Here is a 112120-nt window from a genome sequence, read left to right as displayed (position 1 = left end):
GTATAAATCCTTCCATTCCCCACTATGATTTTTTTTCCCTTCAAGATATTTCCCTTGTCATCGAAGAAGCTTCTTCAGCTCCAACCGGATGGTGGCGAATTTGAAGGATTTATACTCTTTTCAGACAGCTGGTCATTTGCGTTATTTTAGAGAGTCGTTGAAGCCGCTTGGAGTTTATCTGTGTCCTCGGGGTCACCTGAGTGGTGCAAATGGATGTGGAGCCTTCGTGGCTGCAGGATGCTTTCTGCCCTGGGTCCCTCCTGTAGTCAAGAAGGCTCCACACGGATTTGCACCATCGAGGTGACCTTAAGGACATAAGGAAACCTCCAAGTGGCCTCAACGTCTCTCTAAAAGAATGCAAATGTTCAGCTATCTACAAGGAGTATAAATCCTTCCATTTCCCCACCAACATTTTTCCCATTGAAGATGTTTCCCTTCTCATCGAAGAAGCTTCTTCAGCTACGACTGGATGGTGGGGAAATGAAAGGATTTATACTCCTTCCAGACTGCTGGTCATTTGCCTTCTTTTAGAGAGTCACTGAAGCCACTTGGAGGTTTATCTGTGCCCTCAGGATCACCTGAGTGGTGCGAATGGGTGTGGAGCCTTTCTGCCCTGTGTCCCTCCTGCAGCCATGAAGGCTCCATACACACATTTGCATCACTCAGGGGATCTTAAGGACACAGGTAAAGCTCCAAGTAGCCTCAATGATCGTTTAAAAGAATGCAAATGACCAGCTGTCTGCCAGGAGTATAACTCCTTCCATTTCCCACCATCCGGTCGGAACTGAAGAAGCGTCTTGAGGGAGAAGCGAAAGGTCTTCAAAAAGAAAACAAGAAAGTCCAGTTGCTTCATGAAGAAAACCACTTTTGGGACAACCATGATCTGGGTGACTAAGAATCTCCACCGACAAACATTTAGATCCAAATCCTGGATTTAAGCACGAAGCCTATATTTCCAAGGCGGCTGCAAATGTAACGAGCTCTTTCTTTCAAGCCTCTAAGCCCTGCTCATTTAATCCCTAGTGATACACAGGGAGTCCTCAACTTACAACCATTCATTGAATGACCGTTCAAAGTTACAACAGGACTGAAAAAAACCGAATTCGGACCGTTTCTCAGAATTATCTCCACGGCGGCATCCCCAAGCAATCAAAAGTTCAGACTCTTTTCCAACTGACCCCCGGTAACCCCCAGATGTCGGCGATAGACAAGCAGTCGTTAGAGAGGAAGAAGCTCGAGCAACCCTCAGCGTTATAGACTGGGACAGGCGCGCAACCAGCCGTCGCGTCTCTCAAACAAAGTGCCGAAAAACCGAAGCCGCAGCCAGTGAACTTCAAAGAGAGACTGAGAGATTGCCCCCCTACCAGAGACCGAAGGCCTGCTGGGCAGTGAAATTGGGGAAGGCGACGGAAGCCGAGGACCTCTTATGATACGATGGACTCCATGTCATCCGAGGGATTGAGTGGAAAGCAAGATGACCGGTCGGGTGGGACGAGCCGATTGAGTGGAAGCTTCCCGTTGCTTCCTGCCGCCCTTTGGCAGGTTAAAGATCGAGGGACTGATGTCAGCGGGAGCTACAGCAGCGGTGACCAAGACTGGTAGAGAAATGAAGTCTGTAATCCTCTCGTCTGCTACCATCCTGTAGCCGACGGTGCCAACGAAAGCCGAGACGATTATATCACCGGCCGGATCCGAGGTAGCGAGCTCCGCCACCTTTACCCCGGCGTAGCACCAACCGATCCCTCTGGGTTTATCATCGGCGTCCGCCAGGATACATCGTGGTAACAGACGAATGGACATTCCATTTCGATGGGGATCCAGACAGGCTGGCTTACTTCTTCCTGGCCCAGACGTTGCACCACATGGAGCGCTACAGGAGAAGGTGCCCAGACGATGCCGCGGAGGTGGTGCTGCCGGAGGGCTCGTGTCCCTGCACAATGGAGGAGCGCCGGAGCTGGGCTAGCTGGATGTGTTCACGGCAATCCTACGAGTTGTGGTTGGAAGACCCCGTGGAGGCCTGAAGCGCAGAAGCCTGTACCCACGCCATCAAGCGGGGGAAGTGGTTGGTGATGGACTATACTTGAGGGACTGGTCCGAGCGCACGCTGGTGTGCTACTTCTGAGAAGGGCTGAACCGAGAACGACACCAAAACTGCATATCCCGAATGGGCTCTGGCCAACCTACAAGCGCGGTTCTGAGTGGCCGGCGAAGCGGACATCGACCCGAGGGAGCATGCCATGCAAGAGAGCTGATCCCGCAGGGCACCCAAAAGACGGCTGGGGAGGGTACAAAGAAGGCGCAAGCCCCAGCCAGAGGACGCGAGCCTCGCTGGAACCAAGGAGCATGTTTCGACCGTGGGAAGGAGGGCCATCAAGCAGCTGAGGGCCTCGCGCCGCATCCAACATCTGCTCCTCCACCTGCCAGTCAATCCAAAAGGAAGAGTTTCCCCCCACCCCTGGCGAAGCTGAAGAAAAAGACACCTGTAGATCAGCAGGTCAGCACTCGAGTGGGTCCCAGCTCCTACGAGAGCGACGAGGAGGAAGACGACCCGAAGGTAAAACGGCACCATCATCCCTATGATGGCCAGGGTCGAAATTGTGGTGCCTTCCTTGGAGGCAAGGGGGATCATTCACAGCATTGCTGGACTCAGGGTGCACCCGGTGTATGGTCAGCCGCCAGAAGGTGGAAGGACTGGGACTGGGGCTGAGAAAATTAAAATGACCCACGGCCTTTTCCCAGTTGAGCAGGTTTAGAATGGAGTGTGTGTGTGTGTGTGTGTGCCAACTACCTGCCTGCCTGAGCTAGTAAGGCACAAAGCGGGCACACCCCTGGATACGCTTAGATTTATTGTAGTCCCTGGGATGAGTGAACCCATGTGCTACGGCTAGTGTGGTGTACAAAGTGGAACCCCTCGGTGAGCTGGGATGCAGACGGTTGGCAATATATATTTGTATTTGTATATGTTCTTGTGCAATACACACATACACACATGTATAATATATATATGAATGTAAATATATTATATGTAATATGTGTATATATTGCAAATACATATACAAATTATATGTATTATACTGTATGTGTATGTATATATATATATATAACATTTATATACGTGTAGTGTATATGTGTGTGCATATATTATATAATACATTTATATCTGTATATTATATGTATATATATTTTACATACAATATATTTATACATGTATTATATGTGTGTGTGTGTTTATATATATTTATATATGTAATGTGTATTATATATGTGTATTGTTTGTATATATCAGTGGTTCTCAACCTGTGGGTCGGGACCCCATTTGGGGTCGAACGACCATTTCACGGGGGTCGCCAAACAACGCAGTCCGCCATTTTTTCTCCCCCTTTTCCTTAGCTGTGCTACTCCCTTTTATTCTATTGGCTTTTGAAAGCCAATAGAATAGACTCTCTTGAATAGAGTCTAATTCTATTGGCTTTCCAAAGCCAATAGGAATTGTCCAGGCTGCCTCTGCCCCGTTGAGCCCGCCAAAAGTCCCATTCTGCAAACAGTGCTGCACCAGTTGAGTAGTCCTCGATCTACGACCGGTTGGGGGTCGCGGCATTAAAAAGGTTGAAAACCACTGGTATATATAGTACATACACTATATATACTGCATGTTATGTATATGTGTCTGTGTGTGTGTGTGTATGTGTATATATATACTGCTCAAAAAAATAAAGGGAACACAAACATATAGGATCCTATATGTTTGTGTTCCCTTTATTTTTGTGAGCAGTATATATATATGTATGTATGTATGTATGTATGTAGGTCTTTGGTTATTCGGTTTTCTCCCGCGTAAAATTGGAAGTGTCTTGGCGACGTTTCGACGAAGTCTCATTTGTCATCTTCAGGCTGGTGTTTTTGGCTTCGTGCTTCCAGGAGCAATGGTTATTCGAGAAAACCCGGATAACCAAAGATCTACATACAAACACCTGCGAAAACCTCAGAAAACATACACACACACACACACACACACACACACACACGTACGTGTGTGTGTGTGTGTTTACAGAGAGTAAATATCTATATCTATATCTACACAATAAAGTCTTGTCTAAAAGGCCAACAATCCTAACAGGCTCTTACCTTCATCTTGACCCAACACTCCCAGATGATCATGTTCACGCCAAGAGGCTTTCCCACGTTCAACCTGGATGGAAAAGAGTTCAAAAATAAGGGCGAATTTCAAATCAGAAATCCCAGACAAAACGATCTGAGCATCCAAATAACTGCAGCCAAAATCAGTAGAAGTGGTTCTCAACCTTGGGCCCTTTCAGACAGGTGGACTTCAACTCCCAGAGTCTCCCAGCCAGGGAATTCTGGGAGTTGAAGTCAAACTCATCGGAAAGTGACCAAAGCTGAGAAATACAGGAAGTCCTCGACTTATAACCACAATTGTGTCCCACATTTGTTCAGAGAATTTTTACCCCATTTTGTGACCTTTCTTGCCAGGATGGTTAAGTGAATCTCAGCACTGGTGAAATGAGTACCACGGTTGTTAAGCGAATCAGGCTTTCTTGCTTTGTCAGAAGATCACAAATCGAGATCACCCGACTCCAGGATGCTGCAACCGTTGTAAATACGAGTGGCTGCCAAGCATCTGAATTTTGATCACATGACCGGGAGGATGCTACGATGGCCACCGAGTATTAAAAACCGATGTTGAGGTCGGGTGAAAAAGGGTTGTGAAAGGTGAAAAATGGTCATGGAGTGTGAAAAGCAGTCACTGTGGGTGAAAAATGGTTGAGGGTGAAAAACGGTCATTCAGTGTTAAAAATGGCCATTGAGTGTTAAAAACGGTCAATGATTGTGAAAAACAGCCGTTCAGGGTGAAAAATGGCATTGAGTGTGAAAAACGGTTGTTGAGGGAGAAAAACGGTCATAAGAGACTGAAAAAACGGTCATTAAGTGTGAAAACATTGTTAAGGGTTAAAAAATGATCACTGGAGTGAAAAATGGTTGGAGAGTGAAAAACAGTCATTCAGTGTGAAAAATGGTCATTGAATATGAAAAATGGTCGTTAAGTGTGAAAAAAGTCATTAAGAGTGCAAAATGTAAGTTGAGAGTTAAAAACGGTCATTGAGGCTGCAAAACAGTCGTTCAGAGAGAAAAACGGTCATTGAGGGAGAAAAATGGTCATTAAGGGTAAAAAATGGTCATTAAGGGTGAAAAAATGGCAGTTGAGGCTGTAAAATGGCGGTGGAGACTGAAAAAAAAATCATCGTTAAGTGTAAAAAAGGATCCAGTGTGAAAAACTGTCATTGTGAAAAATGGCGGTTGATGGTGAAAAATGGTCATTGAGGGTGAAACACAGCAGTTGAGACTAAGAAAAAGGGTCATTAAGTGTGAAAAATGGTTGTTAAGTGTGAAAAACAGCCATTGAGGGTAAAAAAGGGTTGAGGCTGAAAAACGGCCCTTGAGTATGAAAAATAGTCATTAAGAGTGAAAAACGATCATTAAGGGTGAAAAACGGCAGTTGAGGCTGTAAAATGGTGGTGGAGACCCAAAAAAAATGTCATTAAGTGTGAAAATGGATCCTGTGTGAAAAATTGTCATTGAAGGTGAAAAACGGTCATTGAGGGTGAAAAACAGCAGTAGAGACTAAAAAAAAGGGTCATTAAGTGTGAAAAATGGTTGCTAAGTGTGAAAAATGGCCATTGAGGCTGAAAAAGGGCATGGTATATATGAAATATAGTGATTAAATGTGAGAAAGTCATTAAGGTGAAAAAGAGCAGTGGAGACTAAAAAAGGGTCGTTAAGCGTGAAAAATGGTCGTTAAGTGTGAAAAACCGCCGTTGAGGGTGAAAAGGGTTGTTGAGGCTGAAAGACACAGAGTATGAAAAATGGTCGTTAAGTGTCAGAAACGGTCATTGGGGTGAAAAACGGTCGTTGGCGTGAAAAACAGCCATTCAGTATGCCAAACGGCCATTGAGGGTGAGAAACCATCATTCAGTGAGAAAAATGGTCGTTGGCGCTGCAAAACAGCCATTGAGATGAGAAATGGTCGTTAAGTGTGAAAAACGGTCTTTCAGGCTGAAAAACGGTCGTTCAACGACAAAAACTGTTGTTGAGGGAGAAAAACAGTCGTTCGGCGAGGAAAATGGCCGTTGAAGGAGAAAAACGGTCATTGAGTTATGAGAAATGGTCGTTGTGAAAAATGGTCATTCAGCGAGGAAAATGGTCGCTGAGGGAGAAAAATGGTCGTTCAGCGAGGAAAACGATCTTTGCGGTAGAAAAAGTCGCTGAGGGAGAAAAACGGTCATTCAATGAGGAAAACGGTCACTGAGGGAGAAAAGGTTGTTGGGGGAGGAAAACATTGAGTTATAAGAAATGGTCGTTAAGTGTGAAAAACAATCCTTCAGCGAGGAAAACGGTCACTGAGGGAAAAAACGGTCGTTCAGTGAGGAAAATGGTTGCTGAGGGAGAAAAATAGTCATTCAATTAGGAAAACGGTCATTGAGAAAAGGTCATAGGGGGAGAAAAATGGTCATTGAGTTATAAGAAATGGTCGTTAAGTGTGAAAAACAATTGTTCAGAGAGGAAAACGGTCGCTGAGGGAGATAACCGGTCGTTCAGCAAGGAAAACGGTCGCTGAGGGAGAAAAATAGTTGTTCATCGAGGAAAATGGTCACTGAGAAAAGGTCATAGGGGGAGAAAAATTGTCATTGAGTTATGAGAAATGGTTGTTAAGTGTGAAAAATGGTTGTTCAGCAAGGAAAACGGTCGCTGAGGGAGAAAAACGGTCATTCAATGAGGAAAACGGTCGCTGAGGGAGAAAAATGGTCATTCATGAAAACGATCACTGAGAAAAGGTCATAGGGGGAGAAAAACGGTCATTGAGTTATAAGAAATGGTTGTTAAGTGTGAAAAACAATCGTTCAGAGAGGAAAACGGTCGCTGAGGGAGAAAAACGGTCGTTCAGCAAGGAAAACGGTCGCTGAGGGAGAAAAAGGTTGTTCAGTGAGGAAAACGGTCACTGAGAAAAGGTCATAGGGGGAGAAAAACAGTGATTGAATTATGAGAAATGGTCGTTAAGTGTGAAAAATGGTTGTTCAGCGAGGAAAACGGTCGCTGAGGGAGAAAAACGGTCATTCAATGAGGAAAACGGTCACTGAGGGAGAAAAACGGTCATTCAATGAGGAAAACAGTCGCTGAGGGAGAAAAGGTCGTTGGGGGAGAAAAACGGTCGTTGAGTTAGCAGAAACGGTGGTTAAGGGAGAAAAACGGTCGTTCAGCAAGGAAAATGGTCACTGAGGGAGAAAAATGGTCGTTCAGCGAGGAAAACAAGTCTTTCAGGGAGAAAAACGGTCGTTCAGCGAGGAAAACAGTTGTTGAGGCCGAAAAAACGGCGATAGAGACTGAAAAACAATGGTCGCTGAGGGAGAAAAAAAAACAGCCGTTAAGCGGGAAAGACGGTCTTGGAGGAGGGAAACAGAGGCCACCCAAAAGGCCCCCCCCAGCCCCGAGTGGGGGAGGGGCGACGACTCCGGACGGCCCCCCCTCCAGCGAGGGTCGTAAGTCGAGGACTCCCCGCGCGGCTTCGGAGAAATCTGACAAGCTGAAAAAAATCTCCTCAGAAAATAAACGAAAGGAGGGGGGGAAATCCCTCCTCTTCCCTCCCCCCTCCCGCCCCGGACTTTTCGGAGGGCGGGGGGGCGGAAGAGGGGAAAGCAGGCCCTGTCCAGAGCTCGACCTGACGGACACATGCCTGCCAGGCCGCAGCCTCGGTCTACTTACCGGCCGCCGCCACCGCCGCTCCTCCTCCTCCCTTTCCCCCCCCTCCTCGGCGCGGCTCCGCCCTCCGTCGGCGTGCTCCGTCGCCTAGCACCGCGACAGCCCCACCCTCCCGTGCGACGTCATTTCGTGCCGCGTGGCACGCCGGGAGTCGTAGTCCTGGCCTCCCCCCCCCGTGATGGGGGAGAAAAGCAGCACACCGGCCCCGCCCTCCCCACGGCCGGTCTGCCGGCCGCCCTGACGCCGACGTCATTTCGCGCCGACGTCATTTCGCGCCGCGCGGCAGGCCGGGAGTCGTAGTCCCGGCTTCCTGCGAGGCGTGGGATAAAGCGGCGCACAAGCCCCGCCCTGTCCTCGGCCGGCCGCCCAGACGCCGACGTCATTTCGTGCCGCGAGGCACGCCGGGAGTGGGTAGTCCGGGCGTCCTGTGAGGGAAAGCATTCCTCCTCCCGTTCCCTGCCCTAGAAGCAAACCCGCCCCGTCCTTCTCTCGGCCGGCCGGCCTTACGCCGACGTCATGTCGTGCCGCGAGGCACGCCGGGAGTCGTAGTGCCATTTTCCTGCACCGGCCCCGCCCTCCCGCTGACGTCATTTCGTGCCGCGAGGCACGCCGGGAGTCGTAGTCCGGGCCTCCCTTTGATGGCTGTGTATGAATATATAGGAAAAGCATCGCACAGGCCCCGCCTTCCCCACGGCCGTCCGCCCTGACGCCGACGTCATTTCGTGCCACGAGGCACGCCGGGAATCGTAGTCCGGGCCGCCCTTCGATGGGTCTATGTGGGGGGGGGAAAGCGTCGCACAGGCCCCGCCCTCCCCTCGGCCGTCCGCCCTGACGCCGACGTCAGCCGCCCGGCCGCGAGGCACGCCGGGAATCGTAGTCCCGGCCTCCTGCGAAGGGGAGGGCAAAGCCGCGCACCGGCCGGCCAGACGATCCTCCGGCGCGCCGCCTCCGCTCGCCCGCCGCCTCGCTGGCTGCAGAGCCGCGGTGGGAAGCAGGTCGGTGGGGCCCTTTTCGGGGTAGGCCGCAGACGCCGCCATTGTGTCTGTATGGGTGGGGGGGGCGGGGGAGGGGGGGACCGGCCTCTCGGGGAGGGGGCGAGGAGGGAGGGGGAGGGTCTCCCCTGGGCGGGGGGAATCAAAGGGGGGGGGCGGAGGGGAGGGCCTCCATCCCCCCCTCTCCTTAAAGGGGTGACTGGGGGGGTCCCTAAATTGGGTGGGGGGGGGCCTAACTGGAAGATGAAGGATCATTTGGGGAGGGGGTCTGCTAAAAAAAAAGGGGGGGGGATCTGGGATTGCCAAAAGGGGGGGGGGAGAGCATTTGAGGAATGGGTCTGGGGTCTCAGGCTGGGGGGGGCTGATATTGGGTGTTGGGGGGGGAGATGGTCCCATCAATGATTTGGGGGGGAGGGGTCTGAGAGGACCTGGTTCTCTTTGGGGGGGAGGGGGCTGCTATGCTTTCTTTCTGGGGAGGGGTCTTTGCAGGCTTAGGGGGGGTTGATATGGGGTGGGGGGCGGCCTAGCTGGGAAATGAAACGATTTGGGGGGGGGTCTGGCCTCTGGATCCCCTCCTTATTTTGAGGGGAGGGGGCTGCAGTCCTTTCTGAGGCTGAGGGAGGGGGTCTGTCTGGGGGGGAGGGGTCTGATATTGGGTGGGGGGGTCTACCTGGAAGAAAAAGGGGTCCCACAAATGGTTTGGGGGGGGTCTGGCCTCTGGATCCCGTCCTTATTTTGAGGGGAGGGGGCTGCACTTCTTTTTGAGGATAAGGAAGGGGGTCTGTCTGGGGGGAGGGGTCTGATATTGGGTGGGGGGGGTCTACCTGGAAGAAAAAGGGGTCCCCCAAATGGTTTGGGGGGGGTCTGGCCTCTGGATCCCCTCCTTATTTTGAGGGGAGGGGGCTGCAGTTCTTCCTGAGGCTGAGGAAGGGGGTCTGTCTGGGGGGAGGGTCTGATATTGGGTGGGGGGTCTACCTGGAAGAAAAAGGGGTCCCACATGGTTTGGGGGGGGTCTGGCCTCTGGATCCTGTCTCATTTTGAGGGGAGGGGCTGCAATTATTTCTGGGGGGTGGCTTTGCAGGCTGAGGAAGGGGGTCTGTCTGGGGCGGGGTCTGATATTGGGTGGGGGGGTTAGCTGGGAGAGGAAGGGGTCCCATAAATTATTTTGGGGGGGGGTCTGGCCTCTGGATCCTGTCTTATTTTGAGGGGAGAGGGCTTCTATTCTTTCTGGGGGGGGTCTTTGCAGGCTTAGGAGGGGGGGTCTGATATTGGTGGTGGGGGGCTCTCTGGGAGAGGAAGGGGTCGCATAAATGATTTTGGGGGGGGTCTGGCCTCTGGATCTGGTTTTATTTGGGGGGAGGGGGCTGCTATGCTTTCTTTCTGGGGGAGGGGTCTTTGCAGGCTTAGGAGGGGGAGCCGATATTGGGTGGGGAGGGTCTATCTGGGAGAGGAAGGGGTCTCCTATATAATTGGGGGGGGGCTCTGGCCTCTGGATCCTGTCTTATTTTGAGGGGAGGGGGCTGCAATTCTTTCTTTCTGGGGGAGGGGCCTTTGCAGGCTGAGGAGGGAAGGGGCTGATATTGGGTGGGGGGGATTCGGGGGGGCGGTCTGCAAAAGAGGGGGGAATGGGTCTGCGGGCTGAGAAAGGGGGTCATGTAACTGATTTTGGGGGGGGCTGGCCCCTGGGGATGCTGAGGACCCCACCCCCCCAATTGGCCACCTTCTGCCTGGATTGGATGTCCTTTTGAGGGAGGGGGCTACAAAGACCCCCCCCAGCCTTTGCTTCAAGTCTTCTTTCTAAAGGTGGGGGGGCTTGCAAACTGAGGAGGGGGCTTCTGCTTGGGGAGATCGGATAATTGGAGGGGGGGTCCCTTAAATGATTTTTTGGGGAGGGGGGGTCTGGCCTTCTGGATCTTATTTTTGGGGAGGGGATTACCGTTCTTTCGGGGGGGGAGACGAAAAGGTTCCCTTGACTGATTTTTTTCTGGGGGGGGGGTGGTCCATCCTCTGAGGCTGCTTGAGCCCCCCTCCCCTTGACTGTCTACTGCTTGGATCTTGTGTCTTTGAGAGAGGGGCTGCAGAGACCCCCCCAAATTGGGCAGTCCTCGGGGGGGGGGTCTTTCCAAGGGGGGAATCTGGATTTGCAGAAAAGGGGGGGTTGATTGAGCTGTTTTGGGGGGGAAGGGGTCCAGGGGACGAGAGGGGGGGGTTGTCTGTCTAGGTAGGAGGAGCTAATATGGGGTGGGGGGGGCTGCCTGCAAGATTAACTGCTTTTGGGGGGGAGGGGGCTGGTGTGTAGGGAATGCTAAGAAGCCCCCCCCCATTTGCCTGGCCAGGATTGTGTTTCCTGCCCAGATCTCTGAGCTGAGTGGTTTTCCTTGCAGACGTCTCGTGACCCAACTAGGGAACATCATCAGTGTTGGAAGGAAGGAAGGAAGGAAGGAAGGAAGGAAGGAAGGAAGGAAGGAAGGAAGGAAGGAAGGAAGGAGAGGAGGAGGAGGAGAAAGGACTGTGGGGTCCTGGGTGCTCTCTGAGCTGGGTGGTTTCCTTGCAGACGTCTCGTGACCCAACTAGGGAACGTCATCAGTGTTAGAAGGAAGGAAGGAAGGAGAGGAGGAGGAGGAGAAAGGACTGTGGGATCCATGGTGCTCTCTGAGCTGGATGGTTTCCTTGCAGACGTCTCGTGACCCAACTAGGGAACGTCATCAGTGTTGGAAGGAAGGAAGGAAGGAAGGAAGGAAGGAAGGAAGGAAGGAAGGAAGGAAGGAAGGAAGGAAAAAAAGAAAGAAAGAAAGAAGGGAGGAGGAGGAGAAAGGACTATGGGGTCCTGGGTGCTCTCTGAGCTGAGTGGTTTCCTTGAAGACGTCTCGTGACCCAACTAGGGAACGTCATCAATGTTGGAAGGAAGGAAGGAAGGAAGGAAGGAAGGAAGGAAGGAAGGAAGGAAGGAAGGAAGGAAGGAGAGGAGGAGGAGGAGAAAGGACTGTGGGGTCCTGGGTGCTCTCTGAGCTGGGTGGTTTCCTTGCAGACGTCTCGTGACCCAACTAGGGAACGTCATCAGTGTTAGAAGGAAGGAAGGAAGGAGAGGAGGAGGAGGAGAAAGGACTGTGGGATCCATGGTGCTCTCTGAGCTGGATGGTTTCCTTGCAGACGTCTCGTGACCCAACTAGGGAACGTCATCAGTGTTGGAAGGAAGGAAGGAAGGAAGGAAGGAAGGAAGGAAGGAAGGAAGGAAGGAAAAAAAGAAAGAAAGAAAGAAGGGAGGAGGAGGAGAAAGGACTATGGGGTCCTGGGTGCTCTCTGAGCTGAGTGGTTTCCTTGAAGACGTCTCGTGACCCAACTAGGGAACGTCATCAATGTTGGAAGGAAGGAAGGAAGGAAGGAAGGAAGGAAGGAAGGAAGGAAGGAAGGAAGGAAGGAAGGAAGGAAGAAAGGAAGGAGAGGAGAGGAGAGGAGGAGGAGGATAAAGGACTGTGGGATCCATGGTGCTCTCTGAGCTGGATGGTTTCCTTGCAAACGTCTCGTGACCCAACTAGGGAACGTCATCAGTGTTGGAAGGAAGGAAGGAAGGAAGGAAAGAAAAAAAGAAAGAAAAAGAAAGAAAGAAGGGAGGAGGAGGAGAAAGGACTGTGGGGTCCTGGGTGCTCTCTGGGTTGAGTGGTTTCCTTGCAGACATCTCGTGACCCAACTAGGGAACGTCATCAGTGGGTAAAGAGAGAGAGAGAGAACCCCCCACTGTCTTCTAGCACTGATGAGGTTACCTAGTTTGGTTCTGCAATGTCTACAAGAAGACAGCCTGGCGCATGGGGCCCCGAGCGCTCCTCCTCCTCCTTCCTTCTCCTTCCCCCCTCCTCCTCCTCCTCCGTCCTTCTCTTCCTTCCTCCTCCTTCTCTTTCTCCTCCTTCTACCGCCTCCTTCCTTCCTTCCTTTCTTCCTTCCTTCCTACTTCTCTTTCTCCTCTTCTACCATCACCTCCTGCTCCCTTCCTTCCTTCCTCCTCCTCCTCCTCCTCCTCCTCCTCTGCTGCCTTGATGGGTCAGGAGCCCGCTACAAGAAACCCTCCCAGCTCCGAGAGCACCAGGGACTCCAGGCTGACTCTCCCTTTCCCCCCTGGGGGTGGGACTAGAGGACCTCCAGGGGCCCTTCCCAGTCTGTTATTCCCTGATTGTGTAAGACTCTCTTGCTTGAGCAGGGGGTTGGGCTAGATGACCCCCACGGGGTCCCTTCCCGCTGTTAATCCGTGATTCTGTAAGGGCCTCCTGTTCAAAGGGTTGGACTAGATGACCTCCAAGGCCCCTTCCATCTCTGTTATTCCGTGATTGTGTCCCTTTCCCCCCTGGGGGTGAGACTAGAGGACCTCCGGTGTCCGTTCCCAATCTGTTATTCCGTGACTCTATAAGGGTCTCCTGCTCGAGCAGGGGGTTGGGCTAGATGACCTCCGAGGTCCCTTCCCACTCTGTTCTTCCGGGATTCTGTAAGACTCTCCTGCTCAAGGAGGGGGTTGGACTGGATGACCTCCGGTCTCCCTTCCCACCCTTTTTTCATTCCCCAATTTCCTGCGTTGCTCGGATATCCTGGGGACTTCCGGATTTTCCTTATAATCGGTTTCCGCTCCCAGATTTACGACGCGACGCTCAAAGGAACCCCCCCCCGAGCCGAGTCGTCCATTGGCTACGAAAGCCACAAAAAGGAGTTGTGTTCCGTCCGCGGTTTGACGCTTAAAGGGGATCTCTGCGTAGTGCTCCATCCGCACAAACGCAACTTGCAGGCACAACGAGTTCGTTGAGCGGCCGGGCGAAGTTCCGACAGTACGGAAACGATGCCTTTGGCCTGTTTTTTTTTTTCACGCTTTACTTCCGGCGCCTCCTCCTCCTTGCCACGGTCACGGGATCGATACGCCGGCGCCGCCCCGCTGACACGTGTTTGTGACGGTCGCGGCGTCCTGGGATCTTGAGATCTTGTTGGGTGACTTTGGGATGGTTTTCTCCCTTTCGTCCTGCAGGGGGAGCGTAACTTAGAACGTTCGTTCGTTCCTTCTTTCCTTCCTTCCTTCAATTTTCATCTTTCAGGTGAGCATAACTTCTACCTTCATTCCTTCGTTCCTTCCTTCATTCATATAATTTTGTTCTTGCAGGTGAGCATCGCTTATACGTTTGTTCGTTCGTTCCTTCATTCGATTTTTGTCCTGCAGACAAGCATAACTTCCACATTCGTTCATTCATTCCTTTTTTCCTTCCTTTCTTCCTTCAGTTTTCATCCAGGTGAGCATCACTTATGCGTTCATTCATTCGTTCGTTTGTTCCTTCGTTCATATAATTTTGTTCCTGCAGGTGAGCATCACTTATACGTTCATTGGTTCATTCGTTCGTTCGTTCGTTCAATTTTCGTCCCGCAGGTGAGCATAACTTAGAAGTTCGTTCCATCCTTCCTTGTTTTTCTTTCCTTCCTTTTTTCCTTCCTTCCTTCAATTTTCGTCCTGCAAGTGAGCATAACTTACAGGTTCGTTCCTTTTTTCTTTCTTTCCTTCCTTCCTTCTTTCCTTACTGTCCTTCAGGTGCATAACATGTTCATTCATTCCTTTTTTCCTTCTTTCCTTCGATTTTCATCTTTCAGGTGAGCATAACTTATATGTACATTTGTTTGTTCGTTCATTCATTCATTCACTCATTCAATTTGTGTCCTGCAAGTGAGCATAACTTAGAAGTTTGTTCTATCTTTCCTTTTTTTCTTTCTTTTTTCCTTCCTTCCTTCAATTTTCGTCCTGCAGGTGAGCATAATTTACAGGTTCCTTCCTTCCTTCAATTTTTCTTCTTCAGATGAGCATAACTTATAAGTTCGTTCATTCATTTATTCATTCATTCATTCATTCATTTTTTGTCCTTCAGGTAAGCATAACTTACAGGTTCATTTCTTCGTTCCTTTTTTCTTTCTTTCTTTCTTTCGTCCTTTCTTTCTTTCCTTCCTTCCTTCCTTCAATTTTTATCCTTCAGGTAAGCATAACTTATAAGTTCATTCATTCTTTCCTTTTTTCTTTCCTTCCTTCCTTCAATTTTCATCCTGCAAGTGAGCATAACATACGTTTGTTCGTTCATTCAATCATTGCTTCCTTCCTTCCTTCCTTCAATTTTTGTCCTTCAGGTGAACATAACATGAAAGTTCATTTATTCTTTCCTTTTTTCTTTCTTTCTTTCCTTCCTTCCTCCTTCCTTCCTTTCTTCAATTTTCGTCTTGCAAGTGAGCATAACTTACAGGTTCCTTCCTTCCTTCCTTCCTTCCTTCCTTCCTTCCTTCCTTCCTTCCTTCCTTCCTTCCTTCCTTTTCCTTCAATTTTTGTCCTTCAGATGAGCACAACTTATAAGTTCGTTCATTCATTCATTCATTCATTTTTTGTCTTTCAGGTAAGCATAACTTACAAATTCATTCCTTCATTCCTTCTTTCTTTCCTTCCTTCCTTCCTTCTTTCCTTTTTTTCTTTCCTTCCTTCAATTTTCATCCTGCAATAGAGCATAACTTATACGTTTGTTCGTTCATTCAATCGTTGCTTCCTTTCTTCCTTCAATTTTTGTCCTTCAGGTGAGTATAACATGTAAGTTCATTTATTCTTTCCTTCCTTCCTTCCTTCCTTCCTTGAATTTTCATCCTACAGGTGAGCATCTACGTTTGTTTATTCATTCATTCCTCCCTCATTCATTCATGCAATCAAATTGTGTCCTGCAGGTGAGCATCATTCATTCATTCATTCATTCATTCATTCATTCATTCATTCGATTTTCATCCTGCAGGCGAGCCTCAATTAGACCCTTCCTTCCTTCCTTCCTTCCTTCCTTCCTTCCTTCCTTCCTTCCTTCCTTCCTTCTCCTTCCTTCCTTCCTTCCTTCCTTCCTTCCTTCCTTCCTCCCTCCACCCCAAAGGTGCTTTTTTTCACCAGCCAACCGAATGTCTTGTTTTTTTTTCCCCTCTGAAGACGTTTCCCTTCTCCCAAAGAAGCTTCTTCCGCTCTACCTGGCGGGTGGGGAAATTGGGAGTATTTATACTCCTTGCAGACAGCTGGTCCTTCGCCTCCTTTGAGCGAGGCGTCGAGGCCGCTCGGAGGCTGACCCGGGTCCCGGGGAGTCGTCTGAGTGGCGCAAAGTGGATGTGGCGCCTTGGAGCGGCCCGAAAGGATTGTGTGTGGTGGACGGAAGGTCGTTGACGCGCTCTCTCTACCCGTCCGTTGAGGGAGGGTGGTTCAATTTTGACCCCGACGGCCTCTTGGACTCCCCTCTCTTTCGAAACCCGCCATCCTCTCGGTCCAAAAGGCGGACTTTTGGGGTCCTCGGAAGCGACAGGCCCTTGTCTTTCGAAGGCGGATGGACCGCCGAATCCGGTCCCCCCCCCGAGTGGGTGTGTTCTGCTGCTGCGGGTCTTGCGCCGCGAGCTGGGGAAGGGGTGGTTTTGCGTCCCCAGTGGGGAGGCCTGCGGGTGGCTGACGGGGTCGTGCTGCGTGTGGCACGTGGCTCGGTTTGTGTCTTGGGGGTTTTTTTGTCCCTGGGGTGGGTAAGCTTCTGCCTTTGTAATAATAATAATAATAATAATTGCTCTGTTTGTGTCTTGGGGGTTTTATCCCTGGGGTAGACAAGCTTCTGCCTTTGTAATAATAATAATAATAATAATAATAATAATAATAATAATAATAATAATTGCTCTGTTTGTGTCTTGGATGTTTTTATCCCTGGGGTAGACAAGCTTCTGCCTTTGTAGTAGTAGTAGTAGTAGTAGTAGTAGTAGTAGTAGTAGTAACAACAACAACAATAATAATAATATTAATAATTGCTCTGTTTGTGTCTTGGGGGTTTTATCCCTGGGGTAGACAAGCTTCTGCCTTTGTAGTAGTAGTAGTAGTAATAATAATAATAATAATAACAATAATAATAATAATAATAATTGCTCTGTTTGTGTCTTGGGGGTTTTATCCCTGGGGTGGACAAGTTTCTGCCTTTGTAGTAGTAGTAATAATAATAATAATAATAATAATAATAATAATAATAATAATAATAATAATTGCTCTGTTTGTGTCTTGGGTGTTTTATCCCTGGGGTGGACAACTTCTGCCTTTCTAATGATGATGATGATGATGATATAATAATAATAATAATAATAATAATAATAATAATAATAATAAAAATAATAATTGCTATATTTTTTTTATTGAAAATTTTTACAAATAAGAAAAGGAAAACTTTCTGCCTTTCTACTACTACTACTACTACTACTACTACTAGTAGTAGTAGTAGTAGTAGTAGTAGTAGTAGTAGTAGTAATTGCTCTGTTTGTGTTTTGGGTGTTTTATCCTTGGAGTGGACATGCTTCTCCCTTTGTGATGATGATGATGATAATTGCTGTGTTTGTATCTTGGGTGTTTTATCCCTGGGGTGGACAAGCTTCTGCCTTTGTGGTGGTGGTGGTGGTGATGATGATGATAAAATAGTAATAGTAATAATAATAATAATTGCTCAGTTTGTGTCCGGTTTTTTATCCCTGGGGTGGACAAGCTTCTGCCTTCGTAGTACTACTAGTAGTAGTAGTAGTAGTAGTAGCAGCAATTATTATTGCTCAGTTTGTACCTTGGGTTTTTTATCCCTGGAGTGGACAAGCTTCTGCCTTTCTGATGATGATGATGATGATATAATAATAATAATAATAATAATAATAATAATAATAATAATAATAATAATAATAATTGCTCTGTTTGTGTCTTGGGTGTTTTATCCCTGGGGTGGACAACTGCCTTTCTAATGATGATGATGATGATGATGATGATGATGATGATGATGATATAATAATAATAATAATAAAAATAATAATTGCTATATTTTTTTATTGAAAATTTTTACAAATAAGAAAAGGAAAACTTTCTGCCTTTGTACTACTACTACTACTACTACTACTATTAGTAGTACAAAGGCAGAAGTAGTAGTAGTAGTAGTAGTAGTAGTAGTAGTAATTGCTCTGTTTGTGTTTTGGGTGTTTTATCCTTGGAGTGGACAAGCTTCTCCCTTTGTGATGATGATGATGATAATTGCTGTGTTTGTATCTTGGGTGTTTTATCCCTGGGGTGGACAAGCTTCTGCCTTTGTGGTGGTGGTGGTGGTGATGATGATGATAAAATAGTAATAGTAATAATAATAATAATTGCTCAGTTTGTGTCCGGTTTTTTATCCCTGGGGTGGACAAGCTTCTGCCTTTGTAATAATGATGATGATGATGGTGATAACAATAACACTAATAATAATGCTAATAATTGCTCAGTTTGTGTCTTGGGTGTTTTATCCCTGGGGTGGACAAGATTTTGCCTTTGTGATGATGATGATGATGATGATAACAATAACACTAATAATAATGTTAATAATTGCGCAGTTTGTGTCTTGGGTGTTTTATCCCTGGGGTGGACAAGTTTCTTCATAAGAACAAAAACAAGAACAACAAAACAATAATAATAACAAAAGGGACCTCGGAGGTCATCTAGTCCAACCCCCTGCTCGAGCAGGAATCCCTTACAGAATCACAGAGTGACAGAGTTGGAAGGGACCTCGGAGGTCATCTAGTCCAACCCCCTGCTCAGGCGGGAAACCCGACACCGTTTTAGACAGATGGCTGTCCAGTCTCTTCATAATAATGATGATGATAATAATAATAATAATAAATAATAGTAATAATGTTGGAAGGGACCTTGGAGGTCATCTAGTCCAACCCCCTGCTCAGGCAGGAAACCCTATAGTACCGTTTCAGACCAACGGCGGTCCAGTCCAGGCTGCCCAGACTAGCTTCCTTAACGTCTTCCCGCAGGAATTTGATGGATTCTGCCCACCGAGTGGATAAGGTTTGCCGAAGGCTTCCGGTTCCTGTGTTTGGATCTTGAGCCAAGTATCTGGTCCTCATTACCTATAGCAGGGAGAGAGGGATAGCATTCCCGTGGCGAGTGGAGGGCTTTGGCTTTCTACCTCTCCCAGGTGCAGCTATGGCCTGGAGGACTTGAGAGTCTCCAGAGACACTCGTTCAATTTGATTTTGGCCCTGCAAGTGCGCGTAACTTAAACGTTGGCTTGTTCGTTCATCCGTTCGTTCATGCATTTTTAAATTGCTGTCCTGCCAGTGAGCATAACTTATTCCTTCCTTCCTTCCTTCCTTCCTTAAATTTCTATAAGAAAATGTAACCCATTCATTCATTCCATTTTTATCCTACAGAGGGCCATAACTCCTCTCTAATGGTCCGTTCATTCGTTAGTTCCTTCTTTCCTTCCTTCCTTCCTTCCTACCTTCCTTCCTTCAATCAATCCTTAAATTTCTATAAGAAAATGTAACCCATTCATTCAGTCATTCATTTAATTTTTGTCCTACAGGTGAGCATAACTCACCTCTAATGGTCCATTCATTCATTCATTCCTTAAATTTCTAGAAGACAATGTAACCCGTTCATTCATTCATTCATTCATTCATTCATTCGTTTAAATTTTAGCCTGCAGGTGAGCATAAATGAAACGTTCATTCATTTATTCGTTCATTCCGTTTTTATCCTACAGAGGGCCATAACTCGTTCGTCTCTAATGGTCCCATTAGAGACCGTTGATTCATTAGTTCATTTATTCATTCATTCATTCCTTAAGTTTCTGTCCTGTAAGAAGACATAACTCGTTCATTCATTCATTCATTTGATCTTTATTCTCCATCAGACCGTAACTCAATCATCTTTAATGGTCTGTTCATTCATTAGTTCATTCATTCAATCATTCATTAAATTTCTGTAAGAAAATATAACTCATACATTCATTCGTTCATTCATTCATTTTCTATAAGAAACTATAACTCGTTTGTTTGTTCATTCATTCATTCATTAAATTTTTGTCCTACAGGTGAGCATAACCCATCTCTAATGGTCCATTCATTCATTCATTCATTCATTCCTTAAATTTCTAGAAGACAACGTAACCCGTTCATTCATCATTCATTCATTCAAATTTTAGCCTGCAGGTGAGCATAAATGAAATGTTCATTCATTTATTCATTCATTCCGTTTTTATCCTATTCATTCATTCCGTTTTTATCCTACATTCATTCATTCATGAAGTTTCTGTCCTGTAAGAAGACATAATTCGTTTGTTCGTTCGTTCATTTGATTTTTATTCTCCAGCAGACCGTAACTCAATCATCTCTAATGGTCCGTTCATTTGTTAGTTCATTCGTTCATTCTTTCCTTCATTCAATTTCTATAAGAAACTATAACCCATTCGTTCATTCATTCATTAAATTTTTGTCCTGCAGGTGAGCATAACTTACACGTTCGTTCATTCATTCATTCCATTTTTATCCTACAGAGGGCCATAACTCATTCATGTCTAATGGTCCGTTCATTTGTTAGTTCGTTCGTTCATTCATTCATTCCTTAAATTTCTATCAGACAATGTAACCCATTCATTCATTCATTCAGTTTTTGTCCTACAGGTGAGCATAACTTATACATCCATTCATTCATTCATTCATTCCATTTTTATCCTACAGAAAGCCATAACTCATAACTCATATATTTATTGTTTTAATTTTGTACGCCGCCCTGAGTCCCTAGGGATTGGGCAGCATATAAATTTTATTAATAAATAAATAAATAAATAACTCATTCATCTCTAATGGTCTCATTAGAGACCGTCCATTCATTAGCTCATTCATTCATTCATTCCTTAAGTTTCTATCCTGTTGTTGTTAATTGCGAAGTCGTGTCCGACCCATCGCGATCCTGTAAGAAGACATAACTCGTACATTCGTTTGTTCGTTCGTTCGTTCATTCCTTCGTTTGATTTTTATTCTCCAGGAGACTGTCATTCATTCGTCTCTAATGGTCTGTTCGTTCGTTAGTTCATTCATTCATTCAATTTCAATCAGAAATTGTAAACCGTTCGTTTGTTCGTTCATTCCTTAAATTTCTGTAAGAAAATATAACTCGTTCGTTCGTTCGTTATATTTTTAATCCTGCGGGAGAGCGTAATTGAGATATTCGATCATTCGATTTTTATACAACAAATGAACCTAACTCATATATTCCTCCCTCCCTCCCTCCCTCCCTCCCTCTATCCTTCCTTCCTTCTTCCTTCCTTCCTTCCTTCCTTCCTTCCTTCCTTCCTTCCTTCCTTCCTTCCTTCCTTCGATTTTAATCCTGCGGGAGAATATCTCCCGTGTTCGTTGGTTCTTTCGTTGACTCCATTCGTCTCAGGATGAAGGAGCGCATCACTCGTATATCCATCCATCCACTAGTTTAATGACCGCTGCCCGCATCCTCCCCCACAGCCGTGTGGTCCACCTTCAGAGGCTTGGCGACTGACTCGCCTATACGACGGTTTCGTCGTCCCGAGGTCACGTGATGGCGAGCAAAGTCAATAGGAGGGGAGGGGCCAGGCCAGCTTCACTGAACGACTGTGGCCCTCCCTTAACCGCCGCCGCGATTCGCTTAGCAACGGTGGGCCGAAGAGTGGCCAAAGGGGGGGAGGAGGGCGAATTCGCGTCACCAACGTCTCCCTTAACGATTGTCGGAAGTTGAGGACTGCCTTCATTTCATTGAGGGCTTGATGGATTGTGGAACTTTATTCGGTTTTATATTTATGCTGATTATATAAATTGATATCGTTTTTCTCCTTTTCTCTCTTCCAGGAATTGGATCATTTGGGTCTGCCAGAGATGTTCTCCTTGAATTCATGTAGAAGAGGTAAGATGTCGATCCAGCCGGGAGCAGAAGGGTTCCCGGGAGGTCATCTAGTCCAACCCGCTGCTCGAGCTGGAGACCCTGAGAGAATCGCGGAATGACAAGCGTTGGACGGGGGTCCTGGGAGGTCATCTAGTCCAACCCCCTGCTCCAGGAGGAGACCCTGACAGAATCCTAGCAGGACAGGTTTGGAAGGGACCCCGGAGGCCATCTAGCCCAACCCCCTGCTCAAGCAGGAGACCCTGACAGAAGTACAGAGTTGGAGGGGACCTTGGAGGTCTTCTAGTCTGACCCGCTGCTCAAGCAGAGACTTTTATAGAATTATGTGATTCGAAGGGATCTTGGAGGTCATCTAGTCCAACCCCTGTGCTCAAGTAGGAGACCTTACAGAATGATAGAATACCAGAGTTGGAAGGGACCCTGGAGGTCATCCAGTCCAACCCCCTGCTCAAGCAGGAGACCCTTACAGAATCAGAGAAGGATAGAGTTGGAAGGGACCCTGGAGGTCATCCAGTCCAACCCCATGCTCAAGCAGGAAACGCTTATAGAAGTACAGAGCTGAATGGGACCTTGAAGGTCATCTAGTCCAACCCTCTGCTTAAGCAAGAAAACCTTACAGAATCAGAGAAGGACAGTTGGAAGGGACCCTGGAGGTCATCCAGTCCAACCCCCTGCTCAGGCAGGAGACCCTTACAGAAGGACAGAGTTGGAGAGTTGCTCAAGCAGAGACTTTTACAGAATTACACGATTCGACGGGACCCTGGAGGTCATTTAGTCCGACCCTCTGCTTAAGCAAGAGAACCTTATAGAATCAGAGAAGAATAGAGTTGGAAGGGACCCTGGAGGTCATCCAGTCCCATCCCTTGCTCAAGCAGGAGACCCTTACAGAAGGACAGAGCTGGATGGGGCCCTGGAGGTCATCTAGTCCAACCCCCTGCTCAAGCAGAGACTTTTACAGAATTACACGATTCAAAGGGACCCCGGAGGTCATCCAGTCCAACCCCCTGCTCAAGCAGGAGACCCTTATAGAAGTACAGAGCTGGAGGGGACCTTGAAGGTCCTCTAGTCTAGCCCCCTGCTAAAGCAAGAAAGCCTTCTAGAATCAGAGAAGGAGAGAGTCGGAAGGGACCCCGGAGGTCATCCAGTCCAGCCCCCTGCTCAAGCAGGAGGACCCTTACAGAAGGACAGAGTTGCAGGGGACCCGGGAGGTCATCCAGTCCGACCCCCCTGCTCAAGCGGGAGACTTCTATAGCATTGCACCAATCCGAAGGGACCTCCGGAGGTCATCTAGTCCAACCCCCTGCCCATGGTTGTCCGATCCGTCCTTAAAAGCCCCCCCCCCAGTAACGGAGCAGCCACCATTTCTAGGGGGCCACCGGTGAATCGTTCTCGCTACCTTAACCCCAGTTGGCTTAGTGACCGCTCGGAGTCACGACGCCCCGGGGGAAAAAGGGATTTCTTTCCGTTTTCCACACTTAACGATCGTTGCGCCCTCCCCCGTCTGCTCAGCCACCGAGTCGCATGCGCGACGGACGCCGCGTCCTGGGGGTTCCGCGCGATCCCCTTTTGTGCGACCTTCCGGCAAAGGAAGCCGGCGAGGGGGAAGCTCGGCTCGCTTAAGAACTGGGCGACTCATTTAAGGACCGCGGCGATTCACTGAGTCGTAATACGGAGCAAACCTCCACGAATAAGAATTCTGGTCGGGAAGGCGAGGACGGAAGTTTCCCCGTAGTTCTAGCGTTCGCCGCCCCGGACTTCCACCCTGGAATTGACAATCGCGAGGTCAAGAGGATCGCGCTGGATCCTGTTGGATGGCAAGTCCCATCGTCCCCAGCCAGCCTTCCCGGAAGGTGGCAGGGATCTGAAGTCGAGCCGGATCGGAAGGCCAAGCCCTCCGTCCGGCTCGCCGCCTTTGAACCGGGTCTCCCAGCCTTGGAAAGGTGGGTGGACTTCAATTCCCAGAATTCCCCGCCTCGCCGAGGACGGTAGGGGTCCTTGGGCGGGGGGCCTCGGAGCTGGAGGAGGCGGGGGGGGCTTTCCTTGCAGATATTTCGGAGCCCGACGAGGAAACGTCAGTCGTGCAGTGCTGGAAGGGAGAGAGAAGCGGATGACGTTCCCTAGTTGGATCCCGAGACGTCTGCAAGGGGACCACAAGATTCGTAGCGCACCGAGGACCCCACATTCTCCTCCTCCGCTTCCTGATGGTGTTCTCTAGTTGGGTCACGAAACGTCTGCAAGGAAAGCACCAGACTCATAGCGCACCGAGGACCCCCACAGTCTTTCCTCCTTCTCCTCCTCCTCCATTTCTCTAACGACTCCAGAGGCGTTTCCCATTCGGGGTCTGTGTATTGGGGGGCTCTGTGTACATTGGGGACTTTCACTTCCTTGGGGGGGGGGCTCCCTGCATTGAGGGGCTCCAAGCCGCGGCTTCCTTCCATTGGAGGCTACGCGCATCGGACTCCCTTCAGTGGGGGGGGCTATGTGTGTTTGGGGGCTCCGTGGATTTGGGGCCTCTGCACTGGGGGGGCCACCGTGCATTGGACTCCTTGCGTTGGGGGGCCTCCGTGTGTTGGGGGGCTCTAGGCCTTGGACTTCTTTTGTTGCGGGGCTCCATATGTTGGGGGGCTCCAGGCCTTGGACTCCCTTCATTGGATGGCTCCCTGTGTTGGGGGGCTCCAGACCTTAGACTTCCTTCATTGGGGGGCTCCGTGTGTTGGGGGGCTCCAGGCCTTGGACTCCTTTTGTTGGGGGGCTCCAGGCCTTGCACTCCCTTCATTGGGGGGCTCCGTGTGTTGGGGGGCTCCAGGCCTTGGACTCCTTTTGTTGGGGGGCTCCATGTGTTGGGGGGCCTCCAGGCCTTGGACTCCTTTGGTTGGGGGCCTCCAGGCCTTGGACTCCCTTCATTGGGGGGCTCCGTGTGTTGGGGGCCTCCAGGCCTTGGACTCCCTTCATTGGGGGGCTCCGTGTTTTGGGGGGCTCCAGGCCTTGGACTCCTTGGTTGGGGGGGGCGGCTCTGTCCATTGGACTCCTTTTGTTGGGGGGCTCCGTGTATTGGTGGGCTCAAGGCCTTAGACTTCCTTCATTGGGGGGCTCCGTGTGTTGGGGGGCTCCAGGCCTTGGACTCCTTTTGTTCGGGGGCTCCATGTGTTGGGGGGCCTCCAGGCCTTGGACTCCTTTGGTTGGGGGCCTCCAGGCCTTGGACTCCCTTCATTGGGGGCTCCGGGTGTTGGGGGCCTCCAGGCCTTGGACTCCCTTCATTGGGGGGCTCCGTGTTTTGGGGGGCTCCAGGCCTTGGACTCCTTTTGTTGGGGGGGGCGGCTCTGTCCATTGGACTCCTTTTGTTGGGGGGCCCCAGGCCTTGGACTCCTTTTGTTGGGGGGCTCCAGGCCTTGGACTCCCTTCATTGGGGGGCTCCGTGTGTTGCGGGGCTCCAGGCCTTGGACTCCTTTTGTTGGGGGGCTCCTTGCATTGGACTCCATTGCGGGGACCCTTGCATTGGGGGGCCCCAGGCCTTGGACTCTTTTTGTTGGGGGGGGCTCTGTGTGTTGGGGGGGCTCCAGGCATTGGACTCTTCATTGGGGGGGCTTTCATTAGGGGGCTCCAAGCCTTGGGCTCCTTTGGTTGGGGGGCTCCGTGTGTTGGGGGGCTCCAGGCCTTGGATTCCCTTCATTGGGGGGACCCTTGCATTGGACTCCTTTTGTTGGGCGGCTCCAGGCCTTGGACTCCCTTCATTGGGGGGCACCATGTGTTGGGCTCCAGGTCTTGTACTCCTTTGGTTGGGGGGCTCCTTGCATTGGACTCCATTGGGGGGACTCTTGCATTGGGGGGCCCCAGGCCTTGGACTCCCTTAATTGGGGGGCTCCGTGTGTTGGGGGGGCTCCATGTGTTGGGGGGCCTCCAGGCCTTAGACTCCTTTTGTTGGGGGGGGCTCCTTGCATTGGACTCCATTGGGGGGGACCCTTGCATTGGGGGGCCCCAGGCCTTGGACTCCCTTCATTGGGGAGCTCCGTGTGTTGGGCTCCAGGTCTTGTACTCCTTTGGTTGGGGGGCTCCTTGCATTGGACTCCATTGGGGGGACTCTTGCATTGGGGGGCCCCAGGCCTTGGACTCCCTTAATTGGGGGGCTCCGTGTGTTGGGCTCCAGGTCTTGTACTCCTTTGGTTGGGGGGCTCCTTGCATTGGACTCCATTGGGGGGACTCTTGCATTGGGGGGCCCCAGGCCTTGGACTCCCTTAATTGGGGGGCTCCGTGTGTTGGGAGGCTCCAGGCCTTGGACTCGTTTGGTTGGGGGCCCTCCAGGCCTTGGACTCCCTTAATTGGGGGGCTCCGTGTGTTGGGGGGGCTCCATGTGTTGGGGGGCCTCCAGGCCTTAGACTCCTTTTGTTGGGGGGGGCTCCTTGCATTGGACTCCCTTCATTGGGGGGACTCCTTGCATTGGACTCCTTTGGTTGGGGGGCTCCAGGCCCTGGGGAACCGGCCGTTGGCCTCCTCCCATCCACCCCCAGAAGCTACAAGGCCGGTCTTTGAGCTTGTGCAATTGGGGGGGCGACAGAGCCACCACCCCCCCCCAAAAAAAGCCTGCGGGAGGCCTGGGCTGTCTGTCCTCACCCCCCCCCCGCCCTACAGCAGCCTCAGCCTCGCCTCGCTTCTGCGCCTGCGCGGCGGCCTGTTCTGTCTCTCTGCGCTCCGCCGGGAGGAGATCCTTCTCATCTCTTCTGTTTCCGGACGCTCTGGCCGCACTCTCTCTCTCTGCCCTAGCCTTTGCGCCGGTTGGGGACTTCCCTCTCGTCTCCCTCCGCCGCGGACGCTCTGGCCGCGCTCTCTATCCCCGCTGTTCCGTTGACGCCGCTCTGGTTTCCCCCGCCGCGGACGCTCTGGCCGCGCGCTCTCTATCCCCGGTATTTGTCCCGGCGCCGCGCGGGGACGCTCTCTCGTCTGCGCCGCGGGCGCTCTGGCCGCGCGCTCTCTCTGCCCCGTTGTTCCTCCAGGCGCCGCGCGGGGGGGTCGCTCCCTCTCGCCACCCTCATCCGTAGACGCTCTGGCCCTGGTCTCAGTCCCCGCTGTTTCTCCGGGCGCCGCGCGAGGACGCTCCCCCTCGTCTCCTCCGCGGACGCTCTGGCCGCTCCCTCTCCATCCCCGCTCTTCGGGGACGCTCCCTCTCAGCCGTGCTCTCTCTATCCCCGCTATTCCTCCAAACGCCGCGCGGGGGATGTCTCCCCTCCACCGCTGACGCTCTGGCCGCTCCCTCTCCATCCCCGTTCTTTCGGGCGCCGCGCGGGGACGCTCCCCCTCATCTCCCTCATCCGTAGACGCTCTGGCCCTGCTCTCCATCCCCGCTGTTCCTCCGGGCGCCGCGCGGGGACGCTCCCTCTTGTCTCCTGCCGACGCTCTGGCCGCACTCTCCATCCCCGCTGTTCCTCCGGGCGCCGCGCGGGGGATCGCCCCCTCGTCTTCCTCCGCCGCTGACGCTCTGGCCGCGCGCTCGCTCGTCGCTGTTCCTCCAGGAGCCGCGCGGGGACGCTGCCCCTCGTCTCCCTCCTCCGCGGACTCTCTGGCCTCTGCCTGTCTATCGTCCAGGCGCCGCGCAGGGACGCTCCCTCTCGTCTTCCCCCCCCACCCGCCGCGGACGCTCTGGCCGCGCGCTCTCTCATCCCCACTGTTCCTCTAGGAGCCGCGCGGGGATGCTCCCCTCGTCTCCCTCCTTTGCGGGCGCTCTGGCCTCTCCCTCTCTATCGTCTGGGCGCCGCGCGGGGCTCGCGCCCTCGTCTCCGCCACGGACGCTCTGGCCGCGCGCTCTCGCCTCCCCGCTGTTTCCCCAGGCGCCGCGCGGGGACGCTGCCTCTCTTCGCGGACGCTCTGACCTGTCCCTCTCTATCGTCCAGGCGCCGCGCGGGGACGCTCCCTCTCGTCTTCCCCCCCCCCCACGCGCCGCGGACGCTCTGGCCGCGCGCTCTCTCTGCCCCGGTTCTTCTGCGTTCCGCATGGCGGTGACTTGCCGGCTCCTGCGGGCCTTCCTGCGCGGCGGCGGCGGCGGCGGCTCCTTCCCGGGGCTGATCGGCCCGTGGCGGTCCCGCTGCTACACCCGGGTGGCCGGGACGGAGGAGGCAGAGGAGGCCGGCCGGGACGTGGACATGGGCCGGGAGGGCGAGCCGGGTCCCGGGGAGGGCGAGGACGGCGCCTGCCTGCGCCTCTCGCCCCCCCGCCTGCCCCGGGGTAAGTGGGTGGGGTCTGATGCCCCCCTTTGGGCCAGGATCGGGGGGAGGGATTCCCCCGGGGTAAGTGGGTGGGGGTCTCATGCCCCCCCTTTCGGCCAGGATGGGGGGGAAAATTCCTCCCAGGGTAAGTGAGTGGGGGTCTGATTCCCCCCCCTTGGGCCAGGATCGGGGGAGAATTCCCCCCCCCGGGGTAAGTGGGTGGAGGTCTCCTGCCCCCCCCCCCTTTGGGCCAGGATGGGGGGAGGGATTCCCCCAGGGTAAGTGGGTGGGGGTCTGATCCCCCCCCTTTGGGCCAGGATCGGGGGAGAATTCCCCCCCCCTCCGGGGTAAGTGGGTGGGAGTCTTCTGCCCCTCCCCCTTTGAGCCAAGATGGGGGGGAATTCCCCCCCGGGGTAAGTGGGTGGGGGTCTCCTGCCCCCCCTTTGGGCCAGGATGGGGGGAGGGAATTCCCCCCTGGGTAAGTGGGTGGGGGTCTGATGCCCCCCCCTTTGAGCCAGGATGGGGGGAGAATTCCCCCCCCCCCGGGGTAAGTGGGTGGGGGTCTGATGCCCCCCCTTTGGGCCAGGATCGGGGGGGGGATTTCTCCCTGGGTAAGTGGGTGGGGATGTCATCCCCCCCTTTGGATCAGGATTGGGGGGGGATTTCCAACGGGGTATGTAGATGGGGGTCTCATGCCCCCGTTTGGCCCAGAATTGGAGAGGAAATATACCCTGGGGTAAGTGAGTGGGGGGTCTCATGATCTCCCCTTGGGCCAAGGTTGGGGGGCATTATGCCCTGGGGTAAATGGGGGGTCCCATACCCCCCCCTTTGGGCCAGATTGGGAGGGCATTATGTCCTGCTGTAAGTGGGGGGGTCTCATGGCCCCCCTTTGGGGCAGGATCGGGGGGAAAATATGCCCCAGGGTAAGCAAGTGGGGGTCTAATTAGACTCTATTCAAGAGAGTCTCTTCTATTGGCTTTCCAAAGCCAATAGAATAAAAGGGAGAAGCACAGCTAAGGAAAAGGGGGGGAAAATGGCGGACTGTGTTGTTTGGCGACCTCCATGAAATGGTTGTTTGACCCCAAATGGGGTCCCGACCCACAGGTTGAGAACTACTGGGTTAGGGGGATGCCTCATGCCCGTTCTTCGGACCGGGATTTGGGGGGGGGCTGTGCCCAAGGGTTAATGGATCGGGTGGAGGAAATATAACCAAGGGTGGGTGGGAGTCTGATACACCCTCTTTGGGCCAGGATTGGGGGATAATTGCCCTAGAGTAAGTGGGGGGTCTGATCCCCCGCTTTTGAGCCACCATTGGGGGGTATTGTGTCCTGGGGTAAATAGGGGGTCACATGCCCACCTCGGGTCAGGATTTAGGTGGGCCAGGATTGGGGGGCATTATGTCCTGGGAAAATAGATTGGAGAGATGTGCCCCAGAGTAAGTGAGGGATCTAATGCCCCTCCCGGGCCAGCATCCAGGGGGGAATTATGTCATAGGGTAAATAGATCGGAGAGGGAAAGTATCCCGAGGTAAGTGGGGGTGCTGAACTCCCCGCCCTTTGGGGCAGAAACTGTTGGGTCACGAAACATCTGTACGAAAACTACCAAACCTCAGAGAGCACCAAAGACCCCCCCCTCCTCCCTCTCCTGCTCCACACACACCCCTCCTTTCTACCACTGATGATGTTCCCTAGTTGGGTCGCAAAACGTCTGTGACAAAACCACCAAAATCTAAGGGGGCACCCAGGACCCCCCTAACTTAGTTTAGCCTCACTTAACGTCTCACATCCTGAGCTTTTGCAGTTGGTTTTAACTAAAGGCCTGGCATCGCCGTCCCGTATATACATTGCGCGGTATATTTGGAAAGCAACATTTTGGCGACCGCAACAGCACCCTGTTTCATTGCAGAGACAAGAGATTTGCTGAAGGAATTCCCGCAGCCGAAAAACCTTCTCAACAGTGTCATCGGTCGGGCTCTTGGTATCTCCCATGCGAGGGACAAGTTAATCTACATCCACACCAACGGTCCGCGGAAAAAGGTAAATATTCCACATTGTGAATGCAACAAGACGGGTAGTCCTCGACTTACGACAGTTTGTTTAGTGACCAAAGTTATTGTGGCGCTGGAAAAAAGTGACGTAGGACCACTTTTCACTTTTAACGACCGTTATCCTGTGATCAAAATCGCAAGTGGCTCGTATTTACGACGGTCGCAGAGTCTCCGGGGTCCCGTGATCCCCTTTTGCGTCCTTCCGACGAGCAGATTCACTTAACAACTGTAGGACTCGCTTAAGAAATGTGGTGATTTGTTTAACAATTGGGGTGAGAAAGGTCGTAAGACGGGGCAAAACCGACTGAACAAATGTCTCCCGTAGCCGCGAAATGTGGGGATCAGTAGTAGTCTTAAGTCGAGGAGTCGCTGTGGTTTGTTTGCTTGACTGCTTTGTGTCGCAGCTTAACGACGGCAGTGAGGAGGCTCTTTTACAGTCGTACGTCGAGGACAAACGGTAGTTTGACCATTTTCTTTGACGACTTAACGACTGCAGCAGGGAGACATTTACAGTCGTAAGTCGAGGACCAACCGTAGTTTGACCATTTTCTGTCACGACAACAACTGCAATGGGGGGGGGGCCTTCTACAGTCGTAAATCGAGGACGAATGCTTCAGGCTGGCTCTCCCTCTCTCTCCAGAAAGTCACGCTGCTCATCAAGTGGCCCAAGAATGTCGAAGTGGAAGGCTACGGGACCAAGAAGATCGACGCAGAGAGACAAGCCGCCGCAGCCGCATGCCAGCTGTTCAAGGTGCGGCTTCCAGGGCGGGTTTTGTACCCTCTTTGTCACCCGGTCACAGTTGTCGCTTAGCGGGACTTGAAGGCTACAGGGATGGTTACAACACTTAGCAATGGAGAGCAAGGACTCCACAATCGTCCTCTTCCTTCCTCTCTTCCTCCTCCTCACAACCCCCTTTCTTCTAGCACTGATGATGTTCGCTCCTCTTCTCCTTCATCCTCTCCTTCCTCTCTTCCTCCTCCTCACAACCCCCCTTCTAGCACTGATGATGTTCCCTAGTTGGGTCATGAAACATCTCCAAGACAACCACCAAGCTCAGAGAGCACCACGGACTCCACGGTCTTTCTCCTCCCCCTTTTCCTCTGCCTCCTCTTCCGCACAAACCCTCCTCCCTTCTAGCCCTGATGGCGTTCCCTAGTCGGGCAACGAGATGTCTGCCCGAAAACCACCAACCTTCGAGAGCGCCAGAGCTCTCCCGCACTCGTCCCCCATGTATCCCCTCCGAAGCTTTTTCTCCTTTCTTCCCTTCTCTCTCTCTCTCTCCCTACTCCAGGGTTGGGGCTTGCTCGGACCCCGCAACGAACTCTTCGACGCGGCGAAGTACCGCCTGCTCGCCGAGCAGCTGGGCTGCGCCGCCGACCGGAAGTGGTTCTCCGAAAGCCACTGGCGGTCAAAATCGGGGCCGTCCCTGGCCGACCTCTCGACCTGCTGGCGGCGGATGGAGCCCGAGGACCCCGTGCAGCCCCTGGAGCACAGCCCCCCCCTCCCCAAACCCATCCGAAATGAGGAATTGGAGGAGGGGGAGCTGGAGGAGGGAGAACTGGAGGAGGGGGAACTGGAAGAGGACGCCATTGAAGTGCCTAACGGCATCTCCGTGTCGCGACCGGGAGGCCAGACGCCGCCCAGGGACCTGAGGTACGACGTCGGTACGCCCTGGGCTCGGGTGGCTGGGTGAGGGTCTCTCTTGGGAGGGTCTGGCTTCCATCTCGACAAGGTCACGTCCTGGACTTACAACGGTTCCTTTAGTGACCGAAGCAACGACGACACCGGAAAAAGCGTCTTAGACACATTCAGTGACCGAAATTACACCGACGCTGAAAAAAGTGACTTGGCTTCCCCTCGGTCCAAAATTCTGACGCTTGGCAACTGACTCGCACTTACGACGGTCACAACATCCTGGTGGGGAGCATCCCGTAATCCTGTTTGGCAACCTTCGGGACGATCCGAGTCAACGGGGGAAGCCAGATTTTGTTTCCCAACCGTGTGACTTCAATGAACTGCAGGGATTCGCTTAACGCCATTGGCAAGGAAGGTCGTAAAATGGAGCTGAACTCGCTTCCAAAAAAAAAGGCCTTAAGCGAGTGCCCCCAGTTGTTAATGATTGTGCGGCCCTTCGACAATCTCTAAGCATCAAAGCCGATTGAACTATGGCTAGTCCTCTACTTACGACCACGGCTCAGTCCCCAATGTCCACTGCTTGAGAGCGAAAAACCTGTCGTACGGCACTTTTTCTCGCCAATTCGGACACTCGCTAAACAAACGGTCGTAAGTCGAGGACTCCCTCCACACTCACGGTCCAAACCCTAGGCGCCGCCCTCTTACGGCAGCAGCAGACCCTTTTCAGGGGGACCGAATCCCCGAGATACGACCGAGCGGTTGCCTCGTCTTTTCCCCGTACAGGGATGGACTGTCGATGGAGATGACGGACGACAACACCGCCCTGCGCGCCCTGACTCAGTTTCCCCTCCCGAAAAACCTCCTCGCCCAGGTCATCCAAATCGCCACCTCCTCCTCCACCGTCAAGGTGAGTTGCCACCTGAACCAGGTGTGTAGGTGTGTGTACGTCGCTTTCGGCGAAAATCGGACGTTAAAAGCGTCTCTTCCCGACGTTTTGTCGTTCCGACAGGAGTACATGCAGTTCCGGACTGTCGGCACGAAGACCAAGATCTGCAAACTGACCCTCCGCTGGCCCTGCCCCATGACCTTCGCGGCCAAGGGCCGTCGCAAAGTGGAAGCGGAGAACAAGGCCGCGGCGCTGGCCTGCCAGAAGTTGAAGGTGAGTGGCGAGAAAGCCGCAGCGCGTGGACGGCGTTCCGCGGGCCTCTGCGGTGGCTGGTTTTTATTTAGCTTGTGATGGTAATGTGATTTTTCATTTTATTTTTTTGTTCATTTGATTTTATTTAGCGTCGGGCATCGACAGAAGTCGTGTGACCACTGATAGACAAGTTTAGTTTCAATAAAACGTCAGCATATATAGACAGTCAAGTGCATATATTTAGCAATATCTGTATATTTAGATAGATACGTGTATTATCGCTGTCAGACTAGATATATATATATTTAGATATATGTTTAGATATCTATGTCCATGTAATTGTAAGATATATCTATAAGATTTCTATATTTAGATATGTATATTTAGATATTATCTATAATCTAATTCATCTGTATTTAGACATATATTTAGATCTATCATTAGATATATCTATTTAAATATATCTCTAGATATTTATTTATATTTAGATCTATCATTAAATATATCATAGCTATCTCTAAATATTTATCTAATCTATATTTAGATATACATCTAATTAGATATATCTTTTTATCTATTTAGATATATCTATCTACAATTACTGTATACAAATTTAGTTTAAATAAAAGTATAGACAGACATGTACATATATACAAATATGTATATGTATACATATATATGTACATGTCTATATATATGTTTTTTTGTGTGTGTGTGTGTGTGTGTATTATCAATCTGTCAAACTATTTAGCTATATATTTAGATATCTATCTATAAGATATCTATGTCTATTTAGAAGGTTGGACTAGATGACCTCCAAGGTCCCTTCCAACTGTATTACTACTACTACTATTATTATTATTATTATCTAATCCAATCCATCTGTATTTAGATATATATTTAGATCTATCAGATATCTATATCTATTTATATATCGTATCTCTAGATATTTATCTAATCTATATTTAGATATACATCTAATTAGATATCTTTCTATTTATCTATTTAGATACACCTATCTCTAGATATTTGCATACATCTTTATAATTAGATATCTGTAAGATATATAGTATCTCTATTTACATATCCTATCTAATCTACGTTTAGATATCTTCCTATCTACAATTAGATATATGTGTATCTATTTAGATATATATCTATAGTACAAAATATTATAGAATTACAGAATATTAGAGGGCATTACGAAATATTACAAAATTTTACAGAATTACAGAATATGGCAGAATTTTACAGTTAACAGAATTTTACAGGATTTTACAGAATTGCAGAATATTACAGAATATTACAGAATTACAGGATATTACCAAATATTATGGAATTGCAGAATATTACAGAATATTACAAACTTACAGGATGTTACCAAATATTATGGAATTGCAGAATTTCAGAATATTAACCGAATGACAGAATTTTACCGAGTTAACAGAATATTACAGAACTACAGGATATTATAGAATTACAGGCTATTACCAAATATTACGGAATTACAGAATTTCGGGATATTACGGAAGTGCACGATCTTACCGATTTACCGGGAAATGACAAAAATATCTCTCCTGGCTACCCCCATCTCCCAGCCCTTCCAGCTGCTAGCCTGAATTACCGATTACCAAATCGCGGAATATTACCGAATGATAGAACCTTCCAGAATATTCCAGGATATTCCAAATTGACCGTGAGATTACTTCAAATCGCAGAACGTTACCATCTCCCCGTGGGCTCCCGGGCACCCCGGTCTCACCGTGACTCTCCCTCCCTCCCTCCAGAGTCTCGGCTTAGTGGACAAGAACAACAATCCGTTGAGTCACGCCATGTACAACATGACTTCCTTGCGGGAGCTGGGCGAGAACCAGCGGAAGCCCTGCCACATCAAAGTCCCCGAGGCCACGTTGCGCAAGATCGAGAACTACCTGAACCACGTAAGTCGGGCGGAGCGCCGAGGCCTGCCAGCCGCGGCGCTGCGGAGTCCCGAAACGATTGCGAAGGGGTAACATTTCTGAAGTGAGTTTTGGCCCCGTTTTACGACAGCTCGCCCCCCACCCCGCTGTTAAGTGAACCACTGCGGTTGTGACATCCATCACAACTGTCATTAAGCGAATCCAGCTTGGGTGAGGTTGCGACGGTCGTTAAGTGTGAAGAATAGTTGTAAGTCTCTTTTTTCGATGCCGTTGTAACTTGAGTCACTAAACGGACTGTTATAAGTCCGGGACGAGCTGAAATGGTCTCTAAATGGACTGTTATAAAGCCTGGGCCTGTTGTAAGTCCTTGACTTAACGGCCATAATTGAACCCAAATTTCTGCTGCTAAGTGAGACAGTTGTGAACTGAGCTGTGCCCCGTTTGATGACTTTTTTTGTCCCGGTTGTTACACACACACAGAGTCACTAAACGAATCATCGTAAGTCAAGGATTGCCTATATGTATCTACACACAGAGACACAGACACGAGTCCTTAGTCCCATTTTTTTCAGCACCGTTGTAATTTTGAACGCTCACTAAACCGTCATAAGTTGAGGACTACCTAGATATTTTTACACACAAGTCACCTGACTAGGGATGCCACAGTAATAAGTGGTAATAAGTGTGAAAAACACTGCTAAGTCCCTTTTTCCAGCGCTATTGTAACTTCAAATGGTCACTATTGTAAGTCAAGGAACATATATATATATATATATGCGTGTGTGTGTAGTGTGTGTATATATGTTCATGTGTGTATGTGTTCATGTGTGTATATGTACGTGTGTATATATGTTTAATGTGTGTATATTCATGTGCATATATGTGTATATATGTACATGTGTGTGGTGTGTATACATGTATGTTCATGTGTATATGTATATGTGTATCTTCATGTGTGTGTATGTGTGTATATATGTACATGTGTATTGTGTATATATATATGTATGTTCATGTGTATATATGTGTAGTGTGTATGTTCACGTGTGTATATATGTGTAGTGTATGTATATATGTTCATGTGTGTAGTATGTGTATATGTGTATGTTCATGTGTGTATATGTGTAGTATACGTGTAGTATATGTGGCTTGTGTTCATGTGTGTGTAGTGTGTATATGTATATGTGTGTAGCGTGTATATGTACATGTGTGTGTGTAGTGTGGATATGTACATGTGTGGATATGTGTAATGTGTGTATATATGTATGTTCGTGTGTGTGTATATATGTGTGTATATGTGTGTGTATATATATGTATGTATGTATGTATGTATATGTATACACACACACACAAACAAACACAAAAACACACATTACCTGAATGGAGATGCTACACCGGTCATAAGAGTGAAAAACGGTTTCCAGTCCCTTTTTACAGGACCTTCTTACTTCGAACTGTCGCTAAACAAACACACACACACACACACACAAGCCACCCAACTGTGGGGATGCTGCCACGGTCGTGAGGCCTTTTCAGCACCGTGGTCGCTTCGAACGGTCACGAAACGAACCATCGTCCTAAGTCGAGCACCACCTACCTATATCTACACACACACACACACACACACACACACACACACACAGACAGATCACTTGATTGTGGGGGTGCGGCCGCGGCCATGAGGCACGGTTGTCACTTCGAACAATCACTAACCCAAACGCTCATTAAGTTGACGACTAGCCTGTCTCAGCGATGGAACAAACAACCCCGTAGCCCTCCGGTGTATTGACTCTCTCTTCCAGCCCGTTGATCGCGGGGGGATGGCCAGCACCTTGCAAGCGGATCCCTCTCTAAAGCCCTCTCGTCTGCTTTCCGCAGTATCCCGTCGACTCCCGGGAGTCCCGGCCGCGCCTGGCGGACGACGTGATGAACCTGAGCAAGGAGAGCAACGGCGCCCTGAGCGACGCCATCACGGGCAAAACCTACATCCCGCTCTCCGAATCGGAAGAGCTGCGCCTCAGCCAAAACCTGCTGGCCCTCTGGAAACGGCGGGGCAACCTGTGGCCCGACAGCCCCTCGCTGCCCGTGGACTCCCACAAGGAGGCCATCCTCTCAGCCGTGGAGCAGCACCCGGTGGTGGTCATCGCCGGCGACACCGGCTGCGGGAAGACCACCCGCATCCCGCAGCTCCTGCTGGAGCACTACCTCCTGGAGGGGCGCGGCGCCCAGTGCAACGTGGTGATCACCCAGCCCCGCCGGATCAGTGCCATCTCCGTGGCCCAGCGCGTGGCCCAGGAGCTGGGCCCCAGCCTGCGGCGCAACGTGGGCTACCAGGTGCGGCTGGAGAGCAAGCCGCCGGCCCGGGGCGGCGCCTTGCTCTTCTGCACCGTGGGTATCCTACTGCGCAAGCTGCAGGGCAACCCCCGGCTGGAGGGGGTCAGCCACGTGATCGTGGACGAGGTCCACGAGCGGGACGTCAACACCGACTTCCTGCTCATCCTGCTGAAGGGGATCCAGAAGCAGAACCGGCAGCTGCGCCTGGTGCTGATGAGCGCCACGGGGGACAACCAGCGTTTCTCGGAGTACTTTGGCGACTGTCCGGTGGTCAAAGTGCCGGGCTTCATGTATCCGGTCAAGGAGTACTACCTGGAGGATATGATGGCTATGCTCGGCCGGCATCGGCACTACGAGATCAAGGTGGGCGGCGCGCGAGCGATCCGGGGGGCGGGGGAAGGATAGGGGGACCCGTGACCAGGTGCGTGGAAAACGGGCAACCGAGAGGTCAAGGCTGATCCGGATAGAAAGAAAAAAGGAAGAAAGGAAGGAAGGAAGTAGACAGATAATAGACAAACAGAGAGATAGAAATAAAGACGGACTGACAGAAAGATACATAGATATGGATGGGTGGATAGGTAGATAATGGATAAATAGATAGGGATTGTTGTTGTTGTTAATTGCGAAGTCGTGTCCGACCCATCGCGACCCCATGGACAACGTTCCTCCAGGTCTTCCTGTCCTCTACCATCTTCTGGAGTCCATTTAAGTTCACGCCTCCTGCTTCAGTGACTCCATCCAGCCATCTCATTCTCTGTCGTCCCCTTCTTCTATTGCCCTCCATCTTTCCCAGCATTAGGCTCTTCTCCAGTGATCCTTCCTTCTCATTAGGTGGCCAAAGTACTTGAGTTTCAGCTTCAGGATCTGGCCTTCTAAAGAGCAGTCGGGGTTGATCTCTTCTAGGACGACCGGTTTGAACGCCTTGCAGTCCAAGGGACTCGCAGGAGTCTTCTCCAGCACCATAGTTCAAAGGCCTCAATTCTTTGGCGCTCAGCCTTTCTTATGGTCCAACTTTCACAGCCATACATTGCAACTGGGAAAACCATGGCCTGGACTATACGCACTTTTGTTGGCAGGGCGATGTCTCTGCTTTTTAGTATGCTGTCTAGATTTGCCATAGCTTTCCTCCCCAGGAGCAAGCGTCTTTTAATTTCTTGGCTGCAGTCCCCATCTGAGGTGATCTTGAGCCCAGAAAAATAAAATCTGTCACTACCTCCATTTCTTCCCCATCTATTTGCCAGGAATTGAGAGGGCCGGATGCCATGATTTTGGTTTTCTTAATGTTGAGTTTCAAGCCAACTTTTGCACTCTCCTTCTTCACCCGCATCAAGAGGCTCTTTAGTTCCTCTTCACTTTCTGCCATTAGAGTGGTATCATCTGCATATCTTAGGTTGTTGATATTTCTCCCGGCAATCTTAATTCCAACTTTTGATTCATCTAGCCCTGCCTTTCTCATGATGTGCTCTGCATATAAGTTAAATAGGCAGGGCGACAGTATACAGCCTTGCCGGACTCCTTTTCCAATTTTGAACCAATCAGTGGTTCCGTGTCCAGTTCTCACTGTTGCTTCTTGACCCGCATATAGGTTTCTCAAGAGACAAATGAGATGGTCTGGTACTCCCATCTCTTTAAGAACTTGCCACAATTTGTTGTGATCCACACAATCAAAGGCTTTTGCATAGTCAATGAAGCAGAAGTAGATGTTTTTCTGGAACTCCCTAGCTTTCTCCATGATCCAGCGTATGTTGGCAATTTGATCTCTAGTTCCTCTGCCTCTTCGAAATCCTGCCTGTACTTCTGGTAGTTCTCGATCCACATACTGCTGGAGTCTAGCTTGTAGGATTTTAAGCATAACTTTACTAGCATGTGAAATGAGTGCAATGGTGCGATAGTTTGAACATTCTTTGGCATTGCCTTTCTTTGGAATTGGAATGTAAACTGACCTTTTCCAATCCTGTGGCCACTGTTGAGTTTTCCAAATTTGCTGGCAAATTGAGTGTAGCACTTTTACTGCATCGTCTTTTAAGATTTTGAATAGCTCAGCTGGAATACTGTCACCTCCACTAGCTTTGTTGTTGCTCAGATTTTCTAAGGCCCATTTCACTTCACATTCTAGGATGTCTGGTTCGAGGTCAGTGACCATCTCATTGTGGTTATCTGGGATGTTAAGCTCATTCTTGTATAGTTCTTCTGTGTAGTTTTGCCATCTCTTCTTAATCTCTTCTGCCTCTGTTAGGTCTCTGCCATTTTGGTCCTTTATCATGCCCATCTTTGCATGAAACGTTCCCTTCATATCTCCAATTTTCTTGAAGAGATCTCTGGTCCTCCCTATTCTGTTGTTTTCTTCTATTTCTTTGCACTGTTCATTTAAGAAGGCATTCTTATCTCTTCTAGCTACTCTCTGGAATTCTGCATTCAATTGGGTGTATCTTTCTCTTTCTCCTTTGCCTTTCGCTTCCCTTCTTTCCTCAGCTATTTGCAAAGCTTCCGGAGACAGCCATTTTGCTTTCTTGCATTTCTTTTTCTTTGGGATGGTTTTAGTTGCTACCTCTTGTACAATGTTGCGAACTTCCATCCATAGTTCTTCAGGCATTCTGTCTATCAGATCCAGTTCCTTAAATCTATTTGTCACCTCTACTGTATATTCATCAGGAATATGATTTAGTTCATACCTGAGTGGCCTAGTGCTTTTCCCTACTTTTTTCAATTTAAGCCTAAATTTTGCAACGAGAAGCTCATGATCTGAGCCACAGTCAGCTCCTGGTCTTGTTTTTACTGACTGTATAGAGCTTCTCCATCTTTGGCTGCAGAGTACATAGTCAATCTGATTTCTATGTTGACCGTCTGGTGATGTCCATGTGTAGAGCCGTCTCTTGGGTTGTTGGAAAAGAGTGTTTGTTATGACCATCGTATTCTCTTGACAAAATTCTATTAGCCTGTGCCCTGCTTCATTTTGTTCTCCAAGGCCAAACTTGCCTGTTATTCCGGTTATCTTTTGGCTTCCTACCTTAGCATTCCAATCCCCCATGATGATAAGGACATCATTTTTTGGTGTTAATTCTATAAGGTGCTGTAGGGCTTCATAGAACCGGTCAATTTCATCCTCTTCAGCACCAGTGGTTGGGGCATAGATTTGGACTACTGTGATATTGAATGGTTTGCCTTGGATTCGAATTGAGATCATTCTGTCATTTTGGGGATTGTATCCCAGTATTGCTTTTCCTATTCTTTTATTGACTATGAAGGCTACTCCATTTCTTCTGAGGGATTTTTGCCCACAGTAGTATACCTGATGGTCATCTGAGTTGAATTCACCCATTCCTGTCCATTTTAGTTCGCTGATTCCTAAGATGTCGATGTTCATTCTTGTCATCTCTTTTTTGACTACGTCTAGCTTGCCTTGATTCATGGATCTTACATTCCAGGTTCCTATGGAGAAAAAATCTTTACAGCATCGGACTTTCCTTTCACCACCAGATATATCCACAGCTGAGCGTCCTTTCGGCTTTGGCCCAGTCGCTTCATTCTTTCTGGCGCTACTAGTACTAGCCCTCTGCTCTTCCCCAGTAGCATATTGGACACCTTCCGACCTGAGGGGCTCATCTTCCAGTGTCATATCTTTTTGCCTTTTAGTACTGTCCATGGGGTTTTCATGGCAAAGATACTGGAGTGGTTTGCCATTTCCTTCTCCAGTGGATCACATTTTGTCAGAACTCTCTGCTATAACCTGTCCGTCTTGGGTGGCCCTGCACGGCATAGCTTATAGCTTCATTGAGTTATGCAAGCCCCTTCGCCACGACAAGGCAGTAATCCATAAAGGCGAGATAGGGATAGAATGATGAAAATAAAGACAGACAGAGATAAATAGATGTGGATGGATAGGTACGTAGGTACCTAATAGATACATTGATACGGATAGAGAGATTGAAATAAAAAGATGGGATAAATAGACATGGATGGATGGATGGGTAAATGGAGAAATAGGGATAGATCAAAATAGAGATAAATAGAGATGGATGGATGGAGGAAGGGTAGATAATGGATAAATAGAAGGATAGAGAGATAAAAATAAAGACAGATGGAGATAAATAGAGTTGGATGGATGGAGGAAGGGTAGATAATGGATAAATAGATAGGGATAGAGAGATAAAAATAAAAGACGGAGATAAATAGATATGGATGGGTAAATAATGGATAAATAGAAGGATAGAGAGATAAAAATAAAGACAGACGGAGATAAATAGAGATGGATGGATGGAGGAAGGGTAGATAATGGATAAATAGATCAAAATAAAGACAGATGGAGATAAATAGAGATGAATGGATGGATGGGTAGATAACGGATAAATAGGGATAGAGAGATAAAAATAAAGACAGACGGAGATATGGATGGAGGAAGGGTAAATAATGGATAAATAGATAGGGATAGAGATCAAAATAAAGACAGACGGAGATAAAAGATGGATGGATGGATGAGTACATAATGCATAAATAGAGGGATAGAGAAATCAAAATAAAGACATGGAGATAGATATGGATGGATGGATGGAGGAAGGGTAGATAATGGATAAATAGATAGGGATAGAGAGATAAAAATAGATGGAAATAAATAGATATGGATGGATGGAGGAAGGGTAAATAATGGATAAATAGATAGGGATAGAGATCAAAATAAAGATGGAGATAAATAGAGAGGGATGGATGGATGGGTAGATAATGGATAAATAGGGATAGATCGAAATAAAGACACGGAGATAAATAGAGATGGGTAGGTGGGTAGGTAATAGATCGATAGGGATAGAGATCAAAATAAAGACAGACGGAGATAAATCGAGATGGATGGATGGATGGATAGGTAGGTGGGTAGATAATAGATAGGGATAGATCGAAATAAAGAGACGGGGGAGACCAATAGAGATGGATGGATGGATGGATAACGGTGAAACGGCTAAGGACCGAGAGATCAAAATAAAGACGGAGATGAACCGGATCAAAACTCCTGTAACCCATGTCTCGCTTAGCAGCGGGAACTTTGAGCTCTCTCATGGTCATAAGTCGAGGATTACCTGCCCCGTCACTGTCTCTCTCTCTTCTCCCCACTCCACACCTCCCCCCCCCCCAGCAATCGGACGACGAGTGTGTCCTGGATCTTGAGCTGATCGCCGACCTGATCCTTCAGATCGATGCCCACGGAGAACCAGGTGGGTGGGAGTCCCTCTGTCTCTTCCCCCCCCCCCACGTGCCGCTCAAGCTCGTTGGGTTGGCCGTAGAAGTGGATCCAACCGGGTTTTGCGGGGGGGGCGGGGTGGAGGCTCGCTTTGCTTTGGGGTGGGGGAATGAACCGATGACGGAACCAGGCCCTTTTGTGACAGGCGGACTTCAACTCCCAGAATGCCTCATTCGGCCATTTTGATGAACCTGGGGGCTTGAATCCAGACTCTCAGGGGTCTTCAAACTTGGCCCTTTTCTGACTGGTGGACTTCAACTCCCAGAATGCCTCAGTCGGCCATTTTGATGAAACTGCAGGCTTGGATCCAGACTCTCAGGGGTCTTCAAACTTGGCCCCTTTGATGACTGGTGGACTTCAACTCCCAGAATGCCCCAGTCGGCCATTTTGATGAACTGTGGCCTTGGATCCAGACTCTCAGGGGTCTTCAAACTTGGCCCCTTTGATGACTGGTGGACTTCAACTCCCAGAATGCCCTAGTCGGCCATTTTGATGAACTGTGGCCTTGGATCCAGACTCTCAGGGGTCTTCAAACTTGGCCCCTTTGATGACTGGTGGACTTCAACTCCCAGAATGCCTCAGTCGGCCATTTTGATGAACCTGGGGGCTCGGATCCAGACTCTCAGGGGTCTTCAAACTTGGCCCCTTTGATGACTGGTGGACTTCAACTCCCAGAATGCCTCAGTCGGCCATTTTGATGAAACTGCGGCCTTGGATCCAGACTCTCAGGGGCCTTCCAACTTGGCCCTTTTCTGACTGGTGGACTTCAACTCCCAGAATGCCTCAGTCGGCCATTTTGATGAAACTGCGGCCTTGGATCCAGACTCTCAGGGGCCTTCCAACTTGGCCCTTTTCTGACTGGTGGACTTCAACTCCCAGAATCCCTCAATCAGCCATTTTGATGAAGCTGTGGGCTTGGATCCAGACTCTCAGGGGCCTTCCAACTTGGCCTCTTTGATGACTGGTGGACTTCAACTCCCAGAATGCCTCAGCCTGGATGCTTTAAGACGGGGTTTTCCAACATGGCCCTTTCCTGACTGGCAGACTTCAACTCCCATGATTCCTCAGTCAGCCATTTTGATAAACCGGCGGGCTTGGATTTCCTCCCTCCCTCCCTCTCTTTTTCTTCCTTCGTCCCTCTTTTCCTTCCTGTCTCACTCTCTCCCCTCTTTTTTTCCTTCCTCCCTCCCTCCCTCTTTCCCTCCTTCCCCTCTTTTTTCCTTTTCCCTCTCTTCCTCCCCTCTTTTTCTTCCTCCCTTCCTTTCTTCCTGTCTCCCTCCCTCCCCTCTTTTTTCCTTCCTTCCTTCCTCTCTCCCTCCTTCCCCTCTTTTTTCCTTTTCCCTCTCTCCCTCCCTCCCCTCTTTTTCTTCCTTCCTCCCTTCCTTTCTTCCTGTCTCCCTCCCCTCTTTTCCTCCCTCTTTCCTCCCTCCCTTCCCCCTTTTACTTCCTTCATCCCTTTTTTCCTTCCTTCCTTCCTGTCTCCCTCCCTCCCCTCTTTTTTTCCTTCCTGCCTCTCTCCCTCCCCACTTTTCCTTCCTTTCTTCCTGTCTCCCTCCCCTCTTTTTTCCTTCTTTTCCTTCCTCCCTCCCTCCCTCCCTCCCCTTTTTCTTCCTTCATACCTCTTTTCCTTCCTGCCTGCCTCCCTCCTCCCTCTTTTTTTCCTCCCTTCTTCCCCCTCTGGTCATTCCTTCCTCCCTCCCTTCTTTTCCTCCCGCCCTCTTTGGGGCAGCACCCTCAAATACAGGAAGACTGCTTCTCACCTCCCGTCTCTCCCCCCCCCCCCAAATCCCACTTTTATGAAACGGGACATCCCCTCTTTTTTTCCCTCTCTCTCTCTCTCCTTGCAGGCGGCATCCTCTGTTTCCTTCCCGGCTGGCAGGAGATTAAAGGGGTCCAGCAGCGTCTCTTGGAAATCCTCGGGTCCCACAACAGCCGATACCTTATCTTACCAGGTGAAAATAATACGCGCTCTGGCGGGAAACGGTTTTGGCCGTTCTATCCAGAAACGGGCGTTTCTTTTTCCGGTCGAAAAGTTGGCGAGCGCCACGACGCCTATCCGGAAACGGGCTTTTTTTCCGGTCGAAACGGCAAGCGCCACGACGCCTATCCGGAAACGGGCGTTTTTTTTCCGGTCGAAAAGTTGGCGAGCGCCACGACGCCTATCCGGAAACGGGCTTTTTTTTTTCCAGTCGAAACGGCGAGCGCCACGACGCCTATCCGGAAATGGGCGTTTCTTTTTCCGGTCGAAAAGTTGGCAAATGTCACGACGCCTATCCGGAAACAGGCGTTTTTGTTTTCCAGTCAAAACGTTGGTGAGCACCACGACGCCTATCTGGAAAAGGGCGTTTTTGGGGGGGTCGAAAAGTTGGCAAATGTCACGACGCGTATCCGGAAACGGGCGGGTTTTTTTTTTCGGTCGAAACGTTGGCGAGCACCATGACGCCTATCTGGAAATGGGCGTTTCTTTTTCCGGTTGAAAAGTTGGCAAATGTCACGACGCCTATCCGGAAACGGGCGTTGTTTTTTTTCCGGTTGAAACGTTGGCCAGCGCCACGATGCCTATCTGGAAATAGGTGTTTCTTTTTCCGGTTGAAAAGTTGGCGAATGTCACGGCGCCTATCTGGAAACGGGCATTTTTTTTTCCGGTCGAAACGTTGGCAAGCGCCACGACGCCTATCTGGAAACGGGCGGTTTTTTTCCGGTCGAAAAGTTGGCAAATGTCACGACGCCTATAGGGAAACGGGTGTTTTTTTTCCGGTCGAAAAGTTGGCAAATGTCACGACGCCTATCCGGAAACGGGCGTTTGTTTTTTTTTTCTGGTCGAAACGTTGGCGAGCGCCACGACGCCTATCCGGAAACGGGTGTGTTTTTTTTCCCGTGGTCGAAATGGCGAGCGCCACGACGCCGGTCCGGAGAAGGTGGGGGAAGAGGAGAAGCCGAAAAGCTGAGATTTGCCTTCTTCTTCCGCTTCCCCTCCCACCCCACCCCCGTTTAGTCCATTCCAACATCCCCATGATGGACCAGCAGAGCATCTTCCCCCGACCCCCCGCCGGGGTCCGGAAAATCGTCCTGGCCACCAACATCGCCGAAACCTCCATCACCATCAACGACATCGTCCACGTGGTGGACAGCGGGACCCACAAGGAGGAGCGCTACGATCTGAAGACCAAGGTTTGGGCCTGAAGAACCGGGGTTAAGGATGCGGGGGGCGGGCTCCTTCTCCGGGTGGCTTCCCGGCTTTTTTCGGAGAGTCCCGGGGGGTGGGGGAGAGAGGGCCGACTAGCTTGCTTCCTCCTGCTTGTGACATCTCCGGTTAGGGTTAGGATGAGGGTTAGGGTTAAGTTTAAAGTTAGGTTTGGGGTTAGATTTAAAGGTACGGGTTGGGGCTAGGGTGAACATTAGGGCTGGAGTTAAGCCAGGGTTAGGATTTGGTTTAAGGTTAGGGTTAGAGTTAGGACTAAGGTTAGGGTTAGGGTTGGGGTTAGAGTTAGGACTAGGGTTAGGTTTCAGGTTAGAGTTAGGACTAGGGTTAGGATAGGTTTCAGGTTAGGGTTAGGATTAGGGTTAGAGAAAAGACTAAGGTTAGGGTTAGTGTTAAGGTTAGGATTAAGGTTAGAGTTAGGGTTAAGGTTAGGGATAGGTTTACGGTTAGGGTTAGAGTTAGGACTAGGGTTAGGTTAGGTTTAAGGTTAGGGATAGGTTTAAGGTTAGAGTTAGGACTAGGGTTAGGTTAGGTTTAAGGTTAGGGATAGGTTTAAGGTTAGAGTTAGGACTAGGGTTAGGTTAGGTTTAAGGTTAGGGTTAGGATTAGGGTTAGAGAAAAGACTAAGGTTAGGTTTAAGGTTAGAGTTAGGACTAGAGTTAGGATTAGGTTTAAGGTTAGGGTTAGGATTAGGGTTAGAGAAAAGACTACGGTTAGGGTTAGGTTTAAGGTTAGGGTTAAGGTTAGGGTTGGGTTTAAGGTTAGGGTTAGTTAAGACTAGGGTTAGGGTTTAAGGTTAGAGTTAGATTTCAGGTTAGGATTAGGATTAGAGATAAGAGTAGGGTTAGGTTTAAGGTTAGAGTTAGGACTAGGGTTACGGTTTAAGGTTAGAGTTAGATTTCAGGTTAGGATTAGGGTTAGAGATAAGAGTAAGGTTAGGTTTAGGTTTAAGGTTAGGATTAGTGTTTGGGTTAGGTTTAAAGTTAAGATTAGGTTTAAGGTTAGGGTTAGGATTAGGGTTTAGGACAGTGGTTCTCAACCTTTCTAATGCCGCGACCCCATAATACAGTTCCCCATGTTGTGGTGACCCCCAACCACGTATACATCACCGGGTGCCAGGGGCGTGGCCAAAGAAAAGGGGGGGGGGAAATGGCAGACAGCCTTGTTTGGCGACCCTCGTAAAATGGTCGTTCGACCCCAAATGGGGTCCCGACCCACAGGTTGAGAACCACTGGTTTAGGACTAGGGTTAGGGTTAGAGATAAGAGTAAGGATAGGGTTAGGTTTAAGGTTAGGGTTAGAGTTAGGTTTCAGGTTAGGGTTAAGTTTAAGATTACGGTTAAGACTAGGGTTAGGGTCAGAGTTAGGACTAGGGTTAGAGTTAGGTTTCAGCTGAAATGTTAGGGTTAGAGATAAGACTAAGGTTAGGGTTAGGTTTAAGGTTAGGGTTAGGATTAGGACTAGGGTGAGGGTTAGGGTTATGAATTAGGGCTGAGGCCAGGACTTAACCTTAGGGTTCGAACTAGGCCTAGGGCTTCGGTTAAGGTTATGCATTAGGACTGGGGCTAGGGTTAGGTTTAAGCTTAGGGTTAGGGTTAATGCGATGGCTAGGGTTAGGTTTACGGGTTAGGATTCCGTTTAAGGCCCAAAAGGTGCTTGATTGTCTGAAGCCAACCCCGGAAACAAACGCTCACTCCGAATAAAGCGGGAAGGGACCCGGGAGGTCTTCTAGTCCAACCCCCTGCTCGAGCGGGAGACAGATATCCCGTCTCTTCCTTTAAAAAAAAAAAAAACAACCCTTCCAGCGATGGAGCACTCATCCCGTCTGGTGGCCAGCAGTTCCTCTGGTTAACCGTCCTCGCTTCTTCCTTCGTTCCGGGTCGATTTTGTTTTCCCTCCGTCTTCCCCTTCGCCCAGGTTTCGTGCTTGGAGACCGTCTGGGTGTCCAAGTCGAACGTCATCCAACGTCGCGGCCGAGCCGGACGCTGCCAGTCGGGCTTCGCCTACCACCTCTTCCCGCGCAGCCGTCTGGACCGCATGCCCACCTACCAGGTGCCCGAGATCCTACGCACGCCGCTGGAGAACCTGGTGGTACAAACCAAGATCCACCAGCCGGAGAAGACGGTGAGCTGTCGGCCGAGACCGCGGAACGGGGGAATGGCGCAGGAGGGGGATGGGGGGGGGGTTTCTGATCTTTTAGAGTCGCTCAACGCCAGGCGTTACCTTACTAGCGCCGGCTCGAAGCACGAAAGCCTGAACGGGATTATAGGCAGACAAGAGGTGGGAGGGACCCGGGAGGTCATCTAGTCTGACCCTCTTGCTCAAGCAGGAGACCCTCACAGAAGACTAAGAGTTGGAAGAGACCCTGGGAGGTCATCCAGGCCAACCCCCCTGCTCAGGCAGACCCTGACAGAATCGTGTGGGAAGGGACCTCGGAGGTCATCTAGACCGACCCTTTGCTCAAACAGGAGACCCTGACAGAATCGTGTTGGAAGGGACCTCGGAGGTCATCTAGACCGACCCCCTGCTCAAGCAGGAGACCCTTACAGAATCATATTGGAAGGGATCTCGGAGGTCATCTAGCCCGACCCTTTGCTCAAGCAGGAGACCCTGACAGAATCATATTGGAAGGGATCTCGGAGGTCATCTAGCCCGACCCCCTGCTGAAGCAGGAGACCCTTACAGAATAATATTGGAAGGGATCTCGGAGGTCATCTAGCCCAACCCCTGCTCAAACAGGAGACCCTGACAGAATCGTGTGGGAAGGGATCTCGGAGGTCATCTAGCCCAACCCCCTGCTCAAGCAGGAGACCCTGACAGAATCATATTGGAAGGGACCTCGGAGGTCATCTAGCCCGACCCCCTTCTCAAGCAGGAGACCCTGACAGAATCGTGTTGGAAGGGATCTTGGAGGTCATCTAGCCCAACCCCCTGCTTAAGCAGGAGACAGAGAATCATAGGACGACAGAGTTGGAAGGGACCTCGGAGGTCATCCAGTCCAACCCCCTGCTCAAGCAGGAGACCCTTACAGAATCATGGAATCACAGAATTGGAAGATCATCTAGTCCAGGGCTGTACCACTTTTAGGCTATGGCAATATTCGAGTACCACCTAGCAAGGTGTCAAAAACTTGATGACCCCAAAAATAACCTGTTCAAAGTGGCAATTGCACTGAAATGACTTAATGACCATTTTTCACACGTAACGACCATTGCAGCGTGCCCAGGCTCACGTGATTTATATTTGGATGCTTGGCAGCCGATTCATATTTATGATGGTCACAGTGTCCCAGGGTCATGGGATCCCCTTCTGCAACCTTTTTGACAAGCAAAGCCAATGGCAGAGCTGCTGGTGGCCAAGTGCTAAGGCGGGACTTCCTTCCCTCCCTCCCTCTTTTTCATGCCCCCCCCATATTTTCTCTCTTCCATATATTCATCAAACAAGGAAAAGCCTCCAGAGACTGAAAAGACAAGCTGCTGAGTGAACGAACTTAAAAAGGCGCATTCCCCTTTAAGAATTAGCTGCTGGCTAGAAAGGAAAGTTAAGGAGGGCAGCCGGCACTTAAGCAAGGGGGGAAAAAAATGTAGTAAGTATTGGCTGCCGGCTAAGGCAGCCTCCCCAAATGGTTCCATTCCTAAGTAAAGGAATGCTGCAGGCAAAATCCATTCAGGAGAAAAATACATCAAAATCCCTTGCAGCAAAACTTACAGCTGACAATGGCAGAGCAATAGAAGCTAACAGGAGACATCGGCCAAATAGAAATTGCCAAACACTCCTTAAGAGCAGAACGCCCACGTTGCACAAACCCCAGCACTTCAAAGTCACAAAAGCACGTAAGGATCCTTCCACTCTCCCATCTCCCTCCCTCCGTGTCTCACCTCCAGCTGATGCTACCTTTTTTCATTCCTCGTGGAGGGCAGCCCCTCGCCTGCTGCATTTCCTGCCTGTTTGTTGCTGCCAGCACAGGGGCTGCCACAGAAATTGTAGATCGGCTCATGGCTGGCCTGCTTGATCTCTCCTCTCCCCCCTTCACCCTCCTCTTTCCGTTCAGCTAGAGCTGACTCCACCTCCTCCCAAGGCTGCTGCTTTTTTTTCCTCTCTCCCTCTCCGCCCAAACTGCCTCCTTTTATAGCCTCTCCTGTCTCCACCCCCCCTCCTCCTCCTTTCTCATGCAGAAGGGTGAGCCTGGGGCCTTTGCCTCGCCCCAGCCACTCTGCAGCTCCAGAGGACTCTCTCACAGTAAGTCTTTGCCCGTGCTGGCTCTTTCCCTCCCCCACTACACATGGCTAGGCAAGGCTGCGGACCACCTGCCACTTGTTAACGGACCACAAGTGGTACGCGTGCCACCGGTTGAAAAGCCCTGATCCAGTCTGTAAGGAGACCCTTACAGAATCATGGGATGACATCCGGTGGAGGTTGCCCCATCCCTGGAGGCTCTTCAAAAGATGCTGGACAGCCGCTCGTCTGAAATGGTCTCCTGCTTGAGCAGAAGGTGGGACTGGATGACCTCCGAGGTCGCTTCCAGCTCTGCTCTGAAGGGAATTGAATTGCCCCTGGTTTTTTGACTCGCAGGCCGTCGAGTTCCTCTCCAAAGCCCTGGACAGCCCCGACATCAAAGCGGTGGACGAGGCCGTCATCCTACTGCAGGAGATCGGTGAGTTCTGGGGTTCAAACGGCCGACGGGTGTCTGTTTTCTTCCCGCCTCTCCGTTCGCTCACGCCGAGTCTCTTCCAGGCGTGCTGGACCACCGAGAGGCTTTGACCACGCTGGGCAAGCGCCTGGCCCAGATCTCCACTGACCCCCGGCTGGCCAAGGCCATCGTGCTGGCGTCCATCTATCGCTGCATCCAGCCGCTCCTCCTCATCGTCTCCTGCCTCACCCGGGACCCCTTCAGCAGTAGCCTGCAGAACCGTACGGAGGTGGACAAGGTGAGGACCCCACAGGCTTCTTGTCTCGGGTGAGGCCGGCGACCGAATTGGATGCGTTTCCCCCACCATCCTGCAGTTGAACTACAACAGGGTCCCCAATCCGTGGGTCACAACCCACTACCTCCTACCGGCCACCAGGTCGAGCGCGAGGCTGGCTGATGTGCCCAGGTGCGCAGAGCCCCACTTCGTGTTCGCCGCTTCGCTCGCGCGAGTGTCGCCGCAAGCTTGAGAGACATTTGTGGCGCCACTTGTGTGAGCGTCCTGGGCGTTCGCAGCCCCGCTTGCACGAGCATCACAAACGATTGTGCCCCCACTCACGGGACCATCGTGGATGTTTGGGACCCTACTTACACGAGCATCGTAGCTGTTCATGGTCTCACTCGTACGATAGGAGTGTCACGGGTGTTTGCGGCACCATTTGTGCGAGCGTCGTGGATGTTCGTGTCCCAACTCACGCGAGCGTTGCCACATCACGGGCATTTGCAATCCCACTCGTACGAGTGTCACCGCGACCTTCATTGGTGTTTGTAGCTCCACTAGCACAAGCTAGTGTTCACGGCCCCCACTCGTGCGAGTTTCCATGAGTGTCGTGCGTTTGTGGCCCCAGTCGCTTGAGCATCATCACTAGTATCACGGATGTTTCTGGCCCCAGTCGCGGGACTGTCGCAGATGTTTGTGTCCCCACTCGCGCAAGCGTTGTGGGCGTTCACGGCCCCTCTCGCATGAGCATCGCCACGGGTGTCCTGGGCATTCACGGCCCCATTCATACGAGTATCGCCACAACTATCGTGGGCATTTGTGATCCTTCTAGAACAAGTTATGGGTGCTCATGGGCCCCTTATCGCAAGCATTGCCACGGATTTCACAGGCGTTTGCAGCCCCCCTCCTGCGAGGGTAACTGTGACCGTCATACGCACTTGTGATCACTGTGGGCGTCAGTCAGTCCCAAAAGGTTGGACTAGAAGACCTCCGAGATCCCTTTATTCTGTCTTTTCTTGCAACGGTTCCCCCCTTAGGCCAAGGCCATCCTGAGTCGAGAAAGTGGTAGCGACCACCTGGCGTTCGTGCGGGCTGTGGCGGGCTGGGAAGACATCCTCCGGCGCAGAGACAGCCGCGCGCGCGATGACTACCTGCAGGATTACTCGCTCTACGCCCCGAGTTTGCGCTTTATCAACGGTAAGCAGCACGATCCTCGGAGCGGCATCACCGCCCCTCCGTCTGTTCTCCTTTTTTCCCCGTTTTGTAAGCTTCCCTTTTATCATTTTAAATTCATTTTTAATAACAACGATCTAACCACGTTAACTAACGAATGTCTCGTTTATTCACTGTCTCGCCCGATCCGTTGTAATCTACCGGAAGTCGCTTTCCTTAAGGTGGGAGGCTGTATAAATTTGATTACTTAATAAATACAGCTGACCCTCATTTATCTTGGGAAAAAGAACAGAGGGGGAGAGAGAGAGAGAGAGAGAGAGAGAGAGAGAGAGAGAGAGAGAGAGAGAAGCAATTCTTAAGGAGGCGGACAAAAGTGACTTACGACAAGTCCTCGCCCTTACGACCGTCGTGTCATCAAAATCTGGCTAGAGCTAATCCTCGGCTTCATGACCAAAATTGAGCCCCACGTTTCCGCTGCTAAGCAAGACAGTTGTTCGGGGGGGTTGCCCCATTTTACGACCTTTCTTGCCCCCGTCATTAAGTGAGTCACTGGTGGTTAAATTAGTCCCACGGTTGCTATGTGAATCCGACTTGCCCCGTTGATTTCAGAAAGTCGACGAGGATCACAATGTCCCCCAGGACCCTGCAACCGTCGTAAATATGAGTCGGTTGCCAAGCATCTGAATTTTATTTACAATGGACCCGGGACACTGTGATCGTCATAAATACGAGTCAGTTTCCAAGCGTCTGAATGTTGATCAATGGGACCCCGGGATGCTGCGACCGTTGTAAATACGAGTCGGTTGCCAAGCGTCTGGATTTTGAGCATGGGATTCTGGGCATGCTAGCACACTCGTCAGTCTGGATTTTGATCATGGGATTCTGGGCATGCTAGCACACTCGTCAGTCTGGATTTTGATCATAGGATTCTGGGCACGCTAGCACACTCGTTAGTGTGAAAAAACGGTCCGAAAAACCGGTTGAGGGCCGTTCCAACTTTGAACGGTCACTAAGCAAACGGTTGTTATTCGAGGACTTCCCCTTGTCTTTGGCAACCAGCCTGCATTGATGATAAGGCTCGCTGGGGAATTCTGGGAGTTGAAGTCCACTCTCTCTGCCCCTCCCGCAGGCCTGGTGAAGCAGTTTTCCGAAAACCTCTACGAAGCCTACCTGGTTCCGACGCCTTCGGATTGCCTCTTGCCGTCCTCGGTGTGCAACCAGTACAGCGAGGAGGAGGAACTGGTGAAGGGAGTCCTGATGGCCGGGCTGTACCCCAACCTCATCCAGGTGTGTGTGTGTGTGTGTGTGTGAAAGAGAGAGAGAGGCTGTGGGACACTTCTGGGCCTCTTGGCGCTCTCTGAGCTGGGTGGTTTCCTTGCAGACGTTTCATGACCCAACTAGGGAACGTCATCAGTGCGAGAAGCGGTGGGGGGGGTTTCCTTATTTTTCTGTTCTAGTGGCTTGCCCTATGAGTTAGGGACCCCGAATGTGAACGCTCCCTGTCGGTTCTCATCCCTATCTCTGCCTGCCAGAGAGTCCAGCACCTGGCTTTCCACCTCAGTGGGAGATGCGGTATCTAACAAGCCGCCTTAGGAGCTCCCAAGGAATGTTGGGAAATAGGGATGGGAGGAGTTCTTTTTATCAATCAGAAGAGAGCTGGAAGGGGCCTCGGAGGTCATCTAGTCCAACCCCCTGCTCCAGCAGGAGACCCTATCCCAGTGAGGGCGAACCTTTTAAAGAGACCGAGTGCCCAAACCGCGACCCCAAACCCACTGATTTATCGCTGGGTGCCGGGCGGGCGTGGCCCACTGGGTGGGCGTGGCCGACTGGAGAGATGTGGCCAGGGTGGGCGTGGTCACCTTGATGTTGCTCACGGGGAGGGTTCGGGGAGATCCAGGGGGTCTCTGGCAGTTGGGGCAGCGGGCGGGAGGCTCGTCCTGCGGGGTGAGGCGAGGCGAGGCAGGGCACCATCGGCCCCCGCGCACGGAGGCCAGCGAGCGCATGGGGGCCGACAGTGTCCGTAAGCAGCCACAGCCTGCCGGCCTTTCGAGCAGTGCATTCGGGCGCCGCAGCCCGCCACCAGCAGTTCAGAGACGCCGCCTCTGAGCTGGACAGATGGCGGACAGCTGAAGAGACGATGCAGTGGGTCGTGCCCGGGAAAAGGAGAGCATGCGAGGCCAGGAGGGTTGCGACAGGGGGGAGGGAAACCAGCCATGTTGGGATGCATCCGGCCACGTGGGACCTGGGCGAGTTCGCGGGCGGCTAGTTGAAGAGGGACAGTTGCCATCTCCGGGGTGTGGCGCACGTGCCCACAGAGAGGGCTCCGAGTGCCGCCTCTGGCACGCGTGCCATAGGCTCGCCACCACTGCCCTATACCGTTTCAGACAAGTGGCTGTCCATTTTCTCTTCTTAAAAACCTCCAGCGATGATGAAGCACTACGACTTCCTGTGGCAAGCTGTTCCACTGGTTAATTGTCCTCACTGTCAGGAAGCTTCTCCATGATTCCAGGTTGCTCCTCTCCTTGATCGGTTTCCCTCCGTTGCTTCTTGTCCTGCCTTCTGGTGCTTTGGAGAATAGGTGGACCCTCTTCCTTCCTTCCTTCCTTCCTTCCTTCCTTCCTTCCTTCCTTCCTTCCTTCCTTCCTTCCTTCCTTCCTTCCTTCCTTCCTTCCTTCCTTCCTTCCTTCCATCCATCCATCCATCCATCCACCCTTTCTTCCATCCTTCCCACTCCTTTTCCTCTCCTTCCTTCCTTCCTTCGTTCCTTCCAATCTTCCAACCATCCATCCATCCCTTCTTCCATCCTTCCCACTCCTTTTCCTCTCCTTCCTTCCTTCCTTCCTTCCAATCTTCCATCCATCCAGCCATCCCTTCTTCCATCCTTCCTATCCCCCTTCCTTCCTTCCTTCCTGTCTCGTTTCCTTCTTCCTGTCTTCCCTCCCTCTCTCCATCCCTCCCTTGTATCCATCTATCCTACTCTTTTTCCTGCCTTCCTGCCTTATAGGCCTGCAAGAGACCTTGGAGGTCATCTAGTCCATCCCCCTGCTCAAGCAGGAGACCCTATAGCATATCAGACCAGTGACTGTCCAGTCTCTTCTTAGAAACCGCCAGTGTTCATGCACCCACAACTCCCCGTGACAAGCCGTTTCACTGGTTCATTGTCCTCACTGTCAGGAAATGTCTCCGTAATGCCAGGTTGCTTCTCCCGTTGATTAGTTCCCGCGGAAGACAGCTGTCAGTATCGTATTATTGAACCGCCGTCACTCTATGTTCTTTTTTTTTCCTCGCAGGTCCGGCAAGGGAAAGTGACCAGACAGGGCAAGTTCAAACCGAACAGCTATACCTACCGGACCAAAGCGGGGACCGTCCTTTTGCACAAATCCACCATCAACAGGTAGCAGAGCCGGTCCCTCCCGGGGCGCCAATTGGTTCGCTGCATAGGCATGAGCCGACGCATGCGATATCCCTCGCTTTCTCCTCCGCAGGGAGTCCTCCAAGCTGTACAGCCGTTGGCTGACCTACTTCATGGCGGTCAAGTCCAACGGCGGCGTCTTCGTGCGCGACTCCTCGCAAGTACATCCGCTGGCGGTGCTGCTGATGACCGATACGGATGTCTACGTGCGGGGTGAGGAATCGGATTCCCTGTCTCTTGGCTAATGTCCCGCGCTGTTGCCTAGAACAGAGCGTCCCAACCTTTTGGGGGTTTGTGGCCCAGAGCATGTGGGGGACGGGGGTTAAGAAGGGATTGTTTTGTGGAGAGGGGGGTTGAACACATGTGCTCACACGGGCATGAACACCCATTGCTCACGTGAGCGAGGCCATGAACGCTTGCGGCGACGCTCAGGAAACTGGAACCACAAACACTCGCTACAGTCACAACGACGCTCGTGAAAATGGGGCCACAAATGCCCGTGACGCTCACGTCAACGCGTCGGCAAGTTGGGGCTGTGCGTGCATGCGCATACGTCCGCATTGGCGAGCCTTTCACGCAGCCCAGTGGCCAATATGTTGGGAACCGCTGGCCTCACCCCTCCCCGTCACAGACAGTTGATTCTCTCCCTTCTCTGTCCCCCAAAGAATGTTCCTCGGTCTTTCCTACCTACAGGTACTCCTCCACTTACAACAGTTTGTTTACTGACTGAAGTTACAAATGGTACTGAAAAAAAACGTGACTTGTGACTGTTTTTCACCCTCAACAACCGTTGGTCACGAGATCAAAATTTAGACGCTTGGCAAATGGCGAACATTTACGACGGTCGCACTGTCCCGGGGTCACGTGATCCCCTTTTGGGATCTTTGACAGGGAAGCTGGATTCATTGTAACCACCATTTGACTCACTTCACCGCAGTGATGTGCTTAATAACTGGCAAGAACGGTCATAAAACGGGGCAAAGCTCGCTTAACAAACGTCTCGAACTAGCAACGGGAATTTTGGGCTGTGGCGTATGTCAAGGACTACCTTTACGTTCCATTAGACAAGGTTCACGCTTTGCAGGCTCCCACCAGCTGCCCATGTGTGTCAGAAAGTGCTTTTGCTAAGTCAGTTTTGCCCCATTTTACGACCTTCCCGCGTTTTTTAAGTGAATCACTGCGGTTGTCAAGTTAGTAACACGGTGGTGAAGTGATCCCCCGTTGACGTTGCTTGTTAGAAGGACGCGAAAAGGGATCGCGTGACCTCCGGCACACTGCAACCGTCATAAATGTGAGTCGTTTGCCAAGCGTTTGAATTTGAATCACATAATCCTGGGACATTCCGACCGTCACAAATACAAGTCGGTTGCCAAGTGTCTGAAGTTAGATTACGTCATCCTGCAACCGTCATAAATGTGAGTCAGTTGCCAAGCGTTTGAATCACATAATCCTGGGACATTCCGACCGTCATAAATACGAGTCAGCAACCGTAAATACGAGTCGGCAACAAGTGTCTGAATTTTGATCCCGGGACATTGCGACCGTCATAAATACGAGTCGGTTGCCAAGCGTCTGAATTTTGATCCCGGGACACTGCGACCGTCATAAATACGAGTCGGTTGCCAAGCATCTGAAGTTTGATCACATGATCCTGGGGATGCTGCATCGGTTGTAAGTGTGAAAAACGGTCCTAAATCCCTTTTTCCAGTTCCGTTCTAACTTGGGACGGTCGCTAAAAGAGCTGTCGTACGTCGATACGTTTTTTAACAAAAAAAATCAATTAATGTACCATATATGCCGGCGTATAAGACGACTTCCGGAAGCGCTAAACTTGGCACCAAAGACGGGGGTTGTCTTATATGCCGAGTCGTCTTATACGCCGTAAATACTGGTAGTTTCCGGCGTATAAGACGACGTTCTAGGAATGCAGCTCGGCGATAAAGACGGGGGTCGTCTTATACGCCGGGTCGCCTAATACGCCGGCATATACGATGTAAGAATTGTCCTCAAGCCGCTTCACCTCTCTGTCCTTTCTTCCCAAGACGACGGCTGGCGGGCCACCATTTCCTTGGTCGACAGTGACCTGCTGGTGCTGGAAGGCGACTCGTACACCATACGGCTCCTTCGCGACTTCCGGGTGGCGCTCTCCCGGATGGTGGAGACCTGCCTCTGTTACGAGATGGCGGCCATTCCCGGAGACCTCCACCACCAACACAGCCAGCTCTTGGACATCCTGGTGGATCTCCTAAAGGGCCCATCGGCCAACTTTGGCACCTAGGATTCTGGACCTGGGGACTTGTAATTTGTACAAAGATGTTGAGATATGTTTATTTAAATAAAGTTCTATTTATCCCTTGTGACGCCGCTCTCATCCCAGAAGGTTCCCGGGGCTCGGCTCGCCGATGGTTGGCGCCACATCACCGTGGTTGGAGAGGCAGTGCCCCCCCGTATCTTCCTGCAAGGCGGTCGCACGCCCGGAGACCTCCGAGGACTGTGTGACAGATGCTCGGTCGCACATCCGGAGACTTCCGAGGACATTGCGGCGAATGATCCTGGTTTACCCCTGTGCGTGCACCTCGCCGCGCCGACCTCGCGCCCGAGGACGGATTGTGTCCGCTCGTTCGAGAACGGGCAGCTGGCAGCGCCCTCAAGGCGCTTGAGATGGCGAGGCGAGCCGAACGTCGGGACACGAGATCGAGGGGGATCGTTCCTCCCCCACCCCCACATTGTCAGAGGATAGGTTTACGGCAGCATTCGGAAGACGATCATGCTCCTGCTTGATTCGGGGGGGGGGAGATGTTTCGTATTTTGTTCCCCAAATTTCTCGTCCTGGTGAGGAAGCCTCAGCTCGCGCCAGGATTGTGCAAGCAGGAGAAACTCGGTGGCGTCGCTGCGCCTGGGGTCATAACTAGCTTTCTGGAAGTGGTTATGTTTCCCCAGGAACCGAGTTCCAGTTCAGTGCCCTGGAAGCCCCCTCCTCTGAAAATAAGGGTGTGAGGTTACTTAGCATTCTCGCGAGCCTGTTACCCTGGTTCTCGCGAGTCCTCTTGCATGCCCATTCCTCGGCTTCCTTGAGCCCACCAGGCCTCACATCCGGGATGCACGGCGCCCATATCTCCCGAGGGTGACCCCTGCACTACATGGCAGATGTGTGACAACAGAAACATGGCTGTGAATTGAATAAGTTCGGACTACACTGCCTCAATTGGGACAACCCCCTTAGTGAGGGAGGGTAGAAAAAGGAGCTTGATCTCTCGTCGGTCTTCAGAAACTGCCTCATTCTCTCGTCCAGAACGAGGCTGGCTGCCCTGTTATCCTTGATGCCGCCATCCTGGCTTGGGCGTCTAACCATGATTTCCATGCAAATCTGGCGGAGAGGGGGAGGTTGGGAAAATAGGAGGAGGACCCCATCTCCCAGCACCTCTGCTCCCCCTCTCCTCCTGCCTTGCACACCCGATTTCGGACTCGAATCGGCAACCGTTTCAGGCGAAGCGGCACTCCACCGTTTGAACCGGGACTCCCTTTGGAGCCCCAAGGGCTGCTGGGAATATCCTCAAACGTACCTGTGACTCTTGATGCTCGGATAGGCCAGTGCTTGTTATTTGTCCTGCACCCTTTTTACGACCTAGATTAAAGCTAATAAATGGGGATTAAAAAAAAAAAATCACCCGCTGGCTCGGCTCTTGTGTTGGGTGTGTTTGTCTCGTGTATGTGTATGTGTGTGTGTGTTTTCTAACACACAAGCCCATCTTATTTATTTGTTTTCCACCCTCAAATAGATGGCACGGAGAAGATGTAAAGCGTCCTGAGGTTTTAAGATTCTCCCCGAGAAACAGTCGGTAAAGGCACTCCTCGATTTACGGCATACGATTTGCCACCTCAAATTCAGACCCCAATTTCCATCATAAGTGGGAAGTGGAGTCAGACCCGACTTTACCACCCTTTTTACGGCGGTCCTTCAGCGAATCACTGCCGTCGTGAAGCGAGTCCAGTCATTAAGCCAATCAATATAGTTGTTCAGTGACTCCGGATATTTCTGGCTCAAAATTCACACAAAAGGTCACAACTTGGAATTGTGTGACCCCAAGGGCTGCAGTCGTCTTAAATGCTAGCCGGTAGCCCGGTGCCCAAATTGTGATCGCTGAAGATGTTGCGATGGTCACGTAGACACATGTTGTGAGTCGTAAGTCATGGACCATCTGTATGTATTACATTGGATTGGAATAGTATGTCAAGAATTTGTAACTTTCCCGCTTTGAATAATTAGCGGGGATTTTGTGACAGTTTTTCCGGCTTGCTTTGACAAGTGGGAGAGGCATCAAATCTCACAAATACATGGTTGTCCTTGACCCCAATTTCGGTTATTAAAAAGTGAAACATTAACTGAACATTGCCCCATTTTACGACCTTTCTTGCAGTGACTCACTTCAATTCTCAAGTTAGTAACAATGATTGTTAAATGAATCCGGGTTCCCATGTCCCAGGGTCACGTGAGCAACCGTCATAACTACGAGGCGGTTGCCAAGCGTCTGAATTTTGGTCACATGAGCCTGGGACGCTGCGACCATCATAAATAACAAGTCGATTGCGACGCATCTGGATTTTGATCACAACCTCGGGACGCTGCGACCGTCGTCAATACGAGTCGGTTGCCAAGTGTCTGAATTTTGATCACGACCTCGGGACGCTGCGACCGTCGTAAATACGAGTCAGTTGACAAGAGTCTGAATTTTGATCATGTAACCCCGGGATGCTGCGACCATCATAAATAACGAGTCGATTGCGAAGCGTCTGGATCTTGGTCACAACCTCGGGGCGCTGCGACCGTTGTAAATACGAGTCGGTTGCCAAGTGTCTGAATTTTGATCATGACCTCGGGACGCTGCGACCGTCCTAAATATGAGTCAGTTGACAAGTGTCTGAATTTTGATCATGTAACCCCGGGACGCTGCGACCGTCATCAATACGAGTCGGTTGCCGAGCGTCTGAATTTTGATCACATGACCCCAGGACGCCACAGCCATCATAAATACGAGTCTAGTCTAGCACTAGTCCTCGGCTTACAAAAATTCGTTTAGCGACAGTGCTTATCCTGAGTTTATCACTGCTCTGGTTCTGGTTTCCCCTGCTGTTGCCACTGAGGGTCCTGGTTGCAAAAGGCCATCGAGACTGGGCATGCTAGAGAGTCCGCTTCTCTATCGATTTGTCTCTTTGATACAGGGGTCTCCAACCTGCGGGCTGCGGCGCAAGTGTCGTGGGCATTCGGGGCCCCGCTTGCTTGAGCGCCGTGGGAATTCGGCGTCCCCGCTTGAAGTGTCACGGGGACTCGCCGCCCTACTCGTACAAGTGCCGGGAACCTGGTGCGAATGTCACCGCTGCTCTCGGTCTCACTTGCGTGCCTGCCCCTTGCCCCCTCTGGGCCGCCAATCCCGAAAGGTTGGGGAACTCGGCTTTAAAGAAGCGCTTCTCCACCATAGCCCTTGGAAGCTGTGCGGACTTCGACTCCCAGAATTCCCCAGCCAGCATGGAATTCTGGGAGTCTGAAAAGGTGCAAAGATTGAGAAAGACGGCTTCGAACTCTCTGAGCTGACGGCCCTCGGCAGCTTTCAAAGCTTCCCCATGCATCTGGCAGAGAGACGGCAGTAGAGTCCTGCAACCAGGGCAGGGGTTGGACTAGATGACCCCTGGCTTCCTTCCGGCTCTTTAAGATTCCAGGCTAAGTCCTTCATGCCAGGCATGTATAAGTATAGAATTCACAACAGAGTGGGGAAATCCCTGATTCAGGAGCCAGCAATCTTCTATCAGTTGCTCCGTTGATGAAACAAAATATTAAATCTATTAACCTAATTAATCAATATTGCTCATTAACAAAAGAATCTGCATATATGAATAGTAGCTGGATTTTGTACATGTTCGTTACTCACAGTGCTGTGGAAACTGCGTTCTTCGACCTTTGCAACTTTAAGACAGGTGGACTTCAACTCCCAGAATTCCCCAGCCAGCGTCAAATTCTGGGAGTTGAAGTCTACACAATAACCATAATAGAGTTGGAAGGGACCTTAGAGGTCTTCTAGTCCAACCCCCTGCTTAGGTAGGAAACTCTTAACGCATGCTGGCTGGGCAATTCTGGGAGTTGAAATCCAAACATCTCAATGGACGCTGACTGGGGGATTCTGGGAATTGAAGTCCATAGATCTTAATGTATGCTGGCTGGGGAATTCTGGGAATTGAAGTCCACCCCTCTTAAAGCATGCTGGCTGGGGAATTCTGGGAGTTGAAGTCCACAGATCTTAACGGATGCTGGCTGGGGGATTCTGGGAGTGGAAGTCCTACACTCTTAAAGAATGCTGGCTGGGGAATTCTGGGAGTTGAAGTCCACACATCTTAATGTATGCTAGCTGGGGAATTCTGGGAGTTGAAGTCCACGTGTCTTAAAAATTGTCAAGGTTGAGAAACCCTGTCTAGTAGGGTGTTGAGTTGGGAAGTTGTTAAACGTGTGCAAACACCGTTATGCACACAGAAAGCAAACTGCGAGAGTCTTTTTGATTAAAAAAAAAACAGTTTAGAGACAATAAATTTTGGTCAACTTTTGTTCGGAACCCATTTTTTTCCCTATTTGTCTGGAACAAAAGAAAAACCTTAACTCTGTCACCCGTTGAAAATTATACCACAGGTCGTCCTCGACTTAACGGTGGCAATTCGGCCCCAAATTTAGCGGTCATTAAAGGGGGCTTCGCCCCATTTCGCTATCGTTCTTCCAATCATGGAATCGCTGCGGGTGTGAAGTTAGTCACACAGCTGTGCACAGATGTATAGCCGATGAACGGATGTAGATGGAGGATTGGATGGATAGAGGGAGAGAGGGAGGGAAGGGGGAAATGATTGACGGAGGGATTATGGAGTGAATAGATACATAATAAGATATAAATGGATATAATAGATACATAGATATATATGTAGATGGATGGATAAATAGATGATTAGGTGATATGCTAGATAGATGATAGATTGACATGATAGGTAAGAGATGATAGAATGAAGATATAGATTGATAAGATAGCTAGCTTGATTGATTAATGATATAGATGAGATAGATATGAGATAGATAGATAGATAGATAGATAGATAGATAGATAGATAGATAGACAGACAGTAGATAGAAGATAAAGACAGACAAATTAGACAATAGATGGATTAGATAGAGATAGATAGATACAGATGATAGATTATAAGATATAGAGATGATATAGATGATATAAGATATAGATAGAGATAGATGAGAGATTATATGAGATGATATAGACAGATATAGAGATAGATGATATACAGATGATATAGACAGAAAAATTAGACAATAGATGGATTAGATAGATAGATAGATAGATAGATAGATAGATAGATAGATAGATAGATAGATAATAAATTAGACAACAGATAGAGAGATAGATGATAATGATATAGACAATTAGACAACGGATAGATATAAGATAGATAGATAGATAGATATAGATAGATAGATAAATATAGACAGACAGACATAGATGATAAATTAGACAACAGATGTTGATAGAGATAGAGATAGATAGATGATATCAATATAGACAGATAAATTATTAGACAATAGATGAATTAGATAGATAGATAGATAGATAGATAGATAGATAGATAGATAGATAGATAGATAGAGATAGATGATATAGATCAATGGTTCTCAACCTTTTTAATGCCGTGACCCCAACCGGTCAGAAGTCGAGGACTACTCAACCGGTCGTAAGTCGAGGACTACTCAACTGGTGCAGCACCATTTGCAGAATGGGACTTTTGGCGGGCTCAGCAGGGCAAAGACAGCCTGGACAATTCCTATTGGCTTTTGAAAGCAAATAGAATTAGACTCTATTCAAGAGAGAGTATTCTATTGGCTTTCAAAAGCCAATAGAATAAAAGGGAGTAGCACAGCTAAGGAAAAGGGGGAAAAAATGGCGGACTGTGTTGTTTGGCGACCGTGAAATGGTCATTCGACCCCAAATGGGGTCCCGACCCACAGGTTGAGAACCACTGACATAGATGATAAATTAGACAACAGACAGAGATAGATATAGATAATATACAAACAACAGATATAGATATACATATATAGACAGACAGACAGATGATAAATTAGACAACAGATGTAGATATAGAGATATAGATAGATACAGACATAGACAGACAGATAGATGATAAATTAGACAACAGATGTAGAGATAGATAGATAGATAGATAGATAGATAGATAGATAGATAGATAGATATAGATAGGTAGGTAGGTAGGTAGGTAGGTAGGTAGGTAGATAGATATAGACAGACAGACATAATAGAGATTAATGGATGACATAGATATGAATGGATGATGATCAATTTGATGGATGGACAAGAGAGAGATGATAGATGTCGGTACAGATATAGATAGATAAAAAAATCTTTTGTGTGGTGGTCATGAGGCTGTGAAGCAAACGACGCACGACTGAGGATACCCCAGAAGTCCCGCCATTATTACTCTGATGCAGAATGTGATACTGTCCTTGTGTCTATCTGGGCAAAGCAACACACGGATCTCCATAACAAACCCACGACAAACATCGGCCTTTGAACACTTTATTGGCATCCCGTCAGAGAAGTCCTTCAGAACGAGCCCAGGGGAGGGGGGGTGTCTAAACAGCCTCCTACATCCCTCACTCTTATTCTTCAAAAACCAGGGGGATTCTGGGAAACTCTAAAACTTTCTCTCTCCAAGTTGCTGTTGTCCCCGACGTAGCTTCTGGCCTTCACGCGTGGTCTTCTCCAACGAGGGGGTGGTCTGCTCCACGGCTGGTGACCAAGGAGGGCTTGAAATGGAAGACCCGCCCCAGGAGGTTGAGGTCCTGCAGAAATTCTCAGGGAAGTGGGCCAACTTCCCCAGATGCCCCACAGCTACTCAGATAAGATAACCTTTATTGTCATGTTTTTGTCGCCCCGATCCTGCTGTGGGTTCCTCTTGGGGAAGAGTACTAAGTCTGGTCACGGCGTCCGTCAGGATGCCAGAAGAAGAGCCCCTGTTCGGGCGCCATGACCCCTAAGGTCCTCTCTCCCCAACCGTTAAGCCTTCTCCGTGGTCCACCCAACATCGTCGATCCTCTATAGATAGAGGTATGTTCCCGTACAGGCCAAGGGACCGATATTACGTCTCCTACTGATCTACGGTGTCCCGTACAAGTCAGAGGACAAGGCCCCTCGCCCCACGCGCGGGTGGGATGCCGTGGCTGTCCTTTGCACCCGTCGCATGGGACCGACTCCCCTCGATTGCCTGTGTGGGTGTGGCATTGTTCGGCCCCTCCCCCTGGGAACCCCCAGGGCTTTCACTTATCCACACGCGGCAATCCGCAGCGGCCTTCCCACTTTTCCTAAACCTGTACTCAACCGCTAGTGGAGAGGGCTTCCCTAGGCAAAGCCATGGTTTAAAAGTCACAATTGGACAGACACACACACACAACGTGGTGTGTAAGCAAAAGTCGGGTCACGGGTCAAAAGGAAGCCGAGTTGCCCATTGCTCCCTCCCCAGCTTCCCCGCGAGAAGAATTTGTGGACAGCTAGGTCCACAAAACATTCCCCCTCGCTCGTGTCTTACGGCTACTCTGTAGTTCTTCTCTGCATGCTTCTAATTCTCAGGAGGAAAACGGCAGGATTCTCACTCGATGCTACGTTGCCAAAACTACTTGGAGACTGTACAGGGTGTCCAGAAGACCCTCCCCCCCAAAAAAACAAACCGCACGTCAGTGGATTCCTGGACATCCTGTTTCAGGGATCCGGAATGGTCCACCGGTTCCAGGGCTACGTTGAGAGTCAATCTTGGCAAGATCTCCCTTTGGCTAACTGCATGTCGGAGAGAGCCAGGGCGTGGATGAGATCCTCCAGCTGGTAGAAGGTCTGGAAGATGTTGGGCGACACGGCGTGGCACTCCAGGTAGCGCCGTAGCTTCGCCAAGCTGTCCACGACGTCCGGCTTGGAGGGGCAGGAGAAGAGGGCCGATTCCTCCTCCTTCTCCTCCTCCTCTTCCTCCTCCTCCCCCCCTCCTCCTCTCGCCGAGTTGGGTTCTTGCTCTCGAGGGGTCTCCCTGGTCGGGTCCACGCCGTCCTGTTCTCCGAAGCACTCCAGCCCTTCGTCCATCAAAACGAACTGCTCAAATTGATCTTGATCCTTGCAGCCCAGGGCTCGGACCACTTCCAACGGCGGGGTAAGTAGACGGGGGTTCGCGCTGAAGCCGGCCGCTTTGAAAGAGTTGGCGATGGTTTGAGGGCAGACCTCGGACCAGGCTTGGACCACCAGGTGGATGGCATCCAGGAGGCTGAGGAACTGGGAGAGCTGGCCGGTGGAGGGGCTGGAGGCTCTGCCGTGGTCCTTGACCAAGAGGTGGGTCAACATCCTTCTCCGATAGTGGCACTTGAAATTCTGGACCACCCCTTGCTCCAGGGGAGGCAGCCAGGCGACGTGAGGTGGCATGAAGACCATCTGGACGTTGGAGAGCTCGGCGTAGGGGTGGGCGGCGCACTGCGTCACGAAAAGGGCCACGCGCCTCTCCTGATGCTTCACCTCCTCGTTAAACTTCTGCAGCCACTCGGAAAAGATGGCCGGGGTCATCCAGGCCCGGTTTTGAACCCGGTAGGTGGCGGAAGACAAGCCCCGAAGGCCGGCAAACGGACGGGCGGCCTTGCCCACGATCAGCACGTCCCTCTTATCCGAGCCGTCCATGTTGGCGCACAGCAAGATGGTCAGCTGGTCCTGGCCTTCGCTGCCGTTCCGGGACGCCAGATCTTCGGGGGTGGCCCGAAACAGCATCCCGGTCTCCCCGCAAGCGTAGACGTTGGGAAGATCGTAGTGGCTGAGGATACACGGCAGCGTCGTACTTTCCCAGCGACTTTCGTCTTCGTCGTCATCCTCTTCCAGCACTTCCCGGTTCCATTTCTCCGGAAGGGCCCTCCGGGGGCTGATTTTGGGCTTGGCCGGGGAGCCGTTCGGCCACGGAAGGGTGGTCTCCAAGCCGGCTTCTCCCCCTCCAAAGGCGATTTTCTCTTGCCAAAGTCTGCCGTCCGCCGGGAACGGGTGTCCGCAGCTGCGTTCGAACCACTGCAGGAACGTTCGGTCGCCGCCAGGCGGAGCTCTGTCTTCCAGCTTGCGTTTGCGAGCCGGGTTGGGGTTTTTACCCCACTCGGCCAGGATGCGCTCCTTGTTCTTGATGATGCGGCAAATTTGGGGCTGGGACACCCCGAACCGCTTGGCCAGTTCGCTCTGCGAGACCTTGGGCCCTTCCAGCATCTCCAGCACGCGGACCTTCTCCTGCAGAGAGAGTTCTTTCCGCTCCTTGCGTTGCACCCCGGCTTCGTTGCTCAGGGCCGGCCCCTTCCTCCGGCTGCCGGAAGGGGCGAAAGGGTGTCCGGCGGCACAGCCCCCCTGCCCGGCCGCCAGCGCCATGTGCTCCATGAAGCTGCGCCCGCAGTCGCCGCAGATGTAGGAGTTCTGCCCGGCGTGATGCTTGGCCTGGTGGGCTTCCAGCTCAGATTTCTGGCCGAAGTTCTTCCCGCATTCCAGGCACCAGTGGGACGTCTCCCCCAGGGGGGGTCTGCCGGCCCGAATTAAAGGGTTCACCCTGTAGTCCAGGAGCACGACCTCCTCGCTGGTGGCCCCGGGTCCCACCAGCTGCAGGGGCTCGGCGCCGCTCAGCTTTTGGACGATCTGGTGGAGCCCGTTGGTGGCACATTTCGAAGCGCTGGCGGCCGCCAGCCGGCTCAGCTGCGCCTCCAGTCCCTCTTCCTCCTCCTCTTCCTCCTGTTTGATAATGGTGGGCTGCCAGCTCTCTTCTGCGGGGGGGGGGGAGGAAAAAAAAAAAAAAGCAGAGCAAGGTTAACTCGATAATGTCCTTGCAAGAGTCAAGAAGGCAAAGCCTGATGGTGTTAACTAGTTTGGTAAAGAAACGTCTGCAAGGTCACCGCCCAGCTAAGAGAGCCCCAAGGATCCCACCGTCATTTTCTTCCTCCTCCTCCTCCTCCTCCTCCTCCTCCTCCTCCTCCTCCTCCTCCTCCTCCTCCTCCTCCTCCTCCTCCTCCTCCTCCTCCTCCTCTTTTCTTCTTCCTCCTCCTCCTCCTCCCTGAAAAATCCATTCTATTCTAGCACTGATGATGTTACCGAGTTGGGTCATAAAATGTCTACAAGGAAACCACCCAACTCAGCATCAAGGATCCCGCAGTCGTCGTCATCGTCGTCGTCGTCCTCCTCCTCCTCCTCCTCCCCCTCCTCATCCTCCCTTCTAGCCCCAATGATGTTCCCTAGTTGGGTCCTGAGACGTCTGCAAGGAAAACCACCCAGCTCAGAGAGCATCCAGGACCCGACAGTCCTTCCTCCTCTCCTCCCTCTCCTTTTCTCTCTCTTTCCCCTTCTCCTCCTCCCTCTCTCCTTCCTCTCTTCCTCCTTCTCCTTCCCTCCTCCTCTCCATAACTCCCACCTTCCTTCTAGCACTGATGACGTTCCCTAGTTGGGTCCTGAAAGGTCTGCAAGGAAAACCACCCAGCTCAGAGAGCACCAAGGACCCCACAGTTCCTCCTCCTCCTCCTCCTCCTCCTCCTCCTCCTCCTCCTCCTTCCCTTCCTTCCTTCCTTCCTTCCTTCCTGCCTTCCTTCCTTCCTTCTAGCACTGATGACGTTCCCTAGTTGGGTTATAAAACGTCTGCAAGGAAAACCACTCAGCTCAGAGAGCACATAGGACCCCACAGTCCTTTCCCCTTCCTTCCTTCTTTCCTTCCTTCCTTCCTTCCTTCCTTCCTTCCTTCCTTCCTTCCTTCCTTCCTTCCTTCCTTCCTTCCTTCCTCCCTCCTCCTCCTCTCCTCCCTCCTTCCTTCCTTCCTTCCTTCCTTCCTCCCTCCCTCCTCCTCCTCCTCTCCTCCCTCCCTCCCTCCTCCTCTCCTTCCTTCCTTCCTTCCTTCCTTCCTTCCTTCCAGCACTGATGACGTTCCCTAGTTGGGTTATGAAACGTCTGCAAGGAAAACCACTCAGCTCAGAGAGCACATAGGACCCCACAGTCCTTTCCCCTTCCTTCCTTCCTTCCTTCCTTCCTTCCTTCCTTCCTTCCTTCCTTCCTTCCTCCCTCCCTCCCTCCCTCCCTCCTCCTCTCCTTCCTTCCTTCCTTCCTTCCTTCCTTCCTTCCTTCCTTCCTTCCTTCCTTCCTTCCTTTCAGCACTAATGACGTTCCCTAGCTAGGTCCTGAGACGTCTGCAAGGAAAACCACTCAGCTCAGAGAGCACATAGGACCCCACAGTCCTTTCCCCTTCCTTCCTTCCTTCCTTCCTTCCTTCCTTCCTTCCTTCCTTCCTTCCTTCCTTCCTTCCTTCCTTCCTTCCTTCCTCCCTCCTCCTCCTCCTCTCCTCCCTCCCTCCCTCCCTCCCTCCTCCTCTCCTTCCTTCCTTCCTCCCTCCTCCTCCTCCTCTCCTCCCTCCCTCCTCTCCTTCCTTCCTTCCTTCCTTCCTTCCTCCCTCCCTCCCTCCCCTCCTCCTCCTCTCCTCCCTCCCTCCCTCCCTCCTCCTCTCCTTCCTTCCTTCCTTCCTTCCTTCCTTCCTTCCAGCTCTGATGACTTCCCTAGTTGGGTTATGAAACGTCTGCAAGGAAAACCACTCAGCTCAGAGAGCACCAAGGACCCCACAGTCCTTTCCCCTTCCTTCCTTCCTTCCTTCCTTCCTTCCTTCCTTCCTTCCTTCCTTCCTTCCTTCCTTCCTCCCTCCCTCCTCCTTCCTTCCTTCCAGCACTGATGACGTTCCCTAGCTAGGTCCTGAGACGTCTGCAAGGAAAACCACACAGCTCAGAGAGCACCAAGCCCCCCCCCCCTTCCATCGTGAACTTCCCGTTTTCTATTCAAATTAAACCGCGATTCTCCACCCGGCCCGTCTCTTTTCGAACAGGCCATTGTCTGTCTCGGGACAAACTGCCATGGTCCCCCCCAAAAAAAGAAAGAAAGGAAAAATTTTCAGAGTTCCCCCCCCAAAAAAAATCAGCTGGAGACCCACCAGGTCCCTGATAGCTGCAGTTCTCCTGCTCGTCCTCCATCTCCTTCATCATCCTCAGCGGCTCGGCAGATGCATCGCCCAGCTCTTCGCTCGCGGGGTACTCAGAGGCCAGCCAAACCTGCAGGGGACGGAAGAAGAACCCGCTCAGCTCTGGAGCCCCCCCATTCCTGGGAGTCTGGGACGAGTCTTCTATCAATGTCACTAAAAGGGAGTCCTCGGCTTAACGACCAGCATCGACCCCCCTCCCCCCAAACGTCGGTCGCTAAGGGAGGCACTGGCTACGTGAGTTTTGCCTCCTTTGAATTTGGATCACGTGACCCCGGGTACGCTGCGACCGTCGTAAATACGAGTCGGTTGCCAAGCGTCTGAATTTTGATCACGTGACTCTGGGACAGTGCGACCGTCATAAATACGAGTCGGTTGCCAAGCGTCTGAATTTTGATCACGTGACTCTGGGACACTGCGACCGTCGTAAATATGAGTCGGTTGCCAAGCGTCTAAATTTTGATCGCGGGACCGCGGGACACTATGACTGTCGTAAATGCGAGTCGGTTGCCAAGCGTCTGAATTTTGATCATGTGACTCTGGGACAGTGCGACCGTCATAAAAACGAGTCGGTTGCCAAGCGTCTGAATTTTGATCACGTGACTCTGGGACACTGCGACCGTCATAAATACGAGTCGGTTGCCAAGTGTCTGAATTTTGAGCACGTGATTCTGGGACACTGCGACCGTCATAAATACGAGTCGGTTGCCAAGCGTCTGAATTTTGAGCACGTGATTCTGGGACACTACGACCGTCATAAATACGAGTCGGTGGACAAGCGTCTGAATTTGGATCACGTGACCGTGGGACGCTGCGACCGTCGTAAATACGAGTCGGTTGCCCAGTGTCTGAATTGGGAGCACGTGACTGCGGGACGCTGCGACCGTCGTAAATACGAGTCGGTTGCCAAGCGTCTAAATTTTGATTACGTGACCGCGGGACACTACGACTGTCGTAAATATGAGTCAGTTGCCAAGCGTCTGAATTTTGAACACGTGACTCTGGGACACTGCGACCGTCATAAATACAAGTCGGTAGACAAGTGTCTGAATTTTGATCACGTGACCGTGGGACGCTGCAACCGTCGTAAATACGAGTCGGTTGCCAAGCGTCTGAATTTTGAACACGTGACCGCGGGACACTACGACTGTCGTAAATACAAGTCGGTGGACAAGCGTCTGAATTTTGGTCACGTGACCATGGGACGCTGCGACCGTCGTAAATACGAGTCGGTGGACAAGCATCTGAATTTTGATCACGTGACCATGGGACGCTGCGACCGTCGTAAATACGAGTCGGTTGCCAAGCGTCTGAATTTTGAACACGTGACCGCGGGACACTGCGACCGTCGTAAATATGAGTCGGTTGCCGAGCGTCTGAATTTTGAGCACGTGACACCTCCCCGGGGGACGCTGCGACCGTCGTAAACGTGAGTCAGCTGCCCAGCATCCGAATTTTGATCGTGGGACCATAGAGAAGCGGCAATGGTCATTAAACGTGAAAAACTGGTCGTAAGCCACTTTGTTTTCAAAGCGGTCGTAACGTCGGGTTGCTAAATAAAGGACTAGCTTTATTTCTTTGTTTGTTTGTTTATCATCTTTAGGCACCACCCTGCCTAAGTGACTCTGGGCATTGTACCAATAGACATTATACAATTGACACCAGTAGTAGTTAGTCCTCGGCTTACGACGATTTGTTTAGCGACCGTTGAAAGTTCAGAAGGGGAAAAAAAAGGAGCAAAAAGCTTCTGAGAGCAGAGTTTGTCAAGCTGAGCAACGTTAAGATGAGGGGACATTGATTCCCAGAGTTCCCCAACCAGCATGGAATTCTGGGAGTGGAAGTCCTCCCCTCTTAAAGCACACCGGCTGGGGGATTCTGGGAATTGAAGTCCTCCCCTCTTAAAGCAGGCGGGCTGGTGGATTCTGGGAGTTGAAGTCCACCCCCTCTTATAGCATAACGGCTGGGGGATTCTGGGAGTGGAAGTCCTCCCCTCTTAAGCATGCAGGCTGGGGGATTCTGGGAGTGGAAGTCCTCCATTCTTAAAGCATGGAGACTGGGGGATTCTGGGAGTGGAAGTCCCCCCCCTCTTAAAGCATGGAGACTGGGGGATTCTGGGAATGGAAGTCCCCCTCTCTTAAAGCATGGAGACTGGGGGATTCTGGGAGTGGAAGTCCCCCCCCCCTTAAAGCATGGAGACTGGGGGATTCTGGGAGTGGAAGTCCCCCCCTCTTAAAGCATGGAGACTGGGGGATTCTGGGAATGGAAGTCCCCCCCTCTTAAAGCATGGAGACTGGGGGATTTTGGGAGTGGAAGTCCCCCCCTCTTAAAGCATGGAGACTGGGGGATTCTGGGAGTGGAAGTCCCCCCCTCTTAAAGCATGCAGGCTGGGGGATTCTGGGAGTGGAAGTCCTCCATTCTTAAAGCATGCCGGCTGGGGGATTCTGGGAGTCGAAGTTATGGAGGGAAAGGATTTACATGCCTTCCATCCCAGTGGCCTTGTGGCCCGGCCCACCCGTGCGGCCCCTTCCACCCCCCCCCCCGAACAACAGGAGAAGAGTCGAAAGGGACCTCGGAGGTCCTCTAGTCCAGCCCCCTGCTCAAGCCGGAGACCCTTACAGAATCACAGCATGACAGAGTGGGAAGGGACCTCGGAGGTCCTCTAGTCCAGCCCCCTGCTCAAGCCGGAGACCGCCCCCCCCTATTATTTCAAACCTGAATCTAATCTACCCACCCATCCACTTCCCTCCCCTCTCCCAATCGGCCGGATGCAAAGACAGGAGGGCAGGAAACCTCCTTCCTGGTCCCATGCTCTCCCCCCCCCTTGCGGGCTGAGATCTCACCTGAGGGGTCCTCCAGGTGGACCAGACGCCCCATCCCACCCCTCACCTGGCTGGGGAAGAGGGGTTTTGTGGTCTGCTGGCCTGGCTTGGTCCTCCCACCTGCCGCCCGGCTGGGTGCTCAGCACAGCCTGCGGGTACCGTCTGTGGATGCTGTGGCAGGGATGCAGGAGGAGAAAGGATGCTGGAGCATCACCTGGTGGGCAGGTCGACCCCCAAACTGGTCCATAGGCCTCACCCCGAAGCCCGGGGCAGACAGGCCATGGCGAGGCTCGCCTCCTCCTACCCCCCCCTTTCCCAGGCCTGTCCCAGCCCCCCCCCTCCCTTGGCCCTGCCCAGCCTCTGCCCGGCTACATCGCCTCCTCCCATTGGTGCTGCCCGCTTCTCCAGCATCTCTCTCTGCCCGGGATTGGACGGGGCGCCCGCCAGTAGGCCGGGCAGGCAAACAATGGTGCCTTGACGAAAGAAACCCGGCAGCGCCACCCCAGTTTAGGAGGGGCCAGGGGAAAAAAAAAAAAACCCTGTTCCTGGCAGCTGGAAATTTTTCTGTTTGTGTCTGTGTGTGTGTTTGTGTGTGTGACTCTGTGTGTGTGTGTGTGGCAGGGAGGGCACGGTGTGTTTGTGGGCTGGAGGACACAATAAGGAGGGGGGCAGGATGCAAAGGGAGAACAGGTTGGGGAGGTCTGGTGGAAGGGCCGCCACCTGAAGAGGGGAGGACTTCCACTCCCAGAATCCCCCATTCGGCATGCTTTAAAGGGGTGGGTTTCAACTCCCAGAATCCCCCAGCCAGCATGCTTTCAGCGGGATGGGCTTCAACTCTCAGAATCCCCCAGCTGGCATTCTTTGGGAGGACTTCAACTCCCAGAATCCCCCAGCCGGCATGCTTTAAGAGGGGAGGACTTCAAGTCCCAGAATCCCCCAGACAGCATGCTTTCAGTGGGATGGGCTTCAACTCCCAGAATCCCCCAGCCGGCCTGCTTTAAGAGGGGACGACTTCCACTCCCAGAATCCCCCAGCTGGCATTCTTTGGCAGGACCAACTCCCAGAATCCCCCAGCCGGCATACTTTAAGAGGGGAGGACTTCAAGTCCCAGAATCCCCCAGACAGCATGCTTTCAGTGGGATGGGCTTCAACTCCCAGAATTCCCCAGCCGGCCTGCTTTAAGAGGGGATGACTTCCACTCCCAGAATCCCCCAGCTGGCATTCTTTGGGAGGACCAACTCCCAGAATCCCCCAGCCGGCCTGCTTTAAGAGGGGAGGACTTCAAGTCCCAGAATCCCCCAGCCGGCGTGCTTTAAGAGGGGAGGACTTCAACTCCCAGAATCCCCCATTCGGCATGCTTTAAAGGGGTGGATTTCAACTCCCAGAATCCCCCAGCCAGCATGCTTTCAGCGGGATGGGCTTCAACTCCCAGAATCCTCCAGCCAGCCTGCTTTAAGAGGGGACAACTTCCACTCCCAGAATCCCCCAGCTGGCATTCTTTGGGAGGACCAACTCCCAGAATCCCCCAGCCGGCCTGCTTTAAGAGGGGAGGACTTCCACTCCCAGAATCCCCCATCCGGAAATCTGGGAGTCCAAATCCGGGCTTCCGCGGCGAGCTGAGGAACTCTGGGAGTTGAAGTCCCCTCTTCTTTCCAGGTCTCTAAACTCTCTCCAAATGGGGAAGAAAGGGAAAAAGTGGGGGGCCAGTGGAAAGACCCCCTCATTATTCTTTGCACCCTTGAATGGACGGGGGGGAGAAAGAGAGGCCGGAGGGACCCCCTCCCACCCAATTCCTGGGGGGAGGGTCTGCTCCAGCTCCAGTGGGAGGGGCTACACACACACACACACACAAACACACAAAGAGCCTTTGCTCTGCTCCCCCTTTTCAAATGCCGGGAGGGGTCCCAGGGCTGGTGGTGGGGAGGGGGCAACACTTCATCCCTGAAGACCCCCCACCCACCCAAAAACGGGCAGCCAGCCAGCCAAGGGTATCCCAGATCATACCAACTGCCTGGAAATGGGGGGGGTGCGGGGTTTAGTGGGGGGAGTGGGGAGAGACCCCCCCCTACCCCGCTCGATCTGCCCCGTCCGGGCTCCGGAGCTGCTGCACTGGCCGTTAAAGGGAGGGGGGAGGTTGAGGGGAGGGGTCGTCCCGTTCTTCGTTCGCAGCTGCAACGGACGGAACTCCCGATGTTCGGCTCAGGTGGCGGGGAGTTCCAGCGGCTTTGCACGAGGGTCTCTCTCTCTCTCTTTCTCTCTTCCACGCAGGGCGGGGAAGCGGGGGGGGGGGGTCTGGAAAAGCCGGGGGGAGGGGGGAAAGGAGAAGGGGAGGGAGGAGGAGGGGAGGGGAGGCTGTCCCCTGCTCCTTCCCTGCCCCCTCCCTCCTAACTTTCTTCCCTCCTCCCTTCCTCCCCCCTCCCCTCTGGAGGGTCTCAGAGTCCCCAATCCGCCCTCCCCCAACAGGACCTACTCCCCCCTTCTCCCTCCCTCCCTCCCTCCGACCTTCCTGAGCAGTGGGGTTGGACTGGATGACCTCCCAGGGTCCCTTCCAATATGATTCCGACAGGATCTCCTCGAGCAGGGGGTTGAGCTACATGACCTCGCAGGATCCCTTCCAATATGATTCCGTCAGGATCTCCTTCTTGAGCAGGGGGCTGGACTGGATGACCTCCAAGGTCCCTTTCAATATGATTCCGTCAGGATCCCCTCCTTGAGCAGGGGGTTAGACTAGATGACCTCCCAGGCCCCCTTCCAATATGATTCCGTCAGAATCTCCTCCTTGAGCAGGGGGTTGGACTAGATGACTCCCAGGTCCCTTCCAATATGATTCCGCCAGGATCTCCTCCTCCTTGAGCAGGGAGTTGGACTAGATGACCTCCAGGATCATCATCATCATTATTACCCTTCCCCCTCAAAATCCCCTCCCCTCTGGAGGGTCTCAGGGTCCCCAATCCGCCCTCCCCCAACAGGACCTACTGCCCCCTTCTCCCTCCCTCCCTTCCTCCCTCCCTCCCACCGACTTGCCAGACTAAGGGGGTTGGACTGGATGACCTCTAAGGTCCCTTTCAATATGATTCCGTCAGGATCCCCTCCTTGAGCAGGGGATTGGGCTAGATGACCTCCCAGGGTGCCTTCCAACATGATTCTGTAAGGATCTCCTCCTTGAGCAGGGGGTTGGACTAGATGACCTCCCAGGGTGCCTTCCAATATGATTCCGTCAGGATCTCCTCCTTGAGCAAGGGGGTTGGACTAGATGACCTCCCAGGGTCCCTTCCAATATGATTCCGTCAGGATCTCCTCCTTGAGCAAGGGGGTTGGACTAGATGACCTCCCAGGGTCCCTTCCAATATGATTCCGTCAGGATCTCCTCCTTGAGCAAGGGGGTTGGACTAGATGACCTCCAGGATCGTCATCATCATTATTATCCTTCCCCCTCAAGAATCCCCTCCCGTCTGGAGGGTCTCAGGGTCTCCAATTCGCCCCCCCCCCACCAGGACTAGCCACCCCAAGACCTACTGCTCCCTTCTCCCTCCCTCCCTCCCTCCCTCCCTCCCTCTCACTGACCTGCCTGAGCAGGGGGGTTGGACTGGATGACCTCCCAGGGTCCCTTCCAATATGATTCCGTCAGGATCTCCTCCTTGAGCAGGGGGTTGGACTAGATGACCTCCAGGGTCCCTTCCAATATGATTCCGTCAGGATCTCCTCCTTGAGCAGGGGGTTGTACTAAATGACCTCCAGGATCATCATCATCATCATCATCATCATTATTATCCTTCCCCCTCAAGAATCCCCTCCCATCTGGAGGGTCTCAGGGTTCCCAATTTACCCCCCCCCAACCAGGACTAGCCACCCCCAGACCTACTCCCCCCTTCTCCCTCCCTTCCACCGACCTGCCTGAGGGGGGGGCGGTTGAACTGGATGACCTCTAAAGTCCCAACATGATTCTGTAAGGATCTGCTGCTTGAGCAGGGGGTTGGACTGGATGACCTCCCAGGATCCCTTCCAATATGATTCCGTCAGGATCTCCTCCTTGAGCAAGGGGGTTGGACTGGATGACCTCCCAGGGTACCTTCCAATATGATTCCGTCAGGATCTCCTTCTTGAGCAGGGGGTTGGACTAGATGACCTCCCAGGGTCCCTTCCAATATGATTCCGTCAGGATCTCCTCCTTGAGCAAGGGGGTTGGACTAGATGACCTCCCAGGGTCCCTTCCAATATGATTCCGTCAGGATCGACTCCTTGAGCAAGGAGGTTGGACTAGATGACCTCCAGGGTCGTCGTTGTCATCATCATCATCATCATCATCATCATCATTATTATTATTACCCTTCTCCCTCAAGAATCCCCTCCCGACTGGAGGGTCTCAGGGTCCCCAATTTGACCCCCCCACCAGGACTAGCCACCCCTCAGACTTGTTGCCCCCCCTTCTCCCTCCCTCTCCCTTCTCCCTCCTCCCCTCCCGCCTCTCCCCCTGCGGTACGCTCCTGCTGGCCCCTCCCTGGCTCCATTCCCCTGCCATCCAAGCCACAACCCTGCGAGGTAGGAGACCGGCTGTCTGTGCAACTCCTGATCCGATTTTTTTTTTGGGGGGGGGGTGGAGGAAGAGGAGGAAAGTCGGGTTGACGGAAAGGGCACCACGAGGAGATCTAAGCCAACCTCGCCCACCAAACCTCGAGGTGGGCGGATCCTGCGGGCCCTCCGTGGGCAGGGGGAAAGGGCGCCCCGAGGAGATCCCTTCCCGGCCAAGGCAGCCTCGCCAAGGGGGCAAAATCCAAGGGCGGGAGGGCTCCTGACCCCTCCCCCAAACCCAGTTTGGATGGAAAGGAGACCACGAGGAGATCCCATCCCGGCAAAGTCCACGCTCCCAGGTAGAAGACCCCCCCCCAAAGTCAGCCTGCGTGAGGAGGGATCGCCCCCTCCTATCTAGGAGACCCCTCCCCTGTTTGGGAGGGGGTCCAGACCCCCCCAAACGTAGCCTGGATGGGAAAGGATCGCCCCCCCCATCTAGGAGACCCCTCCCCTCTTTGGGAGGGGGTCCAGACCCCCCCCCAAACTGAAACTGGATGGGGAGGGATCGCCCCCCTCCCATCTAGGAGACCCCTCCCCTCTTTGGGAGGGGGTCCAGACCCCCCCAAACTCAGCCTGGATGGGGGAGGGACCTCCCCCCCTCCCATCTAGGAGACCCTTCCCCTCTTTGGGAGGGGGTCCAGACCCCCCAAACCCAGCCTGGATGGGGAGGGATCGCCCCCTCCCATCTAGGAGACCCCTCCCCACTTTGGGAGGGGGTCCAGACCCCCCCAAACTCAGCCTGGATGGGATCGCCCCCTCCCACCTAGGAGACCCCTCCCCTCTTTGGGAGGGGGTCCAGACCCCCCCCAAACTCAGCCTGGATGGGGGAGGGACCTCCCCCCCCCATCAGACCCCTCAAACTCAACCTGGATGGGGAAGGATTGCCCCCCCCCACCTAGGAGACCCCTCCCCTCTTTGGGAGGGGGTCCAGACCCCCCCAAACTCAGCCTGGATGGGGAGGGATCGCCCCCCCATCTAGGAGACCCCTCCCCTCTTTGGGAGGGGGTCCAGACCCCTCAAACTCAACCTGGATGGGGGAGGGATCGCACCCCCATCTAGGAGACCCCTCCCCTCTTTGGGAGGGGGTCCAGACCCCCCAAACCCAGCCTGGATGGGGAGGGATCGCCCCCTCCCATCGAGGAGACCCCTCCCCTCTTTGGGAGGGGGTCCAGACCCCCCCAAACTCAGCCTGGATGGGATCGCCCCCTCCCACCTAGGAGACCCCTCCCCTCTTTGGGAGGGGGTCCAGACCCCCCCCAAACTCAGCCTGATGGGGGAGGGACCTCCCCCCCTCCATCTAGGAGACCCCCCCCTCTTGGGAGGGGGTCCAGACCCCTCAAACTCAACCTGGATGGGGAAGGATTGCCCCCCCCCACCTAGGAGACCCCTCCCCTCTTTGGGAGGGGGTCCAGACCCCCAAACCCAGCCTGGGTGGGGAGGGATCGCCCCCTCCCATCTAGGAGACCCCTCCCCTCTTTGGGAGGGGGTCCAGAAGCCCCCAAACATCCTGGATGGGGGAGGACCTCCCCCTCCCACCTAGGAGACCCCTCCCCTTTTGGAGGGGGTCCAGACCCCCCCAAACTCAGCCTGGATGGGGAGTGATCGCCCCCTCCCAGCTAGGAGACCTCCCCTCTTTGGGAGGGGGTCCAGACTCCCCCAAACTCAGCCTGGAGGGGGCGGGATTGCCCTCCTCCAGCTAGGAGACCCTCCCTCTTTGGGAGGGGGTCCAGACCCCCCCAAACTCAGCCGGGATGGGGGAGGGATCGCCCCCTCCCATCTAGGAGACCCCTCCCCTCTTTGGGAGGGGGTCCAGACCCTCCCAAACTCAGCCTGGATGGGGGAGGGACCTCCCCCCCTCCCATCTAGGAGACCCCTCCCCTCTTTGGGAGGGGGTCCAGACCCCCCCAAACTCAGCCTGGATGGGGGAGGGATCGCCCCCTCCCATCTAGGAGACCCCTCCCCTCTTTGGGAGGGGGTCCAGACCCCCCCAAACTCAGCCTGGATGGGGGAGGGATCGCCCCCTCCCATCTAGGAGACCCCTCCCCTCTTTGGGAGGGGGTCCAGACCCCCCCAAACTCAGCCTGGATGGGGGAGGGATCGCCCCCTCCCATCTAGGAGACCCCTCCCCTCTTTGGGAGGGGGTCCAGACCCTCCCAAACTCATCCTGGATGGGGGAGGGACCTCCCCCCTCCCACCTAGGAGACCCCTCCCCTCTTTGGGAGGGGGTCCAGACCCCCCCCAACCTCATCCTGGATGGGGGAGGGACCTCCCCCCTCCCACCTAGGAGACCCCTCCCCTCTTTGGGAGGGGCTCCAGACCCCCCCCCCAAACTCAGCCTGGATGGGGGAGGGATCGGAGAGCGGCTGCAGTGGCGACCTCCGGCCAGGCGGCGTCGCTGCAGGCCGAGGCGGCGCTGCGGCTCCTGCGCGGAGCCCCCGTCGCTTCCTGGACCGGACCGCAGCGGAGCCCCCCCACCCACCCACCCACCAACCCGCCTCGCTCCGGACCGACCGACGGACCGACCGGCCGCTCCGTCCCCGCCTCGCTCCGCTTCTCCCGCCGTTGCCCAGCCCAGCCCAGCCGGGCCATGGCCGAGTGGAGCCCCGCCCAGGTGAGTGGGGAGGAGGCGGGGGGGGGGCTTGCCGCAGTCCGGGCGGGGCTGGGGAGGGAGGGAGGGAGGAGGGGAGGGGGGGGTCTTCTAGCTGGGAGAGGTCGATCCCCCCCACCCACCTTGGGAGGGGGCTTGTATCTGGGGGGGGCTAGACCCCCTCCCCAGCTGGGATGGCCCCCTCCCCTCGGCCAGGCTCATTGGCTGGGAAGGGATCGCCTCGTGGTGCCCTTTCCACCGGCCCAGGGACGGCGAGGGGGGGGCGGGCGGTGGGTGGGTGGGTGCGGGAGGGTGTCTCAAGGTTTGCTTGCTGGGCTGGCACTGGATTGGGTGCTTGGTGTGTGTGTGTGTGTGTGTGTGTGTGTGTGTGTGTGTCTGGATTGCCCCTTTGATGGGGAGGGATCTCCTCGTGGTGCCCTTTCCACCGGCCCAGGGACGGCGGTGGGGGGGCGGTGGGTGCAGGGGGGGTGTCTCAAGGTTTGTTTGCTGGGCTGGCACTGGATTGGGTGGTTGGGGTGTTTCTCTCTCTCTCTGTGTGTGTGTGTGTTTGTGTGTGTGTGTGTGTGTGTGTGTGTGTGTGTGTGGATTGCCCCTTTGAAGGGGAGGGTTCTTCTCGTGGTGCCCTTTCCACCTGTCCAGAGACGGCGATTGGGGGCGGTGGGTGGGTGGGTATCTCAAGATTTGCTTGCTGGGCTGGCACTGGATTGGGTGGTTGGTGTGTGTGTGTGTGTGTGTGTGTGTGTGTGTGTGTGTGTGTATGTATTGCCCCTTTGATGGTTTCTCCTCGTGATGATGGCCCTCTCCCCTTGGAGAGGCTCATTGGCTGGGAAGGGATCTCCTCGTGGTGCCCTTTCCACCTGCCCAGGGACGGCGATGGGGGGGGGCGGTGGGTGGGTGGGTGGGTGCGGGGGGAGGGTGTCTCAAGGTTTGCTTGCTGGGCTGGCACTGGATTGGGTGGTTGGTGTGTGTGTGTGTGTGTGTGTGTCTGTGTGTGTGTCTGGATTGCCCCTTTGATGGGGAGGGTTCTCCTCGTGGTGCCCTTTCCACCTGCCCAGGGATGGCGTTGGTGGGTGGGTGCGGGAGGGGTGTCTCAAGGTTTGCTTGCTGGGCTGGCACTGGATTGGGTGATTGGGGTATGTGTGTGTGTCTGGATTGCCCCTTTGATGGGGAGGGTTCTCCTTGTGGTGCCCTTTCCATCGGCTCAGAGGTGGTGATTGGGGAGGGGGTCCTGCTAGGTCTGCCCACCTCAAGGTTGGGTGGCTGGGTTGGGGCTGGACCCCTCCTGAGCTTGGATGGCTCCCCCCCCAGCACTTGCCAAGCTGACTTGGCTGGGAAGAGATCGCCTCGTGGTGCCCTTTCCACCGGCCCAGGGGTGGGGATGGTACAGATCCGGCAAGACCTGCCCATCTCAATGTTTGGGGCTGGGTTTGATTTTGGGGGGGGGCTGGACCCCTCTCAAACATGGATTGCCCCGTCACGAACCTGACTGACGGGGAAGGGATCGCCTCGTGGTGCCCTTTCCACCTGTCCAAGGGTGGTGATGGGGGAGATCTTGTGGGGTTTGGAAGCTGGGCAGTCTGGACACCTCCCCAGCTTGGATTGCACCCCCCCTCTTTGCGAGACTCATTTACTGGGAAGGGATCTCCTTGTGGTGCCCTTTCCACCAGACCAAGGGTGGTGATTGGGGAGGGGTTCCTGCCCCATCTGCCCATTTCAAGGTTGGATGGCTGGGTTGGGGCTGGACCCCTCCCGAGCTTGGATGGCTCCCCCCCCCACTTGCCAGGCTGACTTTGCTGCGCAGGGATCGCCAGGTGGTGCCCTTTCCACCTGCCCAGGGGTGGTGATGGGCGGAGGGGGACCTGCCAGATCTGCCCACCTCAAGGCTGGGTGGCTGATTTAGGTCTGGACCCCTCTTGAGCTTAAATTGCCCCCCCCTCCTTCCGAGGCTGACTTGGCTGGGAAGGGATCGCCTCGTGGTGCCCTTTCCACCTGCCCAGGGTTAGTCATTGGGGGCCGGGGTGGTGGTGGTGGGGTGTCTCAAGGTTTGGTTGCTGGGCTGGCCTGGATTGGGTGGATGGGGTGTGTGTCAGGATTGCCCCTTTGATGGGGAGGGATCTCCTCGTGGTGCCCTTTCCATCGGCTCAGAGGTGGTGATGGGCGGAGGGGTTCCTGCCAGATCTGCCCACTTCAAGGTTGGGTGGCTGGGTTGGGTCTGGACCCCTCCCCAGCTTGCATTGTCCCCCCCCCCACTTGCCAGGCTGACTTGGCTGGGAAGGGATCTCCCCGTGGTGCCCTTTCCACCTGCCCAGCGATGGTGATTGGGGAGGGGGGGTCCTGCAAGATTTGCCCACCTCAAGGTTGGGCAGTCTGGACCCCTCCCGAGCTTGGATGACTTTCTCCCCCCCACTTGCCAGGCTGACAGGTGGGATGGGATCTCCTCATGGTGCCCTTTCCACCTGCCCAGGGATGGGGATGATGGGCAGAGGGGCTCCTGCCAGATCTGCCCACCTCAAGGTTGTGTGGCTGGGTTGGGTCTGGACGCCGCCCAAGCTTGGATGCTCCCCCACCTTGCGAGGCTGATTTGCCAAGAAGGGATCACCTGGTGGTGCCCTTTCCACCTGCCCCGTGATGGTGACTGGGGTGTGTGGGGGAGGTTCCTGCTAGATTTGCCCACCTCACTGTTTGATTGCTGGACTGGCCTGGATTGGGGGGGGGGGAATCTGGATTTGCCCCCTCCTTCCTGTGACGGGATCTCCTCGTGGTTCCCTTTCCATCGGCCCAGTGGTGATGATGGAGGGGATGATGGGGGGGGAGGTCCTGCAAGATCTACCCACTCAAGGTTTGACAGCGGCCAGGCTGGGCCGGGCTGGCTAGACTGTCTGGATCCCTCCCAAGCTTTGATTAGCCCCCTCGCAAGGATCATTTGCTGGGAAGAGATCTCCTGGTGGTACCCTTTCCACCTGCCCACTGATAGCGATAGATTGGTCCTGCCAGATCTGCCCACGTCAAGGTTGGGTGGCTGGATTGGGTCTGGATGCCTCCCAAGCTTGGATTGCTCCCCCCCCCACTTGCCAGGCTGACTTGGCTGGGAAGGGATCGCCTGGTGGTGCCCTTTTCACCTGCCCAGCGATGGTGAAGGGCTGATCCTGCAAGACCTGCCCATCTCAAGGTCTGGGGCTGGGTTCGGTTTGGAGGGGGGGCTGGACCCCTCCCAAACTTGGATTGCCCCCCGCTCGTGAGCCTGGCTTACTGGGAAGGGATCGCCTCGTGGTGCCCTTTCCACCTCCCAATGATGGCGATTGTGTGGGTGGGGGGATTCCTGCAAGATTTGCCCACCTCAAGTGGGCTGGCCTGTATTGGTTGGGTCTGGAGCCCTCCCACGCTTAGATTGGACCCTTGGAAGGCTGACTTGGCTGGGAAGGGATTGCCTGGTGGTGCCCTTTCCACTGGCCCAGCGATGGGGATGGGCGGAGGGGGTCCTGCAAGATTTGCCCACCTCAAAGTTGGGTGGGTGGGCGGGGCTGGCCTGCGGGGTCTGGCCCTCGCATTGCCCCCTTGCCAGGCTCTGATGCTTGGGAGAGATCGCCTCGTGGTGCCCTTTCCCCCTGCCCAGGGATGATGATGGGTGGAGGGGTTCCTGCAAGATCCGCCCACTTCAAGGTTGGGTGGCTGGGTTGGGTCTGGACCCCTCCCAAGCTTTAGATGCCTCCCCCACCCTTGCGAGGTTGACTTGGCTGGGAAGGGATTACCTCGTGGTGCCCTTTCCACCTGCCCAGTAAGGTTCCCTTTCCACCTGCCCAGTGGAATGATGGGAGTGGAGGTCCTTTTCCCAGTTTAGATCTGGATGGTAACGACCCCTCCCAAGCGTGGATTGGCCCCTTGCGAGGCTGACTTTCCGGGGACGGGATCGCCTTGTGGTGCCCTTTCCACCCGACCAGTGATGTTGATTGCCGGTGGGAGGGGGGGGAAAGTTCCTGCAAGGTTTGTCCACCTCACTATTTAGTTACTGGCCTGGACTGAGGGGGGGGGGAAATCTGGATTTGCCTCCTTCCTCTGAAGGGATCTCCTCGTGGTTCCCTTTCCATCTGCCCAGTGATGGTGATGGAGGGGGTGATGGGGGGAAGCCCTGCAAGATCGACCCACCTCAAGGTTTGGCAGTGGGTGGGCGGGGCCGGGCTGGCCTTGTTGGGGTCTGGACCCCTCCCAGGTGTGGATTGCCCCCTTGGCAATGGTCGCCGGGTGGGGAGGGATCTCCTCGTGGTGCCCTTTTCACCGTCCCAGTGGTGGGGATGGGGGTGTCCTGCAAGGTACGCCCACCTCTAGCTTGGGATCTGGGTTTGCTGGCTGGGCTGGGCTGGGCAGGAGATGACCTCCAGCGGCCTCCCCCAGAAGATTGCCCCGACATTTTCTGGGGGAGGAATTTGAACCCAGTGCTGGAGGAGGCTAAATAGGAGAGGAAGGAGGGAGGCTGCTTGAAAAGTTGTGCGTTTGCTGGAAAAAAAATCGAGCTTTTGTGTCCCTTGCAATAGAGAGGCTGTTGGGTGGAAAGATCAGAAGCAGGGAGATGGGAGTTCTAGTTCTGCCTTGGCATGGAAAAGTAGCCGGGTGACTTTGGGCCAATCACCGGGTGAGGGTGAGTTCTAGTCCCGCCTTAAGGGATGAAAGCCAACTGGGTGACTTTGGGCCAATCACCGGGCGACGGTGAGTTCTAGTCCCGCCTTAAGGCACGAAAGGCAGCTGGGTGACTTTGGGCCAATCACCAGGAAACGGTGAATTCTAGTCCTGCCTTAAGGCACGAAAGCCAGCTGGATGACTTTGAGCCAATCATTAGGCGATGGTGAGTTCTAGTCCTGCCTTAAGGCACCGAAGCCAGCTGGGTGACTTTGGGCCAATCACCAGGTGATGAGTTCTAGTCCCGCCTTTAGGCACGAAAGCCAGCTGGGTAACTTTGGCCCAATCACCGGGCGACGATGAGTTCTACTCCTGCCTTAAGGCATGAAAGCCAGTTGGGTGACTTTGAGCCAATCACCGGGCGACAGTGAGTTCTAGTCCCACCTTAAGGCACGAAACCCAGCTGCGTGACTTTGGCCCAATCACCGGGCGACGATGAGTTCTAGTCCTGCCTTAAGACACAAAAGCCAGCTGGGTAACTTTGAGCCAATCATTAGGCGACGGTGAGTTCTAGTCCCGTCTTAAGGCACCGAAGCCAGCTGGTTGACTTTGGGCCAATCACCGGGTGACGGTGAGTTCTAGTCCCGCCTTAAGGCACGAAAGCCAGCTGGGTGACTTTGGGCCAATCACCGAGCGACGGTGAGTTCTAGTCCCGCCTTAAGGCACCAAAGCCAGCTGGGTGACTTTGAGCCAATCATCAGGTGACGGTGAGTTCTAGTCCCGCCTTAAGGCACGAAAGCCAACTGGGTGACTTTGGGCCAATCACCAGGCGACAGTGAGTTCTAGTCCCGCCTTAAGGCACGAACGCCAGCTGCGTGACTTTGGCCCCATCACCGGGTGACGGTGAGTTCTAGTCCCGCCTTCGGGCACCAAAGCCAGCTGGGCGATTTTGGGGCCGATCGCGAGGCGACGGGGGAGTTCTAGTCCCGTCCAAGGTTGCGCGTTCCGGGGAAAATGAGCAGACCTTCGGGATCTTTGCCCCCCCCTTCCGTTACGGGCTGAGCAAAGTCGGGCGACAAACGGTCGTTACGCCGAGAACTGCGTGACCCGTTGCTCTGTTTGTGTGTCTGTGTGTCTCCCTCGACAGCAGGGCCTTCCGTGGGACATGGACCTCCCCCCCCCGGCCTCCATCCAGCCCCTCGGCCTCCCCGCGCCAAACCCCGCGGCCGACGTCCTGCCCGAGGCGGCCGAGCTCTCCCTGACCGTCGTGGCGGAGATCCAAGCGGTGGACGCCAAAGTGGACGCCTACGCGGCGCAGCTCCTCGGCCTGGAAGGCCGGGTGGGCCGGGCCGAGGCCAAGCTGGACGGCTGCGAGAAGACGGCCGTCGAATTCGGCAACCAGCTGGAGAGCAAGTGGGCCGCGCTGGGCACCCTGATCCAGGAGTACGGGCAGCTGCAGCGCCGGCTGGAGAACATGGAGAACCTGCTGCAGAACCGCAACTTCTGGATCCTGCGTTTCCCGCCGGGCGCCAAGGGGGAGACGCCGAAGGTGAGAGGAGGCGGGGGGGGGGGAATCCACTGGCCGGGCTAGCCTGCCGGGGCGATGGGCTGGGTTTTTGCCGGACGGGCAGAAGGGGAGTTGAGGCATTGGCGTCGTGTGAAGGAGGGGCAACACGGGTGTTTCGTAGAGCGGTGTTGGCAAATTGAGGCTGCGGCTCCCAGAATTCCCAAACTGGAAAGCGTTAAGAGGCTGGACGTCGTCTCCCAGAATCCCCCATTCAGCGTGCTTGAAGAAGGGTGGGCTTCCACTCCCAGAATCCCCCAGCCGGCCTGCTTTAAGAGGGGAGGACTTCAACTCCCAGAATTCCCCACCCGGCATGCTTTAAGAGGGGAGGACTTCAACTCCCAGAATTCCCCAGCCGGCATGCTTTAAGAGGGGTGAACTTCCACTCCCAGAATCCCCCAGCCAGCCTGTTTTAAGACGGGAGGACTTCAACTCCCAGAATCCCCCAGCTGGCATGCTTTAAGACGGGAGGACTTCAACTCCCAGAATCCCCCAGCCAGCATGCTTTAAGAGGGGAGGACTTCATCTCCCAGAATCCCCCAGCCGGCATGCTTTAAGAGGTGAGGACATCCACTCCCAGAATCCCCCAGCCTCCATGCTTTAAGAGGGGTGTACTTCCACTCCCAGAATTCCCCAGCCACCATGCTTTCAGAGGGGTGGACTTCAACTCCCAGAATCCCCCACCTGGCATGGTTTAAGAGGGGAGGACTTCAACTCCCAGAATCCACCAGCCGGCCTGCTTTAAGACGGGAGGACCAACTCCCAGAATCCCCCAGCTGGCCTACTTTAAGAGGGGTGAACTTCCACTCCCAGAATCCCCCAGCTGGCCTGCTTTAAGACGGGTAGGCTTCCACTCCCAGAATCCCCCAGCCGGCCTGCTTTAAGACAGGACTTCAACTCCCAGAATCCCCCAGCCGGCATGCTTTAAGAGGGGAGGACTTCTACTCCCAGAATCCCCCAGCCGGCTTCTATTTAATTGATTGTCCACTAGGTCCCTCTCGCAGTTGCTACTGTTGAGGCCGGTTTCACTTATTGTTTACCAGTAAATTCCGTTTTTCTTCTTTAAGTGTAAAACAGTTTTATGTACGTCGAATTTCATTTTGTTAGGTAGGGCCCCGGGTTCAAGTCTCTCCAGATCCTTCTGGGCGCTTAGCCTATCTTCTGGAGGGTTGGCTGTTCCTGCCAGCGTGGTATCGTCTGCAAATTTGACGAGTTCCCCTTCTATCCTCTCATCTAAATCAGGGGTCCCCAACCGGTGGGCTGCAGCCCACTAATAGGCCGTGAGGAGTTTGCAACCGGGCCACGGAAGCGGCCAGCGAGCGTGCGCAGATGCACGCCTTATTTTGACGTGCAGCGTGTGAGCGGCGCGCACTCCACTTGAGCGCAACGCAAGCCCATGTGCATGCCGCTTGTGTAAATGAGCTGCACGCATGCGGATGCACGCCGCTTGTATAAATGAGCTACGTGCGCGGGCATGCACGCTGCTGGTGCAAATGAGCTACGTGCACGGGCATGCACGCCGCTGGTGCAAATGAGCTGCGCGCACGTACATGCACGCCGCTTGTATAAAGGAGCTACGTGCGCGCATGTGCATGCCACTTGTGCAAATGAGCTACGCGCACGCACGTGCACGCCATTTGTATAAATGAGCTGTGTGCGTGCACACACCGCTGGTACCATGCCCTCTCCCTCCGCCCCGCCGGTCCGCAAAACTGGAAGGTTGTGGTCTACATTGTTTACGACCCCGAGTTGTCGCCCCGTTGCAGGTCCCCTTGCAGTTTGACGACGCCTCCTGCAGTTTCTCGGAGCAAGAGTGGAGGGGCCTGGACGAAAGCCAAAAGGACCTGTATCGTCACATCATGAAGCACAACTACCAGGCGGTGGTCTCCGTCGGTAAGAGCGGGCTGGCGTCAGGACTGGGCCGCCATCGATCAGCCGCGGGACTCCCGGAGAGAAACCGGACAGGCGATTTCAGTGCGGCTCGGTGGTTTTGTGGCTCTGTCGTCGCATCGCCAGACGGTTGTGTGGCTTCGCCCCGAGAGAAGCAACGGGTGTCCCGGCTGGTCCAGGGTGGGAAGGGTCCACCTTCGGGCGCCATAGATCACCATCCTCATTCTGACGCTTTCCGAACCCCAAGCGAGTTCTCCGGTATACAGGTCGTCCTTGACGTACGATCACAATTGTGCCCCAGATTTTTGCGGCTAAACGAGACCGCTGTGAGGTGAATTTTCTCCCGTTTCGTGACCTGTCTTACCACAGTGGTTCAGCGAACCGCTTAAGTTACTAATAGGGAATTCTCGTCGGCTTTGTTTCTCGTCGCAAAAAAGGGGGAAATCGCGGGACACTGTTACCGTCAAAAATACGAATCCGTTGCCGACGAGAAAGAAACCTTTGGTGACGAGAAACAAAGTCAACGGCCGAGCGTGCTATTTTTTTTTTGATCACCTGACCCCGGGGATGCTACAACTGGTCGTATGTGTGCGAAAAGTCGTCAAGTCCCTTCGGCGACGTCGTAACGTGGAACGGTCGCTAAACAAGCGCTTGTAAGTCGATGAATACCCGTACTTTGATGCTGTCTTGTCCTCCGTAGACGCAGCCGTCTCCAAACCAGATCTCCTCTCCCGGATTGAGCAAGGAGAGGCTTCGGAGCAGGCCGACGGCAGAGAAGGGGAACGCCACGAAGAGTCCGACTTGGGGGACAGGGCAGGTGAGTTGTGTGGCCATTTTCCCCTCCGGTCTTCCCCTCCCTCCTGTTTTGTGGGTTCGAGAAGTTGTGACGATTTTTTTCAAAGGTTTCAAAATTCGTTTGTCGAGGGGTTTTCAGCTGCTGGAATTTGGCATCCAGAGCTGGAGAACCTTCCCCTCCATATCTTGTCGATTTCCAATTTCATCCTAAGCTCTTAGTGTAGTTTTTCCAACTGCCCTGGATTTGGGGGAGGAGGTAGTAGGATATTGTGTGAATGAAGCCGACTTGGGGGTTTAATAGGGTTTCTCTTGAGCGGTGTTGGCGAACCTTGACAAATTTAAGAAAAGTGGACTTCCACTCCCAGAATCCCCCAGCCGGCATGCTTTAAGAGAGTTGGACTTCAACTCCCAGAATCCCCCAGCCGGCATGCTTTAAGAGGGAAAGACTTCAATTCCCAGAATTCCTCCACCAGCATGAAGTCCACGCAATGCAGTGGTTCTCCACCTGTGGGTCGGGACCCCATTTGGGGTCGAACGACCATTTCACGGGGGTCGCCAAACAACGCAGTCCGCCATTTTTCCCCCCCCTTTTCCTTAGCTGTGCTACTCCCTTTTATTCTATTGGCTTTTGAAAGCCAATAGAATAGACTCTCTTGAATAGAGTCTAATTCTATTGGCTTTCAAGAGCCAATAGGAATTGTCCAGGCTGTCTCTGCCCTGCTGAGCCCGCCAAAAGTCCCATTCTGCAAACGGTGCTGCACCAGTTGAGTAGTCCTCGACTTACGACCGGTTGAGTAGTCCTCGACTTACGACCGGTGGAGGGGGGCACGGCATTAAAAAGGTTGAGAACCACTGACGCAACGGAAAGCATGCTGACTGGGTACTTCTGGGAGTTGAAGTCCGCCCACTTTGCCGTCACCGCGTTTGAAGAACACTGATTTGGCTAGCGCAACGCAGAGAAGGGGGAAATGGCAGAAAAAGCGTTGGAATGTGGGGATCCGGTGGTGACGATCCTGGTTTTTCTCTCCCGTGCCACAGGATCGCCTGTTTCGGCTCTCCACGGGACTTCCTGGATCGAGCCAGATGATCTGTCTCTCGTCAAAAGCACGGGGGGCGTAGAGGCCAGAGAAATCCCTGGGGACTGCGCCATGGGTAAGAGAGTAGACGGGACACCAGGGAAGGCGGGAGGGGCTGAGGACCCGTTAAGGGTTTGGGAACCCAGTCGGGAATGTTCCCGGGGAAGGCTGGTGCCCAGCTGTGCTCGGGAATCTGGAAACCAGGATCGGCCCCAGTGTCTCTTTTCCCCCCGTCATTCGACGGGGGTGCGTTGCTTGTGATGCCACAGCGACATTGACAGAGGACGGTGAGACACCTCAAGGGGGTTCGTCCGGGATATCCCAGGCTGCGCTAGGTTACTTTGAGTGTCAGTCCTGCCTCAACTTGATCCTTTAAGCAAGAACGATCCTTGACTCGGTTCCGGCTTTGCTTTACGGTAATCCACTTGACCTTTAGAACACGATACTCTTCTCAAGTACCGTGTTCTAAAGGTCAAGCGGGTGACCGTAAAGCAAAGCCGGAACCGAGGTTGGCGCGCCAAATCCTTAGGTGTAACTTTTCCCTCTCAGACGCTTCCCGTAGTTGGTTTCCCCTCCGTTGTCCAATCAGTTTTAAAAGAGATGGTTTTTTGAACCTGTCATTCTCCGTGTAGGCCAGGGGTGGGTCGAACGCACAACATCACGTGACGTGTCGCGACGTATCGCGACTTTTCCCCCACGACGCATCCGGGCAGTTTTGACACCCCTGGTGTAGGCTGTTTTGCGGCTGCATTCGTCTCCCAAGAAAAACGGCCTTGACGACTAGCCACCTTCCCCCCACCCCCCACCCCCCAGGCTCCATGGCGGACTGATACGGAACGACTGTCAAATGGAAGTTCTGACAATGAGTTTAGTGAGTAGTGACAGGAGGGATTCGGACTTGGTGGTTCACCAATCCGCGCCCGGCGCTCTCTTTCACCGGGCACGGCGGCCATTTACCGTGTCTCGTTTGACGCGATTTGTCCCTTCTGGGAAAATATATGGGGATATATACAAGGGATCAGGAAGGAAGGACCCCAATTTGGAGTCGGAGGGCCCCTGGCCTAGGCGTCCGCAATCTCTACTAGCGGGCCGTGAGGTGTTTGCAACTCGGCCACGGAAACGGCAGGCGAGTGAATGTGCACGCACCTCTTGACTCGCCCGAGCAGCAGGGGAGCGCGTGCCCGCACGCTCCATTGGCGCGCGCGGTAGGCGCCCGTCTACAGTGTGCGCGCCAATGGAGCTGTCCGTGCATTCGCGCAGTTGCCCGTCCCTCGTACGGAACCATCCCCTCTCCCCGCTGCTGGGAACGCTACCCTGGCCGATCTCTCGGCTCGTAGGACGAGGGTCCGAGCAGGAGACGGCAGCGTGGGATGTGCAGAAAAAAAGGAGAATAGGGTTTACCTCTATGGGCCGGCCTGCTGGGTGTGTCCTTCCTCAGTTACCTGTGGCTTTTTCTTTCTCCAGGTGCCCCTCAGTTGCTGGAGGATGAGGCGGACAGCTTGTTCCCCCGCAAGTGGACGGACGTTTTCCAGGGTCCTGGAGAGGAGCTGCTGTGCGAGAGCCAATCTCTGTCCCTCACCCTGCCGAAAAAGCTCCTCCGGCAGTCGGGGCAGGGGGTGCCCGAGTCACAAAACGAGGACTCGGCCACTTCAGCTGCGGAAGCTGACACCGGCCCCTTTATCTGCTGCGAATGCGGAGAAGGATTTGTAGACCGGCAGCTCTTCGCCAGCCACCAGGAGACCCACGGTGGAAGCGGGGCGTACCTGGTGCCAGAACCTCCCGGAAGCCCGGAGGCTAAGCTCATCCAGAGGGCCCCAACTCCTGCCCGTCCCAAAGTGCACAAGCGCCCTGAGCCACAAAGGAGCCCAACCGCGAAACCCGGCGCGGTGAAACGGCCCGGAAACCACATGGTGGAGCGTCCGTACACGTGCACCCAGTGCAAGGAGAGCTTCAAGCTGGAGGTCAGCCTCCTCCTCCATCAGAAGCTCCACGCGGGGAAAGGCGACGGGCCGCTGACCTGCACCTACTGCGGCAAGGACTTCCGGGACCTCTCCAAAGCCGTGCGGCACCAGCGGATCCACACAGGCGAGCGGCCGTATCAGTGCACCGAGTGCGGGAAAAGCTTCATCCGGCGGGACCACCTGCTGAAACACTGGCGCGTCCACACGGGCGAGACGCCCTACCAGTGCGCCACCTGCGGGAAGAACTTCCGCTACAAGGAGTCGCTGAACTGCCACCAGAAAATCCACGCCCGCACCCCCACCGTGCGCCACCTGGTGCTGGGAACACAGACGGGGCTGATGGGCCTGAAGCCTCCGCAGCCGTAGCGGTGCTTGCGCCCAGCGGAAAGGGACGCGCCAGCCTTTGGGGGGGGGTGCCCCACCGGGGCGGTGGTGGGGAAATGAATACTTGGGGGGGGGAGAGGACAGGAGCATCAATTGCTCTTCTGTCCTGCATTGGGCACACCTGTTGGATGCCGACACGTAAGCTGTGGCCTGCTCCCGTTCGAGGAGGTCGGGCGTTGATTGCACTCGAGTGGGCTGCAAAGGTCTTGTAGCCCACCCACCCTGCCCCTCCTTGCATGCCTAGTAGGGAGAGGGAAGACAGGGCCAGCAAATCCCCCCCTGTTGCTCTCTCCAGCCCCCCACCCCCAGTTCCACGCATTTCTTTGCCCCGTCCACTTGCCGTACGAGTCCTCCTTGCGGCGTGTACTCTACACGCACCCGTATCGACGTACTCCTGATGGCACCGCGCGCTGAAGACGTTGGCAACACGGCGGTGGACCGTGGCGAGGAGCAAATGGATCTCTGGGTCCTTCAGTCCTGCTCGCTCAGGGTGGGGGTCCCGGTCCTCCCACACCTCGGTGGAACTGGAAACACCCACCTGCGCCCGTTACCCAGGTCCTTGTTCTTAGTTGGTGTGTCTGTCCTCCTTCTCCGTTTTAATTCCGAAAAACCGTATTTGGTTCTTTGCCGAGGGCGCGTGTCCGAGCGAGAACAACTTCGGCCAGTGGTCCTGGTGCCTCCGCTCGGACGCCCAGCTCTTGCGTCGCGTGGTTTCACAGTGTGATGTCCCCAGCAGGATTTGTGTTGCCTGGCTCCCCGGTTCACGCACAGAGATCTGCCCTCCATCGTTGTGGTGGTGTCGGTTATTTTCTTTCTTTCTTTCTTTCAAGGTACCTTTGTAAATATCGGTTGAGTTAGCTATGGATTGCCATGTTGTTGAACTCAGTGTCGGCCGAGGTGACTGTGAGAAACCAGCTTTTCTTCTGTGTGATGTCCGCTGTTTGGTCTGTGGCTGCCGGTGATTGTTGGTTTTTGTATCACTTTCTTTGGCAAAACATGTCAGTTCAGTGTGTCTCCCCTGGTGTCTTTCTCGTCTGTGGGTTTGGGGTAGGGTGGTTGGACCGTTCCTGAGCTCAGACCAGCTATCCTGACGCTTCCCATCCTATACAAGTAGTCCTCAATTTACGACCGATCACTTAGTGACTGTTCGAAGTTCCGCCGGACCTATCCGGGGCTTACAGCTAGTCCTCGACTTAACAGTTCATTTAGTGACCGTTCAAAAAAGTGACTTACGACTTTTTCACCCTGAGGACCCTTACAGCCTCTTCGGGGTCATGTCATCAAAATTGGCAACTTAGCAACGGACTCGTAGTTACGACGGTGCAAAATTCATTTAACGACTGTCTCAGTGGGTGACTTGTAACCTGTATTCAAAGTTTCCATGGTAACCTTCCCCCTGGGTGATCACACGACCAAATTTGGGACATTTAGCACCCGAGTTGTGTCTATGATCATTTCCAACTATCAGGCGACCTCTTTTTAACCATGGTTTTCCGACCCCCCCCCCTTGGATTTTTCACTTAACGACGGTAGTGGTTTTTAAACGATCACCGTTGTTTTGCAACTACAGCCGTCGCTTAACGATCACAGCCGTCACTTTAACGACCACCTCAAAAAAAAAAAAGATCTCAAAATTGGCCCAGCTGTCACGTTAATGACCTAATTTTACAAACATCAGGAGTTACACAACCACGACGGGCCGCTTCCGTTCCCGTCGTAACGCGAGGTTCTTTCTCTGGTGAAAATGGCAGACGGAATCCACTTCCAAACATGGCTTCCTAAAATTCCGCTGGTTTGGACCGCAGTCACGCCCCCGGGTGGGAAAGCAAGACCCCCCCCCACCCCCCAAGGCATCTGGGTTGGGTTAACCGTGTTTTCTGCCGGATCCGCGTTCAAATCCAGGCACCACGGACTTCGGGACGTGTTGACACACAACACAGGAGTCTGAATTGGCGCGGCTGGTTTCTGCAACAGAAGCACAATCGTTCGCGCGCTCTCTGTTCCCTTCCGTTTATGGAGGGTGTGTGGTTTTCCTGGCCTGGAGAATCCCACCCGGTTGGGTCCTTTTTGGAAGAAAATGGAGTTTTCCCGGAGTTGAACCATCCTACCTAGCAGGTAAGCGAACATCCGGAGGCTGCAAATATTAGGGATTCTTCTTCAATCGAAAAGATCAGGTAGGATTCGAATCCGGGTCCTCGTGAATGTTTGGTGACCCTCCTGTGCATCCATATTAACACGGCAGCAAGGATTAGCAGAGTGTGTGTCACCCTGGACAACTAAGACGGGTGGACTTCAAGTCCTAGAATTCCCCAGCCAGCATGGCTGGCTAGGGGATTCTGGGAGTTGAAGTCCACCCCTCTTAAAGCATGCCGGCTGGGGGATTCTGGGAGTCGAAGTCCACTCCTCTTAAAGCCTGGGGGATTGTGGGAACTGATGTCCACCCATCTTAAAGCATCTTGTCCAGGGGATTCTGGGACTTGAAGTCCACCCCTCTTAAAGCATGCCGGCTGGGGGATTCTGGGAGTTGAAGTCCTCTCCTGTTCAAGCATGCCTCCTGGAGAATTCTGGGACTTTTTCACGTTGCCCAGATTGACAAATGCTAGGTTAGCTCTTGATCCCAATTTTCCCCTCTGAATCACTAACTCTTGGGGTCCTAGGCCATGGATATCTATCGCCTCCCCTTTTACGGGAAGATATGAGACACAGCCAGGCCGTGTCAGCACACTAGTCCTCAGCGTGTGACTATTCACGTAGCAATCATTCACACTTACAATAAACCTACACCCACCCAAAATGTACTTGTATTCCAGTTCTGAAGTTCTAACTGCCACCGATTTGGGGAGCTTGGTAACCGTTCTGCATTGATACGTCTCAACTTACGACGCCATTTTTAGTGACCATTGAAAGTTTACAACAGTGCTGAAAAATAGTCACCCCACGATTTTTCACATGTGCGACTCCGACTGCCTTCTTGCTAGGGTCACATGATCAGGACACAACCAAACGGGTCACTGACTCCTCTTTCAGACGGTACGCTCACGTCATCCCGCAACCTCCGGGACACCGCGATCATCGCAAATGTGGGTCACATAACAACGGGGGGATGCCGCAGCCGTCGTTAAGCGTGGAAAACGGGTCCCTTTTGCGGCCTTTCGACAAGCAAAGGGGGAGGGGGGAAAAGCCGGATTCGCTTAACGACCGCGGGATGAGCTTCACAAAGGCAGAGATCCGCTTAACGGCGGGGGGGGAAGCAACGTCAAACGGGGTGAAACTCACTCCACAAATACTTCCGTCGGCAACCGAAATTTTGGGGTCGTAACTAGGGGACTAGGTGTATTCCGGGAGGGGCTCAAACCTGCCCTCTGACCCCCTCCCACGTAATACCCACAATTCCCCATGCGTCCCCCCCCTTAAACTTCTCCTGGCTACCATCCGAACATCCTTTTAATTGTCAGTTTGGGCAAATCCAAAGCGTTCTGGGGAAAGGGGGGGGGGTCGAAGCCCCCCCACCCACTCAAGCCCGCTATGTTTGGGGCGGGGAAACCAAAGCAGCCTGTCGTGGCCCTAGGTCCCCCGGGGGCCCCCCGGCTGGCCCGTTAAGGGTCCTGGGTTCGAGATGCGGTGGGAACGCACCTCGGAAAGAGGCTTTGGGCGAGGATGTGCCAATTCGCAGGCTGTCCTGGGCCGAGCAGGAACGCCGGTGGATTTGCCTTCGAGGGCATTCCGGAGATCATCTAGTCCAGCCCCTGCTTGCGGCAGCCTCCCTCCGACTCTTGAGGACTGGCCTCGGCTGGCCATCTGGGGGTGGGGGAGTTACTTCCCAGACCTCCCCATCATCAGTGCTGGGAGGGAGGGAGGGAGGGAGGACTCTGAGCTGGGTGCTTCCCTTGCAGACATTTTGTGACCCAACTAAGGAACATCATCAGGGCTAGAAGGGAGGAGAAGAAGGAGGAGGAAGGAAGGAAGGGAGAGAGAGAGAGAGAGGAATGAAGGAAGGAAGGACCCTAAGCTGGCTGGTTTCCTTGCAGACATTTCGTGACCCAACTAGGGAACGTCATCAGGGCTTGAAGGGAATGAACTTTGAAGAGGGGGAGGAGGAGGAGGAAGAAGAAAAGGGGAACAGGAGGGAGGAGGGGAGGGGAGGAGGAGGAAGAGGAAAAGGGGAGGAGGAAATGGGGAGGAAGAGAAGGGGAAGAGGAAAAGGGGAGGGGAGGAAGAGGAGGAGGAGGAAGAGGAAAAGGGGAGGAGGAAGAGGGGGGAGGAAATGGGGAGGAAGAGGGGGAGGAGGAGGAAAAGGGGAGGGGGAGGAAGAGGAGGAGGAGGAAAAGGAGGAGGAAGAGGGGGAGTAGGAAATGGGGAGGAAGAGAAGGGGAGGAGGAAAACGGGAGGGGAGGAAGAGGGGGAGGAGGAAAAGGGGAGGGGGAGAAAGAGGAGAAGAGGAAGAGGAAAAGGGGAGGAGGAAATGGGGAGGAGGAAAAGGGGAGGAAGAGGAAAAGGGGAGGAGGAAGAGGGAGTAGGAAATGGGGAGGAAGAGAAGGGGAGGAGGAAGAGAAGGGGAGGGAGAGGGGGAGGAACAGGAGGGGAGGAGGAGGAGGGGAGGAAAAGAAGGAAGGAGTGGAGGAGGAAGAGGAAAGGGAGCGAGCAAAAGGGGAGGAGACGGAGGATGGAAAAAAAAAAAACAGACCGTGGGGCTCCTTGGTGCTCTTTGAGTGTGTGTGTGTGTGTGTGTGTGTGTGTGTGTGTGTGTGTGTGTGGCTTTCCTGCCCCCCCCTCCCCCCCCGCGTCTCATGACCCAACTAGGGAACACCATCCAGGCCGGGAGGGGTTCGTATACAAGTATGCCAAAAATAAGAGGGACCCTTCCTCCCTGCACGGATGACGTTCCCCAGCTGGGTCACGAGACGTCTGTCACAATACCCCCCCCTCCACCGCCCCAAACTCAGAGGGGCAGACGGGGGGGGGACAGGGAGGGGGGGACGCGCGCAACCAGGTCTTCTGAGACTGCCCGGTCTCCCCTTCCTTCCTTCCTTCCTTCCTTCCTTCCTTCCTTCCTTCCTTCCTTCCTTCCTTTTTTCCTCTCCACACATTTCCTTCCTCTCTCTCTCCTTTTCTCCTCTCTTCCTTCCTTTCTTATACCTCCCTTCCTTATTATTCTATCCCTCCCCTACTCCCTTCCTTCCTTCCTTCCTTCCTTCCTCTCCACACATTTCCTTCCTCTCTTTCTCTCCTTCTCTCCCCTCTTCCTTCCTTTCTCATACCTCCCTTCCTTATTATTCTATCCCTCCCCTACTCCCTTCCTTCCTTCCTTCCTTCCTTCCTTCCTTCCTTCCTCTCCACACATTTCCTTCCTCTTTTTCTCTCCTTCTCTCCCCTCTTCCTTCCTTTCTTATACCTCCCTTCCTTCCTTTTTATTCTCTCCCTCCCCTACTCCCTTTCTTCCTTCCTTCCTTCCCGGGTCTGGCCCGCTTCTTCCCTCGCTCAGCTTTTCCGGCCGAGCCCCCTCCCCACAAAAGCCCCCAGACAACCCCCCCCCCCAAATAAGCAGGGAATTCCCACCCTCCGCCAATTCTCCGCAGCTTGCCAAACACCCAGGTGCGCTCCTAGCCGGAGCTGGGGAGGGGAGGGGGGGGGTTCGGCCGCTCTGCCCGCTGCTGCGGGTGCGCGGCTCCTCCCCTTCCTCTTGAAACCCCCCCACCACCCCCCCAGCGGGCCGCCGCCCCTCCTCTGCAGCCCCCCCGCCCAGCCCCCCCTCCCCAGATCCCGGGAAAACGCCATGGCAGCACCGTGGGAACCAGCGGCTCAGGTATTCCGCGCCACGGAGTAGGTTGGGGACCTTCTCCTTTCGCCCTCCCGGTCCGGAGAGATTTGCAAGGGCCCTTTCCCAGCTTTTTCCTTTTTTTTTTTTTTTTTGCTTTCTTCGGAAGCCTTTCGGGCGCTCTGCAGGCGCCCAGGAGCTAGGCTAGGATGCCCATCGCCCCCCCCTCCCACCTCAGCCGCCCCTTCCCCAGGAGAAAAAGACCCCGGGGAAGGGGGCGGGGTGCAAACGCTCCCGCTTTCCCTGGAGCTGTCCGTCAAGGGGACCTTCTGATTTTTTTTCCCCCTCCCATTTGCTACTTAGTAACTTTCGACGTTTGTTGGGTTGCTTTCCGCAGCTGGGCGAGTCTGAGGAATTGGCCCTCCCCCCCCCATCCGTGCTAAACCACGATTCGTGGTTTGTGAGCGGAAGTGGGTTTGTTGCGCTTTTGGGGGGAAGAAAAGGTCTGAGTTTGCACCCCCTGCTGAGCCACGATTTCCTACTTCAGTGGTTCTCAACCTTTTTAATGCCGCGACCCCCCCCAACCGGTCGTAAGTGGAGGACTACTCAACCGGTCGTAAGTGGAGGACTACTCAACGGGTGCAGCAGCGTTTGCAGAACGGGACTTTTGGCGGGCTCAGCAGGGCAGAGGCAGCCTGGACCATTCCTATTGGCTTTGGAAAGCCAATAGAATTAGACTCTATTCAAAATTAGACTCTATTTCAAAAGCCAATAGAACAAAAGGGAGGAGCATAGCTAAGAAAAAGGGGGGGAAAAATGGCGGACTGCGTTGTTTGGCGACCCCCGTGAAATGGTCGTTCGACCCCAAATGGGGTCCCGTCCCACAGGTTGAGAACCACTGTCCTAGTTGGTTTGGAGTGGCTTTTTTTTTTCCAAAATGTCTTCTGATGCGTGCACGCGTGCCCACTGCTAAGCTGCGATTCGTGGTTTATGAGCGGAAGTGGGTTTGTCAGGGTGCAGCCCCTGCCAAAGCACGAATCGGAGGTTTGTACGCCGAAGCAGGGTTTTGCTGACGGGTTTGTAATGCTTTTTTTTTTTAAACATCTGCACGTGCCCCCTGCTAAACCACCATTTGTGGTTTGTGAGCGGAAGTGGGTTTGTTGTGCTTTTTTTTTTGAAAGGTCTGAGTTTGCACCCCCTGCTGAACTACGATATGTGAGTTTGCTAGTGGGTTTGGGGTGGGTTTTTTTTCCAATGTCTGCTGGTACGCGCGCGCCCGCCGCTAAGCCACGACGCGCGGTTTGTAAGCCGGAGTGGGTTTGTGGTTTGTGGCAGCCCCTGCTAAAGCACGAATTGGAGGTTTGTAAGCGGAAGCGGGGCTTTGCTAATGGGTTTGTCGTGCTTTTTTTTTTAAAAAAAATTGCATTTGCCTCCCCTGCTATACCACGATTTGTGGTTTGTGAGCGGAAGTGAGTTTGCCAGTGGGATTGTTGTGGTTCAGAAGTTGGAAGCTGGAACCTTTCAAGAAGAGACTGGACCACAATCTGTCAGAAATGGCAGAGGGAGGGTCTCCTGCTTGCGCAGGGGGGGGTGGGGTTGGGCTAGATGAGCTCCAAGGTCCCTTCCAACTCCGTTCTTCTGTTTGCTGAGTTTGCACCCCCTTCTAAATCGCAAACTGTGGTTTGTCAACAGCAGTGGGCCTGCCAGTGGGTTTGTCTTGGGGTTTTGTAAGCATCGGCGTTTGTGCCCCCTGCTAAACCACAAATCGTGGTTTGTAGGAGACCGTGGGTTTGTCATGGTTTCCGGTTGGCGGTTTGGGGGAATCACCCTTCGAAAGGAAGAGGGGGGGACCGTAGAGGCATTCGGACCCTCGGGGACCCCTGGATCCAGGGGAGGGCTTTTTTTTTTCTCGCCCTCGCGCACAAAATGGTTGCGTTTCATACAATTGTGACGGGGCGATTTTTGCCACAACGGTTTGTTTCTTTTCCTCACAGGCTCTGAATGACCAGGTGGTAGGGCTTCCGTATGGCTTCCTCCGTTGACACAGCCTGTCGGGAATGTGGCAAAAAAGGAGAGCCCGTGATCCCGGGACGCTCAAACTTCTCGTACATTCAGGCTGACGGCCTAATACGGGGGTCCTCGACCTAACGGCCGTTCGTTTAGAAATGGTTTGAAGTTACAAAAAGGGCCTTAGGACTTTTTTCACACTTAACGACCGGGGTCACGTGATCAAAATTCAAACATGTAGCAACCGACTATCTATCTATCTATCTATCTATCTATCTATCTATCTATCTATCTATATCTATCTATCTATCTATCTATCTATCTATCTATCTATTCTCTCTCTCTATCTATCTATCTGACTATATCTATCTATCTATCTATCTATCTATCTATCTATCTATCCTCTCTCTATCTGACTATATCTATCTATCCATCCATCCATCCATCTATTCTCTATCTGACTATATCTATCTATCTATCTATCTATCTATCCATCCATCCATCCATCTATTCTCTATCTGACTATATCTATCTATCCATCATCTCTATATCTATCTATCTATCTATCTATCTATCTATCTATCTATCTATCTATCTATCTATTCTCTCTCTCTATCTATCTATCTATCTGACTATATCTCTATCTGTCCATCTATTCTCTCTCTCTCTATCTGACTATATCTAGCTATCCATCTATTATCTATCTATCTATCCATCTATTCTCTCTCTCTCTCACTATATCTATCCATCATATCTATCTATCTATCTATCTATCTATCTATCTATCTATCTATCTATCTATCTATCCATTTATCCATCCATCTATTCTCTCTATCTCACTATATCTATCCATCATCTCTATCTATATATCCATCTATTCCTTTTCTGTCTATCTATCTGACTATATCTCTCTATCCATCATCTATCTATCTATCCATCTATTCTCTCTCTCTCTATCTGTCTATCTATCTGACTATATCTATCTGTCCATCTATTCTCTCTCTCTATCTGACTATATCTATCTATCCATCTATTATCTATCTATCCATCTATTCTCTCTCTATCTATCTATCTATCTATCTATCTATCTATCTATCTATCTATCTCTATCCATCCATCCATTCATCTATTCTCTCTCTAGCTATCTCACTATATCTATCCATCATCTCTATCTATCTATCTATCTATCTATCTATCTATCTATCTATCTATCTATCTATCTATCTATCCATCTATTCTCTCTCTCTCTGTCTATCTATCTGACTATATCTATCTATCTATCTATCTATCTATCTATCTATCCATCATCTATCTATCTATCTATCCATCTATTCTCTCTCTCTGTCTATCTGTCTATCTATCTGACTATATCTAGCTATCCATCTATTCTCTTTCTCTCTATCTATCTTACTACATCTATTCTCTTTATCTATCTATATCTATCTGACTATATCTACCCATTTATTATCTATCTATCTATCTATCTATCTATCTATCTATCTATCTATCTATCTATCTAATTTCTACAGCCACCCACCTTAGCAAACAACACTGGGCAGTTGAGATTTTTTTTTTAAAAAAAAATTACAATTACAATTTTCAAAAGCTTTGAAAACCAGAAAAAAGAGTCAAACCCCCTTAATAGCCATCAAACCCCAAAACGGGGTCTTCAAACGTGGCCCTTTTAGGACTGGTGGACTTCGACTCCCAGAATTCCTCAGCCAGCCTCCATTTTGCTTGTTAGATTTAAGACAGGGATCTTCAAACATGGCCCTTTTAGGACTGGTGGACTTCAACTCCCAGAATTCCTTAGCCAGCCTCCATTTTGTTTGTTAGATTTAAGACAGGGATCTTCAAACATGGCCCTTTTAGGACTGGTGGACTTCAACTCCCAGAATTCCTCAGCCAGCCTCCATTTTGTTTGTTAGATTTAAGACAGGGGTCTTCAAACGTGGCCCTTTTAGGACTGGTAGACTTCAAGTCCCAGAATTCCTCAGCCAGGCAGTGCCTGGCTGAGGGATTCTGGGAGTCGAAGTCCACCAGTCCCAAAAGGGCCCAGTGTGAAGACCCCTGTCGTGGAGCCTCCCGGCTGAGGAATTCTGGGAGTCGAAGTCCCACCAGTCAGAAAAGGGCCCAGGTTGAAGCCCCCTGTAAATTTCAAGCATCCCGGCTGAGGAATTCTGGGAATTGAAGTCCCACCAGTCAGAAAAGGGCCTAGGTTGAAGACCCCCCTGCTCTAAAACATCTAACTCGAGCGCATGCACACAACCCAGGATGGGGTGTTGACCAGCTTGCCTTCCGTTCCCTGTTTCTACCCCCCCCTCTCTTCCCCCCCAACCCAGATGTTGCCCTGGGACCGAGCTGTCCTCCCGCCCCCTCCGGGGCTTTTCTGGACCCTTCCCAAGCCAGGATGCGAGACGGCGTCGCGCTGCCAAGCGCCCGAGGTCTCCCTTTGGACGGTGCTGGCGGCCCTGCAGGGGGTGGAAAGGAAGGTGGACGTTCACACGGGACAGCTCCGGAGGCTGGAACGGCGGGCCGACCTGGCCGAGCGGAAGATCTCCGGGACGGAGAAGCACGTGACCGACTTCAGCCCTCACCTGGACGCCCTGGGGAGGCTGATCCAGGCCTACGGGCAGCTTCACAAGAGGCTGGACCACATGGAGGAGCTGTTGAAGAACTACAGCTGCTGGGTGCTCAACTTCCCGCCGGGCGCCCGCGGAGAGGCCTCCCAGGTCGGAATCAGTCAATCCTGGCTTGATCTGGGCTTGGGCTCAGCGGGGGGCTGGGTGGGGAGCTCCAGGCAGGCCGTTTGGGGGCTAGGCAGGTTTCGCACTCGGTCCTCGCACGCGGCCGGGGAAGAGCATCGTATATGAACGGTGGTCTTCCTAGCCCGGGGTTAAGGCATCGTGTGAACGTAGCCGTGTATACAAACTGGCCTCGCTAGATCAATGTCACTGAACGTGGCTGTTTGAAGAGGGGCGGGCTTCAACTCCCAGAATTCCCGTGCCAGCATGGGTGGACTTCAACTCCCAGAATTCCTTATGTGGTAAACCGGTGAGGGAATTCTGGGACTTGCAGTCCATCCCCCTTGAATCATGGTGGCTGGGGGATTCTGGGAGTGGAAGTCCTCCCCTCTTAAAGCATGTTATTTAAAGCATCCATGTTTCCATCTATCTATCGTCTATCTGTCATCTATTTATCCATCATCCATCTGTGTCTGTCTGTCTATCCATCTATCCATCTATGATCCTTCTGTCTATTATCTGTCTTTCTATCCTTTTATCATCCATCGGTCTATTTGTCTATCTATTTATCTATTTATCCATGCATCCATCTATCATCCATCTGTCTATCTATTATCTGTCTATCTGTCTTTCTATCCATTTATCATCCATTGGTCTATCATCCAACTTCTGTCTGTCTGTCTATCTATCTATCATCCATATCTATCTATCTATCTATCTATCTATCTCATCCATCTGTCTATCATCTATCTGTCTATCATCTATCTGTCTGTCTCAGTCTGTCTGTCTGTCTATCTAACTATCTATCTATCTATCTATCTATATCATCCATCTGTCTATCATCTATCTGTCTATCATCTATCTGTCTGTCTCAGTCTGTCTGTCTATCTATCTATCTATCTATCTATCTATCTATCTATCTATCTATCTATCTATCTATCTCATCCGTCTGTCTATCATCTATCTATCTGTCTTTATCATCTATCTGTCTGTCTGTCTGTCTCAGTCTGTCTGTCTGTCTGTCTATCTATCAATCATCCATCTGTCTATCATCTGTCTATCTGTCTTTATCATCTGTCTGTCTCGGTCTGTCTGTCTGTCATCTATCTGTATCATCTGTCTGTCTGTCTCTGTCTGTCTGACTATCTATCTATCTATCTATCTATCTATCTATCTATCATCCATCTGTCTATCATCTATCTGTCTATCATCTATCTGTCTGTCTCAGTCTGTCTATCTAACTATCTATCTATCTATCTATCTATCTATCTATCTATCTATCTATATCATCCATCTATCATCTATCTGTCTATCATCTATCTATCTGTCTTTATCATCTATCTGTCTGTCTGTCTGTCTCAGTCTGTCTGTCTGTCTGTCTATCTATCAATCATCCATCTGTCTATCATCTGTCTATCTGTCTTTATCATCTGTCTGTCTCGGTCTGTCTGTCTGTCATCTATCTGTATCATCTGTCTGTCTGTCTCTGTCTGTCTGACTATCTATCTATCTATCTATCTATCATCCATCTGTCTATCATCTATCTGTCTATCATCTATCTGTCTGTCTCAGTCTGTCTATCTAACTATCTATCTATCTATCTATCTATCTATCTATCTATCTATATCATCCATCTATCATCTATCTGTCTATCATCTATCTGTCTGTCTCAGTCTGTCTGTCTGTCTATCTAACTATCTATCTATCTATCTATCTATCTATCTATCTCATCCGTCTGTCTATCATCTATCTATCTGTCTTTATCATCTATCTGTCTGTCTGTCTGTCTGTCTGTCTCAGTCTGTCTGTCTGTCTGTCTATCTATCTATCAATCATCCATCTGTCTATCATCTGTCTATCTGTCTTTATCATCTGTCTGTCTGTCTCTGTCTGACTATCTATCTATCTATCTATCTATCTATCTATATATCTATCTATCATCTGTCTGTCTATCATCTATCTGTCTTTATCATCTGTCTGTCTGTCTCTGTCTGTCTATCTATCTATCTATCTCATCCGTCTGTCTATCATCTATCTATCTGTCTGTCTTGGTCTGTCTGTCTGTCTATCTATCTATCAATCATCCATCTGTCTATCATCTGTCTATCTGTCTTTATCATCTGTCTGTCTCTGTCTGTCTATCATCTATTTATCTGTCTTTATCATCTGTCTGTCTGTCTCTGTCTGTCTGACTATCTATCTATCTATCTATCTATCTATCTATCTATCTATATCATCTGTCTGTCTATCATCTATCTATCTGTCTTTATCATCTGTCTGTCTGTCTCAGTCTGTCTGTCTATCTATCTATCTATCTACCATCCATCTGTCTGTATCATCTGTCTATTTGTCTTTATCGTCTGTCTGTCTGTCTATCTACCTACCTACCTATCCATCCATCTATCATCCATCTGTGCAGCTGTCTGTCTGTCTTTCTATCCATTGATCATCCATCTAGCCGCCCATCTTAGCAAACCAGACTCGGCAGTTCACACTTTTAAAAAAATATATTTAATTAAAAACATTTTAAAACCATAAAAAAACAGAAATAGCCCTTCTAGCCATCATTCATTATTATTACAAGCTCTACGTCCAGCCTGCCCGCAAAGCCAGACAGGGTTTTGACTGGCTTTGATTCGGTTCCCTGCCAACTGTGGGCACCACACCAGCGGTGTGTGTGTGTGTGTACTAAGAAATGGGGTGTGAGGTCCCAGGAGCGGGGCGCGTTTTTGGGCCCATGCCCTCCCCGCCTGATCTGGGGTCTCCCGGCTTCTGTTTGTTTCCAGGTCCCGGTGAACTTTGGCAACGTCTCGGTCTACTGCTCCGAACAGGAATGGGAGGACTTGAACTCGGGGCCCAAGGAGCAGCAGAAGACGGAGGAGTCCTTGGTCTCAAGGGGTAAAGGGAGGTTTGGGGAAAGGGGGCGAGGGATGGGGAGGCCAACTCTGGGAAGCGGTGGGAATAAACTGGGCCTGAATCTGATGGCACCTGCAAAGGGACGCTGGGCCGGACGTTTTGGGAGATGGGGAGGAGGGCGAAAGGAGGATCAGGCAGAGGAGGAGAAAGGAGGAGGAGGAGAAGAGGAAGGCGGAAGAGAAAAGAGGGTCAGGAGGAGAAAGGAGGAAGAGGAGGAGGAGAAAAGAGGGTCAGGAGGAGGAGGAGGAGAAAGGAGGAAGAGGAGGAGGAGGAGGAGGAGAAAAGAGGGTCGGGAGGAGGAGGAGAAAGGAGGAGGAGAAGAGGAAGGCTGAAGAGGAAGAGAAAAGAGGGTCGGGAGGAGGAGGAGAAAGGAGGAGGAGAAGAGGAAGGCGGAAGAGGAAGAGAAAAGAGGGTCAGGAGGAGGAGGAGGAGAAAAGAGGGTCAGGAGGAGACAGGAGGAGGAGAAAGGGGGAAGAAGAGGAAGGAGGAGGAAGAGAAAAGCGGGTCAGGAGGAGGAGATGGGAGAAAGCGGGAAGAAGAAAGGATCAGGAGGAGGAGGAGAGAACAGGAGGAGTAGAGGAGGAGAAGACAAAGTGGAAGAGAAAAGGTCAGGAGGAGGAGAAAGGAGGAGAAGAGGAAGGCGGAGGAGGAAGAAAAAAGAGGGTCAGGAGGAGGAGGAGAAAAGAGGGTCAGGAGGAGGAGAAAGGGGGAAGAAGAAAGGATCAGGAGGAGGAGGAGGAGAGGAGGAAGAGAAAGGAGAAGAGGAAGGAGGAGGAGAGGAGAAAGGAGAAAAAATGGCCAGGAAGAGAAGGAAGGAGGAGGAGGAGAAAAGAGGGTCAGGAGGAGGAGAAAGGGGGAAGAAGAGGAGGAGGAGGAGAAAGGAGGAGAAGAGGAAGGAGGAGGAAGAGAAAAGCGGGTCAGGAGGAGGAGACGGGAGAAAGCGGGAAGAAGAAAGGATCAGGAGGAGGAGGAGAGAACAGGAGGAGTAGAGGAGGAGAAGACAAAGTGGAAGAGAAAAGGTCAGGAGGAGGAGAAAGGAGGAGAAGAGGAAGGCGGAGGAGGAAGAAAAAAGGGTCAGGAGGAGGAGGAGAAAAGAGGGTCAGGAGGAGGAGAAAGAGGGAAGAAGAAAGAGGATCGGGAGGAGGAGACAGGAGGAGGAGAAAGGAGGAGAAGAGGAAGGAGGAGGAGACAGGAGGAGAAAAGAGGAGAAAGGAGAAAAGATGGTCAGGAAGAGAAGGAAGGAGGAAGAAAAAAGAGGGTCAGGAGGAGGAGAAAGGGGGAAGAAGAAAGAGGATCAGGAGGAGGAGGAGGAGAGGAGGAGGAGAAGAGGAAGGAGAAGGAGAAAAGAGGAGGAGGAGGAGAAAGGAGAAAAGATGGTCAGGAAGAGAAGGAAGGAGGAAGAGAAAAGAGGGTCAGGAGGAGGAAGAGAAGGAGGAGGGGAAAAGAGGAGAAGAGGAGGAAGGAGGAGGAAAAGAGCATCAGGAAGAGGAGGAGGAGGAGAAAGGAGGCTTCCCCTTTGACTTTGTCGGAGGTTCACCAAAGGGGATCACGTGACCCCCCATCTTTCTCTCTCTTTCTCTCTCTCTTTCCTTCTCTTTCTTTCTCTTTCCCTTTTTCTCTTTCTCTTTTTCTTTTTCTGTTTCTTTCTTTCCCTTTCTCTTTCCTTCTCTCTTTCTCTTTCTTTCTCTTTCCTTCTCTCTTTCTCTTTCTCTGTCCTCTCTTTTCTCTCTCTCTCCTTCTTTTTCTCTTTCTCTTTCCTTCTCTTTCTTTCCTTCTCTTCCTCTCCCTTTTTCTCTTTCTTTCTCTTTCCTTCTGTCTCTCTTTCTCTCTCTCTTTCTCTTTCCTTCTCTTTCTTTCTGTCTTTCCCTCTCTTTTTCTTTTTCTGTTTCTTTCTCTCCCTTTCTCTTTCCTTCTCTCTCTCTCTTTCCTTCTCTCTTTCTCTTTCCTTCTCTCTTTCTCTTTCTCTGTCCTCTTTTCTCTCTCTCCTCTTTTTCTCTTTCTCTTTCCTTCTCTTTCTTTCCTTCTCTTCCTCTCCCTTTTTCTCTTTATTTCTCTTTCCTTCTGTCTCTCTTTCTCTCTTTCCTTCTTTCTTTTTCTCTCTTTCTCTTTCCTTCTCTTTCTTTCCTCTTTCCCTCTTTCTCTTTCTTTCTCTTTCCTTCTGTCTCTCTTTCTCTCTCTCTCTTTCTTCCCCACCCCCAGGTTGTACTACCTCCAAACCTGACTCGTTGTCCCCGATGGAAGGTGGGGCCCCTTTAAGCGGTGAGCCCCAAGGACACCCTGGTGAAGCGGAAGACGTCCCGCAAGACAGAGCAGGTAATTTGCAGGGAAATCCCTTCCCGCAGGCAACAGTTCCAAAGGCAGTCCCAAATGCTTTGTTTTTTGATCCTTGATTCCTAGAAGCTGCCGTCCTCTTGCCAACATCCGCCCCAGCTGAGACAGAGCCTGGAAACCTGGGTCAGTTCAGCCCCTCACCGGGGTCATCCGACGAGGGCGTGTCGCCCTCCTTGGAGGAAGGCTTGATGCGGGTGGACAGCCGGACAGCTGCACTGCAACAGTCCGCCGAGACGGGAGGAGACGTCGCAAATTTCACCACCATCGTCGTCCAGGAAGGGGTACTTCCCGGCGAAGCGCCCTACGTGTGTCCCGACTGTGGCCGGAGCTTCTTGTACGAGGAGCAGTGCGCCTTGCACCAGCAGTCCCATCTCCGAGTCTCCCCAGACCCGGGGGACGGTCCCGCACAACGTCCTCAGCCAGGGGCCAGGGCGTACACCTGTCCGGATTGCGGGCGCTGGTTCCCCCATCAGGCCAGCCTGAGCAAACACCGCCTCTGGCACACGGGTGAGCGGCCGCACACTTGCGCCGAGTGCAAGAAGACGTTCCGGCTGAAGATCAACCTGCACCTTCACGAGCGTACCCACGCGGTCGCCAAAAAGCCGGGCTACTATATCTGCGGGCAGTGCGGCCGGACGTTCAACCACCACTCGAATTTTTTGCGGCACCAGATGATCCACACCGGGGAGCGGCCCTACGCCTGCGGGGAGTGCGGGAAGACATTCATCCGTAAGGAGCACCTGGCCACCCACGGGCGGCTGCACACGGGCGAGCGGCCCTACCAGTGCCCGCTCTGCCCGAAGAGCTTCACTCGCAAGCAGCACCTGGTGGGACACCAGCGCCTGCACGAGGGGGAGGCAATCTGGCTGGAGGATCACCCCACTCAGAGGGACGGGCGTGGCCAACCGGACGGAGTCAGGGTTCAGGCTGATGCTGTAGAGCCTGTACCTGGACAAGAGACGTACCCCCCGTAATCACGCAGCAGATCCCAGGGGAGAACCAGACGAAGGGGTTGTTGGCGGGAGAAGCGTTTGGGCAGCCATCTTGAACCAACCACAGGGCCGTCCTCAGCCCTGTCCTTGATCTCCACAGCTGGAGGCAAAAGGCAGGATCTGCTAACCTGAAGACCCATGGGGATAGCCGAGTGGGAAGGGACATTGAAGGTCTTCTAGTCCACCCCACTGCTCAGGCGGGAAACCCTCTTAGACCATTCCAGACAAACGATTGTCGAATCTTTTCTCCTCTGAAGTCTGACCTGATTGATTCCTGGAACTTTGCTGGGACCAAGGAGCAGGGTGGGTCAAGAAAATTCAAAATGGCAGCCGGCACAATCCTGATTTTTTTTCTCCCTCCCTTGCAAGGGGGCTCTTGACTCTGGGGGTGGGGTGTGTGTGTCAAGTTTTATTCTCTGTTTTCATCCCGGCTGGACTTTTCTCTGCATGAGCTGGGGAATTCTGGGAGTTGAATTCCACCCATCTGAAAGTTGCCTCGTGTCAGGCCCGAACAACCCAGGACCACCTGTTAATTTCCAGTGAAAGTGATTCATTGCACGGGCCATGTGCCGATAAAGTCCTCGGCCTATGCCCCAAATTTCCGTCGCTAAGCGAAACAACGGTTAAGGGAGTTTTGCTGTCCCATCCCCAACACGATCAGACTATCCCCTTGAGTCTGCTAGTCAGAAGGTCGTACCGGGATCGCGTGACCCGGGACACGGCAACCGTCATAAATACGAGTGAGTTGCCAAGCCTCTGAACTTTGATTACGTGCCCCTGCGGAGACCGCAACAGTCCTTAAGCGAGAAAAACAGCCAGAAGTCACCTTTCAGTGAGGTTGTAACGTGGAACGGTCACTAAATGAATGGTCACTAAGTGAGGACTCCCAGCACTGTACATAGTTGTACATTGTCCAGAGTGTTTCTATGGAGGAGCGGGTCGGTTCCGAATTATGCTATAGGAAGAAAATGAAATAAAACAGTTAAATAAGATTAGATCTTGCAAATACTGTATTACAAACAAATCTTTTAGCGCAGTTCCTCAATCTTTCAGGATTGGCGGCTTTGTTGGTGGTGAATGTGTGCATACGAACACCGGCTGCTTGGACAGGTTGGGTGCAAATGCCCGTGACACGGCAACAATTAGGTGAGCGGGCAGTGAATGCCTGCAACCCTTGCGGTGACGCTTGTGCGTGTGATGCCACGAACGCAGGCGACGCTTGCAGTGAGAGTTGTGCGATTGGGGCCGTGAATGCCCGCGACGCTCGCGTGACACTTGTGCAAGTGGGGTCGTGAACGCCTGCCGCGCTTGTGGTGCACACTCGTGCGAGTGAGGCTGTGAATGCCCACCATCCTTGCAGCAACGCTCAAGCGAGTGGGAGGCACGACTGTCTGGGCCGCTTGCGGCGACAATTGTGCGGCTGGGTCTGTGAGTGCCACAAACGGGGCCGCAGACGCCTGCAACACTCTCGGTGACGCTCGTGCACGTGGGCCCACAAACGCCCGCGACACTCACACAAGGGGGTCCACGAATACCTGGGACGCTCGTGGAAACAGTTGCGCGAGTGCCGCCGCAAATGCACGCGATGCTTGCACAAGGGTTTTGGGCACGCACATTCGCAAACTGGCCAGCTCTTTAGGCGATCTGGCCAATAAGCCACAGCCCGTGGTGGATGGTGGCCCACAGGTTGGGGACCCCTGCTGTAGACCCTCCAGCGCTGAGTGCAGCGTATCTGCTCTGCATTAATCGTGGTTATGAGGCGGACAAAGTTGCAGGTCAGTTCCCACCGATGAAGAGGCAGCCGAGCCGGGAAGTTGCTCCCTTGTGGTTGTGTGGATTCCTGCCACCCAGATCAGGTGGAGCCACACAAGGGACAGGGACCCGCAACGTGCTGTCCTCGGTTAAGCGTACATGTCTTAGCTGCAACTAAGGAGCAGAAGAGAAGAATATCCAGAGAAGTGGACTTTGATATGCTGCGTGGACAATCCGGAAAACAAATTCATGGATTGTTGAACGATAAAATCCAATAAAATCCTTAAGGAACGTGTGACCGGGTTAAAATTGTCCAATTTTGGACACGCGAATCAATTTTCGTGGTATAGCGTGGAAGGTACAGATAAGTCCTCGACTTAACGACCAACAAATGAGCCCCAAATTTCTGTTCTGAAGCGAGACATGCCTTTAGTGACTTTTGCCTCGTTTTACGACCTTCCATGCTACGGTCCTTAAGCGAATCGCTGCAGTCGTTAAGTGAGTCACGCTGTCAAGTGAATCGGGATTCCCTGGGTGACTTTGCTGGTCAGGCGGTCGCCAATGGGAATCACGGGACCCCCCCCAAGACATTGCGACCGTCATAAATGCGAATCAGTGCCCAACTATCTGAATTTTGATTGGGATCATGGGTGGTCAGGGTGAAAAAACCGGTCGTGAGCCGTTTCAGTGCCGCCGTCCCTTTGAACGGACGCTAAACGAACGGTTGTAAGCCGAGGGCGGCGTAGTAGTTATTGGAGGATTTGCAGCCGATAGGAAAAGCGCAGTCCTCCCCTCTTGCAACTCCACCTCCGAACGGCGGCGGCGCTGCAGGCGGCGGCCGGAGAGGTCGCTCTTCCTCGCTGTACTACGCTCTTCCGCCTAAGAGGACACGTTCCAGTGAAACCGCACCGACGCTTCCGGCTCCACCTCGGCAAAGAGAAAGGGGTTCAAAGCAATTAGCCCCCCCCCTCGTCAGCTGGCTTCCCACCCTGCATTTATCAAATTTAATACTAATTGAGTGCCAATCTAATATTTATTGACTGAATAAAAGAGTTAAATTTAACTTTTTAAATTCAATCTAATATTATACTTGTATTATATTCATAATATATTCAATATAATACATATAATAGAATGGTATTGAATACTGTTTAAACATGAATGCAAATACAACATCAATACATTAAATTGGACAAAAATAAGATAATATCTTCCATTTTTAATTTGCATGATTATATAAAGTGCATTACATCTATATATTTATTATATAATTTATATTATATTATTATATTACGACATTATTGCATTATGACCAATAATAAATGATCAATAAGGCGCAATAAAATATCATATAATTTATTATATATTATTATACAACAAAATCATATAATATGATAGTGTAAGAATAAATTGTATGCATAGTATGAATGCATATTCATTGATCATTAAATTAAATTATTAAATATGCATACTATTCATTTAATACTAATCTACTACTACTACTACTACTACTACTACTACTACTAAAGTTGGAAGGGACTTTGGAGGTCATCCAGTCTAACCCCCTGCTTAGGCAGGAAACCCTATGATTAAGTATGCATATTCATTTATTAAATTAAATTATTAAATATGAATACTATTCATTTAATACTATATTATTGATCATTGTATGCATATTCATTTAATAAATTATGAAATATGCATATTATTCATTTCATACTATATTATTGATTGTATGCATATTCATTTATTAAATTAAATTATGAAATATGCATATTATTCATTTCATACTATATTATAGATGGCTAGGTATGCATATTCGTTTTAATAAATTATAAAATATGTATATTAATTTAATACTATATTATAGATGGCTAAGTATGCATATTCATTGATTAAATTGTGAAATATGCATATTATTCATTTAATACTAGATTATTGATGATTAGGCATGCATATTTGTATTAAATTAAATTATTAAATATGTATATTCATTTAATACTATATTAGAGATGGCTAAGTATGCATATTCATTGATTAAATTGTGAAATATGCATATTATTCATTTAATACTAGATTATTGATGATTAGGCATGCATATTTGTATTAAATTAAATTATTAAATATGTATATTCATTTAATACTATATTAGAGATGGCTAAGTATGCATATTCATTGATTAAATTGTGAAATATGCATATTATTCATTTAATACTAGATTATTGATGATTAAGCATGCATATTTGTTTATTAAATTAAATTATTAAATATGTATATTCATTTAATACTAGATTATTGATGATTAAGTATGCACATTTATTAAATTAAATTATGAAATATGCATACTATTCATTTAATACTAAATTATTGATGATTAAGTATGCATATTTATTAAACTATTAAATGTGCATATTTATTTAATAATACTATTTATTATTTATGATTGTATGCATACTATTGATTCATTAAATTAAATGATTAAATACGCACAATTCACTGAATACTCTCCTTTCCTGTTAAATTGAATGCGTAATATTCATTTATTAAACGATTCAATCTGGTTG

The 112120-nt window shown here is 52.1% G+C and overlaps 3 protein-coding genes across 7 annotated transcripts; 2 read left to right on the top strand and 1 right to left on the bottom strand.

Moving 5' to 3' along the window:
- Positions 1 to 8536: 8536 nt before the first annotated feature.
- Positions 8537 to 58340, top strand: DHX30 (DExH-box helicase 30). 3 transcript variants are annotated; one of them, XM_039369569.1, is made up of 20 exons: positions 8537 to 8789; positions 21440 to 21494; positions 29591 to 29721; positions 30373 to 30483; positions 31025 to 31386; positions 32152 to 32275; positions 32378 to 32527; positions 34294 to 34446; positions 36301 to 37119; positions 41879 to 41957; positions 43831 to 43935; positions 44979 to 45154; positions 47102 to 47308; positions 49757 to 49838; positions 49919 to 50112; positions 51129 to 51288; positions 52394 to 52551; positions 54555 to 54658; positions 54750 to 54889; positions 56719 to 56954. In XM_039369569.1, exons 2-20 carry the CDS (start codon positions 21467 to 21469, stop codon positions 56952 to 56954), a joined length of 3519 nt encoding a protein of 1172 aa, XP_039225503.1. In that variant the 5' UTR covers positions 8537 to 8789; positions 21440 to 21466. The 3 variants fall into 3 exon arrangements, with proteins under 3 accessions (XP_039225503.1, XP_039225502.1, XP_039225501.1); XM_039369568.1 differs by having other exon boundaries at positions 8629 to 8768; XM_039369567.1 differs by lacking the exons at positions 8537 to 8789; positions 21440 to 21494 and adding an exon at positions 27442 to 27704 and having other exon boundaries at positions 56719 to 58340.
- A 4955-nt stretch (positions 58341 to 63295) lies between these two features.
- LOC120320119 (tigger transposable element-derived protein 3-like) lies at positions 63296 to 73675 on the bottom strand. 3 transcript variants are annotated; one of them, XM_039369580.1, is made up of 3 exons: positions 73606 to 73675; positions 68738 to 68855; positions 63296 to 66545 (listed from the first exon to the last, which is right to left on the bottom strand). In XM_039369580.1, exons 2-3 carry the CDS (start codon positions 68787 to 68789, stop codon positions 64534 to 64536), a joined length of 2064 nt encoding a protein of 687 aa, XP_039225514.1. In that variant the 5' UTR covers positions 68790 to 68855; positions 73606 to 73675; the 3' UTR covers positions 63296 to 64533. The 3 variants fall into 3 exon arrangements, with proteins under 3 accessions (XP_039225514.1, XP_039225511.1, XP_039225512.1); XM_039369577.1 differs by lacking the exon at positions 73606 to 73675 and adding an exon at positions 71623 to 71919; XM_039369578.1 differs by lacking the exon at positions 73606 to 73675 and adding an exon at positions 71669 to 71919.
- Positions 73676 to 78652: 4977 nt separating this feature from the next.
- LOC120320124 (zinc finger protein 777-like) lies at positions 78653 to 108810 on the top strand. The gene is made up of 11 exons (XM_039369593.1): positions 78653 to 78781; positions 84537 to 84938; positions 86720 to 86846; positions 87544 to 87660; positions 88677 to 88790; positions 90179 to 91037; positions 96766 to 96862; positions 101164 to 101553; positions 104352 to 104463; positions 106681 to 106794; positions 106879 to 108810. The coding sequence occupies exons 1-11, from the start codon at positions 78758 to 78760 to the stop codon at positions 107784 to 107786; spliced, it is 3264 nt and encodes a 1087-aa protein (XP_039225527.1). The 5' UTR covers positions 78653 to 78757; the 3' UTR covers positions 107787 to 108810.
- The last annotated feature ends 3310 nt before the right edge of the window (positions 108811 to 112120 follow it).

Source organism: Crotalus tigris, unplaced genomic scaffold (genome assembly GCF_016545835.1).
Source record: "Crotalus tigris isolate CLP2741 ecotype Arizona unplaced genomic scaffold, ASM1654583v1 scf7180000021169.355214, whole genome shotgun sequence".
Taxonomy (NCBI): Eukaryota; Metazoa; Chordata; class Lepidosauria; order Squamata; family Viperidae; genus Crotalus; species Crotalus tigris.
This window is presented reverse-complemented; position numbering and strand designations above follow the sequence as displayed.

Bases quoted from the DNA above. Each gene is read 5' to 3' on its own strand.
- LOC120320119 (XM_039369580.1), bottom strand. From the start codon at position 68,789: ATGATGAAGGAGATGGAGGACGAGCAGGAGAACTGCAGCTATCAGGGA. The intron at 66,546-68,737 runs GTGGGTCTCCAG...CCCCCCCCGCAG, and splicing joins CTGCAGCTATCAGGGACCTG to AAGAGAGCTGGCAGCCCACC.
- DHX30 (XM_039369567.1), top strand. From the start codon at position 27,473: ATGGCGGTGACTTGCCGGCTCCTGCGGGCCTTCCTGCGCGGCGGCGGC. The intron at 29,722-30,372 runs GTAAATATTCCA...CTCTCTCTCCAG, and splicing joins CCAACGGTCCGCGGAAAAAG to AAAGTCACGCTGCTCATCAA. The intron at 32,528-34,293 runs GTGAGTGGCGAG...CCCTCCCTCCAG, and splicing joins TGGCCTGCCAGAAGTTGAAG to AGTCTCGGCTTAGTGGACAA.
- LOC120320124 (XM_039369593.1), top strand. From the start codon at position 78,758: ATGGCCGAGTGGAGCCCCGCCCAG. The intron at 87,661-88,676 runs GTGAGTTGTGTG...CCCGTGCCACAG, and splicing joins CGACTTGGGGGACAGGGCAG to GATCGCCTGTTTCGGCTCTC. The intron at 106,795-106,878 runs GTAATTTGCAGG...CTTGATTCCTAG, and splicing joins CGTCCCGCAAGACAGAGCAG to AAGCTGCCGTCCTCTTGCCA.